We start from the raw sequence: 144,179 nt of genomic DNA on the forward strand, positions 1-144,179 counted from the left end.
TATATATATATAGAATGAAGAATTGAACTTATGCAGTTCTGTTATAAAGTCTGTGTGTTTAACCACTATGCTATGCTACCTATTAAATAGCAGAAAAGAGTCATTGTCTAACAGACTGTGAGCAGAAATGCATCTTGGAAAATCCAGTGCTTTACAGATGAAAACCTTAAAACAAGAGTAATAAAGTGGCTTTGGCATAATATGAGTAATTTAGAGGTGGAATTGAAATTCAAAGCTTCTGAAATTTTGTTACATTTTTGTTAACATTTATTTGGACTATGATAATGAGTTATAAACCCAATCTATTTAATACTTTGTGTCTTCAAAGATTAAAATTCATTCTGGCCTTTATTTACATTGGAAAACAAACACAATTGGGAAGATTTTCCCAACAACTAAGAATGATACAGTTGTGGGGCTTTTAAGGACAGTCTATGCCTTCCTCTTCAACTTGGCTCTTTTTCAAGATTATACTTCTCTGGAAATATGCAGAATAAAAGGGGTTTACTACATCTGTCAAGAGCCACACCTCATCGTGGTGTTTTCTGAAGAGGGTGAAGTAAGGACAATCTGGTACTTTTAGCGATTTGACAGCAGTGTGCTTATTCAACGATTACTGCAAATTTTACCAGCCTCTCCATTAGTGCTTTTTAATGCCTCATATAAAACCCAAACAGAATTATCTCTTTTCCTATTCCCAGTGAAGAAGGAGAAAGACTGTTTTCCTCAAAATAGCCTGTCTTTTTAAGAGGAAAAACTTTAGGTACCTTTCTATAGAAAACACCCCAATTCTTCATCATATTTTTACTGTTCACAGATTATTCTTGTCAGAACCGAATTTTTCACAAACCTTTATTTACATTGTTCCTTCTCTTCAAATTACCAAGTGGGCACTTTGAGAAAATATTTCAGGCTAGCAGAGACTTGGGGAGTGAAGTCTTTAGCTGTGTGTGTACAGAATTGGTGACTAGGTTATGGAAATAAAAATATGTGTTGCTACGACATCCACTTGGGTGGCCTTGCTATAAAAGCCAGGGAACTGTGACTCCAAGTCTTATAAATATTCCTGGAATGATTATATGCTTAGATCAGCTGTTTCTAAATGGCTAGACCCTGCTTTAGATCATTGAGGCAGGAATTTCAATACACAAAACATATTTTATGTTCAGAATTGGGCATAATTTGATATTTGTGAAATGCATTATGATGGTGGAGACAGATTTTCCACTGGGTTTCCACGGGCTCTAACCTTCTCACTTGCTTCTCAGGCTTATAAAACTCACAGATACACTTTCAGTTTGGGGCTATTTTCTGCCTTGCCTATCTTTATGTTAGTCACTGACTATTAATGTGGTTCATTTTTTCTCTTCATTTGATTTTCTATTCAAACAAAATTTATAATTTTTACTATTTAAATTGAATCCAGCATCATGAGTGTGACACCAGAATTAGAGGTTCTATGTGAGATGGAACTAAGAATGACAGTGCTCTAAGTTAGGAGGCACCAAATAAATACTTGTTGACTAACTTGTTGATTGTGATCCCATCCAGAAAAAACTAAACACAGTATATTTGAAATTTGGTATGGTTTTGAGGAAAATATAATTAAAAGAGAAATTTGGGGTGGTTTTGATGAATATAGAAATCAAGCAACGTAATGGTAATAGACAGGAAGAGCAGAAATGGGATTTTAACTTACTGTGCTTATTACCTTACCCACTAATGTCTTAGGAGGAAATAATGATGTATCATTAGTACTAAAAATAGAGCCCATTTATTGTTCAATAGAAAAGACATGAAAGGGACTGATTCAATATGGCAGAGTAGATAAATGCTGTGCTTGCTTCCTCCTGTGACCACATTAAAATGGCAACTACATTATAGAACAATCAACCTGGAGAACCATTTGAAGTCTGGCAGAACAGAAGTTTTATAACATAGGATATAAAGAAACCACATCAAAACTGGTAGGAGGGGCAGAGATGCAGAATGGACCAGCCCCACACCTCCAAGTGGCAGTTGAGAATTGGGAGGGATATCTCAGCTGTAGAAGTTCTCCCCAGAGGAGTGAGGGACCATAGCCCTACACCAGGCTCCCCAGCCTGGAATACTGGTGCCAGGAAGAAGAGCCCCCAAACTGTGGGTATTTGGACCATCCGGGTGAGATGGAAGGCTGTAAGAAACCTAGATAGGGTTAAAGGGCCTGTGCACATACTCATTCATTTGTAGACACTCACCCTGGGCTCCAGTGGAGGGACAGTGACTTGGGATGTGTCAGAGACGTACAGGGAGAGACTAAATGGTGTGGCTTTAGGGCAAGAACTGGAGGGACAGTTGCCATTTTCCTTTGTGGGGTTCTCTTCTCATGCAGACAACAGGTAGGTGCCGTCTTTCATGTTGAGATTGCCCTCACATGACCAAATTTGAACCTAATTGGTCTGGTAAGTTCCATTTGCTCCACCCTGGTGACTCCCTGGGACCTTGCCCCACCCTACACTGGAGTCCCATTCTTGCTGAAAGCCAGCCCCACACACATTGCACTCTTTCTTGGACAACTATTGGGGGTCTGAGAGCCCTAGGCAAGTGGCACCTGGACTTGGTGTGCTCTGAGATTTTTGCTGAGTAGCTTCATGCTCAGTACTGATACCAAACCAGAGTCTATATTAACCTGGTGACAGTTTAACCAGAGACAGTTTAAAACACTTGTTATAAGGATGCTTAAGAAACTTAGTGAGAATTTCAACAGAGATAGCAAGTATAAAAAAAATGACATAGAGACCATTAAAAAGAACCAATCAGAAATGAAGAATACAATATCTGAAATAAAAAATGTACTAGAAAGAATCACCATTAGACTAGATGAAGCAGAGGATCAAATCAGCAATTTGGAAGACAAAGTAGCAGAAAACACCCAATCAAATCAGCAAAAAGAAAAAAGAATACCAAAAAAAAAAAAAAACAAACAGGGTAATTTAAGAGACCTCTGAGACAACATCAAATATAACAACATTCACATCATAGGGATAACAGGAGAACAGAGAAAGCAAGGGATTATGAACATATTTAAAGAAATAATGACTGAAAATTTCCATAAGTTGGTGAAGGAAATAGACATACAAGTCCAGGAAGTTCGGAGAGTCCCAAATAAGATGAATCCAAAAAGGTCCACACCAAGACACATCATAATTTTAAAATGGTAAAGGTTAAAGACAAAGAGAGAATCTTAGAAGCAGCAAGAGAAAGGCAACTAGTTACTTACAAGGCAGGTCTCATAAAATTGTCAGCTGGTTTCTCAACAGAAACTCCGTAGGTAAGAAGAAATTGGTATGAAATATTCAAAGTGGTGAAAAGCAAGGAACTACAACCAAGACTACACTACCCAGCAAGGCTATCATTTAAAATGGAAGGACAGATAAAGAATTTCCCAGACAAGAAAAAAACTAAATGAGTTCATCATCACCAAACCAGTATTACAAGGAATATTAGAGGGACTTCTTTAAGATGAAAAAAATAAATAAAAAATATGAATAACAAAATGACAATAACTACATATCTATCAACAAGTACTTTAAATGTAAATGGATTAAAAGTTCCAATCAAAAGATATATGGTGGCTGAATGGATAAAAAAACAAGACCCACACATATGCTGCCTACAACAAACTCACTTCAGATCAAAACACACATACAGACTGAAAGGCATGGAAAAAGATATTTCATGAAAATAAAAACAAACAAACCAAAAGTTTGGGTAGCAATACTTATGCCAGACCAAATAGACTTTCAGACAAAGGCTATAACAAGAGACCAAGAAGGACCCAGTAATCCCACTCCTGGGGATTTATCCAAAGAAACCCAAAATGCTACTTCAAAGAGACCTGTGCATTATATGCTCATTGTAGCATTGTTTACAATGGCCAAGATGTGGAAGCGACCTGGGTGTCTGTCAATAGACGAATGGATACAGAAAAGGTGGTACATATATACAATAGAATATTCCTTGGTGACAGAAGGAAATGGGCTCTTGCCATCTGTGGTGGCATGCATGGTCCTGGAGGGTACTGTGCTGAGTGGAGTTTAACACAAAGAAAGACAGATGCAACGTGATTTCACTTATATGTGGAATCTAAAGAACAAAATAAACAAACAAACAAAATAGAAACAAACCATAGATATAGAAAACATTCTGATGGTTGCCAGATGGGAGGGGAGTTAGTGGTGGGTGAAAAGGGGGAAGGGATTAAGTGGTACAAATTGGTAGTTACAAAACAGTCATGGGGATGTAAAGTAATGTATAAGGAACACAGTCAATAATGTGGTAATAACTATCTATAGTGCCAGGTGGGCATTAGACTAGTCAGGGGGATCACTTCTTAAATTATATAAGTGTGTAACCACTATGCTGTACACTTGAAATTAATATAAAATTATATGGAATGTTAACTGTAATTGAAAATTTTTAAAAAGGTGGAAAATGTGAAGGGGAATAAGGTTTAGATTTCTGGGTATAAAACGAATAAGTCATGGGGATGTAACTTACAGCATAGAGAATATAGTCAATAATATTGTAAGAGTGTGGTACAGCGTTAGATGGTTGCTGGACTTATCATGGAGATCATTTCTTTAAGCATAAAAATGTTGAATAACTATGGTGTACACCTGAAACTAATATAATATTGTATGCTAGCTATATTTCAATAAAAATCTTTAAAAAATGAAAAAAAATTGAACATAAAAAAAAAAGAAAAACAAGGATCTGAAAGAGTTCCTGAGAGCATATGAAAGTACTTTTGAACCTGAAGCTGTGTCTAGCTTTAAGAGATTTTAATATAAAATGTATTATGTATTTTTATTCTTAATTCCACATAATATTTCACTGTTAATACATTCAATTTTAAGGTATTTACAAGTGACAAGTTATTGAACCAAGTCAACTGGGGTCTACAACCTTCAAGTAATTTTATATTTTAAAATATAGCTACTTTGAAAAAAATCCCCTAATTCTCAAACTTATTTATAATATAACTAATATTCTTAGGTGTCTTTTGGTAAAGGGCAACATTATATCTTCATATTTCTGTAGTAAGGGGCACCTGAAATAGAGGAACATGACATTGCCATCCAGTATCAGTGTTCATGCACCTCAATTACTTTCTTTACCTATTCTCTGTGTTAAGGCTGAGTGGATATGATGGAGACAAACAAGACACCAGTGACCCAGTGTTTTCTTGCCAGATTGTCCAGGGCTGCAGGTCCCCCTGTCCCTGCTGTTCTTGGTCATCTACCTCACCACCATTGTGGGCAACGTGGGACTGATTTTGCTAATCTGAAGGGATCCCCACCTTCATATCCCCATGTCCTTATTCCTTTGCAGTTTAGCCTTTGCAGATGCTTGTTCTTCATCCACTGTGACCCCCCCGGATGTTTGTCAACATCGTTGACAAGAGTCAAATGATATCCCTCCTTGAGTGCATGGCTCAATACTATCTTTTCTTGGTTCCAGTGCCACTATAGAATGTTTCCTCCTGGTAGTGATAGCCTATGACCATTATGTAACTATATGCAGCCCTTTGCTTTATCCGTGGTGATGTCCAATAGATGCTGTACTTGGCTGATAAATACGTCATATGCAATTGGCTTTCTGCATCTTATAATTCATATAGGATTATTACTTAGATTAACTTTCTGCATCATTTCTAGTGTGAAATCTTGCCACTATATACAATTTCTTGCCCTGACCCATCTATGAATGCATTGGTGCTTTTCATTTTTGCTTTTATACAAGCTTTCACTTTTATGACCATCATGGTCTCTTACACCCGTGTCCTCTTTGCCATCCTGAAAAAGAAGTCTGAAAAGGGCAGGAGCAAAGCCTTCTCCACGTGCAGTGCCCACCTGCTCTCTGTCTCCTTGTTCTATGGCACTCTCTTCTTCATGTATGTGCGTCCTGGGTCTGCCCCAGATCAATATCAGGATAAAATGTATTCACTGTTCTACACAATTATAACCCCCTTTCTAAACCCCTGTATTTATAGCCTAAGAAACAGGAAGTTTTAGGTGTCCAGAGAAAAGTGATAACAAAATAAATATTTTTAAAGAAACCTTTCATGATTATTTCCATTTTATTCCCTATTTAAATAAATGACAATAGTGAGACGTTATCAAAATGGTGGCGTGAGGTGAGCCTCTGTAAAGCTCCCCTGGACTTTACAACAAATTGAACAACAATAACTCCACAAAGGACTCCCTGCACAGCAGACAAGCAAAATGAAGAGGCCCAGCACTGAATTCACCTAAAGGTGGGAGAATCGTGCAAGCAGGGGAGGAGGGAAGGGAGAAGTGCGGAGACGGAGCCGCGCGGGTGCAGGACGCAGACCTAGCTCAGTGCTCCGAGCTTGCTGCATCCCGGAACTACCGCAGCTGCGAGAAAGAAGAATTTGAACTGCTAGGACTCCGCTTATGGCCCACAGGGCTGAGGGGGCAGCATATAACACAACTGAATCCAACGCTCCCGGCAGAGACCTCGGAGAAAAGACTGAGGGAAGAAGACTGAAAAAGGTGGTTTAAGCCCTCACTGCTGAGCAGAGAACGGAAGCCTTAGGCACTGACACTAGCCACCCCCTCCCTACCCTCCCGGAGCTCGCCCCGCCCACACCTGCCCGGTGCTGGAAGCGGAACAGTAGCAGTGTCAGATCAAAAGAACAGAATATTTGCTGTTCTGAGAACTGTGGACCGCAGACACAGACTCGCAGCCCAACTAGTTCCGGCAAAGGGAAGGGAGCTGTGGAAGCAGGACCGGCTGTGGTGGTGGTCTCTGTCATTGCTCTGGGCCACCTCTCACAACTCACCCTGCCCCTGGCCCCACCTATCTGGGTGGATCCCTGCAGGAGTAAACAGAACTGCTGAAACATTCGGGCTCTGAATCTGGTACAGAAAGAGCTTTGGAACTTCAAAAGCTCTCTGCATCCCCACAGGGACGTGGTGCCCTATGACCCAGGTGAACTGTTAATAGAGGAGAAGCCCGCTTCCCAGGGAATCCCCCCATTGTGTGAGAAGCTGGAATAGTGCAGAGAAAACATAGCACTACTGTGTGAGAGAGGAAAAAAAGGCTGCAGTCGGAGAGAAAATAAAACATTCTACCAACAAGTATTGGAAAACAAAAGAAAGACCTCTTCCTATCAACCTGTTGCAGAAGCCACTCCTGTAGATATCTAGGAAGAGAAATAATAAATCAGTAATTGCCATGAACAACCAAGGCAACAAGATAGCTCAGAAAGAAAGTGAAAAGTCTCCAGAAAAGGAACTTAAAGATATGGCAATATGTGACTTAAATGACAGAGAATTCAAGATTGCAGTTCTGAAAAAACTCAACGAGATGCAAGAAAACACAAAAGGCATTTTAGTGAACTCAGAAACGCAATCAAAGAACAACATGAGCATTTTACCAAAGAGATTCAAATTTTATAAAAGAACCAAATAGAATTTCTGGAGATTAAGAACTCAACAGAAGAAATTAAGAATGAAATAACCAGCTTAGGTAGTAGAGTTGACCAGATGGAAGAAAGAATCAGTGACATCGAAGATAGAAACCTGGAAATTACATAGATGGAAGAAGAAAGAGACTTGAGACTTAACTGAAAGAACTCTACAAGAACTTTCTGACTCTATCAGAAAAAGCAACATAAGAACAATGGGCATACCAGAAGGAGAAGAAAGAGAGAAGGGAACAGAGAATATATTCAAACAAATTGTTGATGAGAACTTCCCAAACTTGTGGACAGAACTGGATCCTCGAATCCAAGAAGCAAATAGAACATCTAATTACCTCAATCCCAACAGGCCTTCTCCAAGGCACATTGTATTGAAGCTGTCTAAAATCAATGACAAAGAAAGAATCCTCAAGGCAGCCAGGGAAAAGAAGACGGTAACCTACAAAGGAAAACCCATTAGATCATCATCAGATTTTTCAGCAGAAACTCTACAAGCTAGGAGGGAATGGAACCAAATATTCAAACTATAGAAAGAGAGAAATTATGAGCCAAGAATGAAGGAGGAATAAAGACCTTTGCAGACATACAGAAGCTGAGAGAATTTTCTAATACACGACCTGCACTACAAGAAATACTAAAGGAGGCTATATCTGATAAGGGGTTAATATCACAAATCTATAAAAAACTCACTCAACTGAACTCCAAAAAAACAAACAACCCAATTAAAAAATGGGCAGAGGACTTGAAGGGACATTTTTCTAAAAAGGACATACAGATGGCAAACAGACATATGAAGAAATGCTCGACCTCACTAACCATCAGAGAAATGTGAATAAAAACCACAATGAGATACCACCTCACCCCAGTCAAAATGGCTATCATCAACAAATCAACAAACAACAAGTGCTGGAACGGATGTGGAGAAAAGGGAACACTTGTGCACTGTTGGTGGGATTGCAGATTGGTGCAGCCACTATGGAAAACAGTATGGAGGTATCTCCGGAATCTGAAAATGGAACTACCCTATGATCCAGTAATTCCACTCCTAGGTATCTATCCGGAGAAATCCAAAACTCCAATTCAAAAATCTTTGTGCATTCTTATGTTTATTGCAGCACTGTACACAATAGCCAAGACATGGAAACAACCGAAATGCTCATCGGTAGATGACTGGATTAAGAAACTGTGGTACATTTATACAATGGAGTATTACACAGCCATAAAGAAGAAAGAAATCTTACCATTTGCAACAACATGGGTGGACCTAGAGAACATTATGTTAAGTGAAATAAGTCAGACAGAGAAAGACAAGTACCATATGATCTCACTTATATGCGGAATCTAAAGAAGAGAATAAGTGAATGAACTAATCAGAAACAGTTTTGGAAACAAAGAAGAAAAACTGAGGGTTGTTAGATGGGCGGCTGGGTGGGGATAAGGTGGAAGGTGAGGGGATTAGAAAACAGTCGGTAACCACAATATGGCGATGGGGTTTTGAAAATTAATTTGGAGAGCGTAATCAATAATGTTGTAAAGATTTTGGAGGGTATCCGATGGACACATGTCCCATTTGGGAGACCACCTCAGGGAAGATGTAGATGCCTGATCACTGCACTGTATACCTGAAGATGAACAATAATGAATGCCAACTATAATTTTATATATATGTATATATATGTATGTATATACTTACAAGAAGCGGAGTACAGCATTAGGAATAGAAACAGTGGAAATGTAATGGCTCTGTGCGATGTCAGAGGGATAGTAGATGGGAGGGGGGTCCACACAGTGTGAGGGGTATAAATGATAAATGTCTAAGTATTACTTTGTCTTGTGCACCTGAAACTAATAAAAAAAAAGATTAGTTAAAAAGTATACATTTTTATATTTCAAGTTAAAATAAAACGTTTAAGAGTGTGAAAAAAAAACATAAATCTGACTCTTCATTTCAAATGCTATCAGCTTTTAACCTCACATGGGGCAGTGGATATTGAAAACTGTCACTTCCTCTAAAATGTGGGATAATGGATACAATGATGAGAACAAGGCAGAGAAAACTTGCCTCAGATATTTTGTAACATCCTCATACTATTCTCCCCCTAAAAAGTCTGTGTGTTATAGTAAATGTGCAAACAGATAATTCAGTTTATCGTATTCCTTTGTAAAGTGTATTTGTCTGTACTCTGTGTTACTCCCAATAGTAAATGTGCATAAAAAAAAGAAGTTCAAATTGGAAGTTACAAAATAGTCATTGGATGTAAAGCAAACCATAGGGAATATTACAATGATATGGTAATAACTATGTATAGTGACATGTGGGTCCTAGACTTCTTACATGATATAAATTATATAAATACACTTGATGTAATGTACAGCATATGGAATATAGTCAATAATATTGTGATAGCATGCTATAGTGTCAGATGGTTGCTGGACTTATTATGGTGATGTTCTTTAGGTCTATAAATGTTGAATAACTGTGATATACACCTGAAACTAATATAATACTGTATGTTAGCTGTATTTGAATAAAAAAAATTTTTTTTAAAGTTTAGTTGTCATTCTATGTGTAATAAAAAGATTTTTATAAAATTTAAGTTGGGGAGAGTGTGTGTGTTTAGGATAATAGTGAAATGGTGTATATTTTATAAAAATCACTGTGGTGTGGGAAATGGATTGGATGATTGTGTTAGCAGAGGCAGACAGTGTAGTTAGGAGGTTATTTAACAAGCCCAGGCAAGAGATGACTGTATCTTGTATTTTAGGACTAACTGTACATATGGAAAGAAATAGTTCGATTTAAGACATCTTTAGTAGATAAAATCTAGAGGCAATGGTTAAAACGATGCATCTGTGGGAGAAGTTAGTGTCACGGATGTGTTCCAGGTTTGTAACTTGTGTAAAAGTTTGGTGACTATTCCCTGAGCCAGGGAACACTGGAAGAACAACAGGTTTGGGAGTACAATAAAGGAAGGTTTTAATTTCAGATTTGGACATGTTAATTCTAAGTTACCTTTGGGATTTCCAAATGGACAAGTCAAGTAGGTAGTTGGGGAGTGGCACCATTAAAAGAAATAAGAGGAAGAAAAAAAGGCTTATTCTAAACTCCATTCAGTGACATTTTATAAACATGCCCTTACAATAAATGCTGAGGACACAATGTGTCAGTTTAAGTGTTCTAATTAGCTGTGTATGGATGATTTAATGATTAGCTCACAATGCCCAATAGAAAAACTTTGACTTCATCCTATTGGGAATCCTGTGGAAGCATCAAGGGAATTAAAAAAATATATTTTAAAGAATGGGTTTGCAAATAGGAAGAAGAAATGCTATCTCCCTTCAGTTTGGAATTTCCAAGGAAAATCAATGCATAAGTAAAACTGCTCCATTTCTGTAATATTTTTTGTCACTTTGAAAAAACCAGAACACTTCCAGTTTCCCATGGGTGAGAGTACAGAGATTTTCGTAATTTTCATTATTATAGCATTGTAATTTGTCTGTATGGTAACAAAATATCTAAGTAAGAAACTAAAATCCTAGACAGGCCTTTTTTTTTTTTTCTTTTCATTTTAAAATCAGCAACCAAAATCTGGAGAGACAGGCTTAATGTCTGCCTAAACATGTATATTTCAGTTAGAATTTTTACTGTGTAGAACACATTTGTTGGAAAGTTTTTAAATAGTAAAGTTCAATTATTAGAAGAATGAAAAATAGAAAAATTAAATAATAGTAAGAAAATTTGGAGTTTACTCTATAATGTGAAGTTTTCTTAATTGAGACATAAACTATGTAGCTCAAATATAATTTATTTGTAATTTTTCAGAATGGGAAATTTGGGCTTAAGGTTTGTGGCTGAGCACAATAAAAATTACTTAATTTCATGGAATCTTGAGAATATGAGCTAAAGTCACTGACAATAACTTCAGAAGACACCTTTTGTTATCTGTCACTAACTCAAAAATTCACAAAGCTTATTAATTCTTAGCTAAAGTATACATTGTAGGAACTAAAACTAGGAATTGCAATACTTTGCTTATTTGAGGTTATAAAGAAATTTGGGCCAGATAATGTGGGGCAAAATCTCTTAAGGTTCTTAATTTTTAATTAATATGTTTGCCTGTGTTGTACATATTAAGGCTCCCTGTAGGTATATATTTAAAAGTAAAAATTCTAAAACATTGATTCTTCATTTATTTTTAGTGAAGACAGAATAATCTCATGATCCTCCTTTATACTGATTATTGATTCTTAGAAAAGCGAATTTATTCATGTTTTGAAATTAGACAAACTCAGTTTTTCTAATATATTCTCATAGTAAAAATTCTTATGTCCATAAGTATCAAGAGATGTGACCATAAATTTATGAAAATATTTTTCATACATGTAAATACTATAACAATTTATATACCTAAATGTATTTCTTTCTTTTTAAGGTAATCTGAAAAAATCTATATTCACCAGAAAATTGTTTTGGAGTTCTTTCAGAGACTATTTATAAATCATGAAAAAAAAAATCGATGTTATTACTTCATGCAAAGACCAAATGTTATATTCACAACAGTGGCAAATAATAAGTATGCAGGAATAAATTTAATAATTACTGAAATTACCAAAAAGAAACTTTATATAAAAACACTTACTCTATTTTAATTCTTATTTTATATAATTACAGGTAACCCTGGAATATTTTTAAAAATCCCATCTACTCTCAATGGACAAAAGTTGACTCTCATTGATAATATCCAAAACAAAGGCTTTTCTGTCTCTAACTGATATTTATACACAAAATTTTACAGATGATTACATCCTAATTTTACATTGGAACTTTTGGTGCCAAAATATCTCCTTAAAAAGGCAATAAGAGGATTTAATTGTTCATATTTTCTCCATTATTAACATGTTGGAGACCATTCTCTTACACATCTTTTTATACATGTATGTAGATACATGTATAGATGTATGTAGATACATATACAAATAAATAAATCAATTGCATAATTTTATATCAAAGAGATCAAAATATATATGCTGCTTTTCTCATAGAACTCTTATTTTGATTATCTCACTTCCCCTCTCCTCCCCTTCCCTCATTCCTACCTCTACTCCTGTTCCAGAAAAATCAGTGCTATAAATATAGTGTCTATTATCCACATTTTCTTCATATAAAAGAAATTTTAAAATGCATCGCTTATTTTACAATAATGAGATAATATTATTTATACTTTTCTGTATCTTACTCTTCTTAGATAGTTTATACATTGTGGAAATTCCCAGTTCAAGTGGAACAACTCTATTTTTTCATGACTAAATTATATTCTGAAATATGAATGTACTATGACTTATTTAACCATCTCACTATTGACACATCTGGTCTTTGCTCTATTGAAAAACAATGCTTTAGAAAGTTTTGCATATTTACCTTTGTGTAGTGGTGCTGTATTTCTAGAGTATACATAAAAGAGAATATAAAAGAGATGGTAGATCAAAAAAATATATATTTTAAAAATTAAATGGGATCATATAAAAATTACTTTTCAAAAATTCTTTTGCAATTTATATTTCTACAAGTATTATATAAGCGTAGAACTCTCCTCACCTCAGTCAGCAGTGATTATTATTATTCATTTTAATTTCTGCTAATCTGATACATGAGATGGGGGTACTGTGTGTGTGTGTGTGTGTGTGTGTGTGCATGTGCCTACACATGCATGTGTGTCTATGACACAAAACTTTGGGCATCTTTTAATTTTATTTATTGGTCATTTTGATTTGTTCATCTATAAACTTACCTGTTCGTATCCTTTACTCATGCTTCTTTTAAATTATTTGTCTTTTTCTTATCTATTATCAAGTTATTTTTATATTATAGACACAAATGTGTATATTTCACATACATGGTAACATATATTTCCCAACATATTATATCCCCTTTGACTCTGTTAGGTTTTCTTTTGCTATGCATTAAAATTTTATAGTGGCTAAGTTTTTATACTGGCTTTCTTCTCTTGAACAAGGATTTCTCTAATCCTTATGTTAGATAGTTGTCTCCTAAATTTCTTAGAAAATACCTATGCTGTGAAGTTGGAACCAAATCTTATTTATTTCCAGACAGATATGCAACAGTGTCAGTACAAACCATTATATTAATTGACATTTCCATACTGAATTGAAACATCATATTTGTCTTCTGCCACATTCCTGTATATATTGGGTTCTATTTCTAAGCTCTCTATTCTATTGCACTGAAATTCTTGTCTATTCGTACGCCACTATCTTAATATTTTGATTATCATGTGTTTATATTATAGTTCAATATCAATTAAGGTACTCTTGACTATTCTTACTATTTATATTTTTCTTGGGGAAAAATGGAAAAAAAATTATATGAATTTTAATGACTGCATACAGTTCTATTAATAAAAACCCTGTTAGACTGAAAAAGACTGTATTAAATTTATTTGTCATGTTAGTTGAATTATTATTTTGAAAACTTTTTATTATGGAAAATTTTGAATGTATATAAAAGTAGACAAATGAAGGTAAAAATTTTAAACAACTAATTAAATGAGAAGCACCTCTTCTCACACAAAAAATTCACTGTTTTTATGATTTTTTTGTGATTCTTTCCCCACTTATTCTTTCATTTTAGTGACTGGCTAGGTCAAATATGGCAGAAGAAAATAAGACTCTGGTGACTGAGTTTGTTCTCACAGGACTTACAGATCGTCCAGGGCTGCAGGTCCCCCTGTTCCTGCTGTTTTTGGTCATCTACCTCATGACCATGCTGGGCAACCTGGGACTGATTTTGCTCATCTGGAGGGACCCCCGCCTTCACAAGCCCATGTACTTATTCCTTGGGAGTTTAGCCTTTGCAGATGCTTGTTCTTCCTCCTCTGTGACTCCTAAAATGCTTATAAATTTTTTATCGAAGAATCATCTGATATCTCTCTTTGACTGTATGGCCCAATTTTATTTTTTTGGTTCCAGTGCCACCACAGAATGTTTCCTCCTGGTAGTGATGGCCTATGATCGCTATGTAGCCATATGCAACCCCTTGCTTTATCCAGTGGTGATGTCCAACAGACTCTGTACTCAATTTATAGGTGTTTCATATTTTCTTGGTTTTCTACATTCAGCAATTCATGTCGGGTTGTTATTCAGATTAACTTTCTGCAGATCCAATGTTATACACTATTTCTACTGTGAAATTTTACAACTGTTCAAAATTTCTTGCACTGATCCTACAGTTAATACACTTCTGGTTCTAATATTTTCAACCTTTATACAAGTCTTCACTTTTATGACCATCATGGTCTCTTACACCCATGTCCTCTTTGCCATCTTGAAAAAGAAGTCTGAAAAGGGCAGGAGCAAAGCCTTCTCCACGTGCAGTGCCCACCTGCTCTCTGTCTCCTTGTTCTATGGCACTCTCTTCTTCATGTATGTGCGTCCTGGGTCTGGCCACACGGAAGATCGTGATAAAATGTATTCTTTATTTTACACAATAATAATTCCTTTACTAAATCCTTTTATTTACAGCCTAAGGAACAAAGAAGTTACAGGTGCCATAAGAAAAATAATACAGAAACAGAGAGTTGTCAGATAATTTTCAAACTGTTTCTTTGCCTTCTGCTGAAAAAAGTCCTATAGATTAGCCATGACTCTGCCGTTTCACCAGAGGGGTCAGGATGGTCCATGAACTGTGTGTAAAGGAACACTGCCTCCTATGATGTTTATGTGGATATAAGTCCAGTAAAAGTTTGGGAACACTACTCATAACTTTACCTTATTTAAAAACATTGTACTCCATTTTATCTATTTAGCTTTTATAAATTAGCTATTTTCTAGGGACTTCCAAAATTCCAGATAATAACTGACAATTTTCCTGAGAAATAGCTGTGATTGAGGCTGGCATACAGTGTTAGTCATTTAGTTCATGAATGAGTTCAGCCCACCACTCTGGACCTGCAGTGTTAATAAGGCTTTGTTTTCTGCCATGCACAGTAACTCCAGTAGATGGATAAAGATAAAATTTTGCTTCCTGGAAGAATATATTCATGAGAAGAAATGTACTGGTTACTGACATTAGGAAAAAGTGAAAAGTTCTAAAAAATATCAGTGGATCTTAGGAAAAAGGAAGCTTGCATGAATTTAAGAATTAGAGCATCAAAATTACAGCTCATATTTATAATTCCACATACAGTTTTTATCAAGGATATGGAATGTAGTGTAATATTCCATAATTTATAAATTATGCAGCCATAAATTTCTAAATTTAGAAATATTTGAGTGTAATGAAAAGTAATTTCAGAGACCAGCCTTGTTGTAATCCATGAGTTTCAGCAGCAGCTGACTGGATAGTAGGCAAGGAGTCTAGATCCGAGACAAGAACTTGATTTAGTATATAAAGATATGGGTGGAAACCTGGGTTCATGAATTCTCTACCACTAATTTACTTCTAATTCAGGGACATGATCATTTAAAAATATATGTATTTCAATTTATTTTAGAATTATTATATAGACATAGATTATTCAACTCCTTTTTTAGCAAAACAATTATATTCCTTGAACAATGTTTTATTTCCCAGCATATTCACTTAAAAAAATAATTACACAAAATGAGAATTAAGTTTAAGGTGTTGAGGAACGAAGATATGCCTGTTGTTCTAATATTTTAAAAATTCTGTAGATCTTGTCAATTCAAAAGAACAAGTACACTAAATGTACTATCTAAAAATTTAGGCATATGATAAATATCTTTCATCACTTAAATTTATTATATAATTATTGGAAAAATGTCAAGTGGTTAATATGGTGTCAAGATTAATTCCAGTTGGACTCCAGCAACAAAATTTGAAATAGCCCATAATTAAGTTTATTCTCTTTAAAAACTATTTCTACTTGCATGTGATTTTCCAGCAATTTCATGGTCTTTGAGACTCATTTTGCAAACACTGTAAACTGTATCTGTTTCCTTAACATTTTAATTTTCTTTTTGAATAAACCCTTTTTATATAATTTACTATTGGTCTTTTTAAAGTAATCCTTATTATTTCTGTAATAAGTAATACTTATATTTCTGTAAATGTAAGTACATTTGTTTCTTAACGTACATGGTACAACGTATTTTAAGTATCTGAAAAAACAGCAATTACAGTTTTTACACTTTTACTATCGTTATAATTCCACAAGTAACACATGATTTTATCAGGATTATTTTCAGTAAAATCCCAACTATTATATTATATTACCTTGGAAATAAAGGGTTACAAGTTGAACTACAGTCTTTTCCTCCAGCTTGAAGGCCTTTGGAGTAATTGACATTTAGAGACAGTCTTGCAATGTCAACTCAGGCTATACATCAACTTGGGATAAATTAGATTCCTGCTAGAGTTGGTATAAACTGATGATCCAAAATGTTACTAAGTGTATTTTATGTCAAGTATATCAAGATTTTTATTGTGTAGCTTGTGTTATATGGAAAGTACTGCACTAAAACAATGGATGTGAGGCAAAGATCCCTATAGGTGTTAGGTGACAAGCATGTTACTTATGCTGAGAGATCCTAGACTCTGCAACTTCTCTGTTGCAAGTGATCTGTACTTATTTCACTTGAGTTTGATAATTAAGACCTTGAAAGCTGTCTCTGGATATCTAAGGCCACATTTATGCTGCTGCTTTACATGTTTGGTATTCTTACTTAAAGCTAAATGAAATTGAGTAATAAACGTAGATAAATAAACACTAGTTAAGCCTATTGAATTTTGTAGAATTTGATTGTCATTCTGCATTTGAAATCTACAATGGTCTTATTAAATGGCCCTCATGCAGAAGGATGGGTAGGGAGAATCTTTTAGAGCTTGGTGCTGGGATAGCTGCATGCAAACCTTGGTTTGAGTAAGTGGAAGTTTTTTGAGGCAAATTATGGGAGACAATCTTATCAATGGAATTTAGATGATATATCTTCAAACCTCTAGGATTCAGTAAAATAGGCTAATAACGGCAAACCAGAAAAATGGCTAGAAACATTGCTTGTTTATTATTAATGGCATCAACAAAATGGAAATTCTATAAGGAGAACACACACACAAAATAGATTAATGTAGGAGAGATGAGGCAAATATGTAAAACCGAAGATGAGTCATGAGATATTTTGTGGGACGCTTGGCTGATATTATATTTACCTGGTCAATCAAAAGTCAACATACTCACTGTCCCCAGGATGAGAGGACGGGACCAGGTAACCACAGAAACAAGAAGGTGCTGTTAAATAATTGGGACAGCTTGTCCCAACAAATAACCTGATGAGTTTTTGTTAGTCTGGTTACTCAGACCAGGTGATCCAGGGAGAAATATTTTAATGGTAGAGAATCTATTGAGTCTGAGTGGAGGGAATTATATGGCCTGATTGCTATGAAATTCAGTATACATTTATTATTCCAAATTATGATATACTGTGGTTAGATTAAAATCTAACAAGCTTGTCCTGAAAAGGTGCCCAGTCCTTTCACCAAATGGTAAATGAAAGATCCCTGCAGAAATAGCATAAATGTTCAAAATGCAGGTACATTAGACTGTGTATAAATAAACCATAGAATCACATGATGAAAATGCATCTAATGCAAAGAATAGTAGAATAAAAGAAGATTAAGATCTACTTGCAAAATTTCAGCAGGTAAATTCAAAGATGTATGATTGTTCTAAGTGAATGGCTTTCGGGTGACGAACAGAGTTTTCTGGGATTACCAGAATCTGGAACATAATACATGGTGATATTGGCAAAAGAGAGATCAACATTGCAGGGCCAAAGATAAAACTTGGAAGATAATGTGATGCTGTGGTAGAAGATACCAGAGTTATATTAAATTACAAATTGAAAAATGTGAAAGTAAGGATATCTTGTAGAAATGCCCCTCTATCTGAATGTTTTATCAGACTTCATATCTTGTGAGAATGGAGGGCTTTGCCATTGCCTGCTAATTTCTAACCAGCTATTAATTAGTCAAGAGTGCCTCCACTCATTTCCAATTTGATACAAATGAGAATCTTTAGAATTATGCAAATTCTCCTCTCTAGTGAATAGTAAGCAATACAGAATCCTTAGAGGACAAGAATAAATTTCTTCTTTAAGAAATGTGAGAAACAGGGATATTAATCCCCATTGACTAATATATAAAATTTATATCTGATCTTTAAGGAAAATGATAGTTAATGGAGATTAACCATGGCTACCGAGGACTGAATAAAACAGTTCTGTTGATAGCCTTCTCTGTGCTGCCAGGTATGGTGAAAGCTATTCAAGAAGTACAGAGACCTAAAGGTGACTAATGTGCTACTACAGAATTGGTCAAGGATTTATGTTTTTATTCCAATTTCAAAAGAAGTTCAAATAATTTTCTTTCATTTGATAAAACTTCCTGTACATGTTTGGCATAGCTAATCACCTCAGGGTAGCCGGACTCCTTGGTTAGATAAGATAGAGACATGATCTATATAAAGAAGACACTACTTCGTTACAGTGAAAATACTGTAATAATTATCCCTCAGAGGGAGTAGATGCCTAGGAATTGAGAACTATGGTGACACAAATGACTAATCCAAAATGCTAACATAGCGAGCTAAAACAGGGCCTTGACAGATCCATAAATTTCGGGGGGATAAGTTGAACTGGAACTACAATAGATATTACACAGATAGTAAGGAATACATTACTATCTTTGCAGGCCTTCTAGATCAGAAGAGAGCTATATGTATGTTGGTGAGTATATATACTTCCTGTGAGCATTTTATTAAGCCTTCTGTTAAGTTACTCAAAAGAAATATGACTTTTTATGGAGTCAGAAAAATAATTTTTTAGAGAATTATAAGCTAAGCCTAAACAGTTTCTTTGGAACTCTATCTACCTAAGCCACAAATGATTTCAAAGGTGTCAGCAATGCAGTTGCATGAAAATTGGAGCCCCAGTATGAATCCTCCTGCCTGAAGCCAGCTTCACTCCCAGACTTTTTCATGGACATGAGTCAACAGATTCTTGTTTCAGTTTTCAAGAGCAGAGGCTCTTGAGTCCCTCATGGTTGCCACTGGGATGTTCCATGTTCAAGGCCTTTGGTCCATTAAAAATCAGAGGCCACACAGCCTCTATGTCAGGTCTGGGCAATGCAGTGTATCGCTACAGCTCCTAAGATAAGGGAGTTGATGATTAGTCATCTCAGAAAAGTTTTCTGAGAGCAATTCAATGGGATTGGAAGGGGCCCACTTGTAGTGGAGCTTTTTAAAAGTTGGTTACCCAAGAGACCATCAAGTCTACCTGAGACAGGGAGGAAAACAAGTGCTTGGTTGACAGGGAATGACAGGGAGTAAGTGGGAAAATGAATGAAATGGAGTTTAAAAATTAACAAGGGGCGTATAAGCTGGAAGGATAGGGGCTGAGACCAAAGCTTGGAATTTATTCTGTATTATTTCAGATAGAGCAGTTCCTGGTAATAAGCTCTATAGTATGGAAGTAACTGACTGGAATGAAAGTAAAGGAGCCTAAGATGAGGTGATGTAGGAAGTGGGGGGCTGAGTTATTGTCTGTTCCATCCACATGGATGCGAGAGCCCTCCACTGCCTTTTCACCCCTTCAAGTCCAGCCGTGGGCCCCAACCCACGTTGGTCCTTCCCAGGGCCTCCACAAAATCTGCACTGTTTTCTGTAAGCCCAAGCTTCAGATAATGCAGGGACATGACTTGGGACACAAAGATGCCAGTGTGGTCGTGAGAGAGGGCTGTGGTGGACATTGGCTTTATTTTGTTTTTGTCCTTACAGGAGTCACACATCTTGCTGGAAAAATGACCTCAAGTGCTCTCTCACTCCATTTTTGAGTCCCAGTCTGTACAAGTTGAGCTGCCTTTCCTCAGAATCCTGTTGTAAGTGTGGGTATGTGTGCAGTCATGGCTAATGAAAGCGTTCCATGGAGGTCCATGGTGAGCCCCCAAATATCTGTAACCCTAGAACTCACCTCTGGTTCATGAGCTACAGGTGTTCTGGAGGAGATTTATGAGTATCAAACAGTGACACCTCCATCCTGATAGCTGAATAGTACTAAGGGCAAGATCTTGTATATTTCCATCAAGCATGGCTGGAGGAAGGAAGGCACCAAAATCACCTTCCCCAAAGACAGGGAAGCCATGCCTGACGACATCCTTGCAAACATTGTTTTACTACTCAAACAAGAGCCCCATGGCTTTTTGGTCTAAGGCATCAGAATGCTGTGCGGTATCTGATCCGCCTCAAGCAGGTGGAGCAGGCTGAGGAAGCTGGGAGCCAGGCAGGGTCACAGTGCGGGATGATGGCGCATGAACTCATGTTCCACTTGCAAGGTCGTTCATTCCCCTCTTCCTTTCTTCTTACTTTCCAACTTACTCTAAGGCATCTTTTCCTTCCTTTGAGCTTTATTTTACGCTGGAAGGTAGGTGGCTGCCTGGTCAACATTCCTGCCACTGAAACTGAGTGATGCTTTTGTTTTGAAAAAAAAATTATCAATTTGACAGCCTGAAAAAATACCCAGGTATGGAAACCACTTCGCTCAGGTAACTTTCTAGGAGGGAAACTTCAGTGTCAAGTGTGTAGGACGCTTCCCCAACACATTAACACGACCCACGGGACAGACTTTGAAGCAGCATCTACGCTGTTCCCAGACCTGCCCCCAACCAGCCCAGGATCCACTGGAGCAGCGACCACCCCCAAACACACACACTGAGCGTTCACCCTACTTGCGATCCTCTGATCACTGACTTCTACACAGTGATTAAGCCACTGTTTCTTCTTCACTGATACTTTCTGAGAATAGACCTGTCCTTGACCCTCTTCGGATATAGACGCCCTGTCGTCCCCACAACCCCAAAGGATATAAAGCACCCTTGAGGGGAAAGGTGTGGGCCACACATTAACTAAGCTAAGAGGCAGGAGACACAACCCATCTCCTCACATTTCATCAGGGAAAAAATGGGCTTTCGGGGGTACATGCTATCTATTTCTCACTAGAGCTGCAGGGGACTGGTCAGGTTTTAGAAGCCAAAGGAAACAATCAGTAAGAGCTGAACTCACTCCTTCCTTTCCCTAAGCACAGGCCCTCAGTTACCCAAAACCCATGCATCCACCACAGTACATGCAAAAATCAGTATTGTTAGAGAAACATCTATTAGGGAGAATCAACATTCTCCCCAAAGGAGGAATTACTTGGGGGTGGGACATGTTTCTCTGGAAATTCTGGAGACCGGTTTTCTGTCTAAATGGTAGAGACACATCTTGAAAGCCGTGCCTTCAGCACTGGTGAGAGCAGCCAGTGGCCCCCAGCCAGCTTGACGCCTGCAGGTGGGGATTGGGTGGGGCACAGTCGCCCTGTGAGGCCTGGATTAGGGTGCTACTGACATAGAGCTGCTCCATAAATGCTGCAACTTTCTGGGGTCGTCTGTCCTTGTCTCTGATTGGTGTAATACTTGGAGAACTCTGGCTGGGGCTTGGATGGGCCACAGTCTCCCTGGTGGGGGGCCTGGTTGGGGGTGCTTCTGACACAGTTGCTGATTAAACGATGCAATATTCTGGGGTTGTCTGTCCTTGTCTCTGATTTCTGTAATACTTGGAGAACTCTGGCCAGCAAACAAAGTTTCTTGTTGCCATGATTTTGTATTTGTCACCTTACGGCAGGGAGCCCTGGAGTTCATAAGTGGCCCCAGGGGGGACCCTGCCTGGGCCCGCACTTCTGCCTTCTGCTGAGCTTTCCTAAACTTCACTGGGGAGCAAGAGGCTCTCAAAGGCAGGGGATATCTGCTGCATGCTGATGCCCCAGCTTCCCCTGTAGGAACGTCCCAAAGCCCTTCCTCACTTTCTGACCTTGTTCGTCCCAGTCAAGGCAGCTCTACCTTGTTCTGGGCCTCTGCTCTGTGCAGGTGGTACGGGGCTGCCCTTTTTCTGGGAATTTTCTTGCTTCTTGCCTTCTGTCTCAGGACGAAGACAAGGAAATAAGCACCTCTTTTGTTTCCTGAGTGATCTTTCACTCAGACTGCCCCTTCTGTGCCGTGGTCTGGGAAGACTTGCTTCCAATTATGTCCTCTAATGCCATGTCCTGACTAGGAACATTCTTCCCGCTGGGTTGGGATGTTCCCAGCCCTGGGTCGCCTCCAGCAAGCCCTTCTGATGTGGTGCCCTGAGGGCTCCGTCTCTCTCTAGCTGGTAGAATAATCTCTTCTGACACCACCTTAGACCAGCTTGGGCCCCTAGGCTCCTACCTTTGTTCCATACTGACTCCTCGGTTCTCCACATGCACAGGCAACCCCTGGGAAGCTCCCACGTCGACACTGGAGACACCCTGAGCATGAGGTAGGGAGGCTTTGTAAGTCAAGCTGTCTGAGGCAATGGACATGCCACTGGGATGGCCTTGGGCTTCATTCAGTTATGTCTGGGAGATTCCCGGCTTGCTCATTGTCAGGATGTCACTAGCTTTTGACTGAAGAACATCGAGCTCTCAGCCCTGATTCTCTCTCTGGACATGGGCATGGAAACAGGTTCTGATTTGTTCTCCATCTCTTTGCCCTGCTGCAATTCTACTGTATCAGTGGAAATTACACTTTTATCCTTAAGCTCACCCCTGGCCATAGCTTTTCTTGGGGTCTTTGGTGGGGGTGTTTTGAGTACTGGAATTGGTCTCTGACATTCTTTCTCTATGACAATGTGTGTGACAGGCAGCAGAGTCTGTCTGGCATCCCTCATTCTCTGAACAACCTCTGCAAGCGCATGGTGGAATCAGAAGGTGATTGACTCAGGGCTCCCGGTCCTTCATTGCCCACATGCGAGGTGGCAGGGAGAAGACGATCCGGGATGGAGGGTAAATATTTCATTCCCACTTTGTCTTCATGGAGACATACAGCTTCTTCTAAGGGGCATGTAGCGCTCTGATTTGGAGTCCACCTCAGACATCAGGTTGTTTGATGAAGTTTGGAATGCAACAACGAATAGGTTGTGGTCTCTTTCTACGTAAACATTTCTAGGGATTCAAGGACCTGGGAGGGAAAGCCCCCCAACTTTTTCATATGGGCTTTCAGCATCTGCTGTGCATTGGACCCTAAGAAGAAAACTTCCTGGGAGGTATTCTGGCGTAGTCCCCACCCAGTGCTGATGTCAATCTTCTCTGTGTTATTTCAGTGTGGGATTTCACAGAAAGAGTCGATGTCTGCTTGAGAGCATGCCAGGCACCATGCACAGGCCCAGGCAGCTGATCCGCATTGATTTCCTCAAACTTGTTGCTCAAATGTCCTTTCAGGACATTTTCCAGTTGTCCCTGAGGTAGACTCTGCCCTGACACCATTGTATTTGCTCCTGACAGACTCACCCCGTGACTGTCCAGGGCTTCCTCAGAGTCATACACCAGATCTTTATGTGAAGAGTTCTCTGAGTCACTCAGCAGATAATCTTTTGGGCCATCCTCTAAGCTTTTCCCTTATCCTTCCTCTCATCTTCCTCTAGCTGACGCATTTCTGAGCCCCTGTCCTAGAAGATTCTGGGTTGGCTCACTCCAACATTTAGCGTTTTTGCTACTCTGTCATTTATATACAGAGATCAATGAGAGTCTATAATTGTTCTGCGGCTGATATATTTTGACGAATCACTCACAGGCCTCATCAGTGACCTAGGCTCATGGGTTCTACAGGGCAGGCCCCATTATTGTTGGATGAGTGCCTTTCACAGGTGCTCTAGATTTGCAAATCTCATTGCTCAGAGGAAACTCTTTAAGAAGGATGGAGATAGAATCCTGGGCCTGGGAGGGCCAGCAATAAGCAGAGTTGGGAGCTGAACAACAAAACTTGTTTGGACCATGCAGCATAAAGCCCACAACCTTCCAATTGCTTGCAAACCACACTCCATCCCATGTTGAATTTCAGGTGAAGTGGGATAGTCTGATTCATTGGGGGTGCAAGGGAAACACACTCCCCAGATCCTAATCTGGGGTATAGGACCAGATAGTAGGATTGGGAAGGTGGACCTGGGGTCGGATCTGAGTGAGAGGTAGGAGCTAGGATTGGGGCAGGGGTGAAGGAAGGGTTTAGGCTGGGCCTTAGGCAAAGACGGAGGGTAGGGGGTGGAAAAGTATTAGGTACACTTGGCCTGTGGAGGCATTTGAGATTTTATTGAAAGTAGGATTGAGGAATAGTCACCCAAGACATGGACAGCAAAGGCAAGGTCTACTGGAAAAGATGGGAAAACCATCTTTTCGTTTTCCAAAAAGCTGGGTATGGTTTTTTACCAAATAATCCTTCCAGGTCCTAGGACGTGAGAGCTGCTGATTGGCATGCAGTTCTAGTGGTTTGCCTTTGCTGCTCCAAAGAGGGAGGGCGGCCACTGAGTCATGCTAATCAGCAGTTGACTTTCACATTTGTCCTGAAGAATTTAGGTGGTAGTTGGGCCTAAGTTGTTTTTGAAAAGAATCATTTTTCTTTCCCTTTCCATTCCACTTCAGGAAATTACTCCTATTTGAACCTGTATCTCCAGGAATTCCAGGATGTCAAAGCTGAGAAACAAAAGGTGACCATACCCTACAAGGTTGGCTGCAGGGTCTCCCCCAAAATTGGCCTGTAAAGAATAGAGGGTAAGAAACTCTTTCTTGAAATCACATTGTGCCAAGGTGGAAGGGAATAAGCATTTGGCATGAGCTAGTCTACAGCAAGGAAGGTTTGCCAGTGACAGGCTGGAACGGTCAGTGCCTGTGACTGTTGAGACATAAGTGGACAATGCCCAGTGCTATCTGGAGATGCGGTCTCTTGCTCAAACTTCAATAGGATAGAAATTGATTTAGAGTGAATCACAGTGAAATTGTAGTTAGGTGGTGGAGAGGTAGACAGTATTGGTGGTACCTGATGGCAAGCAAATGAACCAGTGGGATTCCTTGTCTGGGAGAAATCTCCTAAGGGGTTGTTATCTTGCGAAAGGGAGGGGTTAAGAAAGATGGTGTTTAAAGTCAAAGGGGCTTCTGGTTGGAGAAGAGGATCCGCTCTTGGTGTGCCATGTGGTGGGGTAGCTGGGGGTTGGGGCAGGGAACGGTCCACTGGGAATGCAGATGCCCAGAGAGGAAAAGGCTCTAGTGGCAAAGAGTGACCCGGTGTTGAGGGTGAAAGAAAGTCAGATAAGGAGTTCATTGGCTTAGGAGAGAGAATTGAGGGTAGAGATAGGAAAAGGCTGAGAAGGCAGAAAACAGAGAGAATGATAATTCAGTCTCAGAATCTGTGGAAGCCACAGGGTACACACAGTGAGTAGCATCTTCCAGGACCTCCGGGTACAACAGACAATTGACCTCAGCAATGTGTTATTGCTCATCTGACAGAAGGGGTCTGGACATAACAGTTGACGAAAGCACATGGTATCATGATGCTGGCCCAGGGAGCTGCAAGAGACGGAAGGTACAAAGCTACAGCCAGGACCAGAACAAAGAGAAGAAGACCTCATGGCCCTGTAGGTGTGGGGCCACCTGAAAGAAGCTGCTGCCCTTCACATTGCTCCACAACCCTGACTTCACAATACACTCCATAGCACTCACCCCAGGCCTCATTCACATCCCTGGTTCCTATGGCTACTACACCCCATGACTATGGAAGGCTGCACTGAATCCCTGGAATTGCATAGAACATGCTAAATAGGGATCACCAAAGAGGGGGAAAGACTAGTAACTGTTTCAGGATAGAAATCAGCCTCTTTATCTTTTCTTCTGCCCTCTGCTAATATCTCCAACCTGAAAGGTCAGGAGAGAGTGTGATATGGGATGAAGGTAGAAGCATAGGTATTATACAGGAGTTCCTTTATGGAAGACCATTGTGATATTACTGTGGAAGCCCTAAAAATCAGTAGATGAGGTCAAATGTCGATAATAATACGAACAAGGTTCGCATGGGTCTGTTACTTCATTTGTAAAGTACTTTCACATGCATGATCTCATTTGATGCTAAAAACCACTCTGTGAAGCAGAGGTCAGTGGTTACATCAGAGAGGAATCCAGTCATCGAAGAGGTCAAAGTGCTTAGACAAAGTCCAGAGACAGAAGTTCGGAGCCTTGACATTGATTGGGCAATGTCCCCTGCTCAGGTCCATCACTGCTCATGGCCAGGGATGGCAGAGCAGGACCTGAGAAGTGACTCAGGGTCTGACTGCCTTCCCATGAGCCTCTCCTCTGAGGGCTCTGTTTTCTGAGAAGGACTCTATCTAGCAACTAATATCTTCAGAGATCATGGACCTGGGACCTCATGGAAGGACAGAAAGGGTTACCCTTGGAGGGCTCAGGTGAAAGAGGTAGAATCTTACTTTTCCGTGTCCCTCTCTTTCCTTCTCCTCTTAGCTTTGCCCAGGTGCTGAGAAAAAAAGACAAGAAAATCATTTCGGTCACTTCTCTCCATAGGAAAAGGCTGAGAAGGCAGACATTCTTGGATCAGATACTCATGATCCAAGAATAACATGACTCTATGTTAATTACTAGAACTTTGTGTTCTTCCCCTGATCAATTTTTGTGGGTTCAAATGTTTTAATTTTTCCTTTATTGAAAAACTCATGGAAGGATTTTGTCGATCAGGTCTGTATTTGGTATTCTCAGTCAGAAGCCCTCTGCTCACGGAGGGCATAGGCTCTGAGGCCAACAGTTGCACCTCTGCTGCCTCAGATAGGACCCTGTAAGCTGGGGCAGGGCTCAGGCTCCAGCCTCTGCTCAGCAGCTCTCAGAGATTCAGTGCTGCCCTCCTGATGAGCCCAACTCAGAGGAAGGCTCTGTGGGGTGATGCCTGACATGGGACTATGACCCATGATGAAGTGGTGGGGAACTCTGTTCTCCTGCCGAGATCCCATTCTCTCTAAATAACCCAGTCAGGGCCAGGGAATCAGTCTTTGGGGGTTGATCCTGGAATCAGTTCTCTACTACACCCACATGGTCTGTGAGCCTCCAAGGAAACAGTCGCAGCTGAACCCCTAGCTCGGTCATGCCTGTTCTCCTCAAAGGATGTTCTATTCCTTCAGACTCCCCACTTCAGGTGTTGCTTTGAGCCAGCCACACTCATTTTAAAAGGCGGAACTAGAAATGGACACAACACTAAAGAAAATCTGGTGGGACTCACTCAGGGTACCTTACCTTTGGGATGTTTTTGGTTTCCTAGAAGATGGTAAAGATGGAGTCCCCACCAGGTAGCACAGAACAGAAGGGGACACCGCAACCTACACAGGGAAGTCAGGTTAACATCTGAAAATATTGAGCCGAAGCTCATACAAGTTTCAATAAGACTATTCAGAAATGAGAAAACATTCCATTGTGTGAATTCCATTATCTGAATCCCCAACCTGCCTGAGGCAACCGAGCTCTGAGAGTGCAGACTCTGGACTTTATTGTGAGGCCTGCATCACAGACCATTGATGAGTCACAAAGGGTTGTGACACAGCCCCTCCCCCACCACCAGCCCAGCAGATCCCTCCACCCCTCTTGGGCCTCTAGGTCCCTCTGTCCTACCCTGCCATCTTATTTTCCAATCCATCTTTTATCACATCATATATTTACCTTAATGAAATGTTCTGCATGTTTCACCTGTAACCCAGATATTACCTGGGTCCCTCTTTACTGTGTGGAGTCGTTGACTTTGGGCTTACGGAGTCCACTACCTTGAAAGTCTGAAATAGTGCCTGGAATGTTTGCTTGTACCCAGACATTTACATGCAGGGTCATCTATGTCCTTAAACCCATCTTTCCTATAGAACATTTGGCCTTACATGATGTGGGGACAGAGCCCCAGAGAGCAGTTTCCAGGCTCTCAGCCTTATGTGGAAAGGTGCTGGCTCGGCTGGTAATGGCCATCAGCTGTGGCTAGTTGGCTGTCAGCTGTAACCAGTGAGCCATTGGCCACTAATATAACTGCCGCGGCTGAGCTGGGAGAGGAGTAGTTAGGTTGGCAGAAAAGCGGACAGCAGGTCGCACGTCATGTGAATCCAGCCTCCAGTGAGACTATAGTGGTGTGACTCTCCTACCTATGGCTCCGTGGGTGTTCCTTTTTGGCCTAGCCAAATCCTGCATTCTTATGTGGAGAGTGGGAGCTGAGACCCCACAGGCCGCCCCGCAGAACACATGGCGCAGTGAGCAGGGTCTCCTGCATGACACATGAACTCAGATATAGAACTTAAAATTCTTCTGTACTTAGTTTTCTGAATGTTGAATAGCAAATTTTAGTGTTTTTCTTTCAGTTAGCCTTTACGCTCTTAAATCAGAGGGCCTGATTCAAATAATTAAAATGAATAATTCATTATTCAACGTTCACAAAACTGAAATTAGTATAAAATAAATGTAAAGAATTGAACCTTCAAATGATCTTGGAAGTAAGTCTATAGTAGTTATTTCTATGAAGTTAGAGAAGCTTAAACTGCACAAACACTTTTGGGACATGAGATACACACACAAACACATACACATACACATACACACACACACACACACAATCTTCTGACAAACCAGTCCATTATTTTCAAATTAACACATCTTCTCTTTTTATTTAAATCTTTCATTTGTATGTGTGTGTGTTTCTTCTTACGCTCTATAAAATACAGACAGCCTGAGGTCTGCTCAATTCCTAATAGCTGTACAAATCCCTGCCTTAGTCAGTTCAGGCTGCTATAATAAATTACCATAGACCAGGGGGCTTAAACAACAAACATTTATTTCGCAGAGTTCTAGATCCAAGATCAAGGCCCAGCAGGTTCGGTGTTTGGTGAGGCCCACTTTCTGGTTCATAGACAGCTGTCTTCTCCCTACCATTTCACACGGTAAAAGTGAATGTGAGGGAGCTTTCTGGGGTCTGTTTTCTAAGGGCACTAAGCCCATTCATGGCAGCTCCACCCTCATGACCATATCATTTCCCAAATGCCCCATCACATTGGGTTTAGTGTTTCAACATTTGAATTATGGGGGGAATACAAATATTCGGAATAAGAGCACAGTGCAAACACAGAAAAAGGAGCAGTTCTTTTGCCAGGACACAGAGGACAGAAGGGCCCTGAAAACCTTCAGAGTAGGTGCCACTGAGATGGGCCTTGGGACGCTGTCTTCCCCTTCTCCTTCCTCCTTCTCATATTCCTCTTGTTCTTTCTTCAGTCTTTATTTTTTGGAGCATTTCAGCTTCATAGAAAAATTTAGCAGGTAGTACACTGTTCCCATATGCCCCCTGATGCTGAATAATATTCCATTATCTGGATGTACAACCGTTGCTTAATCCATTCACCCTGGACTTCCCAGTTTTGGCAACTATGAGTGAAGCTCTTATAAGCTTTCTTTATTAAAAACAAAATTTCCCATATTGAGATATAATTCACATACCATACAATTCACACATTAAAAGTGTACAATTCAATAGATTTTAGTATATTCACAATGTTGTGCGTCCATCACCACAATCGATTTTAGAAAATGTTCAACACTCAGAAAGAAACTCTGTTCCTTTTAACCTTCACCTTTCAATCTTCTTATTTCTCCCAGCCCTAGGTTACCACTAATCCAGTTTCTCTGTAGTTTGGTGAATTCTGAACATTTTGTACAATGAAATCATATAATATGTGGTCTTTTGCTCTGGCCTCTTTGAGTTAGCATGTTTTAAAGGTTCATTTCTATTGTAGCATTTATCGGTCCTTCATTTCTTTTTATGGCAGATAATGTTCCATCGTATGGAGATACCACATATGGTTATACATCGATCAGGTCATGAGCATTTGGGTGTTAGCTATTATGAATAAACCTGCTATGAAGATGTGTGTACATGTTTTGATGCAGATGTGTTTTCATTTCTTGCTTCTTCATTTTTGCAATTATAAAGTCACACTTTGTTAAAACTTGTTGCTTTCTGAGATTTTGGTAGTATAACAATATTAGCTTCTGTATGAAATGAGACCGCTGGGGTCTGAACACAGTTTTTATCAACTATCAGGGTGCATCCATTTACCCTCATGCCAACATTCTCAAAATTAGCCCTTGAATCAGCAGGAATGATAATGATATGTAATGCTTAACACTTAAAAACAATGAATACCTTATGTCCTCAAGGTTCTATCCTTAGAAAGTCAGGAAAGTGTGTAGAAAGAGGAAGTGCAATGCAGCCAGAGGGAACATGAGCAAACCTATAATATACATAAAAGTTGTATGGTCTGGTCACACTAAAACATAGGGTATGTACCTAAAGATGAGAGTAGCAAACAATTAGGCTAAAATGTAGAAGGGGACTCAATTATGAAAGACATTGAAGGGCAGTTTAAGAAGCTTGAATGTTGTGCTGAAGGCAGTGCGAAGCTAAGGTTTTCATATCCAGAAAAAGGCATAGTCAAATCTCTGTTTTGGAAACATGATTGGCAAAAAGAGACGATGGTTGAGTGCTCATGGAGAATTATGCAAATTAATCACTGTATCACAAAAGACCCTCTCTTGCAGATGATAGAAAACCAGATGAATTTCAAATATATGCCAATAAGTGACAATTAAAAAATTTTAATTGTCATTTATTGGCTTCTATTTCTTCACAATACAGAAACAGTAAAGCAAATCATCATTTGGCCAATATAAATCCCCCCAAAAAGGCAATAACACACTCACCAAAATCACCCAATTTTTCACTGCTTTCCCACTCGTTTAGAACAAAGATAGAACTTCTTAAGAGGGCCTATGAAAACTCATGTGCTGTATGTGACAGCCTGTTCTCTGGCTGTAAGTCCACTCATTCTCTCTGCTCCAGACAAACTATCCATCTTTAGTCCCTTATGCTTACCGTACTTCCTCCCACACCAGGACCTTTGAAGAGAGCTTTTCCTGAGCCTGGAAGGCTCTTCAATCCCCTTTCTCCCTATGAAATTCCTTTTCATGATCAGCACTCAGGTCAGGTGTGACCCCAAGCCCCCACTATGTGCTTTCATTGCCCCCTCGTGCTCATTCTCCTTGGTATTTTCCACTGTAGTGAATCATTCGTTAAATAATTATTTTATTCATATATTTTTCTCTGCTAAAAGCTCTATGAGGCAAGGATCATGTCTATTTTCTTTGCTCAGCACTGACTTCCTAGTGCTTAGCATCTAATAGAGAGGTTCTGTAGATATTTGTCTGAATAAATGGATAATTAAATGAATGGATGAATATCTGGATTTACATAAACAAATTAATCCATGTATTTTTATTTGATAACCATCATTTAATGTACAGCTATTAAAGGTTTAAAGTTCACCCAGCAAATACTTACAAAATTCCTACTATGTGCCTGGCACTCTGCTGGGCTCCGGAAAATAGAGATGAAGACATTGACCCTCTCCATGTGGCCTACTAAGGGAGACAGATGAGTAAAGAAAATAATTACATAACCTACATTATAGATAAAAGAAATCCAAAGTGCTATGAGAACACAGAAGCAAGAATTAACTGTGCCTGAGGAAGCTGAAGAAGACTTCTAAGAAAGTGATGTTTGAGCTCTTGAGGAAGACAGAGTACAATGGGCAAAATGGTGAAAGAAGGCATTTCATGCAGAAAATAGACTGTGAAAAAGATCAAAAGGTTTGAAAAGCTTGGTATAGGTATAGAAGAGCAAATAGTGTGGTACCACTGTGACCAAAAATGTGTGGAAAAGGAATGACTTAAAATGGGATGGCAATTGTCGGCTGAGGTGAAGTGATGAGGACATCATAAATCTGCGTTTAGAACACTCCCAAGTGGGACTGAATGGCAATTAGTGGGAGGTACAGAATAAAGGTTTGGGAAAGTAAATCAGAAAGCGAGAAGAACCTTCATGGGAACGATGGGGGATATTCCCTTCTCTGATCACCTTTGAAAATCATACTTTGTAGGACAGTGTTTCCTACATATCCCTCATGACATCAATCACATGGCTGTTAAACTCGATGTTCCAGGGACATATCCAACCCTTCTGCATCAGCCTGGAAATCTGAATGTTTAACCAACACGCTTATTATCAGGGAAGCTTAAGAAACATTTTCAAAGGGAATTCCCATTCCCTTCAGGTAATGCTCACCATCTTTTCCCCCAGCATTGTCCACTGGCCTGTCAGCTATATGTCTATCCAAGAAAATATAAACTTCAATTAATTCATATAATGACCTTTCTCCTTAATATGATGACAAAATATGACTGAAACCCAGAGAAACACATGCATAGTCAACAAGCATATCACTGGGAGAATTGCACATGCTACTGCAGGAAAATTTCAACCAATTCTGCTCAGAAGACAGAGAAGCCATACTGTGCAGAAGGAAGAAAGCCCATGAACTTCACCCATCAGTGCAGTCGTTATGGGTGATTCCTTAGGCCTCCAAATCCATTTCCTTCTCCCCATATGACTACTATCAATTAAATCATCAGTGGAAGTGTGGCTGACTATAGAACAATTGCAATTCTTTCAACACTTTCTTGTTGGGCTTTTTACTGACAGAGAATGGAGAAAGGAGATATACTACATATCACAGCCCAGTCTGACTTTATCACACCCCTTGTACTGGAAAAAAACTCCGTGCTATGCAGGTTTTACTGTTCAGAATTTGAGTTGCTCAGACTGTAATCATTTGGATAGCAACCCTTCATTTATTTCACATGCACTCTGTGATCAGCTGGGTCACCACTTGACCATCCATGACTGCAGATATAAATGGAAATGGGTTTTGCAAGCTTTAACCATTTCTAAAGAAAAGCTTTTGCCCTCTTTGGGAATCTGGCTGGGTAGCTGCCTCCAATGTGTGACCATTAAAACTCAGGAGGGATATCTTGGTTGCAGAGGTCTCCTCAGGAGAAGTGAGGGGCCCAAGCCCCAAACCAAGCTCCCTAGCCCAGGAAGTCCTTACCACAATTCTCTGCCTGGGAGAGAATTCCCCATAATTTCTGGCTGTGAAAACCAGAGGAGATTATGGTTGGGTGAGAAGGAGGGCAGCTGAGTCCCAGGTGTTCCTTTTAAAGGGCCCATGCATGGACTTACTCACTCTGAGGTCCAGCACTAGAGCAGCAGCTCAAAAGGCACCAAGAACATACAAGGACGAACTGAGTTGTCTGACTTCAGGGCAATGTCTGGAGGGGGCAGCTTTCTCCCAGACAGAAGTGCTAACAGAATCAATTGTTTCTTTGTTGAGGCCTCTCCCATTCCTGGCATGCAGCCACAGGAGGGCACCATATCTGAGTCTCCATCAACATAGATAACACCATTTGCCCCACACTGGTGATATCCTGACACCCTGCCCCTTCCAACTCTGGAGCACACCCAAGCTGCTTGCAGTGGCTTTTCTGTACAAACAGCTGGTCTTGCCTCATGCTGAAGTCTTTAGTAAAATCTCTCAAAGGTTCACAAAACCCAAACATGCACCATCTGGCTTCAGCATGTCCCGCACCTCTTGCTCAGGAGTCCTAAGCACAGCACTAGCATGAGCCAGCTTTGGTCCACGGCTAGGCATCTAGAAGCACCTCCAAGCCCAGTGTGGGTACGTACCATCTGCAGATTGCTTTGTGGCTCATGCTAGGTGGCTCCGGGCAGGGCACAGGCTGAAGCTGAACTTGGCCAGTGGCAGAACTGCTCTCAGGAGGCCTTGGGACTGGCATACATGGTGGCCAGTTTTGGACCAAGTGGAACATCAGTTGGCTGAATCCAAGGATGACACACCCAAAGGGCAGGCTGGGCAGGCACCAGAGCCCTGCTAAAGTGAATCCTGCTCTGTAGGGTCAGCCCTGCACAACAACTCCTTCATTGTAGTCACAGCCAGTCCTCACAACCAATCAGCCAGAGGATAAATTGATGTGCAAACAGCAACCAAGGCTCAACTACAACAGGGGGGCACACACAACCCACACAAGGGACACACCAGGTAACCAGGGAGATGGTGATGTCTCCCTGGGAGACAGTGCCACTTGACCACAAACGACACCCACTACAAAAAGCCACTCTACTAAGATGGGGAGAGAGCAGCCCTACCTAATACATAGAAACAAACACAGGATAGCAGACAAAATGAGGAGACAAATGTCCCAAATGAAAGAACAGAACAAAGCTCCAGAAAAAAAATTAAACAAAATGGAGACAAGCAATCTACCCAATGTAGACTTCAAAATACTGGTTATAAGGATGTTCAGTGATGTCAAGGAGAACTTTAACAAAGAGAAAGGAAACATATAAATGGAGATAGAAAACATAAAAAAGAACCGGTCAGAAATAAAGAATACAATAACACAAATGAAGACTACTTTAGACGGCATTAACAGTAGACTAGATTAAACAGATGACTGAATCAGTGATTTGGAAGATAAGGTATCAGAAACATCCAATCAGAACACCAACATGAAAAAGAATCCATGAAAATGAAAATAGTTTAAGAGACCTCTGGGACATCAAGTGTAACAACATTCGCATCATGGGGTTACCAGAAGGAGAAGAGAGAAAGCAAGGGACTGAGAATCTATTTGAAAAAATAATGACTGAAAAGTTTCCTAATGTGGTGAAGGAAATAGACATACAATCCCAGGAAGCACACAGAGTCCCAAACAAGATGAACCCAAAGAGGGTCACACCAAGACACAGCATAATTAAAATTCCAAAGGCTAAAAACCAAGAGAGAATCTTAAAAGCTGCAAGAGAAAAGCACTTAGTTACCTACAAGAGAGCTCCCATAAGACTATCAGCTGATTTCTCAGTAGAAACTTTACAGGCCAGAAGGAACTGGCAGAAAATATTCAAAGTGTGAAAAGCAAGGACCTTCAACCAAGATTACTCCATCTAGCAAAGCTATCATTTATAATTGAAGGACAGATAAAGAGCTTCCCAGACAAGAGAAAACTAAAGGAGTTCATCACTATTGAACTAGTATTACAAGGAATGTTAGCGGGAGATTTTTAAGATGGAAAAAAAGATAAAAAATATGAATAATAAAATGGCAATAACTACATATCTATCAACAATTACTTTAAATGTAAATGCATCATATGCTCTAGTTATAAGACAGGGTGGCTAACTGGATAATAAAACAAGACCCTTACATGTGCTGCCAACAATAGATTCACTTCAGATCAAAAGACACACACACAATAGTTTAGTGGTTACCAGAGTGTAAGGGGGGGTGGAGGGTGGAAAATGAGGGTAAGGGGGACCAAATATATGGTGATGGAAGGAGAACTGATTCTGAGTGGTGAACACACAATGGGATTTATAGATGATGTAATACAGAATTGTACACCTGAAATCTATGTACTTTTACTAACACAAATGTCACCCCAATAAGTTAAAAAAAAAGACACACACAGAGTGAAAGTAAAGAGATGGAAAAAGATATTTAATAAAATTAGAAACAAACAAAATCTAGGGTAGCAATACTTATATACTTATATGAAAAAATGCTCAACATCACTAATTATCAGAGAAATTCATTAAAAACCACAATGAGAAATCACTTCTATCAGAATAACTATCATCAATAAATCAACAAACAATAAGTGCTGGCAAGGATGTAGAGAAAAGGTAATCCTGGTGCATTGTTGGTGAGACTGCAAATTGGTGCAGCCACTATGGAAAACATTGCAGAAGTTCCTCAGAAAATTAAAAATAGAACTACTTTATGATCCAGCAATTCCACTCCTGGGTATTTATTCAAATAAATCCAAAACACTAATTCTAAAGATATATGTACCCCTATGTTCATGCCAGCATTATTTATAATAGCCAAGATATGGAAGCAACCTAAGAGCTTGTTGATTGACAATTGGATAAAGAAGTGGCATACATATATACAAAGGAATGTGAATGTTACTTGGCCATAAAAAAGAATGAAATCTTACCATTTGTGACAAAATGGATGGACCTAATGGTATTATTCTAAGTGAAGTAAGTCAGACAGAGAAAGACAAATACCATATGATCTCACCTATATGTAGAATCTAAAGAACAAAATAATCAAACGAAACAGAAACAAACTCATAGATAGAGAGAACACACTGATCGTTGCCAGATGGGATGAGGGGATGAATGAAAAAGGGTGAAAGGGATTAGGAAGTACAAATTGTGAGTTATAAAAATAGTCATGGGATATAAGACACAGCACAGAGAATATAGTCAACAATATTGTAATAAATATGTATGCTGTCAAGTGGGTACTAGTCTTCTTATCAGGGAGATCACTTTATAAATTTTATAAGGGTCTAACCACTATGATGTACCCCTGAAACTAATATAAAATAATATTGAATGTCAATTGTAATTGGGAAAAAAAGGATACATTTTTAAAAGTTTAATAGTTTTAATAAGCTATGTCTTAAGTTTATTTCCCTGAATTTTCCTAGGTACATATTGGATTTATTAATATATAGATTCCTATCTTATTTTATTTCTGGAAAGTTTGCTCATATTATAATTTTAATAATTCTAATTAATTGATTTATTTTTTTCTTCAGGTACTCTTTATATACATATTGGATTTTATTTGCTTATCTGCTATATCAATGATTTTTTTTCTCTGATAATTTTTTATATGTTTTTGCTTTTATTTTTCTCGTGTAGCTCTTTTCATGACTTTTTCAATCTTTCTTTTATTTATTTATGCATAAAATGACCAAAATTTAGTGAACCACCAACCATCTAATAGTTCACTAGATTTTTTGGTTTATCACTATATCCTTCTGTTGGTGTACAATGAAATGAAAGTTTCAAATTTCTAAGATCTTCCTTGGAGGAGAGTTTGAAGTGTCTTCTGGTTTTGTGATTTTCTTCTGTTTTTTTAAGACCCTTAATTTCCTTCTTTGTCTTTACTACCAAGCCTGTTAGGGGTTCCTTCCACGGGGGTGATGTTTTCACGGAGACTGCCTGTTGTATTCCTGCACTTCCATGTCCCTTCCTTTTGATACCTCATAGCCTTTGCTCTTACCTATCACGTTTCAGGCTAGTTCTTGGTATTTCCTCCACTTAGGATGGACCTTTTTATTTCTGGGATTGATTTTATTATATCTGTTCTGCTATTCTGAGGCCTCAGTAGTTCTTCTTCTTCTTCTTCTTCTTCTTCTTCTTCTTCTTCTTCTTCTTCTTCTTCTTCTTCTTCTTCTTCTTCTTCTTCTTCTTCTTCTTCCTCCTCCTCCTCCTCCTCCTCCTCCTCCTCCTCCTCCTCCTCCTCCTCTTCCTCCTCCTCCTCCTCTTCCTCCTCCTCCTTTTCTTCCTCCTCCTCCTTCTCCCTCTCTTTTTCCTGCAGATTTTCCATCTTGTCTTTAATCTGGTTTAGTATCCAGAGTGGGTGTTTTGGTATAATTTACTGCTTACCTGTAAATTAAAGTTTATAGTACATGTTCTCTATTTTCTATTAGGTTGGTGCAAAAGTAATTGCGGTTTAACAGCTTAAAAATAATTGCTAAAACCGCAACTACTTTTTGCACCAACCTAATAGTTATATTGAAGGTGTGTTTTATGGATGTTTTTCTTCTCTTTGTTCATCGGTAAGTTGCTTGTGTGTGTTTGTTTGTTTCTTTGTTTGTTTGGTTTTTGAGGATGTGCGAAGAGATTTAGAATTTTCCAGTTTTCATTATCAGATGGAAACTATATAGATAAAAAGGATTAAATTAATTTTTAGGAGCCACCTTTAATTACTTTCTGGTGATACAGGGTACAAAAAAATAAATATCAACTGAATCTATTGTATATCTTCTTCAAAAATGAGGTAGTATAATATGGAGTTTAAGTGAGATCTATTTTAAGGACTCATGACAGAAGCTACTACTACACTCTTGCAAAATATTTAGGATATTATGAGCTTCACAGATCTCTATATATTAATAAATATCCTTACAACAACATAAGGATATTGACCCCCTTGCTTGTCAATCTGAACAGAAATTGTGCCAAGTACTGGAACATATAATTTCTCACATCTGTGTCAAGTATAATGTGTTATTTATTCATAAAGGCCATGTCTAGGTTACAGTATCTGTGCATTTACTGTAATCTTTACAGGTCTTTTCATCAATAGAAGCTGGATTGAGAAAGAATTCTGTACATTTCTCAGCTATTCGTGACTTTAGCTTTAAATTCCACAGAAATTATAATTAGGTAGTATTAAAATAAGACTTATAATATCTCAGGCACTGTTAACAGAAAAGCAGAGAACTAAAACAATATGGTGACCAAGCACTTACGGGTAATGATAGATAATGGTAGATCAAACAACATGGTGTCAATATAAAATTCAAATTAAGGCCAAAGAAGTCTAACTTGCTAATTTTCTCTATGACCATAACAGTTAAATCTTCAAACAATATATTTGGAGTCTGCAGCAAGTTTAACTAATGTCACTATAAATTCTATAAATATTATTCACACTAAACAACACATAGGGATATCACTAGCCCGCCAACATTTTTGTGTTGGTCATCACTCCCATCTAGCAATCATCAGTTTGCTCTCTGTATCTCTGAGTCTATTTCTGTTTTGTTTCCTTGTTTATTCTGTTCTTTAGATTCCACATATAAGCGAGATCATATGGTATTTATCTTTCTCAATCTGAATTATTTATCTTAGCATAATATTCTCTAAGTCCATCCATGTTGTTGCAAATGGTAAAATTCCATTCTTTTTTATGGCAGAGTAACACTCCATTGTATAAGTGTACCACAATTTCTTTATCCAATTATCTAATGGTGGGCATTTCCTTTGTTTCCATATCTTGGCTATTATGAATAGTACTGATGTAAACATAGGGGTGCATTTTTTTTTGAATTAGTGTTTTGTATTTCTTTGGATAAATACCCAGGGGTGGAATTGCTGGGTCATATGGTAGTTCTATTTTTAATTTTTTGAGGAATCTCCCCACTGTTTTCCATAGTGGCTATACCAATTTTCAGTACCACCAAAAGTGCACAAGTGTTCTCTTTTCTCCATATTCTCACCAACACTTGTTTGTTAATTTATTGACAATGGCTATTCTGACAGGTGTGAGGTGGTATCTTACTGTGGTTTTTATTTGCATTTCTCTGATGATTAGTGATGTTGAGCATCTTTTCATATTTCTATTGGCCATCTGTATGTCCTCTTTGGAAAAATGTCTCTTTATATTCTCTGCCCATTTTTTAAAAATTGGATTGTTTGGTTTTTTGGTGTTGAGTTGTATGAGTTTTTTATAAATTTTGGATGCTAACCCTTATCAGATGTATCATTGGCAAATATCTTCTCCCATTCAGTAGAACGATTTTGTTTGTTTGTTTGTTTTGATGATGGTTTCCTTTACTGTGAAAAAAACTTTTTAGTTTGATGTAGTTCCATTTGTTTACTTTTTCTTTTGTTTCCCTTGCCCAATGGGATATACGGTAAAAATATTACTAAGGGGGATGTCTGAGAGTTTACTTCCTATATTTTCTTCCAGTTTTATGTTTTGGGGTCTTACATTTAAGCCTTTAATCCATTTTGAGTTTATTCTTGTATATAGCATTAAAAGGTGGTCCAGTTTCATTTTTTGCATGTATCTGTCCAGCTTTCCCAGCACTATTTATTAAATAGACTGTCTTTAACCCAATGTAAATTATTGCTTCTTTTGTCGTAGATTAAATGACTACATAGGCATGGATTTATTTCTGGGCTCTCTATTCTGTTTCATTAATCTCTGCATCTGTTTTTATCCCAATACCATGCTGTTTGATTACTGTAGCCTTGTAGTATAATGATATCAGGTAGCGTGCTCCCTCCTACTTTGTTCTTATTTCTCAGGATTGCCATGGGTATTTGGGTCTTTTGTGGTTCCATATAAATATTTGGATTATTTGTTCTAGTTCTGTAAAAAATGTCAAGTCCTCTCTTATACCAGCCTTGAAAGTGATCATTTTTGGTCTTATGGAAAAAAAAAAAACTTAACAAGGTACCATGAGAATGGTAATCATTTGAGATAATGAGAAACTACTCATGGGAAATTTGCAAAAGTTTGGTGACAGGAAAGTAGATAACAGGCTCACTAAATAACTTTCCAATTCTCTTATGAGAAGCAATGAGTGTTATTAGTAGACATTTCCATCAGTTCCCAAAACATGTCTAAATGAGTGCTGGGCTGATAATGAAAGACTTTAAGTTGAGATTCAAATTATATAGGGTATTGATTAATTCAACCCTTATTAACTGCAACCCTTATTAATCCTGATTTAAATCAGATCATTGTCAGCTGGGGATTTTCATTTCCTTCTGCCTTCCTAAACTCTCCATCAGTGTCAAGATTCCTGGCTCTTTACAAATCAATTGTGGTATAAAGTGGTAGTTGATTGACTCCCAAAGTTGATTGACCGGTTCTCAATCTATAAAATGCACATACTATTGAATTCTTATTACTGACATGAAACTTTCTCAACTTTTGAATCACCAGTGTGACTTCCTCTAAAGTTTCAAAAATAAATCTCTTTTGCAAGAAAGAAAAACAATGTTTAAAATGGATATAACTACAGTTTGGTCTGTCAAATTCAGGGAGAAATTTTTGTACTGTGTTTTTAATTTCTGCAACTGTCAACAAAAGAAAAAAAAAGAAGAAAATAAAAAAATAAGGAAATATGTCACACTTAATCTAGACCATAGTATATTAACAAAAATCCGTGTGGTTTTGCTTTATTTGATCTTCCTTGCAATCTACATATTGCTTGCTGTATATTTTCAGTTCACACATCTTCTCCCAGGTACACCTAAGAAAACAGCAAAATATTTATTCCAAAACCTTCTTAGGTAAGAACTTACTGAATTTCCTTTATAAAGCATCCTTTATAAGGAACCTGCACCCACACTCTTGCCTCCAGAATCATTTGTTTAATTTATTCTGCCATAAAATACTTATTATTATATCTTCTTAATGGCATCCTACCATTCCATATAAATTTTGCTGTCGTCATCCTTTCATTCTCCAATCTATATTTCTTGCTTTTCATAATGTTCCTTCTGTTTTTCCTTTTTGTAAAAATGTCTCCATTCAACACTTCACAATTTTTTTCTATGAACATCATTCTGTCAAATTACTTTCTTTGTATTTCATGTTAACGTTAAATTTCTTCAAGTAGCATTAGATGATGGCAATGGCTTCTTGTACTATTCATTGGTAAATATTTTTTTAGGTTCTCCTGATACCCAGCATTTTAAGCTGTCTGCCTTCCCCTGAGGGTGTAAATCCCAGGACACTGAAAAGAAGTAGACTCAAAGATTTATTCTAAAATATTTATGGCATAAGTGTACATATTTCGAATCACCTAGGCACTTTGTTGCTCTAATTATAGTTACTGGTATTGTATTGGCTAGATTTAGTAGAATGAAAATGGCATAAATGAAATGACTATTCAATGAAGTCTGGAAAATTATTTATGGTTTATTTTTGTATTCCTTTCCTTCCTTCCAGTCAATAAAATGTTTGATTAGAAGGAGCATAGTGTTAAAATAAGTTTTTAGGAAATTATAAAGAAACTATTTCTTGCTTGGCTATTTTTTAAGTAGTCATTACTGAGATTAAGTTGGATATTTTCAATTGGCACAGCTTAACATAAATCCCAGAATACAGAAGAATACATATGTTGTTACTTGACTTTAAAATTTGATTATAAAATTTATACATTTTCAACTTTTTTATGATATGGGATATATTATGTAAAGATTTATTTATTTAGCAATCATTAATATGACACATATGTAAGGCAGTGTTCTAAGTATCTTATAAGTATTACCTCATTTAATCTTCACGGTACCCTAGGAAGTAGAAACTATATTGTCCTCATTTTAGATATGAGGAAACTGGGGTATAAAGAGATTAAGTAAGTAATCTCAAGTGGTGTCTGAAAACAGGATTAAATCCAGGCAATCTGGCTCTGGGATCTCTGCTATTAACCACCACACTACATGCTAATACCGTGTTTCCCCAAAAATAAGACCTAGCCGGACCATCAGTTCTAATGTTTCCTTGGGAACAAAAACTAATATAAGACCCAGTCTTTTATATTATATCATATCATATTATATTATATTATATTAGTTATATTATGTTATATTGTATTATATTATACCCGGTTTATATTATATTAAAATAAGACCAGGTCTTATATTAATTTTTGCTCCAAAAGACTCATTAGAGCTGATGGTCCGGCTAGGTCTTATTTTCGGGGAAACACAGCAGATGTCTAAGAAGGATCATGGTCTGGGAAGGAAGAAAATGGGCACAGAAAAAAAAAAGCAGACTGTGAATAAAGGTCTGAGAGTGTGCAGGAGAGGAAAGTAGGAGAAAATAATCAAATAAGAACAAGAATTTGGATGGAAATAGGGTCATCCATATATCCTCTCCCTGCTTCTCTCCTTCAATAGGGAGGAAGCTGAGGTCAACCTTTCATTATGCTTCCTGGACTCCTCTTCTTTTCTTCCAAAGGTTGGGAAGAACTTCCTGGATTTTCCATTAGATTCTGTAAGCTATTTGCAGACATTTGAATTCTTAACAATTTTATATTTTATGGTGGAAGATGATTTGGATACCACCTTGCCGCTACATCACCCACGTGAGTATGAGTATTTCAGGATCTACCAGTTTACAGGGTGTTTTATAGCTGGACGATTCTTTCACTCATCAGACCCTAGAGATAAGCAGTAATACAATTAATGCAAAGTCATTGTCTAGACCTTGTGTTGTTTGCCTTCTTTTACCACATCTTCTTATAAAAGATATAGATCAGTGGTTCTCATTCTTGGTTGCAAAATAGAATCACTTGGAGCATATATAAGAAATGCTAACATCAGGACCCATCCAAGCCAGATAAATCAGAATTGCTAAGGATTAGGCCCATTTTCAAAGCTCGTCAGATGGTTCTAATGTCCATCCAGGGTTTAGAATTATCTGTGTTGATTGTTGGAAGACATTTCTTCATGGGTCTTTCATGTTTCTGTGTGACTTGCAGGCAGAGGTACTATTTTCTTCTGGACTATCTATTTATTCAAACATGTTTGTATAGTGCACAGCCTTGGAAAACAGAGATGATGTCTTTCACCAGAGCAAAGAGCAGGTTAATTTACTGCCCATTATAAAAGGATCAGATTCCTCAGGGTTTCTCTCCAATAAAACAACCCACTACACGTACATGTATACTTGGCTCACTTAATATCAGCTTAGTATGTGAGAACTGAGTCTCGAGGAACTGGTGCAAAGGCTGACAATCTGAATACTGCTACTTCTGTGAGTAATAAAGCCTTTGTCTCTGACCCAGATGTCTTATGAAACTGTAGCAAGCAACCCACATTCTTGACAATAATTACTTCTTAAAGATTGACCGACTACCTGCTGAAAAAGAAATGGTTATGATTAAGTCAGAACTTTTCCTATTTGATGACTATAATGGCACTACACAAAATGGAGGATTTATCTAATTCCTATGGTACCTCTTCTGCTCAATATTTTGTGTTTTGATTACTAATGAGATCTAGAATATTCTTGTATCTGAGGGTAGGAGAAAATCTTCAAATGGTTGTTGACAGAGAAAATTTATACAAACTTGGTATTCTGGAAAGAAATACATCCTAAAAAAAGGCTGGCAATCATCAGATAATCAGAGACTACTCATATAAAGTGAGTGTAGTTCTTTCTGGAATGATTACCTCTTAGACCTTCTCAGAGTTCCATATTATAGCAGGTGTTTCATTTATGTTAGATAGTTCTGCAATTTTATTTATATTACAGTGCAGTATAGATGATTCATTGAGTATCAATCTAGCTCTTGCAATGTGTCTAGTATCTACTCTGTTTATATACACCTATCTAACATTTGCAATTATTCTATCTAACATTAGCAACCATCAACTTAAGGGGGAAAATGCTAGTTTCTTTCTCATATTTTAGTATGCACATGCTCATATTACTTGATTCATCTGATCTTTGATAGATTCAGAGGTTCTGCATTATAATAAACATCTAGCTGATTATGATTCTCACAGGTTTTGGACTATGTTATGAGAAATACTCTACTGTAAATTATTTAAGCAATCCTTAGGATAACTTTAAATATGAAAATTTATTCCTTAAACTACGTTTAAATAATATTAAATGGCATTTGAATCGATCCATTAATCAGTCTTCAGAATAAGGGAAGGCCCCTTGTATTTATCTCATTGTAGATAAGGCAGTATGCTACAGTAGAAAGAATAACAGATTTAAATTATAAAATCTGTTATTGTTCCTGAGCCTTAAATGATGATGCAAATGAAATTCCACAGACTAGTAGACCAAACTACTCTTAGCTAAGTTTTTTGTTTTGTTTTGTTTTGTTTTTTTCAGGAAAGAAACACACAAAACTTTAATAACAGGTCTACATGGGAGAGACTCAGGAAAACTGAATACTCCCCTGAAATGGCCAAAACCCTCACCTCAAATACCATCTTCAGCTAAAGATAAAAGAAGATTTGGGGGGTGGGGAGTCAGTTATGGAGGGTTATCAGGGAAAGCCCAATGAACAAGGGTAAGGTTGTTACATAAATCTTTAAGTTCTTGCCTGGTGCACTGATGAGATTTTTAAAGATAAGGTCATCCCCTTCTTTCTTTTACAGTGAGGATAACTTGCTTAAAAAAGGGTAACTTCTACTCAGTTTTAGTTTTTTTCATTTGGTTTTTAAATTTTTTACTTTTTTACACGCAGATATAAGGAATAAAAGCAGCATGTGATGTCAATCCAATTGGGCAAATGCTTAATTTCTTTATCTATATGATGTGATGTGAATGATAAAAAACATCTTTCTTGGAGTGAGACTACCAGAATGATGTGAGGAACTTGCTCAAATTAACAAGTCAATCATTCAAAATCTCTAGATTTGACAAAGGGACATACAATAAATTATGATGCATTTATTTAAGAAAATATGCTGAAACTTAGTAAGAACTGTGGGAGGCCATGACACGTGAGCTAGGTACTACACCCATCTTTCCATCTGGGTCTAAGTTGCAGAAGAGCGATTCCAGCAGACTCAGAAGCTGAGTGGCAACTCCCATTTCCCCCAGATCCAAGGAGTGGGAATAACTATTCTGAGGGAATTTGGCATCAAGGAAATATTGGAAATTCTATCTATCCTAGCTCCACGCTCCAGAAGATTGTATGGGGCATTGGTAACAGCCAGGTAGTAGCACCTGTTCTTGCCAACCTCTCCCAACCCTTACAACTCCCTCTCTGCAGGAAGAATATGAATAAAATCTGGTGAAGAGTGACTTCTCTATCCTACCCTACTACAGCTTTGGTTCCACGGCACAGAAATTCTGCCCACGGAAGATGTGAGAGCATCTCAAAGATTGGCACAATTTTACAAATTTGATGAAAAACATCAACATACACAACAGGAAGCTCAACAAATTCCAAGTAGAATACATGCAGAGATCCACCTCTAGACACATCCTCGTCAAAATAACAAAGGCCATACATTAAGAGAAAATACTGAAACTTATAAGAGAAAAACACGTCATTATATACAAGAAAACAACAATAAAATTAACAGCTCATCAGAAACAATGGAGACCAGAATGTGGTAGGATGACATATTCAAAATGCTGGGGGGAATCTCTCAGCCAAGTATCCTATACACAGCAAAACTATCTTAAATTAAAAATAAAGGTAACAAAAAAATTGGATAATAAACAAAAACTTAGAAAACTCATGCCACGTGGATCTGCCTTAATAAGGGAAATTCTATAGGCTGAAAAGAAAGAACACCAAATGCTAACCTAAAGCCACACAAAATAACAAAGAGTGACAGTAAAGGTAATCATGTTGATAATTACAAAAGACAGTATAAATGCATTTCTCCTTTCTTCTGTGTGTTGATTTACAAACCAATTGCATAAAATGATATATATACAATTGAATTCTTGGAACTTAGCATATAGAAATGTAATATATTAGACATTGAGGAGCACAAAAAAAGCCTGTGAGAACAAAACTCTATTACAATAAGAAAATTATACCGCATGGTACATAAGATAACAAGAAATGGTAATTAAGAAGGTTATGACAAATTCTATAAATAGATATTTTCTCTCCTTTTTATCTCTCAGCTAATTTAAGAGCCATGAGATTATATTAAGCAACCACTGTAACAATGGGTCTGTAACATATATACAAGGTCTGAAATTTAAGTTCGTGAACTCATCCTAGAAAAAGTGCTACATACCTCATTGCTGAATATCACTATGGCTGCCTTCGAAGTACTTCCCTTGGGAAGCTATGCACTCATGCCAGAGCCTAGTCCACCCTTCAAAGCAATTTTGGAACTTTTTCTGGAATGGCCATCAGCAGTCATCATATTGCACTTGATGTCCTGAATGTCACCAAACTGTCTTTCTTTCAATATTTCCTTTATCTTCGGGTAAAAAAAGAAGTAATTGGGGGCCAGATCAGGTGAGTAGGGATGGTGCTCCCATACAGTTATTTGTTTACTGACTAAAAACTCCCTCACAGACAGTGCCGTGTGAGCTGGTGCATTGTCGTGATGCAAGAGCCATGAATTGTTGGCGAAAAGTTCAGGTCACTTAACTTTTTCATGCAGCCTTTACAGCATTTCCAAATAGTAAACTTGCTTAACTGTTTGTCTAGTTGGTACAAATTCATAATGAGTAAATCCCTCTGATACCAAAAAAGTTTAGCAACATCATTTTGACTCTTGATTTGGACTGACAGACATTTTTGGCTGACTTCCACTGTGCATTTTGATGCTTTGTTTCATGGTTCTATTGGTAACCCAAGTTTCATCACCAGTGATAATATGGCCCAAAACATTGTCTTGCCTCTCCAAAAGGTCTTGGCAAACTTCGACTGTCCTTTGCTTTTGTTCATTGGTGATCTCCTTCGGGACCATTTTTGCACACATCTCTCTCATGCCAAGATTTTCAGTTAAGATTTTCCTGTTTCTCTATCAATGTTTACTTGGTCTGCATGCTTCTCACAGTCAGCTGACGATTTTGACACACAGTTCAATGAATACTTGCAATGTTTTCATCAGCTCTGCTTGTTACTGGTTGCCCTGACTTCTCTTTATCAGCGACACATTCTCTCCCCTAGGAAAAACGTTTAATCCATTTTTACACTGCCTTTTTCTTCATGGCATTATCCCCATTAACTTGGACTAATATGTCACTGATTTCATTTCCACTCTTGCCAAGTTTAACAAGAAATTTAATGTTTCTTCGTTGCTCTAATTGAAGCTCAGACATTCTCGCAATGGCACACAAAAATAATAATGAACACCACAGCAAGACACCACCACATTTTGACATGAACACAGCTGTGAAACACTGATATACCAAGGTTATGAAACCTTACTGAGCTGTGTGTGCAGTGCTGCCAATGTAAGCGCATGGTGGCAAGTTTGCGAACATAATTGTCATCACTAGTATAACCAAATGTGGTATTTCCATACGATGGAACATTATCTGCCCTAAAAAGAAATGAAGTAGTGATATATACTACAACAGAAATGAACCTTTAAAACATGCTAAGTCAAAGAGACCAGATGCCAAAAACCACATGCTGTATGATTCCATTGTATGAAATGTTCAGAATTCACCAAGAAAGTAGATTAGTGGTAACCTAGAACTGGGAGAAATAAGAAGATTGAAGGGTGAGGGTTAAAGAGAACAGAGTTTCTTCCTGAGTGCTGAACATATTCTAAAAATTGATTGTGCTGATGAATGCACAACATAGTGAATATTCTAAAAGCCATTGAATTATACTTTTAATATATAAATTATACAATATGGAAATTATATCTCAATAAAGTAGGTTTCTTTTTTAAATAAGGAAAGCTTATAAGAGCTTCACTCATAGTTGCCAAAACTGGGAAGTAACCAAAATGTCCAGGGTGAATGGATAAAGCAATGGTGGTACATCCAGATAATAGAATATTTATTCAGTACTAAAGAGAAAATAGCTATTAAGCCATGAAAATATAGGTAGGAAGCTTAAAAACATATTACTAAGTGAAAAAAGGCCAATCTGTAAAGGTTATGCACTGTGTGATTCCAACTAGATGGCATTCTGGAAAAGCAAAACTCTGGACAGTAAAGAGATCAGTGTTTCCCAAGGATGGGAGAAGGAAATGAATGTGCATAAAACAGAGGATTTTCAGGGTAGTGAACCTACTCTGTTTGATAGTATAACGGGGGACACATGTCATTATACATTTGTCTAAACCCATAGAATGTACAAGACCAAGCGTGAACCCTCATGCAAACTATGGACTTTCAGTGATAATGATGTGTCCATGTAGGTGCATGGAGTCTAAAACTGTCCCAGTCTGGTGCCAGATGGTGATAGTGGGGAAGTGTGTGTGTGTGTGTGTGTGTGTGTGTGTGTGTGTATGTGGGCATCAGGGGGCATATAGGAACAGTGTACTTCCTGCTAAATTTTTCTATGAAGTTAAATGCTCTAAAAAATAAAGACTAAAGAAAGAACAAGAGGAGTATGAGAAGGAGGAAGGAGAAGGGGAAGACAGCGTCCCCATCTCAATGGCACCCACTCTGAAGGTTTTCAGGGCCCTTCTGTCCTCTGTGTCTTGGCAAAAGAACTGCTCCTTTTTCTGTGTTTGCATTGTGCTCTTATTCCTCCTTCCTTTACACTTCTTATCACTTTATTACATTTGTATGCAGGATTCATAGGAAAAGGTTATATTTACAGGGCCCACGAGAATAATCAGGTGACTCTGCTCAAGACTAGATCTACTCTGAGGGTATGACAGTCCTAGGTCTCACCCTGCCAGAGAGGAATAAGGGATCAATAGCTTAGCAAAATGCAAATTATCTCAAACTTCGGGAAGTACTGCGGACTGAATATTTGTATTTCCCCCATAATTCAAATGTTGAAACGCTAAACCCAATGTGATGGGGCCTTTGGGAAGTGAATCGGTCATGAGGGTGGAGCTCCCATAAATGGGCTTAGTGCCCTTAGAAAACAGACCCCAGAAAGCTCCCTCACACTCATTTTCACCGTGTGAAATGATAGGGAGAAGACAGCTCTCTATGAACTAGAAAGTGGGCCTCACCAAACACCGAATCTGCTGGGCCTTGATCTTGGACTTCCCAGCATCTATAACTGTGTGGAATAAATGTTTAAGCCCCCTGGTCTATGGTACTTTTATTATAGCAGCCTGAACTGACAAAGGCAGGGATTTGTACAGCTGTTAGGAATTGAGCAGACCTCGGGCTGTCTGTATTTTAAAGACAGTAAGAAGAAACACACACACACACATACACAAATGAAAGATTGAAATAAAAAGAGAAGATACGTTATTTTGAAAATACTGGAAGGTTTGTCAGAAGTTGTGTGTGTGTGTGTGCAGCATGCCCTAAAAGTGTTTGTGCAGTTTAAGCTTCACTAACTTCATAGAAACAACTCTTATAGACTTACTCCCAAGATCATTGAAGGTTCAATTCTTTACATTTATTTTATGCTAATTTCAGTTTTGTGAACATTGAATAATGAATTATTCATTTTAATTATTTGAGTAAGGCCCTCTGATTTAAGAGAGTAAAGACTAACTGAAAGAAAAAAGTAAATTTGCTATTCAACATTCAGGAAACTAAGTACAGAAGGATTTTAAGTTCTATATCTGGCTTCATGTAATACAAAATATTCTATAGGAAAGATGCATTTAAGGACATAGATGACCCTGCATGTAAATGTCTGGGTACAAGCAAACATTCCAGGCACTATTTCAGACTTTCAAGGTAGTGGACTCCGTTAGCCCAAAGTCAACGTCTCCACACAGTAAAGAGGGACCCAGGTAATATCTGGGTTACAGGTGGAACATGCAGAACATTTCATTAAGGTAAATATATGATGTGATAAAAGATGGATTGGAAAATAAGATGGCAGGGTAGGACAGAGGGACCTAGAGGCCCAAGAGGGGTGGAGGGATCTGCTGGGCTGGTGGTGGGGGAGGGGCTGTGTCACAACCCTTTGTGACTCATCAATGGTCTGTGATGCAGGCCTCACAATAAAGTCCAGAGTCTGCACTCTCAGAGCTCAGTTGCCTCCGGCAGCTTGGCAATTTAGATAATGGAATTCACACAATGGAATGTATTCTCATTTCTGAATAGTCTTATTGAAACTTGTTTGAGCTTCGGTTCAATATCTTCAGATATTAACCTGACTTCCCTGTGTGGGTTGTGATGTCCCCTTCTGTTCTGTGCTACCTGGTGGGGACTCCATCTTTACCACCATCTGGGAAACCAAAAACATCCCAAAGGTAAGATACCCCCACCAGATTTTCTGGTGGTGAGTCCCACCAGATTTTCTTTAGTGTTGTGTCCATTTCTAGTTCCGCCTTTTAAAATGAGTGTGGCTGGCTCAAAGCAACACCTGAAGTGGGGAGTCTGAAGGAACAGAACATCCTTTGAGAAGAACAGGCATGACCGAGCTAGGGGTTCAGCTGCGACTGTTTCCTTGGAGGCTCACAGACCATGTGGGTGTAGGAGAGAACTGATTCCAGGATCAACCCCCAAAGACTGATTCCCTGGCCCTGACTGGGTTATTTAGAGAGAATGGGATCTCTGCAGGAGAACAGAGTTCCCCACCACTTCATCATGGGTCATATTTCCATGTCAGGCATCACCCCACGGAGCATTCCTCTGAGTTGTGCTGATCAGGAGGGCAGCACTGAATCTCTGAGAGCTGCTGAGCAGAGGCTGGAGCCTGAGCCCTGCCCCAGCTTACAGGGTCCTATCTGAGGCAGCAGAGGTGCAACTGTTGGCCTCAGAGCCTATGCCCTCCGTGAGCAGAGGGCTTCTGACTGAGAATACCAAATACAGACCTGATCGACAAAATCCTTCTGTGAGTTTTTCAGTAAAGGAAAAATTGGAAACATTTGAACCCATAATAATTGATCAGGGGAAGAACACGAAGTTCTAGTAATTAAAATAGACTCGTGTTATTCTTGGATCATGAGTGTCCAAGTTTCCTATGGAGAGAAGTGACTGAAATGATTCTTTCTCAGCATCAGGGTAGAGCCAAGAGGAGAAAGAAAGGGAGGGACACGGAAAGGTAAGGTTCTACCTCTTTTACCTGAGCCCTCCAAGGGTAACCCTTTCTCTCCTTCCATGAGGTCCCAGGTCCATGATCTCTGAGGATATTAGTTGCTAGATAGAGTCCCTCTCAGAAAACAGAGCCCTCAGGGGAGAGGCTCATGGGAAGGCAGTCAGACCCTGAGTCACTTCTCAGGTCCTGCTCTGTCATCCCTGGCCATGAGCAGTGATGGACCTGAGCAGGGGACATTGCCCAATCAATGTCAAGGCTCCGAACTTCTGTCTCTGGATTTTGTTTAAGTACTTTGACCTCCTAGATGATTGGATTCCTCTCTAATGTAACCACTGACCTCTGCTTCACAGAGTGGTTTTGAGAATCAAATTAGATAATGCATGTAATGTACTTTCACATACATTATCTTATTTGATGCTGAAAACCACTCTGTGAAGCAACGAACAAACAGGAAACTTGTTCGTATTATCATCAACGATTTCACCTCATCTACTGATTTTGGGGGCTTCTACAGTCTAATATCACAATGCTCTCCCATAAAAGGTCTCTGGTATAAACCTATGCTTCTACCTTCAGCCCATATTACTCACTCTCCTGGTTTCCAAGTTAGAGATATTCCCAAAGTGGAGAAGAGGAGAAAAAGAGGCTGACTTCTATTTTGAAACAGTGACTAGTCTTTCCCCTCCTTTGGTGATCCCTGTGTAACATGTTCTACGCAATTTCGGGAATTCATTGTAGCCTTCCATAGTCATGGGGTGGAATAGCCATAAAAACAGGGATGTGAATGAAGGCCTGGGGTGAACGCTATGGAGTGTATCATGAAGTCAGGGGTGTGGAGCAATGTGAAGGTCAGCAGGCTTCTTTCAGGTGGCCCTGCCCCAACAGGTCCATTAAGGCCTCCTCTCTTTGTTCTGGTCCTGGCTGTAGCTTTGTAATTTCTGTCTCTTGCAGGTCCCTGGGCCAGCACGATGATACCATGTGCTTTCGTCAACTGTTATATCCAGACCCCTTCTGTCAGATGAGCAATAATGCAACTGCTGAGGTCAATTGTCTATTGTTCCCAGAGACCCTGGAAGATGCTACTCACTGTGTGTACCCTGTGGCTTCCACAGATTCGAGGACCTGCCTTCTCAGCAGTACCTCCAAGAGACACAACACCAGCCCCTCTGCCTGAGCCTTTTCCAATCTCAACCCCCAATTCTCTCTCCTGAGCCAACGAACTCCTTATCTAACATTCTTTCACCCTCAACAGCAGGTCACTTTTGCCACCAGAGCCTTCCTCCCTTGAAATCAGCATTCCCAGTGGACAACGCCAACACCAACCTTTTGGCATCCCACCACATGGCACACCAAGAACAGATCCTCTTCTCCAAACAGAGGCCCCTTTGACTCTGAACACAATCCTCTTAACCCTTCCCTTTTCCAAGATATCAACCCCTTACCAGATTTGTCCCAGACAAGGAATCCCACTGGTTCATTTGCTTGTCATCAGATACAACCAATGCTGTCTACACCTGGCTACAATTTCACTGTGATTCAACTAAATCAATTTCCATCCTATTGAAGGCTGATACAGAGACCTCATCTCCAGATAGCACTGGGGCATTGTCCACTTATGTCCCAACAGTCACAGGCATTGACCATTTCAGCCTGTCACTGGCAAATCTTTCCTGTTGTAGACTAGCTCATGCCAAAACTTATTCCCTTCCACCTTGGCACAATGTGATTTCAAGCAAGAGTTTCTTGCCCTCTATTCTTTACAGGCCAATTTTGGGGGAGACTCTGCAGCCAACCTTGTAGGGTATGGTCACCTTTTGTTTCTCAGCTTTGACATCCTGGCATTCTTGGACAGGCAGGTCCAAAGAGAAGTGATTTCCTGATGTGGAACAGAAAGGGAAAAACAAATGATTCTTTTCCAAAACAGCTTTGGCCTAACTACCACCTAAATTCTTCAGGACAAATGTGAGAGTCAACTGTTGATACGCATGACTCAGTGTCCTCCCTTCCTTTTTGGAGCAGCAAAGGCAAACCAACAAAACTGCATGTCCATCAGCAGCCATCACATCCTAGGACCTGGAAGGATTATTTGGTGGAAAATCATACCCAGATTTTCTCGATTGTCCCATCTTTGCCCAATGAGTCCTTGCTTTTTGTTGTACATATGTCTTAGGTAACTATTCCTCAATCTTTACTTTCAATAGAATCTCAAATACCTCCACAGGCCAACTATACCCAATACTTTTCCATCCCCTACCTCCGTCCTCTGCCCTTCCCTCAAATTCTGCCCCAATCCCAGCTCCTACCTTTCAGATCCAACCCCAGATCCACCTTCAATGCATACTCCAAATCCTACGATCTGGTCCTATACCCCAGATTAGGATCTGTGGAGTGTGTTTCTATCACACCCACAATCATACCTGAAATTCAACATGAAATAGAGTGTGTTTTGCAAGCAACTGGAAGGTTGTGGGGTTTATGCTGCATTGTCCTAACAAGTTTTGTTGTTCAGCTCCCAACTCTACTTACTGCTGGCCCTTCCAGTCCCAGGTTTCAATCTCCAACCTTCTTAAAGAGTTTCCTCTCAGCAACGAGATTTGCAAAAATCTAGAGCACCACCTGGGAAAGGCACTCATACAACAATAATGGGGTCTGCCCTGTAGAACCCATGCGTCTAGGTCACTGATGAGGCATGTGAGTGATTCTTCAAGACATCTGAGCTGGAGAGCAATTATAGACTCTCATGAATCTCTGTATATAAATGACAGAGTAGCAAAAACACTAAACGTTGGAGTGAGCCAACCCAGAAGCTTCTACGAGAGGGGCTCAGAAATGCTTCAGCTAGAGGAAGATGAGGGGAAAGATAAGGGAAAAGCCCAGAGGATGGCCCAAAAGATCATCTGTTGACTGACTCAGAGAACTCTTCACATAAAGATCTGGTGTATGACTCTGAGGAAGCCCTGGACAGTCACGGGGTGAGTCTGTCAGGAGCAAATACAATGGTGTCAGGGCAGAGTCTACCTCAGGGACAACTGGAAAATGTCCTGAAAGGACATTCGAGCAACAAGTTTGAGGAAATCAATGCGGGTCAGCTGCCTGGGCCTGTGCATGGTGCCTGGCATGCTCTCAAGCAGACATCGACTCTTTCTGTGAAATCCCACACTGAAATAAAACAGAGAAGATTGACATCAGCACTGGGTGGGGACTACGCCAGAATACCTCCCAGGAAGTTTTCTTCTTAGGGTCCAATGCACAGCAGATGCTGAAAGCCCATATGAAAAAGTTGGGGGGCTTTCCCTCCCAGGTCCTTGAATCCCTAGAAATGTTTACGTAGAAACACATTAGACCACAACCTATTCGTTGTTGCATTCCAAACTTCATCAAACAACCTGATGTCTGAGGTGGACTCCAAATCAGAGGGCTACATGCCCCTTAGAGGAAGCTGTATGTCTCCATGAAGACAAAGTGGGAATGAAATATTTACCCTCCATCCCGGGTCGTCTTCTCCCTGCCACCTCGCATGTGGGCAATGAAGGACCGGGAGCCCTGAGTCAATCACCTTCTGATTCCACCATGCGCTTGCAGAGGTTGTTCACAGAATGAGGGATGCCAGACAGACTCTGCTGCCTGTCACACACATCGTCATAGAGAAAGAACGTCAGAGACCAATTCCAGTACTCAAAACACCCCCACCAAAGACCCCACGAAAAGCTATGGCCAGGGGTGAGCTTAAGGATAACAGTGTAATTTCCACTGATACAGTAGAATTGCAGCAGGGCAAAGAGATGGAGAACAAATCAGAACCTGTTTCCATGCCCATGTCCAGAGAGAGAATCAGGGCTGAGAGCTCGATGTTCTTCAGTCAAAAGCTAGTGACATCCTGACAATGAACAAGCCGGGAATCTCCCAGACATAACTGAATGAAGCCCAAGGCCATCCCAGTGACATGTCCATTGCCTCAGACAGCTTGACTTACAAAGCCTCCCTGCCTCGTGCTCAGGGTGTCTCCAGTGTGGACGTGGGAGCTTCCCAGGGGTTGCCTGTGCGTGTGGAGGACCGAGGAGTCAGTATGGAACAGGGGTAGGAGCCTTGGGGCCCAAGTGGGTCTAAGGTGGTGTCAGAAGAGATTATTCTACCAGCTGGAAAGAGACTGAGCCCTCAGGGCACCACATCAGAAGGGCTTGCTGGAGGCGACCCAGGGCTGGGAACATCCCAACCCAGCGGGAAGAATGTTCCTACTCAGGACATGGCATTAGAGGACATAATTGGAAGCAAGTCTTCCCAGACCACGGCACAGAAGGGGCAGTCTGAGTGAAAGATCACTCAGGAAACAAAAGAGGTGCTTATTTCCTTGTCTTCATCCTGAGACAGAAGGCAAGAAGCAAGAAAATTCCCAGAAAAAGGGCAGCCCCGTACCACCTGCACAGAGCAGAGGCCCAGAACAAGGTAGAGCTGCCTTGACTGGGACAAACAAGGTCAGAAAGTGAGGAAAGGCTTTGGGAGGTTCCTACAGGGGAAGCTGAGGCATCAGCATGCAGCAGATATCCCCTGCCTTTGAGAGCCTCTTGCTCCCCAGTGAAGTTTGGGAAAGCTCAGCAGAAGGCAGAAGTACGGGCCCAGGCAGGGTTCCCCCTGGGGCCACCTATGAACTCCAGTGCTCCCTGCCGTAAGGTGACAAATACAAAATCATGGCAACAAGAAACTTTGTTTGCCGGCCAGAGTTCTCCAAGTATTACAGAAATCAGAGACAAGGACAGACAACCCCAGAAATTTGCAGCATTTATGGAGCAGCTCTATGTCAGTAGCACCCCAATCCAGGCCTCACAGGGCGACTGTGCCCCACCCAAGCCCCACCTGCAGGCGTCAAGCTGGCTGGGAGCCTCTGGCTGCTCTCACCAGTGCTGAAGGCATGGCTTTCAAGATGTGTCTCTACCATTTAGACAGAAAACCGGTCTCCAGAATTTCCAGAGAAACATGTCCCACCCCCAAGTAATTCCTCCTATGGGGAGAATGTTGATTCTCCTTAAAAAATGTTTCTCTAACAATACTGATGTTTGCGTGTACTGTGGTGGGCGCATGGGTTTTTGGAAGTTCCTACAGGAGAAGGTGGGGCATCGGCATGCAGCAGATATCCCCTGCTTTTGAGAGCCCCTTACCTCTCCAGTGAAGTATGGGAAAGCCTGAGAGCCTATGCTTAGGAAAAGGAAGGAATGAGTCCAGCTCTTACTGATTGCTTCCTTTGGCTTCTAAAACCTGACCAGTCCCCTGCAGCTTTAGTGAGAAATAGATAGCATGTGCCCCCGAAAGCCCATTTTTTCCCTGATGAAATGTGAGGAGATGGGCTGTGTCTCCTGCCTCTTAGCTTAGTTAATGTGTGGCCCACACCTTCCCCCTCAAAGGTGCTTTATATCCTTTGGGGAGTGGGGACAACAGGGCTTCTGTATCCGAAGAGGGTCAAGGACAGGTCTATTCTCAGAAAGTATCAGTGAAGAAGAAACAGTGGCTTAATCACTACGTAGAAGTCACTGATCAGAGGATCACAAGTAGGGTGAACGCTCAGTGTGTGTGTTTGGGGGTGGTCGCTGCTCCAGTGGATCCTGGGCTGGTTGGGGGCAGGTCTAGGAACAGTGTAGATGCTGCTTCAAAGTCTGTCCCGTGGGTCGTGTTAATGTGTTGGGGAAGCGTCCTACACACTTGACACTGAAGTTTCCCTCCTGGAAAGTCACCTGAGCGAAGTGGTTTCCATACCTGGGTATTTTTTTCAGGCTGTCAAATTGATAATTTTTTTTTCAAAACAAAAGCATCACTCAGCTTCAGTGGCAGGAATGTTGACCAGGCAGCCACCTACTTTCCAGGGCAAAATAAAGCTCAAAGGAAGGAAAAGATGCCTTAGAGTAAGTTAGAAAGTAAGAAGAAAGGAAGAGGGGAATGAACGACCTTGCAAGTGGAACATGAGTTCATGCGCCATCATCCCGCACTGTGACCCTCCTGGCTCCCAGCTTCCTCAGTCTGCTCCATGGGCTTGAGGCGGATCAGATACCGCACAGCATTCTGATGCCTTAGACCAAAAAGCCATGGGGCTCTTGTTTGAGTAGTAAAACAATGTTTGCAAGGATGTCGTCAGGCGTGGCATCCCTGTCTTTGGGAAAGGTGATCTTGGTGCCTCCCTTCCATCCATGCTTGATGGAAATATACAAGATCTTGTCCTTAGTACTATTCAGCTATCAGGACGGAGGTGTCACCGTTTGATACTCATGGCTGTGGTGAAGCCATAATAAATCTCCAGAACACCTGTAGCTCATGAACCAGAGGTGAGTTTCAGGGTTACAGATATTTGGGGGCTCACCATGGACCTCCATGGAACGCTTTCATTAGCCATGACTGCACACATACCCACACTTACAACAGGGTTCTGAGGAAAGGCAGCTCCACTTGTACAGACTGTGACTCAAAAATGGAGTGAGACAGCACTTGAGGTCATTTTTCCAGCAAGATGTGTGACTCCTGTAAGGACAAAAACAAAACAAAGCCAATGTCCACCACAGCCCTCTCTCACTACCACACTGGCATCTTCGTGTCCCAAGTCATGTCCCTGCATTATCTGAAGCTTGGGCTTACAGAAAACAGTGCAGATTTTGTGGAGGCCCTGGGAAGGACCAACGTGGGTTGGGGCCCAAGGCTGGACTTGAAGGGGTGAAAAGGCAGTGGAGGGCTCTCGCATCCATGTGGGGGGAGCAGACAATAACTCAGCCCCGTACTTCCTACATCACCTCATCTTAGGCTCCTTTACTGTCATTCCAGTCAGTTACTTCCACGCTATAGAGCTTATTACCAGGAACTCCTCTATCTGGAATAATACAGAATAAATTCCAGACTCTGGTCTCATCCCCTATCCTTGCAGCTTACCTGCCACTCGTTAATTTTTAAATTCCATTTCATTCATTTTCTCACTCCCTGTCATTCCCTGTCAACCAAGCACTTGTTTTCCTCCCTGTCTCAGGTAGACTTGATGGTCTCTTGGGTAACCAACTTTTAAAAAGCTCCACTAAAAGTGGGCCCCTTCCAATCCCATTGAATTGCTCTCAGAAAACTTTTCTGAGATGACTAATCATCAACTCCCTTATCTTAGGAGCTGTAGCGATACACTGCATTGCCCAGACCTGGCATAGAGGCTGTGCGGCCTCTGGCCTTTTAATGGGCTAAAGGCCTTGGACATGGAACATCCCAGTGGCAACCATGAGGGACTCAAGAGCCTCTGCTCTTGAAAACTGAAACAAGAATCTGTTGACTCATGTCCATGAAAAAGTCTGGGAGTGAAGCTGGCCTCAGGCAGGAGGATTCATACTGGGGCTTGTGGATGTCATCAGGATCAGTTCCTATCCATTTCTTGGTTCTATATTCTGGTCTGGCATCATCGTGTTACTGTCTGATAACATCCTCCAAGCTTCAGGAGTAGCTAAAAGTAGGATGTCTCTTCCCCCAGTGTCTTCAAATGTCCCAGTGTGCCTTATTGTCTCCAGTTAGGTCATATCTCCATCCTTGTTGCCAAAAACATGGAAAAATCTTTTAGGCCAAACCTGAGTTCTACATTCATCCTTAAAGGAAGATTGTCAGGGAAAGGTAACTCCACTTATACAGGGACTGATCCTGAGAATGGGGTGAGTTCCTCAGAGGGAAACAGAGGTTGGATTTCCAGAAGGTGAGTGACTGCTGGGGTCTAAACAAATATAAAAATAAAACAGATGTCCATTACAGCCCTCTCTCTCACTGTCCCATTTCTGACTTGTCCAGAGCCATGCCGTTGACTGAAGCTTGGAATTGGAAGAGATGCTGATTCTGTGGACACCATGGGACAGGAAAGAAGTGGGATAGGGCCCAGGATAAGAACTCAAAGTGGGAGGAATCATCAAAGTCTCAACATGCGGGTGGACAGATTAGCCTATAATGTGGCCTCTCACTGTGTACCCCTTCTCATTTTATAGCCTTTTCCCTCCATTCTACTTCAGTTAGGGCCATATCCTACAACTTATTACTACAATCCCTCCAGCTTTCTGAAAATATAGTCTGACATGGCAGCCTTTATCCTTTCATCTGTGCCCTTAGTATGACAATTCATCAACCCTTCAGGAACTACATGCCATTTTATACTTGCTCCCTGTCCATGTGACATTTTGTTTTGTCTTCATGTCCTCCTGCTCCAAACTTCATGACCTAAATGGCTCTACACTAAACAGCCTACCTCATCATCCTTTTATCTCTCCTGCCTGGAAAAGTTCAAGTCTGCCTGTTTTAGACCTGCCTAATAAGGGCTGATCTCCTGAATGAAATCATGCAATTAGGTATGTTGATGCCATCATACATTTATGTTCTACTACTACTGGTAAGCTCCAACACTGCCTGAAAAGAATCCATTCATTCCTGAAGTTTTTAATGTATACTAGGCACTTGGGACACACAAGTGAAGGAAACAAACAGAGCTCCCTGTCTTGGGGGAGCTTACAGGGTGGTTTTCTAGTTCTCTTGCCTAAGTACTCAAAACTATTTCACTTCCCTACAACTTCTCCACGCTCCTCACTTGTTGAGCATATGTGCTGGACCACCACAGGGGAATGAAAAGTCATCAGATGGGAACCTATCATAAAAGCTCCAAAACAACATAACTAAAACCAGTATCTGAATCTGCATCCCTTCTTTCTCTTTCCTTCCTGTTATACAGAAAGTTTCCCCTTGGATATTTTCCTCGATCTTCCCAAGCTAGGGTCTGTCCCTATTTTACAATTCACAACACTGTGTGGAATATTTGGTTTAATTACAGTTGACCCTCAAAGAACACATGGGTCTTCGTATATGGTGAACTCCATGGGTCTACATATGTGAGGATTTTTTTCAATTGATTTGCTCAGTTCCACTGATCCCAGTTCAACTGATGAAGAAGTTCAGTTGACCCCAGCAGTTCAAACCTGCCTTGTTCAAGGTTCGCCTGGCAGTTGGGAAACCACCTATGTGGAGGGCCAACTTAAGTTATATGTGGATTTTCAAATGTGCAGACAGTTGGTGCTCCTAACCCCAGTGTTGTTTAAGGTTCAACTACATGTTCTTTCTGAGACGATGTGGACTCATATTTACCTCGTCACAGCCAGTGAACCTAGCACAGCTCAGAAACCTCTGGAGGAAGGGGAGGGATTTCACTGGGGAAGCTCCACCCAACATGCTCTGGGGGCGAAGCCCCGGGAGGCTGTGCCTTTTGGTCTCCTAAGCTGCAGCACCCTGCCAGTGCTGAGATATCTCACCTCAGGATTCTGGTTCCCATTTCAACCAGTTCAGGAAGGCAAGTGTTGAGATTTGACTCAATGAGAGGTTACGAGGAAGGTTTGGGGGCCCCCGAATGACTTCTCCCTGCCTGATGGATTTTTCCCTCCATCAGGCATTTCCATTCCCACTGGCTGGGCTTCGTGGGCTCTCAGCCCAGAACCTCAGAGAGGCCTAGGCTTCAAAGAAGCTCAGAGGCCAGGGGGTGGGTCTCCATCTGCCAGACAAGTACCCCCTTCGCGGTGATGACTCCACCAAACTCCACACAGGTGATCATAATCTAACTATAGCAGGGATATTGACGACCATGAAGGCTTCATATTGCACTTGCTGCCGGGCCTTGCACAGCTAACCTAAGTCTCAGATGTCATCGATCATGTGTGGAGATACTAATAAGGACTAACAGGGTTTTGCATGAGAACTGGAATGAAGTAAAAAGCTTTGAACAGTGTTAAGGTCCAACTTTCAGGAATGGGTCAGGTTCCTGATGCAGTCAGCACATGTGCTTTGCCAGCCCCTAGAGAGCTCAGTGCCTTGGATGTGTCTGCACAGGTGAGAAGGACAGTGAGACGCCAAGTTCCCAGTCTATACTCTAAATTAAGAAGTTCTCATTTCTGATTCTCGGCAGGACCAGAGACCAAAAGAAGGGTGCTCACAGTCCTTTGGTTGCTGTTTTCAGAGGAGCTAACAAGAAGAGTTTTAACTCCCCTGGGAACCATCAGTGAGTCTAGTAAGAACGGTTCCTGGGAAGCCCAAGTAAAGGCCTATGAAGGCATTAGTGTCAGTGGACAGAAAGGGTAGAGGCAGAACCCTTTGGCATGCCCTGCAAGATCCAGGACAACAGCATATGAGCTTCTCCAGCTGACAGGACTACAGGCTTTTTATAGGTAAGAAAATCTCAGGGAACTGCCTTCTATTGCAAGTATTGATAGGTTCACGCATTTATTGAGGGCCTGCTATGTATCTAGGTTCTTTGTTAATTGGAAACTGTCACCATGTTTATATTAGGACGAAGTAGAAGAGAATCCTTTGGGTGACTTTCTTCCCTATTACAAAGTATTATTAGCAAATTTGACTGATATGGCAAAGTGGAAGGGAGAACCTCATAGATTCCCACCTTCAAAACAATTACTATTGCCTTTGTGATGCATCTTTTTCCAGATTTTGCTATGCCTATTTTTTACATTGCTTCAATAATATGTACTTTAAAGGAAAAACACTATCAAACATTTTTATGTTACTATAAACTTTCACGAATAACATTTTAATGATCAAGTGCTATTAAGTGGAAACTATTCTACCTTTGTGGATATTTGGGTAGTTTCTACGTTTTTGAAATTTTAATATTTTGCTTACCATGTTTACTTATAATTATAGTTTCTTATAAACAGTCCTATGCCAAAGAACAAAATGCTTTTTCTAGATGTCTGCTTAACCCAGGATTTTGTCTTGGGTTGAATGCTTTTCTTTTTCTCCAATTCTCCTTAGATGAATTATGACTCACGTGGTTAGCAATTTCAGCACTAGATTCTCCCCTGAGTTTCAAGTCAGTGAAACCAACTACTTGCTAAACATCCTCACAAATCTTTCAGATTTAACCCATTGTCTTCCTCTGCCCCCAAACTTCTCTTCTCTTATATTCCCAGTATCAATTAGTAGTACCTGAACCCCCAAGTCGGAAACAAGAGCCATTTTATACTCTTCCCTCTTCATATTCCCAATAGTTAGTGTCAGTTACTACATGGATGAGCTGGAAAAATATAGCGGGCAGAAAAATCCTAGCATTCTCACAGTCCACTATGTTCCCCCCAAAAGGATTGTAAAATTTTTCAGCTGTATTTTTATAATCTATTTTAATTATGTTAGTAATATATGTTCACATTCTCTGAGTCAACATTCAAACATTCTCATTAACGTTAACTATCCATTCCAAAACAAAAGCAAATATCATATTTCACATCAAATTTTGAATTTATTCCTTCATTTGTTTATTTCCTCGCTGTTTATATCAATATAGACTCTCTCACTTTCCTAGTTAATTCAATTCACTCTGTAACTACCAATATTTATTTTGGTGCCCAAATCTCACAGATTCAGCTCGTTACTTCAGTGTGACTTCTGTGCTCTTTTGGTTTATCTCTATAATGTCTTGCTTTCTGATACAAAAGGATTCTTCAGGCTGACGGTATGCTTTCCTTACACCAGCCCTGGGAAACTTTCAGCCATTTCTCCAAGTGCTCTTCATCCTTTAATGGGGAGTGGTATTTAGAATCCACGGTCAGGTACTAGATGTGCTCATTATTATCAGGATTCACTGCTTCTAGGCCCTCTCAGTGCACTCAGCTAGGGAATATGGGCATGTATATGCACACACATACACACACTCACACACTTGAATATTACTTTATTTCTATATCTATATATGCTGAAAACTGAGGGTTTACCTCAGTACCTCCAATTGCACTGAGACACTATCAGGTTCATTCTAGTTTTCTCCCTTTCCACGTTGGCAACTTCTTTCTCCAACAATGAGGAATCTGGTTTTATTGTCCTTAATACTGGGGGTGCCAAAAACATGTGTGCACATGACTTGTAGTCACCTTTTGTTATCAGTATAGATTATTACAATTTTAATACAGTTTTTTGCTTTCTTAAATTGTGTAGACATTTTTTGACACCCTCTGTATACTCACTTAATCAATCCTCCTGTACTAAGCATTCTCTCGTCACCACGGTCCCCTTGATGCGTGGTTGTCCTCTTCTGCCACATGTGCTGAGACATTAACGTGTTTGGCAGCTTTTTTATATAGACACCAGCACTCTGCACCAGGAAATTCTTCTATGCCAAGCCCCTCGTCACCCTGCTTGGGCTCTGACACTAATGTTGGTGACATTGCCAACACCTCTCTAACTGCCCACCTCCAACCCCTTGTGGTGTGGGTGTCTATTTTGCATGGCTCAGCTAATGGCTATAAGACTGAATTACTACAGTAAGGAAGAGGAAGAGAAATACAGCATCTTTTTCCTCTCTAGCTTTCTGGAAGAGTAATTGTCATGCAAAAATCCTACACTTATTTAAAGTGTACAACTAGATGAGTTTGATAAGGCAATTATGACAATAAATATGAGGTCGGACAATTAAGTTCACGAACTCATCCTAGAAAAAGTGCTACATACCTCATTGCTGAATATCACTACAGTCACCTTCGAAGTGCTCCCCTTGGGAAGCTATGCACCAATGCCAGCGCCTAGTCCACCCTTCAAAGCAATTTTGGAACTCTTTTTTGTGGGATGGCCAGCAGAGCTGTCGTTATAGTACCCTTGATGTCCTGAATGTCATAAAAAGGCCTTCCTTTCAATATTTCTGTTATCTTTGGGTAAAGAAAGAAGTCACTGGGACCAGATCAGGTGAGTAGGGAGGGTGTTCCAATACAGTTATTTGTTTCCTGGCTAAACACTCCCTCAGAGACAGTGCCGTGTGAGCTGGTGCGTTGTCGTGATGCCAGAGCTATGAATCATTGGTGAAGAGTTTAGATCGTTTTCGTCTAACTTTTTCACGCAGCCTTTTCAGCACTTTCAAATAGTAAAGTTGGTTAAATGTTTGTCCAGTTGGTACAAATTCATAATGAATAATCCCTCTGATATCAAAAAAGTTTAGCAACATTGTTTTGACTCTTGATTTGGGCTGATGGAACTTTTTTTGTTCCTGGAGAATTGGCTGACTTCCATTGTTCACTTTGACACTTTGTTTCAGGGTCGTATTGGTACACCCAAGTTTCATCACAAGTGATAACTTGGCCCAAAACATCGTCTTGACTCTCCAAAAGGTCTTGGCAAACTTCAACTCTCCTTTGCTTTTGTTCATCAGTGAGCTCCTTCGGAACCATTTTTGCACACACTTTTCTCATGCCAAGATTTTCAGTTAAGATTTTCCTAACTGTTTCTCTATCGAGGTTTACTTGGTCTGCTGTGCTTCTCACAGTCAGCTGACAATTTTGATGCACAATTTGATGAAGTTTTGCAATGTTATCGTCAGTTCTGCTTCTTATTGGCCGCCTGAACTCTCTTAACCAGTGACGCATTCTCTCCCCTCAAAAAAATGTTTAATCCATTTGTACACTGATGTTTTCTGCATTGCATTACCCCTTAAACTTGGACTAACATGTCACTGATTTCACTTCCACTCTTGTGACTAACATGTCACTGATTTCACTTCCACTCTTGTCAGTTCAACAAGAAATTTAATGTTTGTTCATTGCTCTAATTTAAGCTCAGACATTCTTGCAATGGCACACAAACACACTCAACAACAATAATGAACACCACGCAGTAAGACACCACCACACATCGACATGAACACAGCTGTGAGACACTGATGTACCAAGGTTATGAAACCTTACTGAGCTGTTTGTACAGTGCTGCCAATATAAGAGCATGGTGGCAAGTTCACGAACTTAATTGTCAAAACCTGTATAGCTATAACAATATAAGTCTTACTTATCTTACTGGTTTTAAATTAGTATAAGTCTGAGTTGATCATGATAAAAGAAGATGCAGATTATAAGCCCTAGAACAACCTAGAAGGAAATAACTCAAAATATACTTAAAAATCATTAAAGGTATTAAAATGATACACATAAAATATCTACCTAATACTAAAAAAAGGAAACAAAGGAAGAATACTTGTAGAAAGAAAAAAATGACATAAGACATATAGAAAACAAAAAGCAAGTGACAGAAGTCCAACTATATCAATAATAACATTAAATACATATGGATTAAACAATCCAATCAAAGGGCAAAGATTTTCATACATTGCTATCATCATCATCATCATTTAATGATACTACCACATGCTGTCTATGGGAGATACACTTTAGATTGAAAGATTTTTCCTTTAAACGGAAAAATTTATCCCATGCAAACAGCAACAGCAAGAAAGCTGGAATGGCTATACTAATGTCAGATAAAATAGGCTTCAAGACAAAGGGTAAATTAGAAAATAGTTTTAGATAAACCAGAAAAAACACACACATCAAAACTATAGAATGTAGCTAAATTAGTACTTAAAGGGAACATTATCAAAGGGAAAAAAATATCAGAAATAAACAGCCTCAACTTCCACCTTAAGAAACCAGGAAAAGAAAGACAAGTTGAATCCAAAGCAAGCATAAAGAGAGAAATAACGGAAAGAAGAGCAAGCATTAATAAAACAGAGAATAGAAAGCAATAGAAAAAAATAGCAAAACCAAAAGTTGTTTCTTTGAAAAAATGTTAATATTCCTTTAGCTAGACTGATCAAGAATAAAAAACTTAAGTGACTAAAATCAGGACTCAAGAAAGAGACATCATTATTGATCATACAGAAATAAAAGAATTACATGGGAATAATATTAACATTATAGTAATAAATTAGATAATTTAGAGGAAATGGATAAATTTCTAGGGAGCAAAAAACTGCCAAAACTACCCCCCCCCAAAAAAATCTGAATAGACCTAAATGAGAATGAATTGGTAACTTTACAACTTTCCACAAAGAAATGTCCAGGCTCAGATGACTTCATTGGTGAATTCTACCATACAGTTAAAGAAAAATACCAATTCTTCACAAACTCTTTCAAAAATAGAGGAGGAGGAAACATTTCCCAACTCATTTTATAGGGCCAATGTTATAAAATGAATATTTTGCTCCTCAAATTTCATATGTTGAAATCTAATCCCCAAGGTGATGCTATTTGGAGGTGGAGCATCTGGAAGGTCATGAGGGTAGTCCTCATGAATGGGATTGGTATCCTTCTAACAGTTACCAGAGAGTTTGCTTCCCCTCTCTGCTCTTCAGCATGTGAGGATATAACTATAAACCAGCAGGCTGCATCCCAGAGGAGGGTTCTCACCAGAATTCCACCATGCTGCCTCCCTGACCTTGGGCTTCAGAAATGTAAGAACTAAATTTCTGTTGTTTGTAAGTTACCAGTTTATGGTATTCTGTATAGCAACCTGAACTGACTATGACAACAAGTGTTATTCTGATCACAAAAGCAAAGACATCACAAGAAAAGAAAACTAAAAAATATACCTTATAATTTTAGAATTAGGCAAACTGAAGAAATAAAATTAATCCAGATTGAAAAGAAGTAAAACTCTATTTGCAGATGACATGATCTTTTATAGGAAATCCTAAGGAATCTGCTAAAGAACAAATAGGACTTATAAATGAATTCAGCACTGTTGCAGGATAAAAGATTAACACACAAGTCAATTATATTTCTATGCAATAGCAATTATCAATCAAACCATAAAATTAAGAAAAACAATTCTATTTACCATAACATCAAAGTAAATTAAAACCTGTGCAAACGAACAATCGTGTACGTGACTGTTTACAGTAGCATTACTCATTCATAAGAGCCAAAAAGGGTAAACAACCTGTGTCCATCAACTGATAAACGGATAAACAAAATGTGGTATAGTCATGCAATGAAATATTATTCAGCAATATAAAGGAATAAAGGGTGTTACATGCTACAATATAAATGAAACTTTAAACATTATGCTAAATGCAAGAAGTCAGTAAAATCACATATAATATGATACCATTTATATGAAATGTCCAGAATAGGCCGATCTAGACACAAAGTAGATCAGTGGTTGCCCATGACTGAGGGAAAGACAAATGGGGCTTGACCTTAACAGGTATAAAGTTTCTTTTCGGGATGATGAAAATGTTCTACAATTAGATTGTGGTGATGGTTGCACAACTATATAAATATACTAACACTGTTGAATTGTACACCTAAGAAATCACATTTGTCTCATTCTTTGAATAACTATTTAATACAGAATATTTGGAAGTACATTGGTAAGAATAGTTCACTATACAAATACAATTTACCCATTATGAAGAAAACTAAGACTCTTAACCAAAAAATAAACGGCCTTTTTAAAGTGAGAGGCAACAAGCATTTATTTAAGATTAAAAAAATAAAAAAGAATAGCTATTCAGGAAGTACTGATTTTAGCAAAAACCCAAATAGTGTTCCAATTAGAGGACAAAGGCAAGAAGTATTTCTGAGAAAAGGAAGGGGAACAATTACATCAATAGAAGGAAGCCGTTTCTATTGGTGCAGATAAGCTAACATAGTGACACTAATTTTAAACAATGCTTTTAATTTTCAGTCTGGTAATCATAATATCTGTTTTCTTGTTTTTTCTACAAACAGTTCTTTGAGACTCAGTGTTGCTTTAGGTCCAGTCTAAAGGTGATTTTTTCCTATTTTTACATTCCAAAGATTTGCGGCATAAGACTTGCAAGGCAGTTCCTCTGGGATGGAAGCTCTGACTCTATTTTTAAAGTGGCTCTGTTTATATTATGTTTTTACAAGAGAAATTGAGACTGTAGGACTTTCTGGCCCATTCTCTTCAACAAGTGTGTATGTATGTGTATATATATATATATATATATATATATATATATGCACACACATATGTATATTTGTAAATAAAGTTTTATTGGAACACAGAGACATTCATTCATTGATTCACATTGTCATCTATGGATGATTTGACTACAACAGTAGAATCAAGTAGTTGCAACAGAGACAACATGACCTGTAAGACCTAAAATATTTACTATATGTCCCTTTATAGAAAAAAGTTTGCTGATCCTGATCTAGTTGATTCCTCTCAGATCCATGTAGCCACACCCACAATTCTTTTCTCATCATAATCCTTAAAATTTTCTACAATTTTTTGCATTGTCATCCCAACAACAACTTCTTTCTCTCACACTAATCGTCCAGTACCTTTAGATGTAAGACTCATGCTTTTAGTCTCTATTGACTGACACATTTCTTCCAGTAGAAAGGATTTTCTAGTTATCACACCTTTAGTTAAACCTTTACTCTGAGGCACTTTAATCCAGTCAAAGGTTTTAACAATGAGGTGACAACAGCGGTTTTGAATTGATCCTCATCTCAAGACTGAGTTTTTTTGGGCCTTCATTGCTCAGAGGGCTTCTTTCAGTTGAGGTTGAATAGCTTTTTTCTTTCAGCCTACAAGTCCCTGAATTTCCAGACTCTCTCAGTCTTAACAAATAAATATTTTTAATATCATTGATCCAAATGAGCACAGCATACACGGAAGTCATGTAGTGAAGAGGTAGAGAGACAAGATGGAGGGATTCAAGTAGTCATTTGGTTCACTGAGTTAGACCTGTATGTTAATAGGGTTCTGCAATGCTCTACCACACCATGACAAAATGATAAAAACTTACATTATTGTCAGAAATGTTTCTGAAATAAAAGGGATAAAAATTATGAAAACTGAAGAAGTTTAAAAAAATTGAGGTATCTTGAGGAGGTTCCAGTCAAGATGGCAGAGTAGGGAAATACTGTGCTTGCCTCCTCCCATAATCACAATAAAATTACAACTAAATTATAGAATAATCAACCTGGAGAATGATCTGAAGACTAGCTGAACAGAACTCCTGTAACTAAAGAATTACAGAAGAAGCCACCTTAAGACTGGTAAGAGGGCTGGAGATGTGAAAAGATCTAGTTCCACACTCACATGTGTGGGAGAGTTATTTTGGCTGCAGAGGCCCCCCTGGAAAAGTGAAGGGCCCCAACCCCACACTGGGTACCCCAGCCCAAATTACCAAAGCTGGAAATAGGAGCCCTCACAACATCTGGCTGTGAAAATCAGCAGGGATTCCTTCCATCTAGGCTAGATGGAAGCCTATGGGAAACCCAGGTGTTCCTATTAAAGGGCCTGCAAACAGACTCACTCCCAGGCACTCATCTTGGGCTTCCCTGGAGAGACAGCTGCTTGGTAAGTGCCAGAGACATATAGAGAGAGACTGAGTTGAGTGGCTTCATGACAAGGGCTGGAGGGACAGTTGTCATCGTATCTATGTTGAACTCTCCTCCCATGTAGCCAGTGGGCAGATGCCAACTTTCTTGTATTGAGCCCTCCCCTCAATGGCTAAATCTGAATTTTCATTGGCCTGGTGAAATCTGCTGGCTCCAACCTGGTGACTCATTGGGACCCGACTCCACCTAACTCTTGCACTGCTAGAGGATTTTCAGCAGCTCATGGACAGACAGTGTTGGCTGGTGCTGCAGACTTACTTGGACAGCTATCAGGGGTCCCAGGCCCTAGTTAGGCTGCAGCTGGTTTCATGGCTCTTTGAGCCTTTTGCAGAATGAACCTGAATTTGCATTAACCTGGTGAATAACACTCACTCCACCCCAGTAGACTCCCTGAGATCCCACCTTACTCAACTTACATACCACCCCAGGCTCTTTTATCTGCTGAGTCTTAGAGGCAGACAGCAGCAGGTCACACGGTTCCCTATGCCTTTTTCTGAGCAGTCCCAGGCCTGGCACTGGTGACAACTGACATCAGTAAGCAGTGAGGCCTCTCCTAAGCTCTTCAAGGTTTAGCACAGGCAGTGACCAAACAATGATTGCTCTGTAGCTCCTACCAGGTAGTCACTGGCTGGTCACAGGTAGGGGCTGACCTTGGTATGCATTAGAGCCCCTCCCAAGAAGCCCCCAAACCAACTCACCCAGTGGCCAGCTTCAGACCACAACAGAGCACCACCCAAGTAGCCCCATAAGTAGAACGCACAAAGGGTGGTCTCAGCAAGCACCAGAGCCTGCTGAGTTGAATCCCTGTTCTGTGGGGTGAGTCCCCACAGGGCAGCTCCTATGCTCTATGGTCATGGACAATCCTCACAGCCAGTCAACCTGAGGGTTAATCCCAAGCACTGAGGTGCAAACAGTAATCAAGTCTCCACTAAAACAAGAAGGCACACAGAACACAAGGGACACACCTGGAGCACCAGCTGAAGTAACCAGGGAGACTGCGCTATGGAGTGCCACAGGACATCTACAAGATAAGGCCTCCTAGCCAAGAATGCAAGACATAGCATGTACCTAATACATAGAAACAAAGAGAGAGGCAGCCAAAAGAGGAAACAAAAAAAAAATCCCAAATAAAATAACAGGAGAAAACTCCAGAAAAAGAACTGAACAAAATGTAGGCAAGCAATCTACCAGAAACAGAGTTCAAAATACTGGTTATAAGAATGCTCAGTGATATCAGTAAGAACATCAACAAAGAGACAGGAAACATAAAAATAGACATAGAAACCATAAAAAAAGAACCAGTCAGAAATGAAAAATACAATAACTAAAATGAAGAATGCACTAGAAGGAATCAACAGTAGATTAGATGAAGCAGAGGTTCAAATCAGCAATTTGGAAGATAAGGCAGCACAAGACACCAAATCAGAACAGCTAAAAGAAAAAAAAAAAAGAGAATAGTTTAAGGGGCCTCTGGGACAACATCGGGTGTACCAACACTCACATCACAGGGGTACCAGAAGGAGAAGAGAGAGAACAAGGAATTAAAAACCTATTTGAAGAAATAATGATGGAAAACTTCCCTAACCTGGCAAAAGAAATAGACGTACAAGCCCAGGAAGTGCAGAGCCCCAAACAAAATGAACCCAAAGAGGACCACACCAAGGCACGTCATAATTAAAATATCCAAGCATAAAGACAAACAGAGAATCTTAAAAGCTGCTGGGGGAAAAACAGTTACCTACAAAGGAGCTTCCATAAGACTTCTAGCTGATTTCTCAACAGAAACTTTGCAGGCCAGATGGGATTGGCATGAAATATTCAAAGTGATGAAAAGCAACGCCTACAACCAAGATTACTCTATCCAGCAAAGGTATCATTTAGAATTGAAGGATAGATAAAGAGCCTCCCAGACAAGAAAAAGCTGAAGGAATTCATCACCATCAAAACAGTATTATAAGGAATATTATTAGAGTGACTTCTTTAAGAAGAATAAGGGAAAAATGTAAAAAATATGAATACTAAAATGGCAACAACATATCTATCAACATTAACAGTAAATTTTAACAAATGAATCCATACATTGATTCTTTTTATGTTCTCAGTCTTTACTCAAACTTCACTCTTATAAATAACTGTCTCTTACACTCATGCCTTCTTTCCCATATTGAAAAAATATATAAAACAGGCAGAACTAACATCTTCACAGCTGTACCTAACTGCTCACTATTATTTTGTTCTATTATCATGCTGTATTCTCAGCTGTGTGATTCTTGAATGTGGCCCAGATGAAGAACAGGGAAAAATGTATTCTTTGCTGTATATTATTGCAGTTAGCTGCAAAATCTTTTTTTGTACAGCAAACAAAACAATTTTAGATGCACTAATAAAATGATAAAGGGATACATGTTTCTTCAATAAAATATCCTTAGTATTTTTCAATATCTATTAATGTAAATCACAACACCTAATAGGATGTCTTGCACATTCATAATACGCAATAAAGTTTTTACTGAACAACTGGAAAAGGTGCAAACTTTACATGACTATGTTATAAAAATATGGTTGATAACTGTAAGTGATGATTAAGTCTTAGAAAAACTCAACTAATTTGTCAGAATGTATGATTTTTTTTCATCTATAGAGAAGAATGGAAGAATGTTTTGGTTGTATTTACTACTATATCATCATTTCGGTGGTAATCATTGCATGAGTCAATGCATGAGAGCTGTTACTCCAATAATAGCCCTTTTTGGGAATGGTTTGAAGTACATGTAAAGAAAGAGGCTTATGTAAGTCTTTTTAAAACCTCCCATAAAACCAAACAATTTTCAACTATATTATTCTTGATCAAATTGCTTTGCAAGCATTTCACATACAAAACTTTTTGTGATTAAATAATATTAAGTTCATGTGTTTTAAAAACAGAAGTGACTATTATTATTAGACAAATATTAGACAACATAATCAATGAATTAAATTGATTGAGCTATGGTTCATTAGCCATATTATAAAATATAGGAAAAAGACAAATTAAGTGAGAAATTAAAAATAAATCTCCTGCCACCACACACCACCCCCAAACCAATAAAACCTTGCTTCACTGAATGCCACCATTACAACAAACAACAAAACTGCCCCATTGATAGAAGACAGGCTGTCTGATTTCATTGGAACAGTTAATTGGATTAAGACAAAATCATAGAAGCTGAACAGAGACACTGGAGAATATTTTAATTTATGTCACTATGTTAAATAGTAATTAATTAGCATTCTAGCTATAGGGAGAGAAATACAAATCTTTCGGTTACTGCTGTGTTACTTTCTCACTGATCCAAGATTTGGAGAAAAGCATTAAAACGTCTGAATACTGAACACTAGTGAGACATTCAGGAAGATGATTTCTTTCCGTAGTATACTTGGGAATAAGGCTACTTCTTACATGGGAAAATCTGTCCTACAAATTTCTACCTCTCTACTCTCAGTAATATACGAGTAATATACCATATATATGTGTGTGTATATATATATATATATATATATATATATATATACACACGTATATACACACACATATATATACATACATGTATATATACATATATATGTGTGCATATATATACACACACACATATGGAGAGAGAGAGAGAGAGAGAGAGAGAGGCACACAGAGGGTGTCAAAAAAATGTATGTATACACATTTTAAGAAAGGAAAAAAATGTATTAAAATTATGCTGATAGTAACCGCTTTGAGCACCTCTTGTAATTGCAGAAGTCAAACGTGACTTCTATTCATCTTTTGTTATCCGTATATATTGAGTATTACAATTTTAATACAGTTTTTTCCTTTCTTAAAGTGTGTATATATTTTTTGGCTATATATATATTTATATATAAATATATAAATATTATATTATATATATATGTTTATATATTTATCAAGGAGAAGATAAATCAAGGAGAAGAAAAGAATATTTTCTTCCCCTTTTTACTTTTCTACTTCCATGATCTTTGTAAATGCTCACAGATCCCAATAAGCAAAAAATCCTCAGAATTCCAGGCCCAATGGAGAGTACACTTGTAAAGGAGTTAGGATCCTCTAGGCCAGGGGTGTCCAAACTTCGGCCCTCGGGTCAACTGCGGCCCACAATCCATTTTTTATTGGCCCGCAGCAAATTCCAAAAATATATTTAGTTTACTTAAATTAACCAGGTGAGGCAATACGTGCTTCACCTCGAGTGAGTGTCCCGGCTGTTTGTGTATTTTACCGCTTATGGCCCTTGGTGAAAAACGTTGAAAAAAGTTTGGATACCCGACTAGGCAAACATCTTCATTGTTTACAAGTGAGGAGTGTTATTGTTACAGCAGGCAGAATTAGCAGAGGCAGCTCTTTATCACTTCAATGCTCATTTTAATATCTCTATATTCAACAAGCTACCACCTGGGAAGAAGAGACACCATTAACTATCAGAGTTCAAGAGTCCATTGCAGTCATTAGGCTCAGGATTTGTATTATGAGAAATGGTGAAACAAGTCAACTGAAGCAAAAGTCAGAAATTGGAATGAAGTCACTGAGTACCGGTCGAGTAAGAGAGTATTAGAAGGAGGCCACAATAGTTTACTACTCTGCCATAAGAAAAGATGAAATAATGCCGGCCCGGTGGCTCAGGCAGTTAGAGCTCCATGCTCCTAACTCTGAAGGCTGCTGGTTTGATTCCCACATGGGCCAGTGGGCTCTCAACCACAAGGTTGCCAGTTCAATTCCTCGACTCCCGCAAGGGATGGTGGGCCCCGCCCCCTGCAACTAGCATTGGCAACTGGACCTGGAGCTGAGCTGTGTCCTCCACAACTACAATTGAAAGGACAACAACTAGACTTGGAAAAAATCCTGGAAGTACATGCTGTTCCCCAATAAAGTCCTGTTCCCCTTCCCCAATAAAAAAAAAATCTTTAAAAAAATCTTAAGAAATGAAAAAGTTGAAAGAGTGCCATTTGCGACAACATCGATGGATCTTGAGATTATTATGCTGAGCGAAATAAGTGAGACAGAAAAAGTTGAGAACCATGTGATTTCACTGATATGTGGGATATAAAACTGAAAGCAACAAAAACTCATAGACACAGACAATAGTTTAGTGGTTACCAGAGGGTAAGGGGGGAGAGGGGTGGTAGATGAGGGTAAATGGGATCAGATATATGGTGATGGAAGGAGAACTGACTCTGGGTGGTGATGTATAGATGATGTATTACAAAATTGTACACCTTAAACCTATGTAACTCTACTATTGTCACCCCAGTAAACAGAAGAAGAGGAAGAAGAGGAGAAAGAGGAGGAGGAGGAGGAGGAGGAGGAGGAGGAGGAGGAGGAGGAGGAGGAGGAAGAAGAAGGCGAAGAAGGAGAAGAAGGAGAAGAAGGAGAAGCAGGAGAAGGAGAAGAAGGAGAAGAAGGAGTAGGAGAAGAAGGAGAAGAAGGAGTAGGAGAAGAAGGAGAAGAAGGAGTGGGCCAGACTGGAGGCGGGGTGGGGAGAAGAAAGCTTCCAGTGGCGCTGGATAGGAAAGCCTCAATGCCCAAGAGTAAAATATAATGCAACCTTTAAAGTTATTGCTCTGGCAAGAAACCACAAAGCCTTTGGCATTAAATTTGCACAAACCATATAACTACTCATAGACAGCATATTTTCCTTTTTCACCGAGTGAATCTTACTCATTTACTACACCACAAATATCTTTCAGAGGAAACCTCTACAACTGAAAAGAGCTGAGCCACAAATTCTCATATTTGTCAGAAATTTGGAATTTTAGTATCTTATACCTAGATCAGATTTTGTTGTATGTTCTACTATACCCAAGTCAGTGAAAAGGACAAGCTCATAATTCTTGTTTGTCATTTTCCGACTTGGAAATTTCTATGGCCTGCTTATGTTACTGAAGAAAACATAGTACGAACAGTTGGCAATTTCAGGGCTTTTACCTGGGTGCATGAGCTCAACCAGCTTCACTCACAAAGCACGTGTGTTCCTCTTCTCACAGGGGCAGCATGTCAGGCAGAAACCTAATGGGCCTGGAGAGATACAGGTAACTTGGCCACTTTTCAAGGAGAATGCTTTTCATTCTTATAACATTAGAAAAACAAAGGAATGAACTCTGAATTTTTTTCTTAGCAACATCGCATACAGAAATAACAAATGAAATTCTGATTTTTAACTTCAACTCTTAGATTCATTTTATTGCCAAAGAAATAGCAGAATCATGTTCTTGAAAAATCTACTAACTTCATTGAGCAGAAACTTTGGATAGGGGATTATTGGATATGTTTTAGGATGAAATGAAGGATATATAGGCTTAAGGATTTCGATCTTTCTTTTAAGAGCCAATGGGAGTTATTTAGGGTTTTAAGTGGAGTTGTGACTGTGGGCATTAGAAGAGTGAATCTCAGCAGTTTGGCTTTTTATAAAGATGACCTTGGCCCAAATGTCGAGAATGGTACGAGAAAATATTAGAAGATACAGATAGATTATTAAAAGGTTATGTCAGTATTCCAGGCAGGAGATGGAGTTTTCTTGAATTTGGAACAAAATGGATGGTGTAAACAGACATTAAAGAGATACAAACTGTAGATTTGATCACGGTTTTGACAAAGATTTGTGATGGGAGGAATTCAGCATCAAGGTGATTCTCAGGTTTGTTTCTTTAAAATGGAATATGCCATTAACAGAGAACAGGAAGACAGGCTGAGGTCCAGGTTTAGTGATACGGTTTGAAAAGGCTCCGTTTGGATTTGGACATGTTGAATTTGATGAATCTTTGAGATGTCTGAAGAAAATATTAGGTAGTTGGAATGTGGCAACATCAAGAGTAATAAGATAAAGGAAATGAATACGTACTAAAAACTGCACAAAATCAGTTTCAAGGTGCCCTCACAGTGAACCCTAATGATACAAAGTGTGGTTCTAATTGTTACACTTGGGCGTGTCTGGGGTGATTTGATGATTAGCTCACAATGCCCAGTAGAACAACTTTGCCTTCATCCTACAGGGAATCCATTGGTAACTTCCATTGAGGGAATTCTAATGTTCTCATGTTTTTATGAACAGATTTGAAAGAGTACAAATAAATATGTCCCTGACATTGCGGTTTCCAAGGAAAAACTTTGCATAAGTAAACACTGCTTCATTCTGCACTTTCCACTTTTCTTTATATAAGGGTTTTAAGAGGAGAAGGAGCTGTGGATATGACAGCAGTGGTAGCCTCATCGGGTTGGCAATTTATAAAGATGACTCTAGCCCTAGAGGGGAGTATGGTAGAGGGAAATTTATAGTTTTTCCCTTTTCTTTTTTCCTTTGAAACCTCAACAGCTTACTTCAAAAATCAACTATTTTTCTCAATCTCCCAGACTAACAGGAACTCAGTAAGGACATCAAGACCTGCCCCGTTCTTATTATTTGTAGGTTTTTAATTTGCCTATTTGATAATGAAATGTTCAGGTAAGAAATGAAAATTTTGGCAATCCTATGAGATTTTCTGTTTCTCTTCAGTACAGAAAATTCTTGATGCCTGTCATAAATACTAGATATTTTACTGTTGAGGAGACATAGATAATAAGATTTCCTTTTAGTAGTAAACTTGGAGTAATAGAAGAATGAGACAAATGGAAAATATAATGATAACGACTCAAAAGTTTGAGGTAATTTCAACTGGAGAAAATTTTAATTTATTTGTGGAATCATGAGAAGATGAGCTTAAGTCATCAATAATAACTTCCTGAGGTTCCTTAAAGTGTATGGTGAGGTGTGTATGTGTGTAAGATCCCAAAGGCCTAATAGCCCTTCACCTAATTATGAAAATTAGAAATATCAATTATGTGTTTGGAGTTGGCAAGAAGGCTAGGTAAGATAATTGAGGACAAAACCTCTACTATGAAAACAATGATTGTCCTCAGTGTCTACAAGGCCAATTTTCAGCAGAGACATATCAGTCAGTCTTCTTGCTGCTTGTGATGTGTTTCCAGGGTTCCTTATAGTACTTCAAAAGATAAAATTTTAAAGCTAATTTTTTCTTGTTTTAGTTTCAGTGAAGATGGGAAATAAATTATATTTATTTCATAAATTTTCTTAGAATCTTTTTTTTTTAATTTTATTAGGTAATATTAGGCAACAGTGTGTTTCTCCAGAGCCCATCAGCTCCAAGTTGTTGTCCTTCAATTTAATTGTGGAGGGCGCAGCTTACTGGCCCATGTCGGAATCGAACCAGCAACCCTGTTGTTCAGAGCTGGCGCCCTAACCAACTGAGCCAGCCAGCCGCCCATTCTTAAAATCTTTTAAGTGCTTTTTCTTTTTTTACTTTTTAAGTCCTTGATCAGGCAGCTTTTCTAAAACAGGCATAGGAAGGGGAACCATTCTTACTTTTTTCCCAGATAGACAAATATAGCTATAATATTTATTCAATAAATTATCATTTTTCTCAAATGAAAAATCACCCATGTGATATATTAAATTCCAACACATATTTGAATCTATCTTTGGAATCTTTATTTGGTTTCACTATTATATTCTTCTGTTTCCATGCCATATTATGTTCTGTTGAATAGCTTTGTTTTAACACTTGCTGCTACACACTGGACTTCTTACTGTTCATATTTTCCTTGTCTCTTCAAAATAATTTTGTTTTGTATGGATTTTATGCTGATGCTATTATACTAAAAAGTGATTAGGATTCTAATTGAAATTAATTTCAATCCTACTGACATATTTATAATACTAAATCTTCTTACCTAAGAATATATTTTGGCTGTCTATTTCTTCAGAAATTATATAATGCCCTTTGGTTAGTTTTTGTAATTTTCTTCACATAGGTCTTACATATTTAAAAAATTATCTCAATATATTTTAAAGTGTTTGGCTAATATAATGGATACATTTTTCTTTTATCTCTCTTTTTTGTTGGTTGTTGTTTTCATAGAAAACAATCCAGTGATTATTTTTATATTCATCCTCCACTTGGTACTTATTAAAGTCATGTTATTTGTTTACTAAAGCAATATAATATCACCAAAAAAATATAAATTTATGTCCTATAATTTTTATATTTTATATCATTATTATATTATTTTATTTAGTATCTTAGAAGTATTACAGTTTCTAAGATAATCCTGTATAATAATAGAGTGAACATTACAATCTGTTCTTAGCTTGAAGAGACATGCTTTATTATTTAGAATCTGTTATTAGTTTTGATAACTAATCTTTTGTATATTTAAAAATCTTAGTTTTATTTCTATTTTTAAGGATTTTAAAATTAGAAGATAATTATTAAATTGCAATCAATTTTTCCAAATTAAAAATATTTACATTTTACATATTTCCCCCTAATTTTTAGGACCAGCATCCCAGATTCTTATTGTTTGTAAAGAATTCTTACTTAAGGGTAAAGGTAAATGTTCTGATTAAAGGGGATACATAAACAAGGAATATGCATTATTTTTTTGCATATTTAAAATGATGTTATTTTCATGGTCATTTATAACTGTGTTCTTCACTTATTCTTTCATTGCAGTGATCAGCCTGAGTGAATATAATGGAGGCAAACAAAACACAGGTGACCGAGTTTTTTCTCACAGGACTTACAGATCGTCCAGGGCTGCAGGTCCCCCTGTTCCTGCTGTTTTTGGTCATCTACCTCACCACCATGCTGGGCAATCTGGGACTGATTTTGCTCATCTGGAGGGACCCCCAACTTCACATCCCTATGTACATATTCCTTGGGAGTTTAGCCTTTGCAGATGCTTGTTCTTCTTCCTCTGTGACTCCTAAGATGCTAATTAATTTTTTATCAAAGAATCACATGATATCCCTAGCTGAGTGCATCACCCAATTTTATATTTTTGCTTCCAGTGCAAACACAGAATGTTTCCTCTTGGTAGTGATGGCCTATGATCGCTATGTAGCCATATGTAACCCCTTGCTTTATCCAGTGGTGATGTCCAATATCTTCTGCATTCAATTATTAAGTGTTTCATATATTATTGGGTTTCTTCATCCCATGATGCACATTGCTTTGTTATTTAGATTAACTTTCTGCAAGTCCAATGTAATACATTATTTCTACTGTGAAATTTTACAACTGTTTAAGATTTCCTGTACTGACCCTGGAGTTAATATGCTCCTGATTTTTATATTTTCAGTCTTTATACAAGCTTTCACTTTTATGGCCATCATGGTCTCTTACACCCATGTTCTCTTTGCCATCCTGAAAAAGAAGTCTGAAAAGGGAAGGAGCAAAGCCTTCTCCACGTGCAGTGCCCACCTGCTCTCTGTCTCCTTGTTCTATGGCACTCTCTTCTTCATGTATGTGCGTCCTGGGTCTGGCCCCACTGAAGATTATGACAAAATGTATTCTTTATTTTATACAATCGTAATTCCCCTGCTAAATCCTTTTATTTACAGTCTGAGAAACAAAGAGGTTATCGGTGCCTTGAGGAGAATAATAAATAAATAAACAGTTTTTAAAGCAAATTTCAAACTTGTTCTTTTCAAACTTCACAACACAAGGCATCTGGAGTTATGCAAATCATAATTTTATAATTTTAACAGACGGCCTGTGTCTATGGCAGTTGCTGTGTGATGAAAGTCAGCTTTAATGGATTTTTGTTTTAATGGAAAATCTCCATATCATATAAAACAGAATTCTTTATGAAAAATAGAATATCCCTTTTAAAACTAAGCATTTCGAATTTGCAATTTTTAACTCTTTGTAAATTCACTCTAAATTAGAGTAGTTTGGAATTTTACTGTTGCAGACATTGGTATGTTTCTCTGTTTGAGGCTAGTGTGACTGAGCTAACACAATTGTCCAGAGCTTGCGTATCAAATTTCTCATTGCTTCTCAACTGTTCTGAGACTCAGGTGAAGTGACTTCTTGGAGAAAGAAGAGAAAACTTTCTTTGTAGTAAAGAAATTTTTTAAAAAGCATAGAATGTAAGAGATTGGTAGATTTTATTAAGAATAACGGAAGTTGGGATAAAATAAAAGTGGAATAGTGAATAGAAGTATGACTCAAATATATGAAAACACATAGTGCATGTTTTTATCAAGGAAAATACAGGCAATACTAGTATTCAAGAATTTCCAGATTTTGGAAGATTTCAGCATATATCCCCTCAAATATTTGAAGTCTACTGCATTTATCTTTACATGTTTAATAATACAGAAACTGAGAAATTGTTTAGCTATCACTCGTCTTATAATTTCTTACATATTGATTATTATTTAAGTAAAAATAATTTACTTCTGCAATTACATGATGAAACATATGTTACTTTGGGTGCCACTATGGAATGATTCTCATTTCTGAAATGACTATAAAAACCTTCAATGCAATATTTATTTTTCTTTCATTGACTGCTTTGTAAGGAATGTGTAGTAACTTTCTTTGTTGGACGTCCCCCAAATTTAGAAGAACTCTAAAGTGGTAAGTGTGTGATTCATTTAAAGTTGTAATATCTTTGGCTACCCATGTCTGCAGCAAAATCCCCAGGTGATGGCCTTGTATTGCTGAGCAGTAAGGAAGAGTTAAGAGGAAGAATCACACATACAGAAAACCTGATGTGTGGACATAACAGGTATTCAAGGCTGAGGATTGAAGCACAGCACTGCAGTCTACACACTAAAGCCAACTGAATTAAAAATTTCTTCAAATCAAATCAGTCCTAGGAGAAAATTGTCATTGTTATATAATAGGAGAGATTAACAGAAGTATCTTTGATACTAATAGAGCTCCAAATGCCTAATCCATCCATGCTTCTGTTAGGTCTCCTGTCCTGTCTTCAACCAGGTGGAGCAAAACAGTTTAGATGGTAAAGAAGGATGATATTTCAAAACACAAGATCTGTAAAGTCATACAATATTAAAACTCCTCAGAAAATTTCAAAAGTTCTAGTATTTATCTTTTAATTTAGGAGAGAATGTACTACTGGAAGGGCTCTATAGAGCATTTACACCTTCTAAGCTGGTGATTCTAGAATGGGCAAGTCAGGTTCACTCAGTCTAAACTGCAGCTCCTCAAGCCATTTCCTAGAAATAATGGATATCACTTAGAGTTTACTAACTACAAGTAGAATATGCTTCTGGCAAATAGTCTAAGACTCCAGAGGTAATAAGAAGACCTACAAGCTTCCAGACAGAGAGACTGGCTTACTAACAAAGGAAAGTACAGTATCACCTGACTTCCTATCTGGTGTACTGAAAGTACAAAGACAATGGGACAACACTTATAAACTATTGATAGAAAAATAATGGGTTACATGAGTAGTGTTGAGACAAAGTGTATGCAGAGGGATTGTGAATGGCCGAGCAGACTGTGTGCACTGCTCAACTTAGGGCACTATTCACGGTACAATATTTTGTGGCTGGGGGCTCTGTGTATAAGATACCATAAACACTGAGCAATGGATGGTACTAATGTGACTGGGAACTGTATTGTTATAAGTATTTATTTAGATTTTAAAGACTAAAATAAATTAACATTTATCATGAATTTTGGCCAACATCAGTGGAAAGTCTCTTCCAGTTAAGAGGACGTACATTAAGAGTTATGTAATACAAATTGTATGCAATGACTCACTTTGAGAAACTGTTTTCCACTTTTCTAAACCCATGAAAGCACATTTCATCACTTCTTTGTTAATGTGTGAACAAACCACACCTTTAGTTTTTCAAGAATGGGTTTCTTGAAGGATACTCTGACCCATTATAATAGTTAGTGTTGAATGGCTCATTCAGTGTGAGTTATCAGTGAATGAGATCACATTGTCCATTGATTCCTATAGATTCCTTATCACAGATACTGCCGGTGCCTCCCCACATCTTCCTAACTGTACATCTACATCTCAGGGCTTTCTCTGATGGCCAGGACTATTCTACCCACACTTAAGGCACAGTATCAGAACTGGGAAATGAATGTTATTCATAGAATCTCTTCCAGACCATTTATCAACCAATGACTGATGGGACTTGGTAAATAAATACCCTCCAATCCTTTGCTCTTTGGTTGATATAACTTTGAAGTTCATGGTCTACACTGGCTCATGGTGTTTCCAAAAAAGATTAAGCTTGGAATTGTAACTTGGTTCATGAATCATCCTTCATTGGCTACATTCCCTTTCCTATCTCATTTCCTCACGTTCTTACTCATCAACTATTCACAATTGTGAGACAAACAAAAAAAGCAAGAAAGAAATGCTAAAAGACACAGCAATAAAAAGAACAAGTCTCAGATATGACTCAGAGGTTGGGGCTATCGTTCATGAAATCCAAAATGATCATGATTTATATGTTAAAGTTTCCATGTATGACCAGATGGAGAACTTCAGAGACAGGAACAGAAAATATTTTTTAAAAGTCAAGCTAAATGAAATTAGAAATGAACTACAGGGAAAAAAAACCAGGAAGACACACCAATTCATGGAAGCTGAATAACATGTTACTAAATAATGAATGGGTCAAGCAGCAGATCAAAGAAGAAATCAAAAGATATCTCGAGACAAATGAGAATGAGAACACGACGACCCAAAATCTATGGGATGCTGCGAAAGCAGTCCTAAGAGGGAAGTTCATAGCACTGCAGGCCTACCTAAAGAAACAAGAAACATCACTAATTGACAGTTTATCTTCAATTAAGGGATCTGGAAAAAGAACAGCAAAATAAGCCCAAAGGGAGCACAAGGAAGGAGATAATAAGGATCAGAGCAGAAATAAATGAAATAGAAACCAGAAAAACAATACAAAAGATCAATGAATCTAAGAGCTGGTTCTTAGAGAAGATAAACAAAATTGACAAACCTTTAGCCAGACTCATTAAAAAAAGGAGAGAAAGGACCCAAATTAATAAAATCAGAAATGAAAGAGGAGAAGTGACAACAGACACCACAGAAATACAAAAAATTTTAAGAAATTACTATGAGCAACTATATGCCAACAAATTTGACAATCTGGAAGAAATGGACAATTTCCTAGAGGCGCACAACCTTCCAAGGCTAACTCAAGAAGAAACAGAAAGCCTGAACAGTCTGATTACCACCAGGGAAATTGAATCAGTAATCAATAATCTCCCAACAAACAAAAGCCCTGGACCAGATGGCTTTACAGGTGAATTTTTCAAAACATTCAAAAAAGAATTATCACCTATTCTCCCCAAGCTCTTCCAAAAAATCCAGAAGGAAGGAAGACTCCCAAACACTTTTTAGGAAGCCACTATCACCCTGATACCAAAAGCAGACAAAGATACCACAAAAAAAGAAAACTACAGGCCGATATCTCTAATGAACATAGATGCAAAAATTCTCAACAAAATATTAGCGAACAGAATTCAGCAATACATTAAAAAGATCATACACCATGATCAAGTGGGATTCATCCCTGGTATGCAGGGGTGGTTCAACATCCGCAAATCAATTAATGTGATACACCACATTAACAAAATGAAAAATAAAAATCACATGATCATACCAATAGATGCAGAAAAAGCATTTGATAAAATACAGCAACCTTTTATGATAAAAACCCTTAAGAAAGTGGGAATAGAGGGATCATATCTTAACATAATAAAGGCCATATATGACAAACCCACAGCTAACATCATACTCAATGGGGAAAAGCTAAAACCATTCCCCCTAAGATCAGGAACAAGACAAGGTTGCCCACTTTCTCCACTTCTATTCAACATAGTGCTGGAAGTTCTAGCCACAGCAATCAGACAAGAGAAAGAAATAAAAGGCATCCAAATTGGTAAGGACGAAGTAAAATTATCACTATATGCAGATGATATGATACTATATAGAGAGAACCCTAAAGACTCCACCAAGAAACTATTAGAACTGATAGATGAATTTAGTAAAGTAGCAGGATATAAAATTAATATTCGGAAATCAGTTGCATTTGTATATACCAATGATAAAATATCAGAAGGAGAAATTAAAAAAAACAATTCCATTTACAATTGCTCCAAAGACTATAAAATATCTGGGAATAAATCTAACCAAAGATGTAAAAGATCTGTACTCAGAAAATTATACGACACTTAAGAAAGAAATGAAAGAAGACATAAATAGATGGAAACACATTCCATGTTCATGGATAGGAAGAATTAATATAGTTAAAATGTCCATACTGCCTAAGGCAATATACATGTTCAACGCAATTCCTATCAAACTACCAACGACGTTTTTCACAGAAATAGAACATATAATCCTGAAATTTATATGGGACCATAAAAGACCCCGGAAAGCCTCAGCAATCTTGAGAAATAAGAACAAAGTGGGAGGTATAACGATACCTGATTTCAAACTATACTACAAGGCTACAGTAATCAAAACAGCATGGTACTGGCATAAAAATAGACACATAGATCAATGGAACAGAATAGAGAGTCCAGAAGTAAATCCATGCCTATATGCCCATCTAATCTACGACAATGGAAGCAAGAATGTATGATGGGGTAAAGACAGCCTGTTCAATAAGTGCTGTTGGGAAACCTGGAGAGACACATGCAAGAAAATGAAGCTGGACCACCTCCTCACACCATATACAAAAATAAATTCAAAATGGCTTAAAGACTTAAATGTAAGATCTGAAACCATAAAATATCTTGAAGAAAATATAGGAAGAAACTTCATGGACATTACCCGGAGTAAGATTTTCACTGATATATCCCCTCGCGCGAGGGAAGTAAGAGAACAAATAAACATGTGGGATTACATCAAACTAAAAAGTTTTTTCACAGCAAAGGAAACCATCAATAAAACAAAAAGGGATCCTACTGAATGGGAAAAGATATTTGCCAATGATATATCTGATAAGGGATTAATATCACAAATCTATAAAAAACTCACTCAACTCAACTCCAAAAAAATAACAACCCAATCAAAAAATGGGCAGAGGACTTGAGGAGACATTTTTCTAAAAAGGACATACAGAAGGCAAGAAGACATATGAAGAAATGCTCAACCTCACTAACCATCAGAGAAATGCAAATCAAAACCACAATGAGATACCACCTCACCCCAGTCAAAATGGCTATCATCAATAAATCAACAAACAACAAATGCTGGCGGGGATGTGGAGAAAAGGGAACGCTAGTGCACTGTTGGTGGGATTGCAGATTAGTGCAGCCACTATGGAAAACAGTATGGAGGTATCTCAGGAATCTGAAGATTGAACTACCCTATGATCCAGTAATTCCACTCCTAGGCATCTACCCGGAGAAATCCAAAACTCCAATTCAAAAATCGGTATGCACTCCTATGTTTATTGCAGCACTTTACACAATAGCCAAGATATGGAAACAACCGAAATGCCCATCGATCGATGACTGGATTAAGAATCTGTGGTACATTTATACAATGGAGTATTACGCAGCCATAAAGAAGAAAGAAATCTTATCATTTGCAGCAACATGGATGGATCTAGAGAACATTATGTTAAGTGAAATAAGTCAGAAAGAGAAAGACAAGTACCATATGATCTCACTTATATGCGGAATCTAAAGAAAAGAATATATGTATGAACTAATCAGAAACAGTTTTGGGGACACAAAAAAACCGAGAGTTGTTAGATGTGCAGAGGTTAGGGGGTTGGGGATGGGGGGAAGGGTGAAGGGATTGGGGGGAGGCTGGTGACCACAGGATGGCCTCAGGGTTTTTTGAGAATTACTTTGGGGAACTTATTGAATAGTGTTTGGGGATTTTGTTGGGTGTCCGATGGACATGTGTCCTGTTTGGGAGACCACCTCAGGGATGCTGTGGATGCCTGGTCATGGCATTGTACACCAGAGGCTGGACATTAATGAATGCCAACTATAATTTTATGTGTATAATGTGATGGCTCGGTGTGAGGTCGGGGTGGGGCTGGATGGGGGGAGGGGGGTTCACGGTGTGAGGGATGTAAAAATAAAATAAAATAAAACTATTAAAAAAAATAAATAAAGTAAAATAAAAGTCAAGCTAAAATGCTAGAAATAATTTTTTAAAAAATATGAGAAAAAAGACTGTTTGCTAGTGAATCTAAGGAGGTTTAAAGGCCCTGCGTGGCTTCTTGTGCTATTGCTGTAACCAAAACACAGGTTCTAACAAAATTTGGTCAATAATTAAGAGAGCCAGCCCCAGCTTTACTTAGTTTTTATCCATTTTAAGGCCTTTAATAACTATCCTACTACTGCTACTCTTCTGTCCTTGCCTTTTTAATTTTTTAGTTAAGTTTATATCTTCTTGGCTCCCACAATTCCATGTAAAACTAACGGTCATGCACGGATATCAGTCAGTCACAGCAGAGCCACTACAGCCTCTTCCTTTAGGCCCCTTAAATCAGGCATCCAGAAATTTTTATTCCTCCCCCTAGGTAAGGTCAGCGGTCCTGTAACAGCCTGAAGCAACTACAGAAGCCAGATCTCCATCCTTTATCAACCTTTAAGAATAAGGAAGAATAAAATCTCTGAGGCGGAAATGAGCCGGATGAAAGGCAGGCTGTGGATGCAGGGCTGGCTACAGGATAAGAAATCTCAACCCTTCTGAAACTTATTATCAGACCCCAGGCCAGACCCCAAGGCGGGATGGATGGTTGGTAGTCTGGGCGCTGGTTTAACACAGACTGTGACAAACCAACACAGCAACAGATTCACCTAGCAGTTACCCTAAGACTCATTATATGCTCATTACAACCATTAGCATGCTAAAAGACACCCCCCCACACACACTGCCAGTGTCAGAAATGAAAAGACTATTAAAAGGCACAAAATGGCCAAGGAAGCTCTTCAGAGAAATCTTTACCCTTTCCCAGAAAATCCTTAAATATTCCTCCCACATATTTGAATGTACTGCTCCTGATTACAGGGATGCTGATAATAGGCTTAAATCCCAACAGGACTGCAACTACTCTATGGAGTAGTCAACTTCTTCCTTCTCCTCTGCTTAAATAAACTGATCCTTGTGAAAAACAAAAATAAAAACCATGAGAACAAAGGTAAAAAATATCTTTGGTGAGTTCATCAGCAAATTATATACAGTGGAAGAAAGAACACTGAACTTGAATTAGGTCAATAGATATTATCAAAATTAAGCTCAAAGAGTAAAAAGAGAACATTCAAGTACTTTGAAAGAATATCAAATTATCTAACATATACGTAATTGGAATCTGAGAGGAAAAGAGAGTGGGGCAGATGAAAGATTTAAAAACATAAGTCCAGAATTTTTCAAAAATAATTAAAGGCATTAAACCAAAGATCCAAGAAGCACATAGATCCTGAAGCAGAATAAATACCAAAACAAACAGAAATCAAATCACAAACAAAATAAAAATACAAAAAACACTTAGGCACGTGAACTGAAGTGCCTAAAAACCAAAGATAAAAAGGAAAGTCTGAAGGTAGCTGGAGGGGGGGAAATGTGCACAGCTAGAGATAATTGAGTGACAATATTTCAAATTGTGGAGAAAAAAAATCTGCCAACTCAGAATTCTATAACCAATAAAAAATGACTTCCTTTCCTCCCCACAGTGGGACACCTGACTTCAAATTTTGCCTTTTCACTCCTAGAGGATGGTGTAGGTGATGGGCAAGCAGGGCTGGAGCTGGTATGAGTTGACCCTTTGACATGGCTGGGCCATGTCATTCTAACATTCCCCTTATGTGCTACCCTTCATGTGGGACAGGAATTGGGCAGGAGTTGAGTAGTTAATGAGGTGTGGGGGTTCTGGGTGCTCTAAAACTTTCCACAAGTGAACTTACTTCTCTGGTCAGGAAGAAGAGTGGAATGACTTGGAGCACGTTTCAATGGAGCACGCCCAGGACTACTTAGCATTTCTGCTAAAAGAGAAAAGCAACGGTAAGTCAAAGACACAGGCTGACCCATCAACATATGGTCCTACCAGAGTCTTGTCATTTCACATTATATTAGCATCTCCTTTCTTTGGGAGAGGGAAAAAGAAAAATGCAGAGGAATCAAAGTAGCGACTTCAATTCCTTTCTCTAGAGCTATCTCTTTAAATCTATTAAGTAGGAATAACAGATTGCAAAACTACATGCATAATTTCCTTATCTGCAAACATGTAGACGTATAGATGTTGGTATAATATATGATAGAAAAAAAATTGAAAAGGACTTGTGCTAAAATATTAATAGTATGTATTTGTAGGTGATTACAGGATATTATTATTTTCTTATTGTGTATCATTATTTTCAAATCTTCCTATAATGAACAGTATTTTTGATAAACAATTAAAAGAGTGAATGGAAGGTATTGACCAAGATTCTCTCATTGACCATTGTGATTTCTCATCGCATTTCAGCTTAAAGTGGGGAATTAGCAAAAGGTCTAAAATGTGACCTATAGTTTGTATGAGAACTTTCCTTGGTATTGGTTCCTGAAGAAAATCCAGAACTTCAGCCTCATTAAAATCATGTATGATTTGTTCAGACAAAAGCGTATGAATCAAAGCACACAGAGCACCAAAATGTATACATAAACTGGAGTTTGTACAAACATGACAGAAGTGTCCCCTATGGTAGAAAACAGTGGCAAAAAGTGCAATTTCAGTTGTTAAAACTTGAACTGTCTACAATGACTTCATTTTATTACTTCATTCTGTAATGCCCTGTGGGACAACATAGACTTTCCATAATGCCCAGTAGCTTTGTCCTGGAGGGAATCCTTGGGCATTATTAGGAGAATTTCAGTTCTGCATTCCTTTCTCTTCTGGCAAAAGCACACAGTTGTATAATTAGTTGACTCTTCTGTTCAAAGAAAATTAATATAAAAAATATTTTCCTGAGTTTGACAAATGAAGTCTACAAAATGAATCAGTGTGCAAAGAATTGCTACCTATGTTATTGTCAGTCTTGTGCTACTGTATATTTTTCTACTTTAGAAGACCTAATGGATTGAAAGAATCTTCACAATTTCTCAAAAAAAATATAGGTAAGAGAGAAATTATTTGTACAATATGCATTATTCTTTACTTAGAAAAATTGAAATATTGTTTAACTTATAAATATTTTAGATTGGGTTTAAAACATGTCAAAACAGCCAGGTGGAAATGGGAAAAACTAGTAAATTAATTGTGTATTTTATTTTTGTGCTAAAATTTAGATATGGAAAATCTGTAAGACAAAATTTTTCCCTTTAATGTGTTTTATTATTTTATTAACCTACCTATAATAATTTTATAAGGTAAATTTTAGTATATATATATTAGGAAATATGTATAAAATCTCTCTCCACTATGTTTTACATCGTTTATGAATAAATAAGTACCCACACATAAATTGAATTTGAGAGTTTTCAATTCTTTAGTGATGAGGATTGCAAGAAAGAAGGAAGGCTATTTCATATAAAAACCTACTTAACAAAACTAGAATTATTGACATTCATTATTTATATTGTCTCTATTCAGGATCTAGTTTTGTCTCACTTTTATTCTGCTAACACACACACACACACACACACGCACACACACATCAAACAAACAAAAAAAGCCTACAACTGGTGAAGTGAAACGTGTTCTTAAATAAAATAAGCAGAATTTCTAGAGAAGATCATTTCTAGTCACTGTAATAACAAAAAGAAAGCAATTTTTAAATATGGAAAGAACTTTGGGGCAGTGCCAATATATTTATGAACAATACAAAATTTATAAAATAAAATTTAAAATTCAAATCTTTTTTTCATATACAAATTCCTTAGGAAAATAAACTTTTAATTTTTTTAAAAAAGAAAAAATCTTTCTCAGGATTGGCAACTTTTAAGGAACTCCAGAGTTAAGAGAAACATTCACCCCAAGCCTCTGAGTCTTTCCTTTTATTTCCCTTCAGCCTTTTTCATATACTACGGCATTTTGTCTTGTACGTGTATAATGCCCTCCCATGTATAATGTGCATCCATGTTTTTGGCCCAAACTTTCAGGGAAAAATTAATCTTCCATTTTAATTTTTTAATTCAAATTTTTATTTGTTTATATTTAGGTACTTGTTTTTTGTATTTAAAGGAATTTTTGCATTTATTTATTATTACACTTTTAACACATAAGCATAAATAAAAGAATTAAAAACATTTATACAGATACGGAATTAGTACTACTCATGTATAATGTGCATCCTTATTTTTCCCTCACACATTTGGGGTAAAAGTGTGCATTATGCATGGCAAAATACAGTACCTCCCTGTCTTCTTTGGCTTGTCTTTCCTATACTTACCCATCTATGTCTGTTATTTTTCCAGTTGTTACTCGCCTCCCTGTTTGCTTTTCACCAATTCATTTTACTTCCCATGCCATGTTCCCTTTTTCCTCTCCATGCCATCCTATATTCTCTTCTCATTTGAAAACTTTTATTGAAATATTCTAGAAGAAAAAAACAACCTACATGAGTCTAGGAGAAGTAGAAAACTGCCAACTGTTCTCCACCTTTCTGGGAGTGTTCTGTATGATTCCACCCACTTGCTTCCCGTTCACTACTTATTTTCTGGCCTCAACTCCATCATATGGTGGAAATTGCTCTCACTAAAGCCACTAAAAATCTCTTGATTTTCACACTCAGTGAAATCTGATGACTTCTTGTCCTACTAGAGCATTTATTTTGGCATTTGACATGTACTTCACTTCGTTCTTCCTCAATATCTTTTCTCTTTTAATACTCAGCTGTCCAGTTTCCCTTCTGCTTCTTTTAGCACTTTGCTCAGTATCCTTTTCTCATCTCTCCCAAGTCTTTCTTTGGTGTGAACCAGGTAATAGGAAATTAGTTCATTGAATGGAAATTAGCTTTAACAGAAGTGTAAGAGAGATTGGAGGTATCAGGTGGGGGGGAAAAAAGCAGGAACAAAAGAAAGCAACAATCCAATCAACAGCCAAAATCAAGTCCCTACACTAGCTCAATGAGACCTGGGGTGAATTGTGCTGAATTTGGAATGCCAGCTCACACTGACACTGCCATTATTGTAGATGCAGGATACGTTTATTGGAGTCTTCACACTGTTGCCTTTGCAACCAATATTCTTTTTTTCCCCTAAACCTTTTTCTCCCTCTCTCCATATTTTATTTTATTTTTTTTTAAATTTATTTATTTATTAGTTTCAGGTGTACAAAACAAGGTAATACTTAGACGTTCATCATTTATATCCCTCATACTGTGAACCCCCCTCCCCCCATCCACTATCCCTCCGACCTCACACTGAACCATCACATTATATATATAAAACTATAGTTGGCATTCATTAATGTTTAGCTTCTGGTGTACAATGCCATGATCAGGTATCCACAGTATCCCTGAGGTGGTCTCCCAAATAGGACGCATGGCCATCGGGTACCCAACAAAATCTTTACAACATTATAGAATACCTTCCCCAAATTAATTTTCAAAAAAACCCTGAGGCAATCTTGTGGTTACCAGCTGCTTCCACATCCCTTCACCTTTCCCCTTATCCCCAACCCCCTCCCACACACCCATCTAACCACTCTCGGTTTTTTCTCTGTGTCCCCAAAACTGTCTCTGATTAGTTCATTCACATAGTCTTTTCTTTAGATTCCATATATAAGTGAGATCATATGGTACTTGTCTTTCTCTTTCTGACTTATTTCACTTAACATAATGTTCTCTAGATCCATCCATGTTGCTGCAAATGATAAGATTTCTTTCTTCTTTATGGCTGCGTAATACTCCATTGTATAAATGTACCGCAGCTTCTTAATCCAGTCATCTACCGATGGGCATTTCGGTTGTTTCCATATCTTGGCTATTGTGTAAAGTGCTGCAATAAACATAGGAGTGCATACAGATTTTTGAATTGGAGTTTTGGAATTCTCCGGGTAGATGCCTAGGAGTGGAATTACTGGATCATAGGGTAGTTCCATTTTCAGATTCCTGAGATACCTCCATATTGTTTTCCATAGTGGCTGCACTAATCTGCAGTCCCACCAACAGTGCACTAGCGTTCCCTTTTCTCCACATCCCCGCCAGCATTTGTTGTTTGTTGATTTATTGATAATAGCCATTTTGACTGGAGTGAGGTGGTATCTCATTGTGGTTTTTATTTGCATTTCTCTGATGGTTAGTGAGGTTGAGCATTTCTTCATATGTCTTCTTGCCTTCTGTATGTCCTTTTTAGAGAAATGTCTCCCCAAGTCCTCTGCCCATTTTTTAATTGGGTTGTTTGTTTTTTTGGAGTTGAGTTGAGTAAGTTTTTTATAGATTTGTGATATTAATCCCTTATCAGATATATCATTGGCAAATATCTTTTCCCATACAGTAGGATCCCTTTTTGTTTTATTGATGGTTTCCTTTGTTGTGAAGAAACTTTTTAGTTTGATCTAATCCCACATGTTTATTTTTTCTCTTACTTCGCTCGCGCGAGGGGATATATCAGTGAAAATCTTACTCCGGGTAATGTCCATGAAGTTTCTTCCTATATTTTCTTCTAGATATTTTATGGTTTCAGATCTTACATTTAAGTCTTTAAGCCATTTTGAATTTGTTTTTGTATATGGTGTAAGGAGGTGGTCCAGCTTCATTTTCTTGCATGTGTCTGTCCAGGTTTCCCAACACCACTTATTGAACAGACTGTCTTTACCCCATCGTACATTCTTGCTTCCATTGTCGTAGATTAGATGTGCATATAGGCATGGATTTACGTCTGGACTCTCTATTCTGTTCCATTGGTCTATGTATCTATTTTTATGCCAGTACCATGTTGTTTTGATTACTGTAGCCTTGTAGTATAGTTTGAAATCAGGTATCGTTATACCTCCCACTTTGTTCTTATTTCTCAAGATTGCTGAGGCTATCCGGGGTCTTTTATAGTCCCATATAAATTTTAGGATTATATGTTCTATTTCTGTGAAAAACGTCGTTGGTAGTTTGATAGGAATTGCGTTGAATATGTATATTGCCTTAGGCAGTATGGACATTTTAACTATATTAATTCTTCCTATCCATGAACATGGAATGTGTTTCCATCTATTTATGTCTTCTTTCATTTCTTTCTTCAGTGTTGTATAATTTTCTGAGTACAGATCCTTTACATCTTTGGTTAGATTTATTCCCAGATATTTTATAGTCTTTGGAGCAATTGTAAATGGAATTGTTTTTTTAATTTCTCCTTCTGCTATTTTATCATTGGTATATACAAATGCAACTGATTTCCGAATATTAATTTTATATCCTGCTACTTTACTAAATTCATCTATCAGTTCTAATAGTTTCTTGGTGGAGTCTTTAGGGTTCTCTATATATAGTATCATATCATCTGCATATAATGATAATTTTACTTCCTCCTTACCAATTTGGATGCCTTTTATTCTCCATATTTTAAATGCAGGTTGGGTGGGCTTGATATGCCAAATCTACCGTGTTTCCCTGAAAGTAAGAACTAGCCAGACAACCATCTCTAATGCGTCATTTGGAGCAAAAATTAATATAAAACCCAGTATTATATTATATTATATTATATTACATTATATTATATTATATTATATTATATTACACTGGGTCTTACAGTAAAATAACACCGGGTCTTATATTAATTTGTGCTCCAAAAGACGCATTAGAGATGACTATCTGGTTAGGTCTTATTTTCAGGGAAACACAGTAAGTCAATCCCCCTCACTGTAGATGCAAGAAAGATGGGAAAGTCAGTTTCTAGCTCTTTGGGCTTCTTATGTGGGTGGTAACCTTTGCTGGTAACCAAGACTATGTGGCAGAAAAGGGGATCACATGTTGGTCATCTACCGTGTTTCCCCGAAAATAAGACCTAGCCAGACCATCAGCTCTAATGCATCTTTTGGAGCAAAAATTAATATAAGACCCAGTCTTATTTTAATATAATATAAGACCGGGTTTAATATAATATAATATAATATAATATAATATAATATAATATAATATAATATAATATGACGTGTAATATACCAGGTCTTATATAATATAACATAATATAATATAATAGGACTGGGTCTTATATTAATTTTTGCTCCAAAAGATTAGAGCTGATGGTCTGGCTAGGTCTTATTTTCGGGGAAACATGGTAATATATGCTGTGTATCCACTTTATAACGTCTAATATAATGTCTTCAAGTGTCTTTCCATGCACTTCTTCTCGTTACTTTATACACACTCCTCAATGGATAGGTCATCACTAAGTATGCCTCAGGCATCTCCAATGACTCTTAAGACTATTTATATGAAGCTCTAGTAGACTCACACTACTACGGTAAGTACATCTCAAAGGACGCTCTCTCCGCAAACTAGCCACGTCATGTATTTGAGTTCTTCATCTCAGTTTTTTATGTCCATCTGCTCAGGTAACATGTGACTCTCCTCTCCTTTACTGACCATCCTCTTCATATCTAATACATCAGCGAATCCTAGTGACTCTACATTCTGAATTATTTTGCATCTATTTCTCATTCATCCTCGTCATTCCCAGTGTAATGTCACCCCTTGACTACACACTTGACATGAACTTAGAAAGCATTTTTTAAATGCAGATCTTAGACCTTATTCTTGAGCCACTGAATTGATTTCTACAATAATACCCCACAATCTACATTTGGCACAATTTCCCAGACAATTCTCATGTGTAATCTGAGTATCATTTTCCTGACTAGCATTACTGACTCTGATTCCCCCACCACCGCAGCCTATTTTTCACACTACCACATATTTATTTTTTATAATATCTCACAGTACCATTCCACATCTCTTAATTTTTGGTGCCTGCTTATTGCCTGAGGAATAAAGATTAAGGTCCTTTACATGGCATGCAATTCATTTTATTACCCAGGCCCTTCAAAATTCTCTTTCCTTAATCCTACATCTGTGTTTCATACACAAAAGTTCCCTATCACACTCAGTAGTATCCCCATAAACATATCACACATTTAGAATGTCTTTCTTTTTTTCTAAATCTGCACATTGCTGTACATTTTTAAACTGAAATCATTGCATTTTCTTCCCTTTGTGCAAATGCCCCCAAATCTATTCCATCTATTATAGAGGTAATAAAATTAAGGGGGAATTCTGATGTGCATGGTTTTATTTCAACCCTAATCCCACCACCCACCCCCATATTTTAATATTATAAATCGTTAGTGATATATTTTCATTTACTCCATTTCTTTTCAGGCAACACAAAGTGAGGACATGGGAAAGGAAAATGCAACACTGCTGACAGAGTTTATTCTCACAGGACTTATATATCGACTAGAATGGCAAATACCCCTGTTCCTGATGTTCTTGATGATATACCTCATCACCATTGTGGGAAACCTTGGTCTAATAGCTCTCATATGGAATGACCCTCAACTTCATATCCCCATGTACTTATTCCTTGGGAGTTTGGCCTTTGTGGATGCTTGGATGTCATCCACAGTGGCTTCTACGATGCTGGTCAACTTCTTCTTCGCCAAGAGCAAAATGATCTCTCTCTCTGAATGCATGACACAATTGTTTTCCTTTGGTTTCAGTGGAACCACAGAATGTTTTCTGCTGGCAACAATGGCATATGACCGCTATGTGGCTATATGCAAACCGTTATTTTATCCAATGATTATGACCAATAGACTCTGCATCCAGCTGCTGCTCTCATCATTTGTAGGTGGTTTTCTTCATGCCTTAATTCACGTAGGATTTTTATTCAGATTAACCTTCTGTAATTCTAATATAATACATCACTTTTACTGTGACATCCTGCCATTGTTTAAGATTTCCTGTACTGACCCTTCAATTAATGTTCTCATGGTTTTTATTTTCTCTGGATCAATACAGGTGTTCACAATTATGATTGTTCTTGTCTCTTATGCACTTGTTCTCTTTACAATCTTAAAAAAGAAATCTCTGCAGGGCATAAGGAAAGCCTTCTCCACCTGTGTAGCCCATCTCTTATCTGTGTCTTTATACTATGGCTCTCTTCTCTTCATGTACATACGTCCTGGATCTGCACAAGCAGATGACCAAGAAGATATGATAGATTCTCTCTTTTACACCATCATCATTCCTTTGTTAAATCCAATTATCTACAGCCTGAGAAATAAGAAAGTTACAGATTCACTAGCAAAAATGTTGAGGAGAAATGTTTAGATAGCATACTAATATATGTTCTCTTTTTATTAAAACAGTCAAAGTATTGTGTAGATTAGAGATAGTTCTGATTTGGTTCGTGTTCCAAGATTTTTGCAGTTATAATTACTCTAGCATTGTAATTACTTAAAGTGGAAGTACCTAATAAACTCCTTAATATATGTGCCTATATTATTCAAAAACATAGAAAAATTTTAGACTAAACCAATTTAGTCATAATAAAATAATTAAAGAGGAAAACAAAGTATTTTAGATGCTTATATGTTCTCATTGTGGCTTCATAAATGCATTAAGCAATAAAAGAGTGTGGTTTCTCTGAACAGGACTTATTTTGATATCTTTGATAGTAATACAGCTATGCAGCCTGAAGACTCATATCACATTTAATCCAGTGGAGGCAAGTTTATGTTTGAGTGAACAGAGGTAAATCCCAGAAATTCTGCTAATCATTAAATGGTCTTTCATTCCAATGTATTTGGGACATGGCGAATTTCGTTTCTTATAGGGATTCAACTCATATATCACACAGAGCAATAAACAATAATGGGAATCAATGAAGGAAAAAACGAGAATAGAGCTAAGGCAGTGAAGGTGGGGCCAAATGATAAGAGGACGCTCTTAGCCTGGTGAGCTTCCATAAGTAACAAGAAGAGGAGAGCTGTCTCTCACTATCTACGAGTATGATGCCTGGAAAGGCCCTCCCCAGCTGTTTGCACTTTGTAGGATAACATGAAATGCTTTACTAATTCAGAAAGCTAAGAGATGAGATTGAAGAGTTTAATTGGAATGGGCATAGAGCGGAGAAAGAAGTGGTAGAATAGGAAGGAAATTGTTTCAATCTTCCTAGAATTAAGAAAGAGGAAGTTAATAAGATAAAACAATAAGTAATACAGTAATATATAAAGATCATTGAAAAATATTGTTGAAAATGACAGGCTTCAAACACGTTACCAAAGTTCGAATAATGTTATGATGATATAATGTCATAGTGGCTAGTGAGGATCAGGGAAAGACATAAAATTAGCAATATTTTTGATGGTTTGTGCCCCCAAAGTCCTTAAATGTTAGTTTTTGTCACACTGCATAGTCTGAATATAATGCGTGATCTGTGTTCATGTCCACACCTGCCCTTCCTCTCTCACCAGTGATTCCATACACATTCCTACTGATACCACTGGGGCCCTCAGCCTCATAACTAACAGCCTCTCTGATTTGCAAAATTCTAGCTACTTATCTCCTACATCTTGCTGGTAGTCTCTTACTGCTCAAACATTGCTGTCAGATTATTCTTCACAAATAGAACTCTATTTAAACCATTTCCCTCTTTGACAACTTTTAATGGATCGCCGTTGCTCACAAATGATATACATATATGGTATATGCATCTGGATCTGTGTATACCATGTTTCCCCGAAAATAAGACATAGCCAGACAATCAACTCTAATGTGTCTTTTGGAGCAAAAATTAACATAAGACCCAGTCTTATTTTACTATAATATAAGACTGGGTCTTAATATAATATAATATAAAATATAATACCAGGTCTTATATTAATTTTTGCTCCAAAAGACACATTAGAGCTGACTGTCTCGCTAGGTCTTATTTTCAGGAAAACACGGTATATGTATATACAGAGGGTGCCAAAAAATATATACACATTTTGAGAAAGGAAAAAACTGTAATAAAATTGTAATACTCAATATATACTGATAACAAAAGATAAATACAAGTCACGTTTGACTTCTGCAATTACAAGAGGTACTCAAAGTGATTACCATCAGCGTAATTTTAACACAGTTTTTTCCTTTCTTAAAATGTTTGTACATTTTTTGGCACTCTCTGTATATATGCATTTTTATGTTTATTTGTTTATGTGTAAATCAGATAACATTATATATAAACATATACATGTATGAACACATACATATCTAAATAAAAATGTAAATATTATATATAATATATATTAAAATATCTATATAAATATATATAATTATATATAGTTATATATAATTATATTATAACACATATATATTATAAAAATATATATATATATGCTTCATCCCACATTTGCTTCCTGAAATTATTTGAAGTCATTTCCAATAAAACCTTGGTTAAACTCAAACTCCTCCTCTACAATTCTTCTAATTGACCCTGTATTATATACAATATGAGTTACTGGAAGTCTTCTGGATATACTATCTTCTCAGATACATGCTTCTATTAATACACCAAAAGCCCCCACCCCACGATAAAATGTCATCTTCTTTTACAGTTTAAATGCTATCCTTTCTTCAAGACCTATTTCAATTGTTATAGTTTCCATGATGCATTTCCAGATTACTTTGAAGAGGATAAGTATGCTCCCTCATCTGAAATATTCAGTAGTTTATTCTTTTAAGACACAAATGGCTTTATGTAATATCTATTTTTTCAGGCTTTTTTAGATTATAATTTGGAAGTCTTAGTACTCTTTTTGTCTTTTGCAGTGCTTAACACAGTACTTTACACACATGAGATCAAATGAATATTTGGGAAATGTTTGTAAAATTGAAATAAATATGACAGCACAAGTATATAGAATACAGTATGAGCACCTTATTACTTTTCAATCTTGTAATGATCTCCAGAAGATTAATGGGCCTGAGATAGCTGCTGCATGTCAACTAACCTTCATAAGTTTCTTAATGACAATTGTAAATACCATACACTTAAAGTGAATTATTCTTGCTCTTTTTATCACTAGGATTGGCTCTAAGGATAGACTATGATAAAATGTCAGGTAGAAGCTGTTCAATTAGACATTTGCCTTAAAGGATACAAAACATATTAAGTATTTAAAACAAATATTATTAATCTATATTTCTGAAAACTTACTTCACAAGATTAGATAGGTTCTGTCTTCTTTTTGTTTCCCTGAGGGGTTTCCACTATTCCCAGGAAAGGGAGTGAATATATCACTGTCCAGACACTTTTATTATTTCTCACTGGAGAATCCATGGGATTGCACAGATCTGTATTTGTTGATATTTATTGCTATGTAACATTCCCATTGTTCTTATTTACTTGGGAACCAGGACTGGCAGTAGTGATAGGCAATCAAAATCCGGTGGTATAGTTATCAGCAAACTGAAGGCCTGAGAACCAAGAGGGCCAAGGGCAAGAGAAGATCAATGCTACAGATTAACGAGTCAGGCTGAGAGTGAATTCAACCTTCCTCTGTCTTTTTGTTCCATTCAGGTTCTCAATGAATTAGATGAGGCCCACAAGCATTAGGGAGGACCAACTACTTTACTCAGTCCACTAATTTAATACTAATCTGTTCCAGAAACACCAATCTCTTCACGGACACAACCAGAAATAATATTTAACCAGGTATCTAGACATCCATGGCCAAGTCAAGACATAAAATGAACCACCACAAGTCCATCTGTTGTCTACCCATACACAATTCCTTAAACCAAATAAAGACAATAGCAAGGTCATAATTCCACCTAATCTGATACAATTATGCTGTGTAAAACTGAAAATGCACTAACCTCTTCCCCAGAAAAGGAGGTAAAATCCTTGAGTGATATTTACTCTGCTCCTAGATTTTTGGTAACTTAAATACTATAAGGTCAAATTAACAATACTCAATTACTATCATATAAAGTCAACACATTTTATGTTACATAAGGACTAAGAGTGGAAAGAAAACACAGGTATTTGCTATGTATATATGTATGCATACATAAATATACAAATATGTAAGTGTGTGTATACACACACACATACAAATGTATTCTTACCAAACTAAGCAATAAATATTCATGGCAATTACAGTCCTTATTTTGGTAGCTAGTCATGTGGGCATAGCTGGTATGTATAATTACCTTCTTCCACTACCCCCAGTCCCTAATCCGTTTGCCATCAGCAACCACTTCAAATGTTCAATTGTCTTTATCTGGTCTTTTCTTTTCTCTACGTTCATTCCTGAGGAGTCTGGGCCATTAGAAGTCCTGCTTGGATTCATGTGTTAGAGTTTTCCATTGACCTAATTACAGGGAAGGGTACTAAGAGACACCTAAGTAATGTGAATGTCAGACATACTTGTCCTTATCTCCTTTGTGTAGTAGTGGTCTAATTCTCCTTGGTAGTTAGGATAAATCACACCAACCAGCACAGCACAGTAGTCTCCTTTTATCCGCAGTTTTGCTTTCCAAGGTTTCGTTTACCCACAGTCAACTGTGGTCCAAAAATATTAAATGAAAAATTGCAGAAATAAATAATTCATAAGTTTTAAATTGTGAGCTATTCTGAGAGTGATAACATCTCCTATGGATGTGAATCATCCCTTTGTCCAGTGTATGCATGCTGTCTGTACTATCTGCCCATTAGTCACCTAGTAGCCTTCTAGGTTATCAGATTGACTGTTGTGGCATTACAGTGCTTATATTCAAGTAGGCCTTATTTTACCTAATGGCCCCAAAGCACAAGAGTAGTAGTGATACTGTCAATTCAGATATACCAAAGAAAAGCCTTAAAATACTTCTTTTAAGTGTAAAGGTATATACGCACAAGAGAAAACATAGTACAATATATTTAGGGTTTGGTACTGACCATGGTTTCAGGCACCCACTGCAGGTCTTTGAAGGTATCCCCCATGGATCAAGGGGGATTATTGTAACTTCCTTCTTTGCATGATGAATCAGAGGAATAAGGAACACAAAGGGCCCAATGGCAGTCTTAACTTCCTGCTCTATGGAATCATTGTCATGTGTGTTGGTGAAAACATACCTTACTTTGGCTCTAAGACCTCTAGACCAGCAGAACATAAAGGCACAGGAACAGGAAGCAAAAAGTATACTAGTAAGTCATTAAGGGTAATTGTGAGTGGTGCCACTCCCATTTTTACCACTTTTTTCCTAGACCTGTGAAATCCTAATTATGGGGTTAACAGTATTATATATTGGATGCTAATTCAGAAAACACACAACCTTCTGGAGAATCTTGTGTAGCCCTGCACGGTAATGTCATCTAGGTAGTTGTGTGACTAAGTTTCAAAAGGGCATCCTACCACCCTATCAAACATCCTGTACCAGGATGGTTGGGAAAATGTTAAGACAAGTCAATTCTATAATCATGAGACCAGTGCTGCACTTCATTTACTGTGAAGTGAGTTTCTTGATGAGAAGCAGTGCTGTTTGGAATACCATGACAATGGATAAGGAATTCTATAAGCCTGTGGATAGAGTTTTGTCAGAAGCATTGCTTGCAGAATTGCATATCTATATCCAGAGTAAGTGTCTATTCTAATAAGAGCAAAACACTGCCCCTTCCATTACATTGGAATCCAATATAATCTACCTGCCACCAGGTAGCTGACTGATCACCCCAATGAATGGTGCCATGTTGAGGGCTCAGTATTCATCTCTCTTGCTAGCAGATTGGACACTAATCAATGGTCATTGCCAAGTTGACCGTGGTAAGTGGATGTTCATGTTGCTGAGCCCATGCAGAACCTCCATTCTTGCCACCATAATCTCTTTTTACATGAGCCTATTTGGTAATAATGGGGGTGGCTGGAGAAAGAGGTTGATTGGTGTCCATGGAAAATAGGTCATCCTATCCACTTGATTATTAAAATCCTGCACTGCTCAGATCATCCTTTGGTGAGCATCTACATGGGACACAAATATCTTCATTTTGGGGGGCCTATTTAGAGAAATATCCACATATCTCTCCCACAATTTTTCTTGTCATCAATTTTCCAGTCATATTTCTTTAAAGTCTCTAATCATCCAGCCAAACCATTCATCAAAGCCCACAAACTGTTATATAATTATTATATTTTTCTTTCTATGCAAGTGAATCATATATTTTTCTTTCTATGCAAGTGAACGACCAGGTTCACTGTTCAAAGTTCTGCCCACTGGGAGGAGTTTCCCTCACCACTGCCCTTCAGGGATGTCCCAGAGAGTGGCAGTATGCAGCAGTAGTTGCCCACTTTCAGATGGTGTCTGCATATTATGCAGAACCATCAGTAAAACCACGCCCCGGTCATCTCCTCTGGCTACTGATTCCAGAGATTCCAATGAGACCACAAGTGCACGCTGGGATTGAGAAGCCAGTGAAGTAGGTGTGGGGACAGTGGGCATTTGGGCCACTTCTTTATGGAACTTTCTGGGGCCTTTAGGGCCTATTCAAGCTAGATCATGTACATCCTCCTTCCATTTGATGATGTTGTATCTGTGCACTCCCAACTTTATGGTCTGGTGGATCATATAACACTTAGTTCATGAAAGGCAGCTCTGGTCACCAGGAAAGTAGGTGGCCCATGGTGAAGCATTCAGTCTCTTCAGTAGCAGAGGCCAACGGATTTCTCAAATGGAGAGTAGTTAACTGTAATGGATGGCAGGGCTTTGCTCCAAACCTAAGATTCTGCACTGTGATCACCTATAGAGGCCTGACAAGGGCTCCAAACAGCATTCCTATCTGCCCTTACCATTTGAAGCACTATTGTTTCTGCTGGATCATATGGCTCAAACGCCAGAGCAGCTAAAGCTGCAACCTAGTTAATGCTGTAAAACCTTCTCTTATTCTGAGCTGCACTCAAAACCAACAGTTTATCTGGTTACTCAGCAAATGGGCTGGAATAATACACCCAAATGAGGACAATGTTGCCTCCAAAATCTGTAGAGGCCCACTAGGTGTTTATCTCCTTTTTGGTGCAGGAGGGGCTAGATGCAGTAACTTATCCTTCACCTTAGAAGAGATATCTCCACATGACCCCCACAATTGGACCCCTAGAAATTTCACTGAGGTAAATGGACCCTGAATTTTTGTTGAATTTATTTCTCACCTTTTGACATGCAAATATCAACCAGTAAATCTACAGTAGTTTGTACTTCTTGCTCACTTATAGTAGGGAAAGAAGATCAAGGCCTTGAGAAAACATTGGCAAATCCTATATCTCATAAAACCTTGTATCCAGGGTATATAAGAATTCTCAAAACTCACTAATAAGAAAATATATAACTCGAGTAAAAAAATGGACAAAACATTTGGACAGACACACAAGGAATACAGATATCAAATAAAGACAAAGATATGCTCAATATAATTTGTCAAATGGGAAATGCAAATGAAGACTACAATGAGATATCATGACCCACTTAGTAAAATGACTAAAACTGAAGACTACTCATACTGGAGAAACAATGCAGACCTTTGTAACATAGATAGGCAATAAAATGAGTTAGCAGATAATTGCACAAAATTAAAGGGAGCAGTATGTTTAAGTGAAGTCTGTGTTATGTTGAAGCTATCAATACACAAACTGCTTACTCCACCCTCCTGGTGAGTTTTCACAGTGACTTGTTTTTATCTATTTCTCTCTCTCTCTCTCTCTCTCTCTCTCTCTCTCTCTCTCTCTCTCTCTCTCTCTCTCTCGTCTGTCTGTCTTTCTCTCTTTTAGCTTTTACTAGCAAAATTCTAAGGAAACAGAATAATTGCTCAGTGAGTCTACCAAAATATATTCTGTTTGCTTTCCCCCTAGCTGCCAATCAAGTCCCAGGTGGAGGTTAACATGATTTTTACTCTTCAGATACAAATCAAAATGTTACTATTTTCACATTATATGATTTTTCACATAGATAATGTCATTATTTTTCTGAATGAACATTCATCGTCAACTTCTCTGTTAATACTTAAAAGAAAATATAAACACTTCACCATCATTTTCAAATCCTTCAATCGTTTTCCTTTAAATTAGGGTTAAAGAAAAGTCTCTGACCTAGCCTCTGGACCCCCTGTGATCCCACCCATGCTGGCCTCCCTTGCTCCATCTAGCTCCTTTTTGCTTCTCTCTTTGCATTTTTTGTTTGTTTGTTTGTTTGTTTCTCCAATGATATAGCTCACTGATCATCTGGATTCTCCAATGATGGAAAGCCCTAAGGGTGGCAAATGTCCAGAGACATCACCTTGTTAGAAATAAAGATCCTTGGGGCCCCTCCCCTGACCTTTTGAAACAATCAATATTTTAAGAAAATCTCCAAGAGATTCACAGGCATTAAAGTTTGAGAAGCACTGATCTAGGCCACTTCCTACTGTGATCCTTTGTCTTGGTTACCATTTGCTTCTTCCACTGATGTTTGCCTAGTAAGATTTTTCATCAGTTTTCAGCTTAGAGTGACGAGTTACAAATAGGCCTGGAATGTGAGCTGCAATTTGCATGAGGAGGACAACTTGGGGTTGTCTTCTGAAGGGAAGCTAGAACTTTGGCCTCATTAAAATCATGTAAGATTAACTCAGACAAGACCATACTCATCAAAGCACTCAGAATATCACAATTTTTTAGGTAAATTGAAGTTTGCATAAACATGTCAGAAGTGTCATCTGTGGTAGATAAACAGAGGCATGAAGTGAAATTTCAACTGTTCATTTCAACTGGAACTATCCATGACTTGATACCTATAATTTCAGAGTTCGTACTCTCCTGTGGGACAACGTGGACTTTTATACATGTTCAAATCTACAATACCCAGAAGAACAGCTTAGTTTGTCCTAAAGGGAATCCTTGAGTGCTATTAGGGGAATTTTAGTTCTGTACTCCTTTGTCTTCTGGCAATAGCACACAGTTGTATAATTGGCTGATTCCTGTGTTTAAATCAAATATATATATATACAACATTTTCCTGAGCTTGGGAAATGAAGACTCCAAAATGCATCAGTGTGCAAAGAGTTGTTACCTATGTTATTGTTAGTCTAGTTCTATTGTATTTTTTTTCTACTTTAGAAAGCCTAACACTTTGGAAGGATCTCCGCAATTTCTTACAAGATATGGGTAAGAGAGAAATGAATTCTATAATTTATTATTCTTTACATAAAAAGTTAAAACTGTATAAGATGTAATATTTTAGATTCAGTTCACAAGATGCCAAATAAATCAGATGAAAGACGAAAAGGAATTAGTGATTTATTTCTGTATGTTATTCTTGTAAATAAATCTGAATAAGAAAAATACCTGTAAGATTTAATTGTTCCCTTTAAAAATGATTTATCTTTCAACATAACTAGAATGACTTTATAAGTTTTGGTAAACTAGAATGTTAAACAATTTAAACCGGGTTTAAATATCAGGTCATAATGTTTCTTACATAAGAAATCTTTCTGGTTATTCTGATTAAAAGATCCCTTCTATTTAATCAATCACATTCTCTGATTAAATTTTTAAGGTAGGTCACTTATGTATTAACTCCTCTATCATTTCACCCACTTCTGACAATAACTTCATTGAGTATTTTATATACATATAGCAGAAAATGTTCCTGTACTGCTCCTTCCAGCTTCATGACTTAACAAGTACTCACGCACAAATCGAACTTGAGAATTTTCAATTACTGATTTGGGATTCATGGCAGGAAGCTCATTCCAAATAAAAATAAATTTATCAACCATAATTATTGCCACTGGTTATTTATATTGCCAGAAATAGGTTCCAATCTTTGGATCAATTTTATTCTACTAAAAAAACTGGTGGAGAAAAAAGTGCTCTGAAGTAAAACCAGCAGGATTTGTAATGACAAAGATTAAGCAACTATTAAAATTGGAAAGAACTTTCAGGCAGTGTTAGCATAATTAAGAACAAAACAAATTTTGTAAAGTAAATTTTAAAGTGAAAAATCTCTTTCATACACAAATTTCATAGGAAAATAACTTGAAATTTTGAATAAAAAAGAGAGAAAGGATTCCCAGAGTTGACAACTTTAAATGAAAACCAAGGTTAACACAAACATTTATCTGCAACCTGTGAGCCTTCCTCTTTATTTCCTCTTCAGCCTTTCTCCGACATTTCCTCTATCTCTCTCCTACCTTTTCCTACCCTTATTTGTCCATGTCTCTGCTATTCTCTTCTTCTCCCTTATTTTTTTTCCACCCACCCAAATTTCCCCTTTCCACTTTTCCTGTCCCCTTTTTCTTCTTGATGTCTTCTTTTCCTCTCTTCTCTTTGGAAAACTTTTATTAAAATGCTATACAGGAAAAAATTTTTACTTTTGTCTACAGGCAGTAGACAAATGTCAACCGTTCTCCACATTATGTGGAGTATTCAGATACGTTCCCCTCATGTTGTGTACCATGTTTCCAATTCATTTCTCATTATTCTCTGGCCTCAACTCTATCATGTAACTGCTTCACTCAATACACTAAAAATCTCTTATTTCCCACTCTAAATGACTTCTGTTCACTCCTTGTTTTACCACAGCATTCATGTTAGCAATCAGTGCTGTACTTCACTATGATGTTGAGTATCTTATCTTTATGTTCACAACACTCAGCTCTCCATGTACCCTTCTGCTTTTCTGATCACTTTGTTCAGTATCGTTTTCTGGTTTCTCCCTTATCTCTCTTTGGTTGGAGTCAGAGCACTTGGTTGCAACAGAAAATCAGATAGTTGAATGGAAATTGGCTCAAACTTAGAAATTCTAGGAAATTGGAGGAATCAGCTGAAAATTGAGGAGGAACAGAAGGAAGCATTACAGCCAGTCAACAGCTCAATGGGAGTTGCTGTCACTGCTGCTGAACTTGGGAACCCACAGCTCACACTGACAATGCCATTAGTGTGGATGTAGGATGCATTTGCTGGGGTCTTGACAGTGCTGCCTTGGCTTACTTTGAAACCCAAAATTCTCTTTTCCCCTGTCCCTTTGACTCCCCCTCCCCATATTCCAAATCCAGTGTGGGTGAGTTTGACTGCTGAAACCTAGAGCAAGTCCTCTTACTCTAGGTGCAAGGGGCATAGGAAAGTGAGTTTCTGGCTCGTTTGGCTTCTAGAGTGAGTGGTTGCCTTTGCCTAACACCAAGACTCATGTAGTAAAAAAGGGGATCTGTTGTTAGCAATCTAAAAATAATGTGTTTCCACCTATAACCTCTTTAATATAACTTACTCAACTTTCTTTCCATACTTTTCTTTTTTTCATCTTAGGCACACTCTTCAATGGATAGGTCATCCCTAAGTATGCCTTCAGCTATCCAATGACTCCTCCTCATTGTTTCTAGTAAGGTTCAGTAGTCTCATACTACTAAGTATATCTCACCTGGATGTTTAGCGGATGATCTCTTCACAAACTATCCAATGTATCTGAGCTCTCAAGTTGAATTTTTGATGACCATCTACATATAAGTGTCTCCTCTCTCCTTTACTGACTAACCACTTCACATCTAATATGTCACCGAATCCTAATAAGTCTACATTCTGATTAATTTTGATCTGTTTTTTTGTCTTCCTCATTACTCCCAATATCATATCATATATGGACTAAGAATTTCGTGTGCATTTGAATCAACCAGAGGGCATTTTTTAAATGCAGATTATTAGATTTCACTCTTGACCCACTGAATCAATATCTACAGTAATACCTCACAATCTATATTTTGTACAAATATTTTTCCAGACTATTATAATGTATAATCTGGTTTGGGAACTACTGGACAATAGTAGCAGCTTCCTGATTAGTCCCTGACTTTAGTTCTCCCACCCCACACCCCGCAGCATATTTTCTTCACTACCAAATTCTTAATTAAAAATATTTTTCATTGTAATTTTTTAAATATCTTTCAATGTCACTCCCTGTTATAAAAGTTTTCAGTACATGCCTATTGACTGAGGAATGAAGTTCAAAATCCTTCCCATGGCATTCATTTATAACAATTCAAACTTCTTTTCCCTAGACATTCATCCATGTCCCAGACACCCAGTTTCTCTAACACACTCAAGAATACCGGTAATTTTAGCTCATGTTTAGAATGTCGTTTTTCTTTCTAAATTTGTTAATTCCTGCACAATTTTAGAACTGGAATAATTGCACTTTTCATTATATCAATTCACCAAATTAGTTTCTATGCATTATAGTAATAGTAATTAAATAAAGGGCATTCTGATTATGTATGGTGTTACTTCAACTACTTTTTCCCAATTTTCTTTTTATACAATCTTAGTGAACGTTCTTTTTACATTTACTGCATTTCATTTCAGGGGCCATCCAGTAATGACATGGATACTGAAAATGGAACACTGTTGACAGAGTTTATTCTCACAGGACTTACATATCAACCAGAATGGCAAATCTCTCTGTTTTTGGTATTCTTGGTGATATACCTCATCACCATTGTGGGAAACCTTGGTCTAATAGCTCTCATCTGCAATGACCCTAAACTTCACATTCCAATGTACTTACTTCTTGGGAGTTTAGCCTTTGTGGATAATTGGATATCATGCACAGTAACCCCCAAGATGCTGGTCAACTTCCTAGCTAAGAGTAAGATGATATCTCTCTCTGAATGCAAGACACAATTGTTTTCCTTTGCATTCAGTGCAACCACAGAATGTTTTCTGCTGGCAACAATGGCATATGACCGCTATGTGGCTATATGCAAACCGTTATTTTATCCAATGATTATGACCAATAGACTCTGCATCCAGCTGCTGTTCTCATCATTTGTAGGTGGTTTTCTTCATGCCTTAATTCACATAGGATTTTTATTCAGATTAACCTTCTGTAATTCTAATATAATACATCACTTTTACTGTGACATCCTGCCATTGTTTAAGATTTCCTGTACTGACCCTTCAATTAATGTTCTCATGGTTTTTATTTTCTCTGGATCAATACAGGTGTTCACAATTATGATTGTTCTTGTCTCTTATGCACTTGTTCTCTTTACAATCTTAAAAAAGAAATCTCTGCAGGGCATAAGGAAAGCCTTCTCCACCTGTGGAGCCCATCTCTTATCTGTGTCTTTATACTATGGCTCTCTTCTCTTCATGTACGTGCGTCCTGGATCTGCACAAGCAGATGACCAAGATATGATGGATTCTCTCTTTTATGCTGTCATCATTCCTTTGTTAAATCCAATTATCTACAGCCTGAGAAATAAGAAAGTTACGGATTCACTGGCAAAAATGTTGAGGAGAAATGTTTAGATCTCATACTAATATATGTTCTCTTTCTATTGAGACAGTCGCAAAATTATGCAGATTATATGTAGCTCTGTTTTGGTTAATGTTCAAAATTTTTGCAATTATAATTGCCTTAGTATTTTAATGACTTTAGTTGTTAGTACTAATATACTCCTTAAAATACTTGTATATGTGGTTCAAAATATACAAATAATTTTAAACAAGTGCTCATGTACCAAAATTATTAAAGCTAAAAACAAATGAAAACATTTTACATACTTTTATATTCTTATATGTAGCTTTATGAAACTATTAAGCACTGAAATAGTGTAGTTCCTCTAAGCAGGACTTGGTTACGTCCACTTCGATACTTATACAGCTGTGCAGCCTGAACACTCATATTACATTTAACTCCACAGTGCAGGCGGGTTTGTATTTGAGGAAACAGAGACAAATCCCAGAAATTCTGCTAGTCATCAAAAGGTCTTTCATTCCACTTTATTTGGGTCATGGCAAATTTCACTTCTTTTGGGGGTTCAACTCTTATATCACAAAGAGAAATAAACAGAAATGGTAAAGCAATGATTAAAACAAATGAGAAGGAAGTTAAGACAGTGAAGACCAGGCCAAATTGTAAGAGGATGTTCTTAGCTCAGTACACTTTCATGAATAATGAACAGAGGGAAGTTGCCTCTGTCTGTGATACCCCGAAAAGCACTTTGCGGCCGTGTTTGTGTATTGTAGGGTACTCTAAAAAGCTTCACTGATCAGAAAGCTAAGACAGGAGATTGCAAAATTTAATTGGGATGGGCATAGAAAGGGAAAGAGAAGTTGCAGAACAGGAAGAAAATTTTCAATCTTCTTAGAAATAAAAAAAAAATGAAGCTAGTGAGATAAAGAAATCAGTAAATATAATTGTTTTTTGGAGTGTGTTGTTCACATGAGGGCTCTAAATGCATATTACCAAAGTTCAAATTATGTTAAGATAATATGATGTCATAATGCCAAGTGGGTGGCTGGGAAATACATGAAAATAAACAAGACTTTGAATGTCTTGTGCCCAAAAAGTCCTCAAATATTAGCTTTCATCTCAATCCATATTCAAAGTATAATGAGTGACGCATTTTCAGGTCCCCTCCGGCCCTTCCTTTCTCAACACTGAAATCCATACACTTTCTTATTAATACACTAAAACCCTTACCTAAAAGCTACCCACCTCTGTGTTTTCCAAAACTCTTTATTTTAATGAAAATGTATTGGAGTGACAATGGTTAGTAAAATTACATAGGTTTCGAGTGTATAATTCTGTAATACATCATCTATATATCATATTGTGTGTTCACCACCCAGAGTCAGTTCTCCTTCCATCACCGTATATTTGACCCCGTTTGCCCTCATTTACTACCCCTCTCCCCGCTTACCCTCACAACCACTATTACTGTGTCTATGAGTTTGTTACTTATCTTCTATATCCTATTGATACTCTAACTCCCAAAACAAAGCTATCAGGTTATTCTTTACAAACAGAACTCAGATTAAACCATATCCCTTTTCCATAACTTTTAATGGATTGTCATTGCTAGTAGATTATGTACATATGGTATACGTATCCAGATCTGTATACATACACATGCATTTGTTTATTTGATCATGTGCATGCTCAGATTGTGTGTGTGTATATATACATAGAGAGAAACAGAGAGAGGAGAGAGATTGCAGATCGCTCTATATACTATATATATTATATACACACATACAGAGAGTGCCAAAAAATATATACACATTTTAAGAAAGGAAAACTGTATTAAAATTGTAATACTCAATATATACCAATAACAAAAGATGAATACAAGTCATGTTTGACTTCTGCAATTACAAGAGGTGCTCAAAGTGGTTATCACCAGCACAATTTTAACACAGTTTTTTCCTTTCTTAAAATATGTACACATTTTTTGGTATATATATGTATGTACATATATATATATATATATATATATGTATATATGGTGTGATCAAAAACTATGGTGAATGTTTAAATTTTTTAAAATTTATTACAATAAAAGACACATTGCCATTAACTCCCTCCCCCCAAAAAGACTCCCCCTTGCTTCAAAAACACTTATCCCATCGTTCCTGCCACTTTCTGAACCAGTTATGGAAGTCCTCTTTCATGAGTACCTTTAGTTGCATTGTTGCGGCTGCCTCGATGTCCTGAATTGATTCAAAATGTTTACCTTTCATGGTCATTTTTACTTTTGGGAAGAGCCAGAAGTCGCACAGTGCCAGAAGCGATGTGTGACATGGAGCTTTGTCATGATGAAGGATGATTTATGGCACAATTTAAAACACCTTCTCTCAACCGTAGCTCACACCTAACTGACTGCACTGAACAAGTTGAAACTTGTCACGCACTGTTACTAAGGTTTGATGTGCTGCTTCTCCTATTGAAGATCCCTCCCTTTCTGTTGGATGACACTCGGCAGCAGCATTTGCCATAGTTTTTTATCACACCACGTATGTGTGCATGTGTTTGTGTGTGTGTTTGTGTGTACACACACACCTATACCTATATCCATACCTCCTTATAACCCTAGCTTCATGTCTATCTCCATCTCTACTTCTATCTTCTTCACCCTGATTTCTTCACCCTGACACTATTTGAGGTCCTTTCAAATAAAACCTGAGTCTAGCTCTGAAGTCTCTTCCTCCAGAATTCTAATGGACCCTGTGTTATATCCAAAACGAATTGCAGGAAGTTTTCTGGACACCCTTTACTCAGGCACATGCTTTTGCTAATAAGGGTTTTTCTATAAAGAATCTATGCCCCCTACAATTGTCTCCATCTTTATTTGCAGTTGTAATGGTGTCCTTTCTTCAAGGTCTATCTCAAATGTTACAGCTTCTATGATGCATTTCCAGTCTATCTTGATGAGGATAGTAATACTTACTCATTTGAAACATTTAGCAATTAATTTATTCTTATTAGGCCATACTTGACCTTGCATAATACTTATTTTGGGGACTAAGAGCTTTTTAATTATAAATTTGATGTTCTAGTCCCTTTCCATCATTTGTAGGACTTGGCACAAGCACTACACCTAAGGTCCTAAATAAGTATTTGTGAAATATTTGTAAAATTGAATCGAATCTGACAGCATAAATACATAGAATGCAGCAAGAGTGCATTAACTCTTTTTCAATATTATAATGAGCCCCAGGAGATTACTGTGCCTGGGATAGATGCTTAAATTTTCTTCATGACAATAGCAAGTATTATATATTTAAATGTGAATTATTTTTGTTCTTATTGCTAGGATTGGAATAGAATATAGCAAAATATCAGGGAGAACCTATTTAATTAGATATTGGGTCTAAACATTTGTTGCTTTAAAAGATGTTTTGTTTAAAATAGATAAACATTCAAAAATATAATCATTCAAAAATATAATTATTCTATAATCTAGAGGTCTGCTTCACAGATTAGACCACATCACCTAGCCTCCTTTGGTTCCCCTGAGGTATACCCTGAAACCGTAGGAAAGGGAGTGATGGATCAGACTTCAGCTGCTCTTATGCTTTTTTCCCAGAAAATCCACATCATTGCATACGTCTATAGTTTTTTTATATTTTTGTTGCTATATAATATTCTCAGTGTACTGACGGTTTCCTGTCATTTGTCTTTTTACTTGTTCATTCATTATTAGGACACCAAAACTAGAATTGATAATACAAACAACTTTTGCCATCATAATTATCTGGTTCCCTAATTGTTCTTTTCCTTGAATCAGAAAGTTGACATCAAGCTATGAATATCTGAGCAGAGTGCCTTGCCTGTCAAGTCTTAGGTTGGGTGACTATGGAAAACAGCTGAGAACCTCTCAGGAACTCAGAATTCCTGTGTAGGCTTCTCTTATACATGTCTGGTCTACAGAGTCCCCTGTTCTGGTTTCTTCTTCAGTGGAATCCCAACTACATTATGCCTTTCAGAAATCCATGCAAAATCCCAGTCCATTGAAGTGATCCCATTCTCACTTCTGTTATAGATATTTTTAGTTTTTGTACTTAATTTTTGTTACTTCAATGGCATGTTGGGAAACAGGTAAAATATACACCTGTGTAGAAACAACATTTTAGACAAGATACTCTGTTGATTCCTTTAAAAAGAAACTATGAAATTACATATGTATTATTTAATGGTTACTTAGGTGTAAAAAAAAATGATATATTGCTAAGTTCACTGAGTTGTCTGGAACACTGGTAACGTTTGATTAAACTATTCCATGGAAATACTAAAAATATATATTAAATACTGTTTATTATAAAAGTGTATTCATTTTCTTGACCTGGAGACTTAAAAGAATCCATAGTTTCTCTCTCTTTGTATGTGTAAGTGTGTGTGTGTTTGTATGTGTGTGTATTTTTGTCCTCATCATTATATAGTACCTTCTACTGTTTAGAAAATTGCTAACAAGATTATCCAATGTGTTCAAAGAAAAGAAAATATTGCATTTAGGTAAAAAAAAAAAGAAACACCAATCAAAACTAGAATAGTATTTCTAAACTCTGATTTGTTGATTGACTATGGCAGAATCTTATGGTATGTATATTAGGTATGTTTCAAACCTCTTTGTTATATCTTTTTTTTTTTTTAGTGTTTTTAAAAAATGAGGTTCTCAAATTTTAGTAGGCTTAGAATCACCTTAAAAGTTTGTTAAAACAGATAGGGTCCACCAATATAGTTTCTGATTCAGTAATGTTAATGTTGATTGTTTGGACCGTATTTATTGAATCATCATTTGAAGCTGAAATTTAGGTACCCCTAAATCTTATGTTGAAGTCCTAACCCCTAATGTGGTGGTATGTGGAGAAGGGCCCTTGGGAGGTAATTAGGGTTAGCTAATGTCATCATAAGGGTGAAACCTTGTTGATGAGATTAGTGCCCTTATAAGGAAAGAAAGAGACAGGAGTACTCACCCAGGAAACACCATGTGAGCATAGTGAGAAGGCAGCTCTCACCATGTACTTCATCACTGGCACCTTGATCTTGAACTTCCCATTCTCTAGAATTATTAAAAAAAAAAAAAAAGTATGCTGTTTAAGCCATCCAGTGTATAACATTTTGACATAGCAGCCAAGCAGACTAGACAACCACTGCTTTAAATAATAACTGGGGGGAAAAACTGTCAACCAAGAATCCTATGTGGGGAGGAACTGAGTTGTCTGGCTGCAGGGTGAAGCCTGAAAGGGCAGTTTTTCTCTCAAACAAAAAAGCTGGTAGAAGCCATTGTTTCTTTGTTGAACTCTCCGCCTCCCAGCATGCATATGCAGGCGGCTGCCATATCTGAGTCTCTGTCAACCTGGCTAACACCATTCATTTGCCACACCCTGGTGAATCTGAGACCCCCCCCCACTCCACCCAAATTTCAGTCACATCCACTCCACTTCCAGTGGCTTTTTCATACAAACTTCCAGCCTTGGTTCATGTTGCAGACTTTCCTAAAATCTCATAAATGTTCACAAAACCCAAACAAAAATCATCTGGATTCAGTGTGTCCTGTTCCTCTGGCTGAGCAACCCTAAGCCCGCCATGAGCAGCAGCCGATCTTGGTTCATAGCTTGTCTTCTTGAGGCAACTCCAAGCACAGTGCAGGTGGTGGCCATCTGCAGATTGCTTTAGGGTTCATGCCAGATGGCCCCAGGCAGGGTACAGGCTATGGTTCAATGGCTTACAGTGGGTCTCCTCCCAGGAGGCCCCAGGGTTTGCATACCCAGTGCCCAGCTTCAAACTGAGCTGTACCACCGCCTGGCCATCTCCAAGGATAACACACCCAAAGAGCAGATTGGGCAGGGACCAGGACCCTACCATGTTTCTCCGAAAATAAGACCTAGCCAGACAATTAGTTCTAATGAGTCTTTTGGAGCAAAAATTAATATAAGTCCTGGTATTATATTTATTATATTATATTATTATATTGCATTGCATTGCATTATATTACATTACATTACATTACATTACATTATATTATATTATATTAAAGACCCAGTCTTATATTATAGTAAAATAAGACTGGGTCTTATATTAATTTTTGCTCCAAAAGATGCATTAGAGTTGATTGTCTGGCTAGGTCTTATTTTCAGGGAAACATGGTAAAGCAAACCCTGCTCTGTAGGTCAGCTCCTGCATAGCAGCTCCTACGCTGTAGTCATGGCCAGTCCTCACAACCAATGAGCATGAAGGTCAATCCCTCTTATTAACATGAAAACATCAACCAAGGCTCAAGTACAACAGAGGTCACACACAACCCACACAAGTGACACACCTGGAGTACCTGGCTTTGGTAATTAGGGAGATTGCATCACTGGGACCCACAGGACACCCATTACATAAGGCCACTCTACAAAGCCCAGGAGACAGCAGCCCTAACTAATACATAGAAACAAACACAGGGAGGCAGCCAAAATGGGGAGACAAAGTAACATGTCCCAAATAGAAAAACAGAACAAAGCTCCAGAAAAGAACTAAACAAAATGGAGGCAAGCAATCTACCAGATACAGAGTTCAAAACACTGGTGGTTATAAGGATGTTCAGTGATCTCAGGGAGAACTTCAACAAAGAGATAGGAAACATAAAAATGGAGATAGAAAACATAGAAAAGAACCAGCTCAGAAATGAAGAATATAATAACTGAAATGAAGAATGCTTTAGAGAGAATCAACAGTAGATTGGATAAAGCAAAAAAATTAACCAGCAATTTAGAAGACAAGGTAGCAAAAAGCACCCAATAAGAACAGCTAAAAGAAAAAAGAATTGCCCTGCCCCCAAAAATGAGGACAGTTTAAGGGGCCTCTGAGACAATGTCAAGCATACCAACATTCACATCGTAGGGATACCAGAAGTACAGGAGTGAGAGCAAGGAATTGGAAATCTATTTGAAGAAATAATGACAAAAATCTTCCCTAATCTGGTGAAGGAAACAGATATTCAAGCCCAGGAAGTGCAGAAAGTCCCAAACAAGATAAGCCTAAACAGGCCCACATCAAGACACCTAATCAAAATGCCAAAGGTTAAAGACAAAAGAAAAATCTTAAAAGCAGCAAGAGGAAAGTAGTTAATTATCACAAAGGGGCACCCATAAGACTGTCAGCTGATTTCTCAACAGAAACTTTGCAGGCCAGAAGGGCTTGGCATGAAATATTCAAAGTGATGAAGCAAGGACCAAGATTATTCTACCTAGCAAAGCTATTATTTAGAATCAAAGGACAGAAAAGATCTTCCCAGACAAGAAAAACCTGTAAGAATTAATCACCATCAAACCAGTATTGCAAGGAATTTTAAAGGGATTTCTTTAAGAAGTAGAAAAGAATGTCAAAATATGAATAATAAAGTGTCAATAACTACATATCTATCAACAATTACTTTCAATGTAAATTGATTAAATGCTCCGATCGAAAGATGAGGTGGCTGAAAGGATAAGACAACAAAACCCATACATATGGTGCCTACAAGAGATTCACTTCAGATTGAAAGACATCCACCGACTGAAAGTAAAGGGATGGAAAAAGATGTTTCATAAAAATGGACATGAAAAAAAATAGCTGGGGTAACAATACTTACAGCAGAGAAGATAGACTTTAAAACAAAAGCTATAAGAGACAAAGAAGGACCTAGTAATCTCACTACTGGGTATTTATCTAATGAAACCCAAAATGTTACTTTGAGGGGATGTATTCATCTACATGTTCATTGCACATTATTTACAATAGCCAAGATATGGAGGAAACCTGGGTGTCTGTGAATGATTGAATGAATAAAGAAGAGATGGTACATATATGCAATGGAATAATACTCAGACATAAAAAAGAATGAAATTTTGTTATCTGTAACAACATGGATAGACCAAGAGAGTATTGTGCTGAATATAGTAAGTCAGACAACAAAAGACAAATGTCATATGATTTCACTTATATGTGGAAATTGAAGAATACAATAAACATATGAAACAGAAACAAACTCATAGATACAGAGAATATTTAGATGGTTGCCACACAGAAGGGAGTTGGGAGTATGTGAAAAGGGGAAGGGATTAAGAAGTATGAATTGATTGTTACACATTAGGCATGGGGGTGTAAAGTAAAGCATAGAAAACATAATGAATAATGTTGTAATAACTATGTATGGTGTAAGACGGGTACTAGATTTATCAGGGTGATAGATGGGAGAGAGGTTGGGGAAAAGGTGAAAAAGCTGAAGGGATTAGAAAATACAAATTGGTAGTTATAAAATAGCCATGAGGATGTAAAGTAAAGCCTAGAGAATATAATCAATAACATGGTAATAACTATGTATAGTGCCAGGTGGATACTAGACTAGTCTGGCACATCACTTCATAAATTATATAATGTCTAGCCACTGTGAAATTAATACCTCAATTTAATATGAAATAATATTGAACATCAGGAAAAGAAAACACACACACAGAGAAATTGTCCTTTAAAAGTGAGGGAGATATTAAGATAGTATTAGATAAACAAAAACTGAAATAATGTATTACCAGTAGACTTGCAGTGCAAGAAATGCTAAAGGGAGTCCTGCAGGTTCAAGTACAGAACACTACACAGCAACTTGAAGCTGTATAAAGAAATAAAGATCTCAATAGTGGTAATGCTTAGGCAACTATGAAAGCTACTGCTATTGTTACAATGGTGTGTTACTCCACTAGAAGTTTTCCATATGATTTAAGAAGACAAACACATTTTTGAAAACAGCAGTAGCTTTTATAGTTGCCTAAGCATTACCACTACTGAGAACTTTATTTCTTTATACAGCTTTGAGTTGGTGTCTAGTGTTCTTGTACTTCAACCTGGACTCCCTTTAGCATTTCTTGCACTGCAAGTCAACTGGTAATACATTACTTCAGTTTTTGCTTATCTAATACTATCTTAATATCTCCCTCACTTTTAAAGAACATGTTTTCTTTGTGTATGTTTTCTTTTTTTGACATTCAATATTATTTTATATTAAATTGAGGTGTATTAAGAACTGACTGGGTGGTGAACACACAATATGATACATGTAGATGATGTATTACAGAATTGTACACCTGCAATCTATATAACTTTACTAATAATTGTCACTCCAATAAACTTTAATTAAAAAAAATATTAGTCTAAAAGCTAGGATTATGATAACTTGTTTGTAACTCCACATCTGTTTTCTATGTAATTTAATGGACTAATGCTTAAAAAATTATTAGTTTATGTTTTTGGACATACAATGTATAAAGATGTAATTTTGTGACATGAACAACTGAAAAGGGTGGAGATGGAGCTGTGAAAAAGAGTTTTTATATGTTCTTAAAGTGAAGCTAGTATAAATTCAAATCAAAGAGCTATAACTTTAAGATATGAAATTTAATCTCCACGATAACCACAATGAAAATAGCTAAAACATACAAAGAAGGAAATGAGTAAGTGTAGTGAATTTAACATTTCACTACAAAAAACAAACAAAAAAAACAAACACACACACACAAGAGACACTAATGCATGAAATGAGGGACAAAAATAGCTATAAGTTATATAGAAAATAAATAGCAAAATTACAGAAGTAAGTTCTTTTTTTATCCATAATTTTTTTACACCTCCTCTTAGTTTTCTTTGTTTCTTTGTTCTTTCTTTCTTCCTTTTTCTTTCTTTCTTTCTTTTACTTTTTTAAAAAATTTAATTTATTGGGGTAACAATAGCAAAATCACATAAGTTTCAAGTGTACAATTCTATAATACATCATCTATATCACATTGTGTGTTCACCACCTAAGTAATTTCTTTAAATGTATATGGATTAAATACTCCAATCAAAAGGCAGAGATTGAAAGAATGGATAAAAACACATGACCTAACTCTATGTTGTCTACAAGAGACACACTTTAAATCCAAAGACACAAAGAAGTTGAAAGTGAAAGAATGGTGTCTTAACTTGGGCTGTTATAACAAAATGTTATAAACTGGGTGGCTTATTAACAATAGAAATTTATTTCTCACACTTCTTGAGGATAGAGGTCAGAGATCATGATGCCAGCATGTTAATCATCTGCTGAGAGCCTACTTCCTGGTTTGCAGATGGCTGCCTTTTTATTGTACCCTCACATGATAGAGAACAGAGACAAGAAGGAAGGTCTTTCATGTCTCTTCCTATAAGGGCATTAATTCCATTCATGAAGGCTCCACATTCATGATCTAATTACCTCCCAGAAGCCTGACCACCTAATACACATTAGGGGTTAGAATTCCAACATATGAGTTGTGGAGGGATACACATATTTAGTTCATAACATTATACCCCTGCCCACCAATCATGTCCTTATTACACAAAACAACAACAAAAATTTATTCTATTCCAAAAGTCTTAATTTATTCCAGCATTAAATTGAAAATATAAGTTCAAAGTCTCATATAACTATTATCTAAATCATATATGGATGATTCAAGGTATGATTCATACTCAGGTACACACTCAGACTCAAGGTACGAGTCAACCTGAGGCAAAACTCCTCTTCATTTGTGAATCTATAAAGCCAAATAAGTTATGTGGTTCCAAAATACAAAGATGAGACAGGCATAGGATACATATTCCCATTCAAAAAGGGAGAAACAGAAAAGAAAGAAGGGGAAATATCTCCCAAGCAAATCTAAAACCTAGCAAGGCAAACTTCATGAGTTGTTAAAGCTTGAGAATAATCATCATTGATTCTATGCCCTTTCCTCCATATAAGAAAAATAAATCTTGACTCTTCAGACCATACACAAAAATTAACTAAAAATGTACCATATACGAAAACATAAAAGCTGAGCTATAAAACTCCTAAAGTAAAACAAGAAAATATCGCAACTTTGGGGGTAGCCAATCATTTTCTTAGAGAGGACAAAACAATAACCATAAAAGAAAAATTTGATAAATAAACCTTGTCAAAATGTAAAACATTTTCTCTTAAAAAATGTAATTTAGAAAATAAAAATCCAAGCCACCAACTTGGAGAAAATAATTACAGCACATCTGACTAAGGACTTGTATCCAGAATACATAAAAGACTTTTCACTCAGTAATAGAAATTCAAATAATTTAATTTTTGAAATGGGGAAAAGATTTGAACAGATGCTTCACAAAAGAAGATATATGAATAGCCAAAAAAATATGAAAAGATGCTCAACATCACTAGTTATTAGAGAAATATAAATTAAAACCACAGTAAGATAACACTACACACGTGTTAGAATGGCTAAATGTGAAAAGACTGAAAATACCAAGTGTTGCCAGGATGTGAAGCAATTTATCTCGAATTCTCATACATCATTGGTGGGAATGTAAAATGATACAACGACTCTCAAAAGAGGTTGGCAGAAGTCATAAAAACGGAGGCATGAGGTGAGCCTCTGGAAATCTCCCCTAGTATTTACAACAAATTGAAAAACTATTACTCCACAAAGGACTCCCAGCACAGCAGACAGGCAAGACGAACAGTCTCACTACTGAATTAACCTAAAGGTGGACAAATTGTGCGAGCAGAGGAGGAGGGAAGGGAGAAGTGCCTAGATGAGGCTGCAGTGGTGCAGGACGCAGACCTAGCTCAGTGCTCGAGCTCGCTGAATCCCGGGACTACCGTAGCTGTGAAAGAGAGAAAACCTCGGACTGCTAGGGCTCTGCTTATGACCCACAGGGCTGAGAGGACAGCATATAACATGGCTGAACCCAACGCTCATGGCAGAGACGTCAAAGAAAAGACTGAGGGAAGAAGGCTGAAAACTGTGGTTTAAGCCCTCACTACCAAGCAGAGAATGGAAGCCTTAAGCACTGAGACTAGCTGCCCCCTCCCTACGCTCCCAGAGCTGGCCCTGCCCCCACCTCCCCAATGTTAGAAATGGAACAGTAGCAGTGTCAGATCAAAAGAACAGAATATTTGCCGTTCTGAGAACTGGGGTCCACAAACACAGATTTGCAGCCCAACTAGTTCCAGCAAAGGGGAGGGAGCTGTGGAAGGAGGACTGGCTGTGGTGGTGGTCACCCCCATTGCTCTGGGCCACCTCTCACAACCAACCCTGCCCCTCTCCCCACCTATCTGGGCAGATACCTGCAGGAGTAACAGAACTGCTGAAATACATAGGCTCTGAATCTCGTGCAGGAATAGCTTTGCAACTTCAAAACCTCTTCGCATCCCCACAGGGACGTGGTGCCCTATGACCCAGGCATACTGTTAACAGAGGAGAAGTCTGCCTTCCAGGGAAACCCCCACTGTGTGAGAAGCTGGAATAGCACAGAGAAAACATAACAATATAGTAAGAGAGAGAAAACAAGGCTGCAGTCTGAGAGAAAATAAAACATTCTACAACCATGTACTGGAAAACAAAAGAAAGACCAATTCCTAACAAGCTGTTGCAGAACCCACTCTTGTAGATGTCTAGGAAAAGAAATAATAAGTCATTAATTGCCATGAATAACAAAGGCAACAAGACAGCATACAAAGAAAGTGAAAATTCTCCAGAAAATGAACTTAAAGATATGAAAATATGTAACTTAAATGACAGAGAATACAACATTGCAGTTCTGAAAAAACTCAATGAGATGCAAGAAAACACAGAAAGGCAGTTTAATGAACTCAGAAACACAATCAAAGAACAACATGAAAATTTACCAAAGAGATTGAAATTTTAAAAAACAACAAAATAGAATTTCTGGAGATTAAGAACTAAATGGAAAAAAATTAAGAATGAAATAGCCAGCTTAGGTAGTAGAGTTGACCAGATGGAGGAAAGAATCAGTGACATCGAAGATAGAAACCTGGAAATTACATGGATGGAAGAAGAAAGACCTTGAGACTTAAAAAAAAATGAAAAAACTCTACAAGAACTTTCTGACTCCATCAGAAAGAGCAATATGAGAATAATGGACACACCAGAAGGAGAAGAAAAAGAGAAGGGAACAGAGAGTATATTCAAACAAATAGTCAATGAGAACTTCCCAAATTTGTGAAAAGAACTGGATCCTCTAATCCAAAAAGCAAATAGAACACCTAATTACCTCAATGCCAACAGGCCTTCTCCAAGGCACATTGTATTGAAGCTGTCAAAAATCAACGACAAAGAAAGAATCCTCAAGGCAGCCAGGGAAAAAAGGATGGTAACCTTCATAGGAAAGCCCATTAGATTATCATCAGATTTCTCAGCAGAAACTCTACAAGCCAGGAGGGAGTGGAACCAAATATTCAAACTATTGAAAGAGAGAAATTATGAGCCAAGAATAATATATCCAGCAAAGATATCCTATAAATATGAAGGAGAACTAAAGACCTTTCCAGACATATAGAAGCTGAGGGAATTTTCTAATACATGACCTGCACTACAAGAAATACTAAAGGAGGCTATTTGACCACCATCAACAGGAACAATTTGTGGCAACCAAAATATAAAAAGGGGGAGACTAAAGGCTTGAACTAGAATACGGGAATGGAGAAAGTAGGCATGCTGAAGAAAATGGAATACTCTAAATATCAAACTTTCTTTTACATAAAATTAAGGGTAACCACTCAAAAAAATTCATAACTGAAATATGCAATGTAATAAAAGAAGAAACAGAGGAAAACATCATAGAATACCACCACACAGAAATAATAGATAACAACAAAAAGGCAAAGAAACAGTGGAGACACAGTCTTACCAGAAAACTAAAGGTAGAATGATAGGAAATGTAAATGGACTGAACTCATCAATAAAAAGGCACAGAGTAACAGATTGGAGCAAAAAGCTAACCCCAACCGTATTCTGTCTCCAAGAGACGCATCTCAGCTACAAGGACAAGGATAGACTCAAAGTGAAAGGGTGGAAATTGACACACCAAGCAAATGCTATCCAGAGAAAAGCATGTGTAGCTATACTGATATCAGATGAAACGGACTTCAGGGTGCAAAAGGTAACAAGACACAAAGATGGACATTTCATAATGGTAAAGGGGACTATACAACAAGAAGACATAACAGTCATCAATATTTATGCCCCCAATCAGGGAGCACCAAATATACCAAGCAACTGCTAACAGACCTAAAGGGCGAAATTGACCAAAACACAATTATACTAGGGGACCTAAATACATCATTGACAGCTATAGATAGATCATCCAAACAGAAAATAATGAAATATCAGCCCTAAATCACACATTAGGTGAAATGGACATAACTGACATTTATAGAGCACTTCATCCTAAAACATCAGACTATACATTTTTTTCTAGTGTACGTGGAACATTGTCAAGGATAGACCATATATTGGGACATAAAAGCAGACTCAGCAAATTTAAGAAGACTGAAATCATACCAAGCATATTCTCTGACCACAAGGCTTTGAAATTGGATGTCAACTGCAAAAAGAAAGCAGGAAAAAACACAAATACATGGAGATTAAACAACATACTTGTAAAGAACGACAGGGTCAAAGAAGAAATTTGAGGAGAGATCAAAAGATACATAGAAACAAATGACAATGAAAATACATCCTACCAAAATGTTTGGGATGCAGCAAAAGCAGTTTTCAGAGGAAAATTTATATCATTGCAGGCCTATCTCAAGAAACAAGAAAAATCACACATGAATAACCTCAGGTTACACCTTAAAGAACTAGAAAAAGAACGAATGACATCCAAGGTCAGCAGAAGAAAGGAAATAAAGAAACCAGAGCAGAACTAAAAGAAATGGAGAACAAAAAGACAATAGAAAAAACTTAATGTGACAAAGAGTTGGTTCTTTGAAAAGATTAACAAAATTGACAAACCCTTGGCTAGACGCACTAAGATAAAAAGAGAGAAGACACTAATTAACAAAATCAGAAACAAAAAAGGGGAAGCTATCACAGACGCCACAGAAATACAAAGGATCATGCAAGAATACTATGAAAGACTATATGCCACCAAATTCAATAACTTAGAAGAAATGGACAAGTTCTTAGAAACATATAGCTTTCCAAAGCTGAACCATGAAGAACTGGAAAATCTAAACAGACCGATCACCAGTAACGAAATTGAATCAGTCATCTGAAACCTTCCCAAAAGCAAAAGTCCGGGACCAGATGGCTTCACTAGTGAATTCTACCAAGCCTTCAAACAGGATCTAATATCAATCATGCTCAAACTCTTCCAAAAAATTGAAGAAGAGACAGTACTCCCTAACTCATTTTATGAGGCCAACATTACCCTGATACCAAAACCTGGTAAGGACAACACAAAAAAAGAAATCTACAGACCAGTATCTCTGATGAATACAGATGCAAAAATCCTAAACAAAATTCTAGCAAATCAAATACAACAATGCATTAGAAAGATTATTCATCATGACCAAGTGGGGTTCATCCCCGGGGCACAAGGAAGGTTCAACATCTGCAAATCCATCAATGTGATACATCACATAAACAAAATAAAGAACAGAAATCATATGATTACATCAATAGATGCAGAAAAAGCATTTGACAAAACATAACATTCATTTATGATTAAAACACTTAATAAAATAGGTATAGAAGGAAAATACCTTAAGATAATAAAGGCCATATATGACAAGCCCTCAGCTAATTTCATAATTAATGGTGAAAAACTGAAGCCCTTTGCTCTATGTTCAGGAACGCGACAGGGCTGTACCCTATGACCTCTGCTTTTCAACATACTGTTGAAAGTCCTTGCCAGAGCAATCAGGCAAGAGAAAGAAATAAAAGGCATCCAAATTGGGAATGAAGAAGTAAAATTGTCACTGTTTGCAGATGACATGATGCTATATACAGAAAACCCTAAAGACTCCACCAAAAAGCTGTTAGAAATAATCAAGGAATACGGTAAAGTTGCTGGCTACAAAATCAACGTACAAAAGTCCATTGCATTCCTATGTACTAACAATGAAATCTCAGAAAAAAAAATACAAAAAACAATTCCCTTTGCAATTGCAGCAAAAAGAATAAAATACTTGGAATAAACTTAACCAAGGTTGTGAAGGACCTATATGCTGAAAACTATAAGACATTTTTGAGAGAAATTGAAGAAGACACAAAGAAATGGAAAGACATTCCATGCTCATGGATTGGAAGAATCAACATAGTTAAAATGGCCATATTACCCAAAGCAATATACAGATTTAATGCAATCCCCATCAAAATCCCAACGGCATTTTTTAAAGAAATAGAACAAAAAAATCATCAGATTTGTTTGGAACCACAAAGGACCCCGAATAGCCAAAGCAATCTTAAGAAAAAAGAACAATGCTGGAGGTATCGCATTCCCTGACTTTAGCTACAGGGCTAAATACTACAATACTATAAGTACTAAATACTTATGGTATTTAAATACTATATTATAGTATTAAATACTATAGTATATAGTATATAGTATAGTATAGTATTATACTATAGTATTAAATACTATATTATAGCTAAATACTATAAGTACTACAGGGCTACAATAATCAAAACAGCATGGCATTGGCAGAAAAACACACACATAGACCAATGGAATAGAATTGAGAACCCAGAAATAAAACCACATAAATATGGACAGATAATTTTTGACAAGGAATCTAAAAACATCCAATGCTGGAAAGACAGCCTCTTCAATAAATGGTGCTGGGAGAAGTGGATAGCCACGTGCAAAAGAATGAAACTGGACTGCTATCTGTCACCGTGTACCAAAATTAATTCAAAATGGATCAAAGACTTAAGTATAAGACCTGACACAATAAACTGCATAGAAGAAAACATAGGTACTAAACTTATGGACCTTGGGTTCAAAGAGCATTTTATGAATTTGACTCCAAAGGCAATGGAAGTAAAAGCTAAAATAAACAAATGGGACTATATGAAACTTAAAAGCTTCTGCACAGCAAAAGAAACCATCGACAAAATAAAGAGGCAACCGACTGAATGGGAAAAGGTTTTTGCAAACAGTGCCTCCGATAAGGGGCTAATATCCAAAATATACAAGGAACTCTTGAAACTCAACAACAAAAAAACAAACAACCCAATTGAAAAATGGGCAGAGGACCTGAAGACACATTTCTTCAAAGAGGACATACAAATGGCAAATAGACATATGAAAAAATGCTCAACATCGCTAATCATCAGAGAAATGCAAATAAAAACCACAATGAGATATCACCTCACCCCAGTTAGAATGGCTATCATCAACAAGACAAACGGTAACAAGTGTTGCGAAGGCTGTGGAGAAAAAGGAACCCTCATACACTGTTGGTGGGAAGGCAGAGTGGTGCAACCATTATGGAAGGCAGTGTGGAGGGTCCTCAAAAAATTATGAATAGAATTACCATATGACCCAGCAATCGCTCTCCTGGGCATCTACCCAAAAAATCTGAAAACATTTATACATAAAGACACGTGTGCTCCAATGTTCATTGCAGCTTTGTTTACGGTGGCCAAGACATGGAAACAACCAAAATGTCCTTCGATAGATGAACGGATAAAGAAGTTGTGGTATATATACACCATGGAATACTATTCGGCGGTAAAAAAAGATGATATAGGAACATTTGTGACAACATGGATGGATCTTGAGAGTATAATGCTAAGCGAAATAAGTCAGACAGAAAAAGCAGTGAACCATGTTTCACTGACATGTGGTATATATACCAAAAACAACAAAAGAACAAGACAAACAAATGAGAAACAAAAACTCATAGACACAGACAATAGTTTTTTGGTTACCAGAGGGTAAGGTGGGTGGCAGGTGAGAGATGAGGGTAAGGGGGATCAAATGTATGGTGATGGAAGGAGAACTGACTCTGGGTGGTGAACACACAATGGGATTTATAGATGATGTAATACAGAATTGTACATCTGAAATCTATGTAATTTTACTAACAATTGTCACCCCAATAAATTTAAAGAAAAGATTATGTTTCTCGAGGTTGAAATCGCGGTTGGATCAGGTCTGAAAACTAGGTTTGGTATATGGGCTTTCAGTATGAATGACACCATTTGAACCTGTGGTTTTTTAGATTAGGTTCCAAAAATAAATGAATTTCCTATTCCTCTCACTTAAATTAGCTCAACCTCCTTTTGGAAATGATCTGCTGTGGTCCAACACAATTCCAGAGCAACTAGCTCTCTCCTTGAAAACAACCCAGCCTGGACCTCCATATGAAAATTAAAAGAGTTGTGCAGCACACCGGGATTAAAGGTAGACATCGTAGCTCCACTCCCATGCCTGGAGACAGGTCAGGACAATAGAGGATGAGCTTAGGTGCTCTGAGAAATGCAACTAAGAAAACATCAAATGAGAAAGAGAGAGGAGATAGGGGAAAGAAGAAAAATGTTTAGGTCAAGCGATAGAGGTAGAGCTAGAGACTGGGAAAGGGAAGAAAAGGGAAGAAAAGAGATGTGGAAGTCACATCTATATGCTTTATACCCATTACAATTATCTGCATAATTAAAAAATGGATGTGTTACTGTTGGCAGGGAGAACAGAGCCACCCGGAGAAAGGGGGAGGAGGTGAAGGGAGACAAAGGAGGGAAGAAATGAAATCATTCTTTAAAAAAATGCAGCTACCAGACTGGCCAGAACTAGATTTCGGCAGCCAAGAGTAGAGCCAGGAATCCATCTTGCCACTTTAGGTGAACTTCAGCTGAATCTAATGGATTATAATATTATTAGCATTGTGATTTAGGAAAATCTTCACCCTTGTGTCATCATGACAGTTTCCGACAGAGCCAAATAAAGAGAAAAATCCCTCCTCCCAAGGGGAAAGAGTGGTCAGCAAGGCCCCGCCTAGGAATGCCTAGGAACCCCTAAGTCTTGAATATTTTGTGCCTTCATTTTAACTGTAATAAATTCCCAGGCCTGACTTTTCTTTGAGCCTGCCTGCTCTTGCCGTCTTGAAAGTTTACTGTCCTTCTTTAATAAATGGACAACTTGCTTGGCTTTTTCGGTGTGTCCTTGAGTTCTTTCCTGTGACGAACACTAAGAACCCATTTTCTGGCAACAGATGGAATGGCTTTCCAAAAGAAACTGGCACTCTCCCCCACCCCATTCATTATCTCAAAGTTTATTACTAGATTAATCTACAATGTTTATACTGAGTTTTCATGTATTATAAATATAAATCAGTAGCATCAACAAATCTGATACCTAAGACCTGATACCTAAGACCCAGAGACTCTTCTTTCGTTTTATCATGAAACCAAGGGGTAACTGTGCAAAAGCTTCACTTCTTTAAAATGACTTTTTATCTTTTCTTTCTCTTTGATTCAAACAGGCATGTCTAATAGCACCATGACTCACTTGCTTCTTTTCTTTCCTTATCCTTCCACCTTTGTACATACTGCATGACCACTCCCTTAAACATTAAGCCTTAGGTCAGCATCAAACAGTCTTAGGAACAAAGCCTCAGGTCTGTTGATCACAGAAACAGCGTTCCAGTCAAACTAAAAATGGCATCTGGACCCAGTTGTGTTTCAGCTCCAGACCCACGAAGGTGGAACAACCCCACGAACCACAGCCTCTAGAGAACAGGCAGAATGACATTAGGACTTGATGTAATGATCATCTGCCTCCTACTCTACCCCTGACCCATCAGTAGAGCCCATAGCCCCAATTCCCTTAGCTATCATGACTGATGGTCTTTCTCCTATATAACCCACCTCCTACAGGCCTTCCAGGAGCCAGGTCTTTGAGCATTAGCTCACCTGTGTCTCCAGCTTGGCACCATTTCTTTAAATAAACCTTTACTTTATTTGCTGCAAACCCCTGTGTGTATCTCAATTGGCTTTGTTGCACACAGGTAAATGAATCCCCTTTTATTTCTATAACAAAGGGGAGGGGCTTATTCAATAATTTCTCAGAATAGAAATAACTGAAATATTTCCCTTGTTGAGACTGTCATTAGTCTTTGAAAAATAATCCATCACCTGAGATTCACCGAGGATAGTACTCTCACTTGTTAATTGGGGACATCCATAGACAATTAACACTCTGTTGAAAATATAACAGTAAATATGAGAGTCTTCTCTAGAGACTCTATTAAAAGTTTGATGTTTAGAGACTGGGAATAGGAAAACTTCTGTAATTATAAATATGCATCCATATTTATGTGCAATACTCAGTGGACATTAGGGAATTGATAGGGATTTCTTAGGAAAGGTAACATTGCTGTCATCAAATGAGAAGTATTTACATAATATTTATAAAACTCAAAAGTTAACCTTGCATAAAGGGCAGAAGAGTTTTTTCCTCTGCTCTGGCCCTAAACCAAGCTGACTGCATATTCTCCCATCCCTCACCTTCTATTAAGCTGAAGTTGACTCATTAGAGCAAGATGCTAGTGGTAATAGCTGGTCTCTGAAATTTCTTAGAACCTTTCTCTCTGTTCATTCTGATTCATTAGCACTTATTCTTTGTCCCTCAGATATCTAACTCCATACTCCACCCCATACCTTCCTGGGGACTCTCCAAATTTGATACTCCCAAATCCTAGATATTCCAATGGAATGACCTCTTTTTTCTAATCTGAATTCAAAGCTGGCCACAGATTATATTAATAGAAATCTGCTTCAGGAGTTCACTAATGCCTCTAATCCCCATCCCCCAATCTCCCTGGACTAATCATATATAATAAATGAAACATTAGCCTGATCCAGGGCAGCAATATCCTCAACTATTCATGATGGCAAAAGTGTGGTGAAGAACATAAACTCTAGGTTTAGACCCCTGGGTTTTGAAGTCTGGCTCTGCATTTACTAGCCATTTAACCCGGGATAAATCACAAACTCTCTGTGCCTCTGTTCCCTCATTTATAAATTGGAGAGTGGGGTGAGAATAATATTGACTGCAAAGATTTGTTGTGAAGATTTACAAGAGTAATCATTGTAAAATATTTAACACAGAGTCTGGAACACAGAAAGAGTCTAGCAAAAGAGTCTAGCCAGAATATTGTTGGCAAAACTGAAGTCTTGTTGGAATTGCATGAATACAACTATTCCGGGTCAGAGAAGAAGATACAACAGATGTACTTGAACATGTGGGCTCTTTCATTACATTTAGATATTGAACAGTCTGGTCATTTTACAAATGTGAATGAACAGTTTTTTTCATGGTTTTACAAAATTTGAAAGCATTTTTTTATACTTGGATGAGATTTTGTTCAATTACTAGGCAGACATATTTTCCTCAGCTTTATTGAGGTATAATTGACTTATAACACCATGTAAGGTTAAAGTATACACGTGATGATTTGATATACATCTACACTGCAAACGATTACAATAATAAGATTAGTTAACATAGCCATAACCTCACATGGTTACCATTTTTGTGTGTGTGGTGAAAACTTTTAATAATTATTGTCTTACCACTTTCAAGTTTGTAATACAGTATTGTTAACTATGGCCTCCATGCTGTATATTAATTAGATCCTCAGAACTTCTTCATCTTACAGCTGGAAGTTTGTACCCTTTGACCACTTTTACCTATTTCCCCCACTTCCACTCCTGCCTCTATAACCACCAATCTACTCTGTTTCTGAGTTCGGCTTTATTAGATTACATATATAAGTGAGATCACAAAGCATTTGTCTTTGTCTATCTGACTTATTTCACTTAACATAATGCTCTCAAGGTCCATGCATGTTGTTGCAAATGTCAGGATTTCCTTTTTTCAGGTTGAATAATATTCCATTGTGTGTATGCACATATATGTATATTTACACATATATACAAAAAGGTCTGACAAGTTCGTGAACTTATTGCAATGATGTTGCCAACCTTTTTTTTTTCATATCAGAGAGATTATTCATTGTGAATTTGTACCAACTGGACAGTTAACCAAGTTTACTACTTGGAAGTCCTGAAAAGTAAAAAAGTTAGATGACCTGAACTTTTCGCCAACAATTCATGGCTCTTGCATCACGACAATGCACCAGCTCACACAGCACTGTCTGTGAGGGAGTTTTTAGCCAGTAAACAAATAACTGTATTGGAACACCCTCCCTGTTCACCTGATCTGGCCCCCAATGACTTTTCTTTACCTGAAGATAAAGGAAATATTGAAAGGAAGACATTTTGATGGCATTCAGGACATCAAAGGTAATATAATGAGAGCTCTGATGGCCATTCCAGAAAAACTTCCAAAATTGCTTTGCAGGGTGGACTAGATGCTGGTGTCAGTGCATAGTTTCCCAAAGAGAGTACTTTGAAAGTGACCGTAGTGATATTCAGCAATGAGATATGTAGCACCTTTTCTAGGATGAGTTCACAAACTTGTTATAACTCCTATACACATTTTCTTTATCCATTCATTCATCTGTTGATGGATGCTTAGCTTGTTTCTATGCCTTCACTATCATAAATAATACTGCAAGGAACATGGCTGTGCAGCTATCTCTTCAAGATAGTGATTTCATTTCCTTTGGCGATATACCCATAAGTGGGATTGCTGGATCGTATGGTAATTCTATTTTTAATTTTTTAATGAACCCTCATACTGTTTTCCATAGAGGCTATAGCAATTTAGATGTCTACCAACAATGCACAAAGGTACCCTTTAGTCCACATCCTCACTAACATTTGTTGTCTCTTGTCTTTTCAATAATAGGTGTTAGGTGGTATCTCATTATGGTTTAGATTTACATTTCCCAGGTAATCAGTAATGTTGAGCACCTTTTCATGTACCTGTTGGTCATTTCTATATAAAATAAATATATACATTTTTGGAAGTGTGTATTCAGGTCCTTTGCCCATTTTTTAATTGAATTTTTTTTTTTGCTATTAAGTTGTATGAGTTCTTTATATATTTTAGATAATAACTTCTTAACAAATATATGGCTTGCAAATATTTTCTCCCATTCTGCAGGTTGCTTTTCACTTTGTTGTGTCTTTTGCTGTGCAAAAGCTTTTTAGTTCAATATAGTCCCACTTGTTTAGTTTTGCTTTTGTTGCTTGTGCTTTTGGTGTCATATCCAAAAAATCATTGCCAAGACCAATGTCACAAAGCGTTTTATTTTTCTAGGGGTTTTATGGTTCTGGGTCTCACATTTAAGTCTGTAATACATTTGAGTTAATTTTTTTAAAATTTTATTTATTAGTTTCAGGTGTACAAGACAAGGTAATACTTAGACGTTCATCATTTATATCCCTCACACTGTGAACCCCCCCCATCCACTATCCCTCCGACCTAACACCGAGCCATCACATTATATATATAAAATTATAGTTGGCATTCATTAATGTTTAGCTTCTGGTGTACAATGCCATGATCAGGCATCCACAGTATCCCTGAGGTGGTCTCCCAAATAGGACGCATGTCCATCGGATACCCAACAAAATCTTTACAACATTATTAAATACATTCCCCAAATTAATTTTCAAAAAACCCTGAGGCCATCTTGTGGTTACCAGCTGCTTCCTAATCCCTCACCTTTCCCCTTATCTCCACCCCCACACCCCGCCCATCTAACAACTCTCGGTTTTTGAGTTAATTTTTTTGTGAGAGGTATAAATTAGGGGATAAATTCCATACTTTTGCATGTGAATATCCAGTTTTCCCAACACCATTTATTGAGAGACCATTCATTCCCCCTTACATATGGGGAAATACTTTTTAACTATATATGCAGAGTTTATTTCTGGGTTCTTATTTCTGTTCCATGTATCTGATACGTGTATCTGTTTTTATGCTAGTACAATACTCTTTTGATTTCTATAGCTATGTAGTACAATGGCTTTTCTGTAGTACAGGGCTTTTCTTTGTTGGTAGGTTAATGGTTACTGATTTAATATTGTCATGCTTTCTACCTTCTTGAAGTTGTTGAGACATGTTTTGTGGCCTAAAATATAATGTATCCTACAGTGGTCTGAGTGCACTTGAGAAGAATGTGTATTTTGTTGCTGTTGGATGGAATGTTCTGTATATATCTGATAGGTCCATTTAGTCTATAATGTTGCTCAACTCCTCCTTTTCCTTGTTGATTCTCTGTCTGGATGATCTGTCCATTGCAGGGAGTGGGGTGTTAAACTTCAAACTATTACAGTATTGTCATCTATTTCTCTTTTTATATCTGTTAGTATAAAGCAAATGCTTTATATATTTAGGTGCTGTGATGTTGGGCGCATAAACACTTACAATCATTATATCTTCTTGATGAATTCATCCTTTTGTCATTATATAATGACCTTCCTTGTCTCTTGTGACCATGTTTAGCTTACATTCTATTTTGCTTGATATAAGTATAGCCACCACTCTTTTATTTTGATTACCATTTGTTTGAGATATTATATTTCATCTCTTCACTTTCAGCTTATGCGTGTCCTTAAAACTAAAGTGAGTCTCTTGTAGACAGCATATCATCTTACATTTGATTCATTAAGCTATTCTATGTCTGTTATTTAAAGAATTTGATCAATTTACATTTAAAGTAATTGATTGTGATGGTCTTACTATTGCCATTTTGTTAATTATTTTCTGACTGCAGATCCTTTTTCCATGCTTCCACTCCTGCTGTCTTCCTTTTTGATTTGATGATTTTTTGCTGGTATGTTTTGAATCCTTTATGATAATCTTTTGTGTATCTTACTGGTTTTTCCTTGTGGTTTCCATAAGGCTTACATAAAGTATCTTATAGTTATAATATCCTACTTAAAGCTGATAATTTTGACAGTATAGAAAACTTTTATTTCTCTCCCTCATATTTTAGACTGTTGATGTTACAATTTACATCATTTTTATTTTGTGTATCCAATGCCAAATTATTGTAGTTATGGTTATTTTAATACATTTGTTTTTTTAACTTTTAAACTAGAGTTGTAAGTGATTTAGTGCTACCATTATAATATTAGGGAAAATCTGACTTTGATTACATATTTACATTTACTGATAAGTATTATACATTCATATGTTTTTATAATGTTAGTTAGCATCCTTTCATTTCAGCTTGTAGAACACACTTTAGTATTTCTTGTAAGGAAGATTTAGTGGTGATGAATTTCCTCAATTTTTGTTTGTCTGGGAGTCCTGTATTTCTGGAGGACTGATTCGCTGGATATAGTATTCTTGGTTGACAGGTTATTTTCCCCAATGTTTTAAATATACCATCCCATTTTTTTCTGGCCTGAAAAGTTTCTGCCGAGAAATCCACTTAAATTAATAGAGGGGCTCCCTTGTATGTTAAAAACTGCTTTTATTTTCTGCTTTCAAAATCCTATTGTCTTTGATTTTTGACATTTCAATTAAAATGTGTCTTGGTGTAACCCTTTTCAGATTATATTTATTTGAGGTCCTTTGAGTCTCATGAATTTGGATACCATTCCTCTCCTCATCTTTAGGAAATTATCATTCATTATTTTTTTAAATAGATTTTTGTACTTTTTCTGTCTCACCTCCTTCCAGGATTTCTATAATGTGGATTTGTTTTTGTGATGGTATTTCATAAGTCCTTTAGGTTTTCTTCATTTTTTTCTACACTTTTTTCTTTTTACTCCTCCAACTAGATAATTTCAAATAATCTGTCTTCTAGTTCATGGATTCTTTAGCTTGGTTGTACATACTGTTGATTCTCTCTATTAAATTCTTTATTTTAGAAACTGTATTCTTCAGCTCTAGGATTTATTTATTTTTAATACTTTCTATTTCATTGTTGAACTTCTCATTTTATTCATGCATTTTTTTCCTACATTTTGTTGTCTGCATGTTTTTATAATTCACTGAAATAATTGAAAAGGATTTTTCTGAAATATTTGTCAGGCATTTGATAGATTCCCATTTATTTAGGGTCAGTCATTGGAGCTTTATTAGTTTCCTTTGGTGGTGTCATATTGACCTGATTCCTTGTGATCTCTGATCTTTTTGTTTGTATCTGTGCATTTGAGTAAGTGGTCCCCTCTTACATACTTGATAGGTTTGTTTGGGCAGGGACAGATTGTCCCCAGTCAGCTCAACTTGGGGTACCGGATGAGTGAACTGGTAGTGTCCATGGGAAGGCAGGGCTTGTTATTGAGTTCTCTAGTTAGGTGAAGTCACTGCTCATGCTTTGAGGTGTTAGTGGTGAGGTGGTACTGTCTGAGCTCTGTGGTTGGGTGGGTTTGCTGGCTGGGCTCTGTGTTCAAGTGAACCTGCCATGTAAGCTCTCTGGTATGGCAGGGCTGCTGGCTGTATTCCATGGTCATTAAGGCCACTAGCTGGTCTCTACAATTACTTCTTATCACACAGAGTTTGAGGTTGTGTTCCTCAATCAGATAGTCTACTGTCTGATGTCCATGTTGATATGGGGTTACAGGCTGGAATTCCTGGTTGGACAAGTACATGGCTGTGCTCTGTGGTTAGGTAGGGTCACTGTCTGGGATCCCTACTTGGGTGGGGCTGCAGGTTATGCTCCATGATTAGGCAGGGTCACTGGGTTTCCTGCCTGGATGAGGTTTCAGACTGTTTAGCAATTGGACAAGGCCGCATGCTGGGATTTGCAACAGGGTGAGGTTGAAGGCTGGGCTGCCTGGCTGTGTGGTACAATAGGCTGGGCTCCAAGGCTGTTCAGACTCACTATTCGGGTTCCTTGGTTCTATGAGGCCAGAGGATAAGCTCAACAGTTAGGCAGAGCTGCTGGCTTGGCTCCATGCTTTGGGAAGTCTATAGGATGTGCTCCATGGCTGGTGGGAGTCTGTGGCTACACTTATCAGAAAGGAGAGACTGAAGGCTGTGATGAGTAGTTGGGTGGAACTGCAAACTTGCTCCCTTCCCCAGGTGGCCAACAGGATGTTCTCCATAGTTATCAGACATAGATTCATTCTTAAAGAAGCCTCTGGTTCAGGACATTTTGGATGAGCTATAACAGTGGCATGTTCAAGCCAACCTCAATAAATGAAATTTAATTTATATTTTAATATAAAAACAAAAATTGTAAATATAGTACATACAAACAGTGAAAATACAAAAAAATATACAGCATGATAAATTATCAAGGAGCAAACACCCATGTAATAAACAAAAATATCAAGACATGGAACAGTGAATGCACTCAAGATGTTTTCTGTGTAAATTTATTAATTACAACTTTTTCCTTTCCCCTATCATTTTCCAATAATTAAATTTTCTTTCTTCATTCTGATTTTTACACCTTTTATTTATTTTTCATTTTGTTTCCTTTTTGTCTCATTTCATTGAGTAGAATACTCAGTATAACACTGACACTACCAAAGGAAACTAATAAAACTCCAGTAACCAATGTCAAAAAAATATAGCTCTATGATTTCCCTGAAAAAGAAACTCAAAATAAGCATCTGAAATAAACTCAATGAAAGGACGAGAACCCAGATAGCCAATTAACTGAAACGAGGAAAATAATGCCTGATGACAATGAGAAGTTTAATAAAAAAAAGCAAACAAACAAACAAACAAATTTTTAGTTACAAAATAGTCACAAGGATGTAAAGTACAGCACAGGGAACATAGTCAATAATATTGTAACAATTATGTATAGTGCCATGTGGGTACTAGACTAATCAAGGGATCACTTCACAAATTATATGCATGTCTCACCACTGTGCTGTATACCTGAAACTAATATAAAATAATATGGAATGTCAACTGTAACTGAAAAAATTTTTAAATAAACCAAAATATTAAAAAAATGGAAAAAAGTCAGAAAACAACATTATGGTAATAGTAAATCCTTACCTATCAATAATTACTTTCAATGTAAATAACTAATTCTCCAATTAAAAGTCTCAGAGACACTGAGTGGATAAAAACAAAACAATACGATCTAATGATATGCTGCATAGAACAGACTCACTTCAGCTTCTATATAGGAATATGCAAATGATAACCAAAAGAGAATGGGGTGGCTATACTTATATCAGAAAAAATAGACTTACAGCCAAAATTGGTGACAGGAAACAAAGAAGTTCACATTTGGTGTCAATTCACTTTGGTATCAGGTGTCAATTCATCAGGAAGATATAACAATTGCAAATATATATGCACACAAATTTAGAGCACCTTAATATTTAAAACAAATATTAACAGAACTAAAGGGGAAAATAGACAGCATTACAATAATAATAGGGGACATCAATACCTCACTATCAACATTGGATACATCATCCAGACAGATAATTAATTAATAAAGAAAAAGCAGATTTGTTTAATACTCTAGTTCAAATTGACTTCAGAACATTTCCTCCAAAACACCAAAATACACCTGCTTCTCAAGCTCATGTGAAACATTCATTTAGATTGAACATATGTTGGGCCACAAAACAAGCCTTAGCAAATTAAAAAATATTGAAATTATAAATAGTATCTTTTCCAACAACAACGATATGAAACAAGAAGTCAACAAGAGTAAAACTGAAAAATTGACAAACATGAAAATTTAAAAATATATAAGTCAAAGAAGAATCAAAAGGGAAATCAGGAAGTATCTTGAGAAAAATAAAAATTACAACACAACAAAAGTTATAAAATGCAGAAAAGGCAATTCTAAGAGGAAAGTTTATAGTGATAAATGTGTAAGTTAAAAAAGAAATAGCTCGAGAAACATAAGAAGGTAGCCAAAATGGTGAGACAAAGAAACATGTCCCGAATGAAAGAACAAAACAAAGCTCCAGAAAAGAACTAAACAAAATGGAGGCAAGCAATGCACCAGACACAGAGCTGAAAACATTGGTTTTAAGGATGCCCAATGATCTCAGTGATAACTTCAACAAAGAGGAAACATAAAAAATGGGGATAGAAAACATAAAAAAGACCCAGTCAAATAAAAATTACCATAACTGAGATAAAAAAAATACATTAGAGGGAATCAACAGTAGATTAGAAGAAGAAGAGGTTCGGGTTCAAACCAGCAATTTGGAACATAAGGTAGCAGAAAATGCCCAATCAGAACTGCTAAAAGAAAAAAATAATAAAAAAATGAGGATAGCGTAAGGGGTCTCTGGGACATCAAGTGTACCAATATTCACATTATACGGATAACACAAGGAAAAGAGAGAAAACAACAAATTGAAAACCTATTTGAAGAACTTTTGATGGGCTACTTCCCTAACCTGATGAAGAAAATAGACAGACAATCCCAGGAAGTGCAGAGGCCCAAACAAGATGAACCCAAAGAGACCCACACCAAGACATATCATAAACATGCCAAAGCTTAAAGACAAAGAGAGAATCCTAAAAGCAGCAAGAAGAAAGCACTTAGTTACCTACAAGGAACTCCCATAAGACTATCAGCTGATTTCTCACCAGAAAGGATTAGCAGAAAAATATTCAAAGTGATGAAAAGCAAGGACCTACAACCAAAATTACTCTACCCACCTATCAAACTTCTCATTTAGAATCAAAGGACAGATAAAATGCTTCCCAGACAAGAAAAAGTTAAAGGAGTTCATCACCACAAACCAGTATTACAAGGAATGTTATTAGAGGGACTTCTTTAAGACGAAAGAAAAAAGATCAAAAATGGCAATAACTACATATCTATTAATAGTTACTTTACATGTAAATGGATAAAATGCTCCAAACAAAATACATAGAGTAGCTGAATAATTTTTTTTTTTTTAAAATGCTTACATATGCTGCCTACAAGAGACTCGCTTCAGATCAAAAGACACACACAGTTTGAAAGTAAAGGGATAGGAAAAGATATTTCATGAGAATGGAAAAGAAAAAAAAAGCTGAGTTAGTAATGCTTACTGTAGACAAAATAGACTGTAAAACAAAGCTATAACAAGAGAAAAAAAAAAACCCCGTAATCCCACTTGTGCGTATTTATCCGAAGAAATCCCAATCAGTACTTCAAAAGGACATGTGCGTCCATATGTTTATTGCAGAATTATTTACAACAGCCAAAATATAGAGGCAACCTTGGTGTCCATCAATGGATGAATGGATAAATAAGAGGTGGTACATACATACATGGACTGTGATTCAGCCATAAAAAAAGAATAAAATCTTGCCATTTAAAACAACATGGATGAATCTAGTGGGTTCTATGGTGAGTGGAGTATGCCAGACAGAGAAAGACGAATGCCAGATGAATTCACTTAAGTGATATCTAAAGAACCTACAGGAGACGTCATCAAAATGGTGGCGTGAGGTGAGCCTCTGTAAAGCTCCCCTGGAATTTACAACTAAACGAACAACAATAACTCCAAAAGGACTCCCTGCACAGCAGACAGGCAAGACGAACAGGCCCACTACTGAATTCACTTAAAGGTGGGAGAATCGCGCTAGCGGGGGGAAAAGGGAAGGGAGAAGTGCGGAGACAGAGCCGCGCCTGCGGAGGACGCAGACCTAGCTTAGTGCTCCGTGCTAACTGCATCCCGGAACTACCACAGCTGCGGGAGAGGGAAGAAGTCGGACTGCTAGGGCTCTGCTTATGGCCCACAGGGTTGAGGGGGCAGCATATAACACGGCTGAACACAACGCTCAGGGCTGAGACCTCGGAGAAAAGACAGAGGGAAGAAGGCTGAAAACGGTGGTTTAAGCCCTCACTGCCAAGCAGAGAATGGAAGCCTTAGGCACTGACACTAGCCACCCCCTCCCTACCCTCCCAGAGCTCACCCCGCCCACACCTGCCCGGTGCTAGAAGCGGAACAGTAGCAGTGTCAGATCAAAAGAACAGAATATTTGCTGTTCTGAGAACTGTGGACCGCAGACACAGGTTCGCAGCCCAACTAGTTCCGGCAAAGGAGAGGGAGCTGTGGAAATGAGACAGGCTGTGGTGGTGGTTGCTGCCACTGCTCTGGGCCACCTCTCACAACTTACCCCGCCCCTGGCCCCACCTATCTTGGCAGATCCCTGCAGGAGTAAACAGAACTTCTGAAACATAGAGCTCTGAATCTGGTGCAGAAAGAGCTTTGGAACTTCAAAAGCTCTCCGCATCCCCACAGGGACGTGGCGCCCTATGACCCAGGTGAACTGTTAACAGAGGAGAAGCCCGTCTCCCAGGGAATCCCCCCATTGTGTGACAAGTTGGAATAGTGCAGAGAAAACATAGCACTACTGTGTGAGAGAGGGAAAAAAAGGCTGCAGTCAGAGAGAAAATAAAACATTCTACCAACAAGTATCAGAAACCAAAACAAACACCTCTTCCTATCAATCTGTTGCAGAAGCCACTCCTGTAGATGTCTAGGAAGAGAAATAATACATCAGTAATTGCCATGAATAGCCAAGGCACCAAGACAGCTCAGAAAGAAAATGAAAAGTCTCCAGAAAAGAAACTTAAATATATGGAAATATGTGACGTAAATGACAGAGAATTCAAGATTGCAGTTCTGAAAAAACTCAAAGAGATGCAAGAAAACACAGAAAGGCAATTTAATGAACTCAGAAACGCAATCAAAGAACAACATGAGAATTTTACGAAAGAGATTGCAATTTTTAAAAAGAACCAAATGGAATTTCTTTAACAAATCTTTAAAGAAATTTATTTAAAGAAATTTCTATTGAGATAAAGAACTCAATAGAAGAAATTAAGAACGAAATCACCAGCTTAGGTAGTAGAGTTGAGCGGATGGAGAAAAGAATCAGTGACATCGAAGATAGTACACAGATGGAAGAAGAAAGAGACTTGAGACTTAAAAGAAATAAAAGAACTCTACAAGAACTTTCTGACTCTTATCAGAAAGAGCAATATGTCAATAATGGACATACCAGAAAGAGAAGAAAGAGAGAAGGGGACAGAGAATATATTCAAACAAATTGTTGATGAGAACTTCCCAAACTTGTGGACAGAACTGGATCCTCGAATCCAAGAAGCAAATAGAACACCTAATTACATCAATCCCAGCAGGCCTTCTCCAAGGCACATTGTATTGAAGCTGTCTAAAATCAACGACAAAGAAAGAATCCTCAAGGCAGCCAGGGAAAAGAAGACAGTAACCTACAGAGGAAACCCCCTTAGATTATCATCAGATATTTCAGCAGAAACTCTACAAGCCAGGAGGGAGTGGAACCAAATATTCAAACTATTAAGAGAGAAATTATGAGCCAAGAATAATATATCCAGCAAAGATATCCTATAAATATGAAGGAGGACTAAAGACCTTTGCAGATATACAGAAGCTGAGGGAATTTTCTAATACACGACCTGCACTACAAGAAATACTAAAGGAAGCTATTTGACCACCATCAACAGGGACAATTTATGGCAACATAAAAAGGGGGAGAATAAAGGCCTGGAGCGGAATATGGGAATGGAAAAAGTAAGCGTGTTGAAGAAAATGGAATACTCTAAATATCAAACTTTCTTTTACATAAACTTAAGGGAAACTACTAATAAAATATCCAGAACTGAAATATATACTGTAATAGAAGAAACAGAGGGAAACATCATAGAATACCACCACACAGAAATAACTGACAACAACAAAAAGGCAAAGAAACAATGGAGACACAGCCTTACCAAAAAACTAAAGATAAAATGACAGTAAAGCCTCATGTATCAATAATCACCCTAAATGTAAATGGACTGAACTCACCAATAAAAAGGCACAGAGTAGCAGATTGGATCAAAAAACTAAACCCAACTACATGTTGTCTCCAAGAGACACATCTCAGCTACAAGGACAAGCATAGACTCTAAGTGAAAGGGTGGAAATTGACACTCCAACCAAATGGTACCCAAAGAAAATCAGGTGTAGCCATAATGATTTCCGATGAAACAGACTTCAGGGTGAAAAAGATAACAAGAGACAAAGATGGACATTTCATAATGGTAAAGGGGACTATACAACAAGAAGACATAACAGTCATCAATATTTCTGCCCCCAATCAGGGAGCACCGAAATATACCAAGCAACTACTAACAGAACTAAAGGGAGAAATTGACCAAAACACAATTATACTAGGGGACTTAAATACATCATTGACAGCTATGGATAGATCATCCAAACAGAAGATAAATAACGAAATCGCAGCCCTAAATGACACATTAGATGAATTGGACATAATTGACATATATAGAGCACTTCATCCTAAAACATCAGACTATACATTATTTTCTAGTGTACATGGAACATTCTCAAGGATAGACCATATATTGGGACACAAAACCAGCTTCAGCAAATTTAAGAAGATTGAAATCATACCAAGCATATTCTCTGATCACAAAGCTTTGAAATTGGATATCAACTGCAAAAAGAAAGCAGGAAAAAACACAAATCCATGGAGATTAAACAACATAATTTTAAAGAACGACTGGGTCAAAGAAGAAATTAGAGGAGATATCAAAAGATACATAGAAACAAATGACAATGAAAATACATCCTACCAAAATTTTTGGGATGCAGCGAAAGCAGTTTTGAGAGGGTAATTTATATCATTACAGGACTATCTCAAGAAACAAGAAAAATCCCAAATAAATAACCTCATGTTACACCTTAAAAAACTAGAAAAAGAAGAACAAGTGAAACCCAAGGTCAGCAGAAGAAAGGAAATAACAAAAATCAGAGCAGAACTAAATGAAATAAAGAACAAAAAGACACTAGAAAAAATTAATGTGACAAAGAGCTGGTTCTTTGAAAGATTAACAAAATCGACAACCCCTTGGCTAGACTCACTAAGATAAAAAGAGAGAAGACACTAATTAACAAAATCAGAAATGAAAAAGGGAAAGTTATCACGGACACCACAGAAATACATAGGATCATGCAACAATAATATGAAGGACTACATGCCACCAAATTCAATAACCTAGAAGAAATGGACAAGTTCTTAGAAACATATAGCCTTCCTAGACTGAATCACGAAGAACTGGAAAATCTAAATAGATCAATCACCAGTAAGGAAATTGAATCAGTCATCTGAAACCTTCCCAAAAGCAAAAGTCCGGGACCAGATGGCTTCACTAGTGAATTCTACCAAACCTTCAAACAGGATCTAATACCAATCCTGCTCAAACTCTTCCAAAAAATTGAAGAAGAGACAGTACTCCCTAACTCATTTTATGAGGCCAACATTACCCTGATACCAAAACCTGGTAAGGACAACACAAAAAAAGAAAACTACAGATCAATATCTCTGATGAATAGTGATGCTAAAATCCTAAACAAAATTCTAGCAAATCGAATACAACAATGCATTAAAAAGATTATTCTTCACGACCAAGTGGGGTTCATCCCGGGGGCACAAGGATGGTTCAACATCCGTAAATCCATCAATGTGATACATCACATAAACAAATTCAAGGACAAAAATCATATGATTATATCAATTGATGCAGAAAAAGCATTTGACCAGATACAACATCCATTTATGATTAAAACACCTAATAAAATAGGTATAGAAGGAAAATACCTTAACATAATAAAGGCCATCTATGACAAGCCCTCAGCTAATCTCATAATTAATGTGAAAAAGTGAAGCCCTTTGCTCTACGTTCAGGAACACGACAGGGCTGTCGCCTATCACCTCTGCTT

General features: G+C 37.9%; 3 protein-coding genes and 2 pseudogenes across 6 annotated transcripts; all 5 read left to right on the top strand.

Moving 5' to 3' along the window:
* The first annotated feature begins 5,187 nt into the window (after positions 1-5,187).
* On the top strand, positions 5,188-6,085 carry LOC308505371 (olfactory receptor 5AC1-like; annotated as a pseudogene). The gene has a single exon. The product of its transcript is annotated as an olfactory receptor 5AC1-like (transcript).
* An 8,071-nt stretch (positions 6,086-14,156) lies between these two features.
* On the top strand, positions 14,157-80,193 carry LOC308487417 (olfactory receptor 5AC1-like; the record flags this gene model as incomplete). 2 transcript variants are annotated; one of them, XM_081025606.1, is made up of 2 exons in its annotated part: positions 14,157-14,228; positions 79,342-80,193. In XM_081025606.1, the coding sequence occupies 2 exons, from the start codon at positions 14,157-14,159 to the stop codon at positions 80,191-80,193; spliced, it is 924 nt and encodes a 307-aa protein (XP_080881732.1). The 2 variants fall into 2 exon arrangements, with proteins under 2 accessions (XP_080881732.1, XP_080881733.1); XM_081025607.1 differs by lacking the exon at positions 14,157-14,228 and having other exon boundaries at positions 79,273-80,193.
* LOC308506236 lies at positions 50,549-56,428 on the top strand (annotated as a pseudogene). Its single transcript has 6 exons — positions 50,549-50,651; positions 52,954-53,201; positions 53,521-53,665; positions 54,292-54,610; positions 55,450-55,603; positions 56,243-56,428. The product of its transcript is annotated as an uncharacterized misc_RNA (transcript).
* Positions 80,194-95,871: 15,678 nt separating the features above from the next.
* Positions 95,872-96,807, top strand: LOC308487412 (olfactory receptor 5H2-like; the record flags this gene model as incomplete). Its single annotated transcript, XM_081025597.1, has 1 exon — positions 95,872-96,807. One exon carries the CDS (start codon positions 95,872-95,874, stop codon positions 96,805-96,807), a length of 936 nt encoding a protein of 311 aa, XP_080881723.1.
* A 12,020-nt stretch (positions 96,808-108,827) lies between these two features.
* Positions 108,828-109,769, top strand: LOC308487421 (olfactory receptor 5H2-like; the record flags this gene model as incomplete). Its single annotated transcript, XM_081025630.1, has 1 exon — positions 108,828-109,769. The coding sequence occupies exon 1, from the start codon at positions 108,840-108,842 to the stop codon at positions 109,767-109,769; it is 930 nt and encodes a 309-aa protein (XP_080881756.1). The 5' UTR covers positions 108,828-108,839.
* Positions 109,770-144,179: the final 34,410 nt, after the last annotated feature.

This window comes from Rhinolophus hipposideros (assembly GCF_964194185.1).
Source record: "Rhinolophus hipposideros genome assembly, chromosome: 2".
Classification (NCBI taxonomy): domain Eukaryota; kingdom Metazoa; phylum Chordata; class Mammalia; order Chiroptera; family Rhinolophidae; genus Rhinolophus; species Rhinolophus hipposideros.